At 49.1% G+C, this 113,887-nt stretch overlaps 4 protein-coding genes across 4 annotated transcripts; 1 reads left to right on the forward strand and 3 right to left on the reverse strand.

The window, feature by feature from the left end:
- The first annotated feature begins 17,744 nt into the window (after positions 1-17,744).
- Positions 17,745-24,587, forward strand: Tex261 (testis expressed 261). The gene is made up of 6 exons (XM_005071095.4): positions 17,745-17,916; positions 18,466-18,545; positions 19,707-19,860; positions 21,323-21,390; positions 21,945-22,047; positions 22,186-24,587. The coding sequence occupies exons 1-6, from the start codon at positions 17,847-17,849 to the stop codon at positions 22,299-22,301; spliced, it is 591 nt and encodes a 196-aa protein (XP_005071152.1). The 5' UTR covers positions 17,745-17,846; the 3' UTR covers positions 22,302-24,587.
- Positions 24,588-25,327: 740 nt separating this feature from the next.
- Ankrd53 (ankyrin repeat domain 53) lies at positions 25,328-32,734 on the reverse strand. The gene is made up of 7 exons (XM_040737091.1): positions 32,702-32,734; positions 30,806-31,155; positions 30,590-30,719; positions 30,111-30,310; positions 28,110-28,274; positions 27,604-27,724; positions 25,328-26,041 (listed from the first exon to the last, which is right to left on the reverse strand). The coding sequence occupies exons 1-7, from the start codon at positions 32,732-32,734 to the stop codon at positions 25,346-25,348; spliced, it is 1,695 nt and encodes a 564-aa protein (XP_040593025.1). The 3' UTR covers positions 25,328-25,345.
- A 4,765-nt stretch (positions 32,735-37,499) lies between these two features.
- Atp6v1b1 (ATPase H+ transporting V1 subunit B1) lies at positions 37,500-57,309 on the reverse strand. The gene is made up of 14 exons (XM_005071096.4): positions 57,119-57,309; positions 49,390-49,445; positions 44,803-44,901; positions 44,544-44,637; positions 43,933-44,010; positions 43,027-43,166; positions 42,124-42,225; positions 41,481-41,578; positions 40,678-40,801; positions 40,309-40,459; positions 40,083-40,165; positions 38,674-38,778; positions 38,405-38,534; positions 37,500-38,321 (listed from the first exon to the last, which is right to left on the reverse strand). The coding sequence occupies exons 1-14, from the start codon at positions 57,234-57,236 to the stop codon at positions 38,158-38,160; spliced, it is 1,542 nt and encodes a 513-aa protein (XP_005071153.1). The 5' UTR covers positions 57,237-57,309; the 3' UTR covers positions 37,500-38,157.
- Positions 57,310-60,895: 3,586 nt separating this feature from the next.
- On the reverse strand, positions 60,896-85,186 carry Vax2 (ventral anterior homeobox 2). Its single transcript, XM_005071097.4, has 3 exons — positions 84,940-85,186; positions 64,688-64,875; positions 60,896-61,513 (listed from the first exon to the last, which is right to left on the reverse strand). Exons 1-3 carry the CDS (start codon positions 85,184-85,186, stop codon positions 61,082-61,084), a joined length of 867 nt encoding a protein of 288 aa, XP_005071154.1. The 3' UTR covers positions 60,896-61,081.
- Between the last annotated feature and the right edge of the window lie 28,701 nt (positions 85,187-113,887).

Raw genomic sequence — 113,887 nt, forward strand, 5'->3', positions numbered from 1 at the left:
GAACACAATGCTGGCTCACCACCTGCTCCCCTATTCTGAAATGTACAATGGAAGGGAAGGAGGAAGATGCCGTCAGGTCTGACAGAAGAGTGGTCCCTGTATGCCACCACAGGCTGCTCCAGGTGGTTCTAGACCGGCAAGGAACAGCTTCCAAAGCCGGGAGGGCTGACTGTTGCCCTTAACATTTCTTGGAGACATCAAATGGAACCTCCATAAGGCTAGCCTGCCTCCTCTCCACCCTCTGCTCTTTGTGCCTGGCTCCTGTGGAAAAATCTTGAACTAGGATCCTCTTTCCCTGACGTCTAATTGGCTCGGCTTGTATTTTGATGTGAATAGTTGGGAAGATGGGTACACAGGGTCTCATGTATCCCCAACCGACCTCAAATTCTAGCTGAGGATGACTTTAAATTCCTGATTCTCCTGGCCCCACTTCCCAAGTGCTAGGATGTAAAGGTTTTGGTTTAGGCATGCTTTTTAAGATTAATGGGTGGACTCCGCACTTTATTTCTTACCTATTTGAGTCAGTAAAGCGCCAAATGACTCAAGAATAAAAACAATTTTACTACCTGACAGAGAAACTAGAGGGAGGGCCTTAATGCCCACTTGAGACATTTCCATTCACAGTACATCGAAGCTGGAAAATATTTCATACAACAACGATTTTAGAATTACAGCTAATTCCATTGGATTCAAACTGAACAAGAAGTTTTAGCAGAAATGTGAAGTTGTGGAGGAATTTTGAAGGGAAATTTCCTTTTTGTGATAGTGTAATGGGTGTTGGGATAACACTAAAATGTGCTTTTGTATTATTATTTAGATTTTTTAATGAGGTCTCAAATCACCAAGGCTGGCTCTACACACCTGAGGCATCTAAGGCTGCCTTTGAACCCCAATTCTCTTGCCTCCACTTCCCAAATACTAGGACTGAAGGACTACACAGCCTCCCAACGTCCTTATTTAGAAAAGAATACAAGAGAGAAAGTTTAGTTTGAAGACAAAATTGAATTCTGAATTTGATTTTGGCTGGGAATTATATACAATTGCTGCCAGTTCTCACCTTCAGAATAAAGATGATAAACCTTGGTGCCAAAAAGATAGCTCAGAGGTTAATGGCTCCTTCTGCTCTTACAGAGGACTAGAAGTGAGTTACCAGCACCTACTTCAGGTGGCTCACAAAGCCGTAACAGGCTCTAGAGAATGAATTCAATTCTACCTTCTGCCCCCTTGGACATTTCACTAATGCACACACGTATGATTCAAAATTAAATATAAAAAAATGACAGCTGGGCAGTGGTGGTGCATGCCTCTAATCCCAGCATTTGGGAGACAGAGTGCACACCTTTAATCTTAGCATTTAGGAGGCAGAGGCAGACTGATATCTGTGAGTTCGAGGCCAGCCTTGTCTACATATCGAGTTCCAGGACAAGCTCCAAAGCAACACAGAGAAACTCTGTCTCAAAAAAACAAAATCGATAAATCAATGAAATAAAAAAAATTTTTAAAGCATTACAAATCTCCAGAGACCCAATGAAATAGATCTCATGTAGCCGAGATTCGCTTCAAAGTCCCTACATAGACAAGGATGACCTTAAACGTCACTTGCTCCAGCCTCCACTTCCCAAGTGCTGGGATTCTAGGTGTGCACCACCATGCCTGATCTGTGTAGTACTGGAAATTGATGTCCCAGGACTTTGTGTACTGTAGGTAGTCTATCTACCAACTCAATTGCATCCCCAGCCCAGTAACTAATTTTATTTATATCCAAATGTACTGTTAAGCACTTGAAAACACACAACAGGTTTAATTATAAAAACATAACATTAACTTTTATTTGAATTCCATATTGAAAGGATAACATTTGGGATATAGTGAATTTTGCGTCATTCAAATTGACTTAGTGCCAGGCAGTGGAGGCACACACCGATAATCCCAGCACTCCAGAAGCAGAGACAAGTGGATCTCTGTTAGCTCAAGGCCAGCCTGGCCTACAGAGCAAGCTCCAGGACATGCTCTAAAGCTACAGAGAAACCCTGTCTCGAAAAAACAAAAACAAAAACAGAAACCAAAAGCCAAACCAGCAAACTGAGTTAGCCAGGTTTTTTTTTTTTTTAGTGTTTAAATTAGAAAAATGTAAATCACACATGTGGCTAATGTTTGTGATTTATTTTATGTTCCAATAGCTGTTCTAGGTCTTCTGACCATTCTGACCAGATTATTTCAAAATCACTGAGTTGCCTATTTTTATGAAACATACGCCAGTCGTATTAACTTAAAACAGTACATTCAATAAAAGATTTATTAGAATGCTGGTCGTTGCACGTAACTCTTTTGTGGTTTTGCTTCGTTTTTATTGGTGGTACTGGGGTTTGAACCTAGGGTTTTACCTATGCTAGACAAGTGCTGTACCACTGAGCTACATCCCTAGCCCATGTTCATAACTTTTTAATGCTTTGTTTATCGTGCTAAAAAAAAGTATGAGAGATCACAAGAGATTCTAACCACATATTACAAGGGGGTGGGGAATCGAGGCTGTGGAATCAAAGCAATTAGCCTCAGCTTACACAAATTATAGGCGATTGTTTTAGATCTGAGTGGTTACAAGGCTAAGGCAGTAAAGAGGCTGCAGCACAAGGTGTTCATTTGCCTTGAAGTGGGTTTGTAAAGGTCTAATGCCCTCTGCCCTCAGCTTGCAACATCCCAACAGCTATTCCCATGATTCTCACAAGAGTGGTAGTTTTCTAGAAAGAATCCGCAAGCTACAGCTGCTGTCTTCCCTCCTCTGTCCCTGTGACTCCAGGGAGCCCTTCCCTGCAGAAGAAGCAGGATGAGGGTGGGGAAAGGGACAATGGAAAATACCTCACATGCCAAATTCACTGTCAAGGTCCTTCCTTAGATGGATCTAGTCCATGGGACACTGCCACATCAGTTGTTAGGCAGAGCTATCTCCAGTGTTGACCTCAGTACTGCACACTGCAATAGCTTTGAAAGTGCCAAGAGAAGGTAAGGGCATGACAAGGAGCTATGGCGAATGGTGAAAGAGGGAGCAAGCAAGCACAGAATGATGAGGGGAGGGGCAAACCTGTGAACTGAGGCAGCAGAGCTGGACACGGGACCTAGGAGTTCTCATTAGGATCTCACTATGGAGATTTCTGAGATAATCCCAACTCTGCACTTTAGAAAAGTCTGCCAGGTTCCATGGAGTAGGATAAGTGGGAGGGAGGATCTTGGAGCAGGGAGACACTTAGATAAGAATCGCTATTATAAACCAAAAAACAAGGGCAGTGAAGTTTTCAACCACCCAGACACTGCACATGGAGGCCCTGGCTCTGGGCCTTTTCATTTGTTTCTTTCTGTTTGGTTTGACTGAACCAACAGCTGCCAGGGAGCCATTCTGGACAAGCCAGGGATTGTTCCTGAACACCCAAGGCCTGAAGGAAATGGACAAAGGTGGGCTACACAGGGGATATGAGGAAGACACCCTTCTGCTCTTCCTCTAGATTCTGTCTAGGCAGTGTTCGTTTCTCAACCTTCCTGACGCTGTGACCCCTTAATACAGTTCCTCATGTCGTGTTGACCTCCCAACTATAAAATTATCTTGCTGTTACTTCATAACTGTAATTTTGCTACCATTATGAATCATAATGTAAATATTTATATTTTCCTATATATCTTAGGCTGCTTGTTCTGGTCCCCACAGTGGCTTTCAGGTCTCCAGACCCAGGGTCAGAGGTATTACTGGCTGCTCTTTTATCTTTATTTCTGAGACATGGTCTTAAATATCCCAGACTGGCCTCCAACTTGCTGTGCAGCTGAGGACGGTCTTTCATGCCTTGTCCTCCTGTTTCCCTAAGTGCTGTGATTACAAGGACTGCCACTGCACCTTGTTCCTGTGCTGCTAGACACCCAGGACTTCGTGCATTCAAGACAAGCACTCTGCCAATGGAGCCACACCCACAGCGTTGGACTGCCTCTTGTGAACTTTCCCAGAAAATATAAAGGGAAGTCACTGGGCTTGTTGCTGAGCCAGTGTGGGGTTTGTTTTGTTGTTGTTGTGTTGTGTTTGTTCTTAAAACCCACCCACTTGTATTCCTAGCCAGGACACTAGGGAAAGAAAAGCAGGAGAGACAGGCTACAGTCCACATCTGCCTTGACTCTAGGTTCCCCTGAGAGCAGAAGTGGCAGGAACAGCATGGGCTTCAAGACAGGACAGCGCAGCACAGAAGACTTCCTGGAGGAGGCAGGATTTGAGACTATCCTGGAGACTGTGTGATATTTATTCTAATCCCAAACTAGAAGGAGGTTCAGACCCTTAAAAGATTTAAACTCTGGTGGCCATGGTTGTATATGTCTGTAATCCTAGCATCTCGGGGACCAAGGCAGAAGTATGGAAAAGTTAAGGCTAAGCTGGCCTACATAATAAGACTTGATTTCAAAAACCCGTAAAGAAACCAGGCATGGCGGCACATGCCTTTGGTCCCAACACTAAAGAGGCAGAGTCATACAGATCTCCATGAGTTCCAGGTCAGCCAGGACTGCATAATGAGATCCTGCCTCAATACAAACAAATAGCAATATAAAGACACCCCACAAAACAAAACCATATAGAAGGGGGAAAATGATTGGGCTCTGGAAAACTTTGCAAGGGCTCACACTGGGCTCTTGAGGTTTGAAAAGTGGGAGTGGACAGACAGCTGCACCATGTCCCCAGCCCTTGATATCTCCTGTGGCCCGGGCAATGTGCTCCTGAAAACCCTTCTAAAAGCAGTTAGTCCGTGTCCACTGAGGATCCCGACAATGACTGAGGAAAAGCCACTTCCCTTTCCCAGGAGCCCTACAATCTCAGAGATGGGAAAGGATGGGACACAGCCCTTTCTACTCTGAAGTCAGTCCACTGAAAGTCCCTGGACACAGTGACCAACAGACATCATCACATCAGGTTTCAAGACCCGGCTACTGAATCTAAGCAGGGATGGGCTTGAGTTTCCTTTTCTGTTATCCCAGGCCCCTGCTCTCTCTTGCCTCTCTCGGAGCAGGGATGTTCTCTTTAGAGAAACACTGAAAGGAAGCCAGAGTCACTAAAACCATCCTTCTAATGAGGGTTTCTCAGGCCCTGGTCAGTCTATGCACAGGTGCCTGGACTTGGCTCTACGTAGGGTGATATCATACCCCTGAGACAATGACCATCCAGAGCCAGGAGTGTTTGCTGAGTTTTCTCTTCTGCCTCTCACAAGAGAGAGAGAGAGAGAGAGAGAGAGAGAGAGAGAGAGAGAGTGTGTGTGTATGTGTGTGTGTATGTGTGTGTGTGTGTGTGTGTGTGTGTGTGTGTGTGTGTGTAGGTGGGGGTGAGAGTATGCCATCAAAGGAGCTGGACTGCCCAGTCTGTCCCACGTGGCCAGGCATGTGCGGTTCAATGGCCAGCTGAGGCCTAAGCAGAAGGGACAGCAGTGCCTTTCCTGAGACAAGTGGGAAGAAAGTATCAGCCATGGCTGACCGAGCTGTGACCCAGGGCCCAACACAGAGCCAATTAGCAGTCACCACCATGGTGGTGGGCTTGCGACAGTTTCCACAGGAGGCCCCCATGTGCAGCTAGAGTGTCAGGCCGAGTTAGCACCAGGAGGCTGAGTAGAGCCCAGCTGCCTGGATGAAGGGCCATGGGTGACAACACTCCCACTGGGCTCTGGGGGCCAAGTCGGGGAGACCTGCGAACAGGCATGCCTCCACTCACAAATGCATGTGCAGGCATGTAGCTGGGTGTGTGTTTGTGCACATGCTTGTCTCGGAGGATTTGTGTGGCCTGGACTACTGCCTGGGCATGTCTTTGTGTGTCCAGCTAGCACAATCACTATGTGCCTGCTGGGCACACCTGGAAGCCTAGGATTAAGCAGTCCACAGTCCCTGCCCTTGTGGAGTTGGAAGTCCAGCAGGACAGGTGGGAAATGAATGGGCATCTATTGTGTTGTATAGCAATAGATCCTATGCTAAAAGGTAAATCTGGAGGTAGGGGGCGGTTTGCTATTTAGCTGGTGTCCTCCGGGTGGGCCTTTCTGGGGAAGAGATGGATGGGAGTGAGGTGGCAGCCAGCTGATTTGGAAGAGGAAAACAGCAGGTGGAGGGCCAGAGAGTGAGAGGAGCTGGATGGGAGGGGAACAGCCCTCAGTGAGAATCTACTTTCCCAGCTCTGATCTGAGAGCCCGTTTTGGCCCTTTCCCTCAGCTCAGCTGCGCAGCTGGGTACACAGGGCCCTCTCTGCTTACACAGACGGCACCTGGGACTGTCTGTGGCAGGTACACTCAGCTATACAGACTTGGCTGGGTGCCCAGTGGAAAGAATCAGCGCTCCCAAAATCTGGTGTGACCTGGAACCCCACTCAGCCTGGGGCTGGCCTTGAAGCTGCCTCCTTGTGGCCAGATGCAAGGATGCCTATGAGGACAGAGATGCATTGTGCCCACTGGCAAAAGGTGGGAGACAGGGCAGGCTCTATCAGCCCAGGCTTTCACTACCTACCACGCCCTGTGCTCAAGGGCTCTGAGCTCCAGCAGAGTCATGGATAGCTAGCTTTTAACCTTGAACTCCATCTCCCAAAACCCACAATTCCAGACAAAGAGCAAGAGAGCAGAGAGAGAGAGACTGGCCCATCCCAGATGACCTCAGGGAAAATAAGGTGACTACAAAGAGAGAAAGTGGTATTGTGGAAAAGTTGTCACCATGCCAAACCAGTTGAGCTCTCTTCCCTTCAACTGAAGAGGTGTGTGACACTATTTCTGGGGAGATGTGGCTAGACATCCACTACCCCAGATAGGAACCAACAACTGACCAAAGTTATGATACCATCAAAGTCCAACTTTGAACCAGCGGGCTTAGTGGGGTTTCGAGTGTATGGGTGAAAGGTTAATGCAGGGATATGGTTCACTCAAGGTAGGTGAGTGACTGAAAGCTACCTCATAAGGGTAACAACTCACAAAACTGGAACGTAAGAACTCTGCATGCCTTGCAGGCAGTCCTGCAGGTCAAGGAGTCACCTCTGGAGCCTTACTGCCTTACACAACCTTGCAGAGGAGGAGAGTGTGCATCTAGTCAATTTCAGGGACTGTCTGAGTTTTAAGAGCCTCCTGCTAGAGGCTCCTGAGTCTCGGAGCTTCCCTCCAGCGTAAAATGTTTCAGCTCAGAGGAGGATATTGCTGCAACAAGGATGATCTGAATGTCCCGAGGATGCTAGGTGGAAGGCCCACAGCTGTGTGACTGCCTGGGCCCTGTGTCTGTGGGTGAGTCCATATGGTGTGTTTGACTCAGGTCAAACTGGAACCATCCTGCTAGCCTCAGTGAGCATTCCACATGTACCTCTGCGCTGTATGCCTTCCCAGGCATCACCACGGGGATCTCTCTGTGTCAGAGCTTTTCCGGGAGACTGAACCAGTGTCTGGGTATCTGCAGGTTATTCATTCGTCTGACAGCCTCTGAAATCTGTAATACCCTCTTCCCCAGCTGACCTAGAGGCCCCCAAGGAATAAGCTGCAGGCTCCACCCTCATCTGGGTGGCAGATGGCCACAGTAAGTAGACACAAGGCACGGGGGGGGGGGGGGGGTCTCTCCCAAGAGGCCACTCTGGGCTGTGGGTCGGGTTTGCACTTATCTCTCTTCCTCCTTCCCTCCCCCTCCCTCTCTCTTTCCCCCTCCCTCCCCTGCCTTTGTCTGTCTGTCTCTCCCTTCCATACACACACAGCTATGTAGGCAGCCAGTGTGCGGTTCTGGCCTCTTATTGACCTCTGGCTTTGCCTACAGATTCTCTCTTTGGTCTCCCACCCTGAGGGTGTCGGGAGAGTGGTGATGAGGGAGGTGAGGAGAGGAGAATAACCCTTCCAGTGCAGTGTAAACTGAATCTCTTAGGGGGGCGAAAACAAAAACAAAGCAAAGAAACATTTGTGTCCAAGATTCCATAAGGCTGGTTGAGTGAGTAGAATGTCCATGATTGTGGAGAGTTAGAATGTTGCAGATCTGGAGCCACATTATCTTGGGCTATCTTTAGCCTCTTTAGTAGCCATATCAGCTACTTCAGTGTGCGACCTAACAGCCTGTGGCTATCAGGTGACTTCCTTTCTAGAACACAAAACAGACTCTCAGCTTCCACAAACACAAAGTCTAAGAATGCCATCAGCCAGCATCTGTCTGTAACTGATTTTGCTGTTTCTCTGTGGCCCGCCATCCTGATGTTTCCACCAATGTGTTTTTATAGATTCTCTTTGTTCTGTTACTGCAAAAACTCCATGAAACTGTCTCCACATTGGAATAGGGCATTTGGGGGGAAACCAAACCTGCGTTCATATTTAACTCAAAATAAAATCTGTTATTCCCGCCAGGCATTGGTGGCGAACGCCTTTAATCCCAGCACTCAGGAGGCAGAGGCAGGCGGATCTCTGTGAGTTCGAGGCCAGCCTGGTCTACAGATTAAGTTCCAGGACAGCCTCCAAAACAATACAGAGAAACCCTGTCTCGAAAAACAAACAAAAAAATAAATAAATCTGTTATTCCCTTTGAGGTGAGAATTGTGTTTTTGCATCAACAGTCCATACTTCTGAGTGCCTTCCTCAAGTGTTGTCTGGGGTCTGGCCAAGCTGTGGGTGAGCAACGTGGGGCCTCACACGTGGGGTAGAAACTCCTGGAAAGTTGCTACAAAGCAAGGAGCCGAGAGAGTCCAGTGAGGACAGTGGACTGTGGTGCAAACTGGGCTGGACACGTAGACAGGATAGGCAGGTTCTGGGTTTATGTAGGTGGGGCTGAGGAAGCTCCAGGAGGCTGGTATAGCTATATTTCTCCTCTTGTTTATGTATTGTGTTTATGCAGCTCATTTAAATGTAATGTATAATTAAATACAGATTATATATAGTCACCTATAATTGTCAAAACAGGTTTGTTAGGTTTTCTAGATATACAGAGATATATCTGAGATGGATATTTTCAAACCTTTCAAAGACCTACAGAATATGGCATTTAAAATGGTTTAGGGTTTTCATGACAATGAGACACCATTGCTCCTGGCAATACCAATTATGTCAGAGAGGAAGATGGGCATCGAAGAAACTCGTTATGGAGTTTGCCTTCAACATGGCAGAAAGAGTCATTTGGGCAAGAAACTGCTCTTTCCTGGACTGTTTGACTGTTGCTGTATAAAGTGGACATGCAGGACCCACAGGAAAGTGACTGCTAAACTTGAAAAACAAAGTGGGACAGTCTCAGGGTTCCTGCTTCAATGAAGAGTCTGCCAGACATTCCACAGGACACAGAAAAAATGACTGACAAACTGCCAATGCAGGTGGACAGTTTAAAATTTCTTGCTTCACTGAGAAGTCTGCCAGACACATTAGACCTGTAGGCTGAAGATGGATGCCCCAACATTACGGAAGAACTTTGGGAGACTGTCCAGGCAGTGAGATGTCTCTGTCAATTCTAGAGTTTATATATTATCCTTCTGAGGTCTTTTTTTTTTTTTTTTTTTGGTTTTTCGAGACAGGGTTTCTCTGTGGCTTTGGAGGCTGTCCTGGAACTCGCTTGGTAGTCCAGGCTGGTCTCGAACTCACAGAGTTCTGCGCCTCTGCCTCCCGAGTGCTGGGATTAAAGGCGTGCGCCACCAACGCCCGGCTCCTTCTGAGATCTTTGATGGAATTGAAGACAGTTGTGATTTTCCTTGGTTATGATAAAGGACAGGTTACATATAAGACTTTAGACTCACAGGGACAGGATAGATGATAGAATATTTTCTTTGGATTTTGCCAAATGTTAATGGACTAAATATTGTTAACTGTAGTTCTTACTTGATAATTGTTTTGTTATATATAGTTTTACTGTGTTGAAGCTAAAACTTTTCTTTTTATTTGGACAGAAAAGAGGAGATGATGGGAGATATCCTTCTGTATATATGTTTCTCTTATTGGTTGATGAATAATGGTCAATAGAGGTAGGGAGATAGAGGGGACTAGGAGATGAGGAGAAGTCTGGGAAAGGGAGGCAGAGAAAGCCCTCCAGAAAGAGACAACATATAGCCGCCAAAGGAGTAAGAGGTCCAGACCCTTCTCCAGTCAGATAAGACCACATGGTACTTAGATTAATAGAAATGGGTTAATAATTAACACAGAACTAACCAATAAGAAGCCCTAGTCTTTGGGCAACAGTTTAACAATTAATGTGTCTGTGTGTGTTCATTTGGGGCTCAAGGGGGTGGGACCTGGTGGGACAAGAAAAAACTGCAGCTACAGGGCTGCCTTTGCTGAGAGAGGGTGGAGTGATAAGAGCAGGGCCGGCAGAGCAGGGCTGGCTGTGTGCTGGTCCCTCTAACCCTAACCCTCTTGCAGCTGGGGGAGGGGGCCTCAGGACTCCAGTCACCAGAGCAGTCCTTTTTCCTAAGGCAATGACTCCCTCCTGTTGCCTCATTGGAACTGTGAAGTGAAGACCTGAAAATCTGCCTGTAATAGATACATCTGGGAGGCCTAGGAGTCAGCAAGAGTCTGCAGCACGAGGGCCCAAGTTCCCCACCAGCAGCCTCAGGGCCCCGGAGCATCTGGTCCTAAAGTGGTTGTAGGATACACAAAAATCTAGCCCTTCCAGGAAGAGTCAAGTGTGGGAGGCAGCTGGAACAGGAAGGCCTGGGAACTGTAACCTGGGGGCCCAGACCACACCCAAGAAGGCCTTTCCCAAGCCAACCTTTCCATTAATGTTTTCTCAGCACAATTTACACTGGAGAAGGTGGCTACCACAGACCTGGCATGATAGCTCTGTGTGTACAAGCTAGTCTGGCTTCTCTGAGACCCCTTATCCTACTGTAGGAAAGACAATATGTTCACCTGGTAAGCTTGACTCAAGGTTCCACCCCTCCTAAAGCATGGCATGATCTGATGGAAATACGGCTTCCAGAGATCCCCATAGACAGAGTGGCTCACGCCCCACCCTGCTTAGAAACTGTTATCCCAGGAGTTGTATGGGTGTTCAGATCACAGCCATGAGCTTATTTCCATAACCTTCTCAGGAGATATTTGAGCGAGGTGTTGAAGTGCAAATACAAATTTTCTGTATGTAGAGGTAGACAAGAGGTACTGGGAAAGGCTGAGGAGCCTGCAGCTGAGGAAATGCCCTGTAGAAAGAGAGTACAAGAGAATACCTCCCGGTTCTCTCCTCCCTGGCTCGATGGAAAGGACGTGCCAAGACAAGACAAAGCAGGATGGGTGTGCTGGCTAGTCTTATGTCAACTTGATACAAGCTAAATTATCTGAAAGCAGAGGACTTCGATTGAGAAAATGCCTCCATGAGATGCAGCTGTAAGGCATTTTCTTAATTAGTGATTGATGGGGGAAGGCCCAGCCCATTGTGAGTGGTGCCCTGTCTGCGTTGGTGGTCTTGTGTTCTATAAGAAAGCAGACTGAGCAAGCCATGGGGAGGGAGCAAGCCAGTAAGCAGCACCCTCCCATGGCCTCTGCAACAGCTCTTGCCTCCAGGTTCCTGCCTTGTTCAAAGTCCTGTCCTGACTCCCTTCAATGATGTATTACAACATAAGCCAAATAAACCTTTTGCTCTCGCCCCAAAGAAAATGCCATATGTGTGTGTGTGTGTGTGTGTGTGTGTGTGTGTGTGTAGAATGGGTTTAAGAATACCAACACTGGGGGCTGGAGAGATGGCTCAGAGGTTAAGAGTGTTGGGGAAGTCCTGTTATTTGCCTGTGCATTTGTCAATAAAGTACTGTCTGGCCAATAGAAAACCTAGATAGGAGGGACTAGGAGTCCAGGAGGATTCTGGGAAGGGGAAACACAAGAGAGTCAACATGTAACGCCATTGGGGGTAGGAAGCCTGGAACTATTCTCCGGTAAGAGACATACTTAGATTAACAATTATGGGGTAATTACTTAAGTCAGAGCTAGCCAGTTAGAAACAAGCAAGGCCAACAGCTTCATAATTAATATAGCCTCCTGTGTGTTTATTTGGGACTCATGCGGATCTAGAACCAGGCTGGTGCGGCAGAGCCCAGGCGACTGGCGGGGGATAAACCAAAGCAGCTAGCAAAGAAAAAGCTTCTCTTAACAAAGAGCACTGACTGCTCTTCCAGAGGTCCTGAGTTCAATTCCCAGCAACCATATGGTGGCTCACAACCATCTGTAATGAGATCTGGTGCCCTCTTCTGGCGTGCAGGCAGAACATTGTATACATATTAATAAATAAATAAATAAAATCTTAAAAAAAAAAGAATACCAATACTGTAAGAGGATGGTGTGTATCAGTCAAGAGAGTCTGAAAACACTAAGCAGTCCTGGCACACGCTGGATAAACAGCATGGGACTTTCTGTACAGTTCCAATGGGTCCAAACTGGGTCCCTTTACTTAGGTCAGGAAAGGATTTCCTCACAGACCTCATGGTCATCTGCAGTGTATCCTGTGTAGACTGACACCAGGCATCACTTGAAAGGCAGAAGGCAGACTAGCAGGGTCCCACTCTTCCATTCTGGTCAACAGTTTCCCCTTCTTTTTCTTCATGAGGAAGACTCAACCCTTTTCTTCCCATCCTGAGTTCTTTCTGTCAGAGGATATTCCTGGGGATGCTTGACTGGTGAGGCTTCCTTGAGAGGAGCACCAAGCCTGCACCAGCTGGGCCTCCACTGGTAGCTGCTCCCATCAATTGTGCCATGCCTCAGATCAGAATAGCCTGGTTTGGGAGCTCTCTCTCCCTCCCGGCGTGTGTGTGTGTGTGTGTGTGTGTGTGTGTGTGTGTGTGTGTGTGTGTGTGTGTGAGAGAGAGAGAGAGAGAGAGAGAGAGAGAGAGAGTTTATTTTGCTAATAGAAAAGTGTGCAGTGTCCTAAAGTTAGCTACAGGCCAGGGTGTGAAACAAGCGCAACAGGCAAAACTCCCAAGAGGATGGCACTAGGACATCATTTTCTCATGTGCCACCTTTTCCTATCCCCTGTCCTATCCTATCCTCCAGTCCCTAAATTTGCTCAATTTCTGCTTGTCCTTCTCGTCTTATCTACAAATCCATGGTAAGTAATTTACCCTTTCTTTGCCCAAATTTTCTTTCCCTTAAACATATTTTATTATGTGTGTGTGTGTGTGTGTATACATGTGTGCACATGCCAAAGTGCACTTATAGAAGCTAAAGAACAACTTGTGTAAATTTGCCCTTTCCACTATGTGAGTCTCAGACAAGTGCCTTTACTCACAGAATCATGCAACCAGCCTCCAGACTTTCATGATCAAATATCTGGGGTAGTCATCCTAGCAAGACAGAACCTAGAAAGACATACTTCTGCCCCTCCCTTTGGCCATCAGAATACTGAGACAACAGACTCCAAGAAATTGGATTTCCCACAGGAATCTCAGAACTGGGAGAAAGACAAGGGCTGAAACCAATGCCAGCCAGAGCAGGAGCTTGTCACCCAGAAAGGGATTTCACACAGTTCTGACAGCCTGTCAGGAGGACTGGAGCTGAGACATCGAGAGTCAATGCTGGGCGAACCACACCTTCACCAGGACTGCTTAACTATTGCCCTCTCCTGAAACATAAACCATGGCTGTTCCCTGAAAGACAGACTTGGGGGTTGTTGGACCTCATTGCTTGTTCCTCTTCCACAGTGAATAAGTCTCCTTTCTCTGCTTTTCACTCCCACTTGTCTCTGGAGTTGGTATCTTGAGGACAGTAGCCAATTCTGACTTGTTAGGGAAGCCAGAGGCCAGGCTGTGACTCTAACCACACTGAGAAGACAGACATGTTTCCAGCTGTCACCTAGTTCTACAGCTGGTGGCTGAGGGAACATGCTTCAAGACCGTTTCTGGCGTGTGGCTGTAATGGTCTCATAAACCCTTTCTTTTTTTTTTTTTAAGATTTATTTATTTATTACGAACACAACACCCTGCCCCCATGTACGTCTACACACCAGCAGAGGGCACCAGATCTCATTACAGATGGTTGTGAGCCACCATGTGGTTGCTGGGAATTGAACTCATGACCTCTGGAAGAGCAGTCAGTACTCTTAACCTCTGAGCCATCTCTCCAGCCCCCCTCATAAACCCTTTCACTTGAGAGATATCTCAGTCTTTAGACCTTTGCTCTAACAGTGTACTAAGGTCTGATCCTCTCCCACTAACTTCTTGCCACGCCCCCCCAAACCCTGTGCACCTGTCTTAGTCACTTTTCTTCTGCTCTAATAAGACACCACTAGGCAACTGAAAGAAGGAAGAGTCTATTAGGGGCCGACAGTTTCAGAGGGTGAGTCCATGACCATCATAGCAGGGAGAACGGCAACAGGCAATCACAGCACGGCTCTGGAGCAGTAGCTGACAGCTTACATCGTGAGGCGGAGAGAGAAAGCTAAGTGGGAATGGCATGGGCTTTTGAAAACTCAGAGCCCACTCCCAGTAACACACTTCCTCCAACAAGGCCACACCTCCTAACCCTTTCCGATGAATTCCACCAGCTGGAGACCACACATTCAACCATATAAGCCTGTGGGACCATTCTTTTCCAAACCATCACAGCACCCTTGCATGTGGTTAGAAGACAGTGCTTGAACCATTAGCAGAACCTTTGAGGTCATTGCACTAGAAAGCCCTTCAGTTCACAGCCCCAGCATGTGACGAGGATGAGGATGGGGACTGATACGCCAGGTAACTTGGACGAATGGATCGAAGATCATTTGTGTGCACCATGTAGCGGACAGAGCTTCCATAGTTTGCACTTCACCCCTTCCGGGATTGTTCTCTGGTTCACTTGACGCAGGATACCGAACAATAAGCTTGTGCACTCCATGGACTATCACGGGAAACTGGCCCCCTAGGAGGTGTGCACTACACAAGAAGATGGCTATTAGCAGAATGCTGTGTGTTTGTCATGGAGTAGAGTGGATGGAGACACATCTGCTGTGGCTCCCACCACGCTCTGCTGTTTCTGGGAGGCCCTGAGAGCTGACAGGGAAAGGAGACCAGGCCTGTGAGGGAAGAAGAGCCTGGTACTCCAGGTCTGCTGACCTCTAAGTGTCTCCCTCCCGATACCACTCCTGCAGCCTGGGAAGACAGAGCCGCAGAGAATCACTGCTGAAGCGGACCCTGTCCACAGGTACATGCACTGTGAGTGTGGAGGGTGCTATCAGGCTTCCCTGACTGGCCCTCCCTGCAGCCTGGCAGGAAAATCTCAAAACTCCTTTCAAGAGACCATAAAATCACTCCTGGCTGTGGGTCTCTGCTACTCCTCGGATCGCTACTAGAGGGCAGACGTTAACAACTCCAACTAAGGGATTTTGCAGTCACAAAGAGTCACACAACCCTAGCTTTCTTAACAAGAGTGAACCTGGTTCCAAGTAGGGGTCGCAGCTCACTGTCAGTGTCCATCGTCTTAGACTGAGTGGATGTGTGAGTCTGTGAGAATGTTACAAGGCGAGTTAGTAAAAGCGCACTGTAGGGGGACAGAGGTGGCCAAAAACAAAAAACAAAAAAAAAAAGAAAGAAAGAAAGAAAGAAAGAAATGTGAGATGTGTTCACACGTCTTTGCAAGCAGAACGCTAAAGAGGAAAGAGGAAGCCTGGAGCCAAGGCAGGACCCAGCTCCTGGACTGAAAGGAAGGTTATAAATGGACAGGCAGAACCAGATGACCAGAGAAAGCCACCTGGTTTCTGGAGCCAGCCTGCCCAGACTCAAACCCTGGCTTCTCCTGGTACTCTGTAGATTTGGATGGGAATTGACTCTCTCTGTGTCTGAGTTCCTTGTCTGTGAAACAGAGACAGTAACGGTAGCATCTCCTGCCTTCAATGTGATGCTAACCGGGTCAGTTTATCTGGATCACTTAGGACCATGTTTGGCACACTTAGCATCTTCTGACCTTGATCTTAACAAAAGGGCCAAGAAATGATTCTGTCATTGATTTCCAAAGAAGAGATCTATATGGGGTTGAGCTAGCTCCTTTCCTGTCTCCAGGCATCCAGACACACATGTGTGAACGTGAAAAGGCTGTGTAAACTCCAAATGAGAACATGTGTCAAGTAGGTTCTGCTCATGATTGAGTCAGCCATCTGCTCATGCCTTGAATATCTTAGTCTTTACTTTTGAAGTGAGTCCTTGGAATTTAATGGCCCCTTCCTTACCCCTCAGATTGAGAGTTGGGTTTGGTCGCCCTCACCCTGACCCCTGCTCTGCTTGCTTCCCAGAGTTCTAGAATCCTGTGGGGTGGAGTTGGACTGGATGGGCAGAAAGAAGAAACTGCTTTTCGTTTCTTTCTGCTTGCCTCTCAGCTCCCAGGAAACAGTGTTTTTTTCCTCCTTTCTTGCTGACAAAGGAAATTTAGATCTCCAGTCCTGGATGCCCAGGCCAGTCGGATGTAAGATGGGGGAAGTCAGCTGGTATGCCAGTTCTAGCTGGCACAGTGAAGCCTGGGTGCTCTCAGTTTTCAGGGGACTCTAGTTCCTTTATCTCTAATTCTGGAGAGAGATCAGGGAACGAATTTACATTTCATCTCCATGAAGTATTTTTGTTCATTTAAAATTTTATTTTATATTTATTGTTTGTTTTTAGACAGGGTCTAACTATGTAGCCCTGGCTAGCCTGGAACTTTCTATGTAAACCAGACTGGCCTCAAACTCACAGAGATCCACCGGCTTCTTTCTTCCAAGTGCTGGCACTAACAGCATACATGACCATGTGTGGCCTACTTATTTTGAATTATGTATTTGTGTGTCTGTCTGTGTAGGAGTATGTGCACTTGGATACCAGTGCCCAATGAAGCCAGAAGTACCAGGTCCACCTGGTCCTGGATTTACAGGTGGTTGTGAACTTTGAACTTGGGTGTTCTGCAAGAACAACATGGGCTCTTAACCACTGAACCATCTCTCCAGCCAAATTCCTTCTTTGTTTTGTTTAGGAATGTGTCCTTATTTTATGAATCAAGAAATATGATTCTGTGTGTGATCTGGTGGCACACACCGACAATTCCAGCACTCAGTAGGTGGAAGCAACAGAATCAGGAGCACAAAGTCATCTTAGGCTACGTAGTGTGTTCAAGGCCAGCCTAGGCACATAAGACTGTTTCAAAAAAGAAAAGAACTGAGTGTGGTGGTCTACGCCTCTAATCCCAGAATTTGGGAGGCAGAGGCAGGAGGATCTCTGTGAGTTGGAGGTTAACCCGATTTACAGATTCCAGGACTACATAGAGACCTTGTCTTAAAAACAAAACAAAACAAAACAAAAGCTGTATTTTGCCCTATCATGGTGGCACACATCTGAAATCCTACCAACTACGAGGCGGAAATGGGAGGATTGACAGTTCAAGGCCAGTCTGGGTGATGAGACCTTGCCTGAAAATAATGAAGTCAGAGTTAAGCCGCATACCGGCACTCGGAGCTGGCCTGTGTCAGCCACTAGGTGGTGTTCTCTCCGACAACTGTTTGAGGTGTCGCAAGTGCCGTCAGTGCTTAGCGGTAGCCTTGCTTAGACCAGATGCAAAGGAGCAGACCTGCACTGCGTGCGAAAGAACTAAGCCTAGAGGGAGAGTTAGGATTGAAGGTGACCATTTAAATGTACCCGGGATTCCGGACTATGCAGCTTCCTAGTGTGTGGCCTGAGACACGGTAACTTCCCTCTTCCAGAAAAGTCGGATCCATGGCTGTGCGGAGCAGAATTGGGCCAGGTTTGATTCCAGTGGTGCAGGGTGCAGCGCGAGCTCGATCCTCCGCGCCGGTTGGCGGCGCTCGCGGACTCGGCGGGGGCGCACGGGCGGCGGTGCTCGGTCCCGCTCCTCTCGGCGTCCGTGGGGCGGGGACAGCACGGCGGCGGCCGCTCAGTGTCGCGGGAGCCGGACGGCGCAGGCCCGTCCCGGCGCCCGGGGGGCGCCATGTGGTTCATGTACGTGCTGAGTTGGCTGTCGCTGTTCATCCAGGTGGCATTCATCACTCTGGCCGTCGGTGAGAGCGCTGACCCGGGCCGCGCGCGCGCTGGTGCCCCTAGCCGCCAACCGCTGCTGTGCTTTGCAGCTGGGTGCGGGCGACCCCGAGCTGGTCCTGCTGGACCTCGGCCGAACCTTCCGGAGGGGATGCATGGTCTTCGGGACGCATCCTTGCTCTCGGGGCCATGGGCTGCCCCCTTTACCTGTCCCCTTCAGCCGGGGCAGGGAAAGGGCCCTGTCTCACCCGGTTGAGTGCTAACGTTCAGCGCCCGGCCTGTAAGCTAAGTGTTCTGCAGGTATTGATTGAGTGAGTGAAGTTTCAGGTTCCTGGGACAGAGGTTAACCTTATGTTGTGCCGTCAAATCCAGTCTTTCTGCAGTTGTCCTGGCAAAGTTCTACTTGTGCCGATGAGAAGGGCTTCACAGGGGTGCTTTGACTTCTTCCTGACTTCCTTAAGTCTGGGGAGGGTTGGTGGGGACTACGGGATAGAGCAGGCTGGTGGGAATGGCCCTGGCTGAACTCTTCCTGTTTGTCCTGTCCTGTGGCCACCCCACCCCCTCCAACCCAGCGGCTGGACTGTACTACCTGGCAGAGCTGATAGAGGAGTATACAGTGGCCACCAGCAGAATCATCAAATACATGATCTGGGTAAGTGGCAACTTTTCCCTGGAGTCACCCAGGGCTTGCTTGCCCCGGCTCGGAAGCAGGAAGTGTGTGTGTGTGGTGTGTGTGTGTGTGTGTGTGTGTGTGCGCGTGTGTTTGGTTTGGAACTGCTGTGGTGCTGAGAACCCGGGTTCTGAGGGTGTCCCCTCACCTCCCTGCTCTGCACTCTGCCTTTTGGGTCTGCACTCCTGGGTCCAGATCACCCCTGGCTCTCCATCCTCATGTGGCATTGTTTCACAGCCTACTGCCACTCTTTAAGGTGACAGTGGAGCCATTGCAATTTTGTGATTTTCCTTCATGTGGCTATCTCCCACTGTGTCCACCGTCTCCAGCCCCAGATCCCCAACCCAGTTCACACTGAGAACTTACAGGGACATTCAGGACAGTTTTTAATGCTTATTTATTGCCTTCTTTCTAGTCAGAGTGATTTGTCCTAAGGGAGCATGCCTGGCCTTTCTTTTGCCTCATGGAAGGCTTCTTTTCCTAAGGACTTGGTCCCTGCCACTGCTTTCCAGCTGTTAGGAAGGCTTTTCTCCAGCAGCTGTGAGGAAGGCTGAGGTTGCTGTGGGAATGTGTGTGGACAGCAAAGTTCTTCTGCAACTACTTTCACTCTGCACATAGCCTGGGGCTGTAGTTTGTGTAAAGACAGGGCCACAGCCAGCTCATTGGCTCAGTCTGTGGGTGTGGTTGGTACAGCAATTAGACCTTTCATCACTGAGACTGCTAGCTGGGTTCATTACTGAGTTAATGTAGTTGATTCAGTAGCTCATGCTCAGCATTCAAGAAAATCTGAATGGGGTGGAGGGTGATGGGCATGCATGCAACCTTTGGTTAAATCCCCAGCTCCAAAGAGGCTCTGTCTTTACGTGAGCCTTTAACTGTAAAGGCTAGGATGACAAACTGAGTTTGAACTTTGTCACACATATGGATGTGTAGTGGAGTGCTGTGTAAAATGTTTTGTCTTACTTTGGATCATGTCAAAAGTCTTTTAGAAGTGACCTTAAAGAGGCTACCTTGGAGTGTGGCTGTGGAGGTAACTATGAACCAAGAAAACCAAAGTCTTTTGTAGTGCTGCGCAGGGCAGGCTGGGGCTGGGAATACATGTGGCCTGCAGGCCCCCTGCAGCAAGTCCTCTGTCTGTTTCAGTTCTCCACAGCAGTCCTGATTGGCCTCTATGTCTTTGAACACTTCCCCACCAGCATGATTGGCGTGGGCCTTTTCACCAACCTCGTCTACTTTGGCCTTCTCCAGACCTTCCCCTTCATCATGCTGACATCACCTAACTTCATCCTGTCATGCGGTGAGAGGGGACAAGCAGGGAAGGCTTGATGTGATTGGATGTGGGCACTCCATCCCAGACACTAAAGGGGATGCTGAGGGGAGCAGCTAAGCAGCCGCTGAGGTCCCCCAGGAGGCAAGGCTGCTTGGGGAAAATGGCTTCTTATTCCCGAGCACCCTAAAGCCTGTCTGCTCAGGGCCTAGTCCTTATCAGGGGAGGGGCTCCAGCCAGGAGGACCTTGTCAAAAAGGCAAATTAGAAGGAGGGTTTGGGAAAGTAGAGAAGGCACATTCCAGGTGGAGTCTCACCTTTAAGAAACCACTTGGTCCCTTTGAAAAGCATGGAGCTGGCTTTGCAGGTAGATAGCTCCCGAAGTCACAGAAACGACATCTTGGAGCTAGCTGCCTTTCCTCACACATTGTCAGAAGTTTCCGGTGTCTCAGGCTTGGGTCCTGACTTGGCCCCATCACTACTTCCTGTCCCTGGAAAGTCACGTCCCATCCCTGAGCCTTAGCTCTTTTGTTAGACCCAGTTTGTTCATGCGGTGGTCACAGATGTACACAAATGTTCATGCGGTGGTCACAGATGTACACAAATGTTCATGAGAAGTGGTCACAGGCACTGCCGTTCTCCTTGCTCTAACCCAGGTCAAGATGGCAGGTGGCGTGTGTCTAGGGGAAATTCTGAATGTTATCCACAGAAGGACGAGTTGTTAGAATTGGGCATCTCTCAGTGTGGTTTTATCTCAGGATTTGTTCAGCACAAGGTCCCTTGTGTGTCTCCCAGAGAGGAGCTCTGGTCACCAGAAGGCTCCTTATGTCTCTCCTGAGATTTTCTGAGGGACTTTGTGGGCACCAGGTGCCATCTAGTCCATTCAGCCTTGTGCATGGCATAGCACTATCTTCATGACAAAGGGGAAAATTGATACAGAAGCTGTGAGGTGGGGGGTGACGTGGTCTTTCTGGTGCCTGCCCTTCGCCCTGCCATGGGAACAGGTGGGGCTTTGTGCCTCGAGCAGCTGTCTCCTTCCTTGCTCTTTCTCATGAAGTTGTGCACACTAGAGAAGAGCGTACGGGACCAGAGCACACCATTGTAGACGGGTGTGCCTCGTCCCATGCTAGCTTCCAAAGGAGCCCTGACTGTACTGTGTCTCTGGGGAGGCCTCCTCCCTGCTGTACAGTGTGGAGTCTGCCGTGGTGTAGGCTCTGCCTACCCATGTCCTCCCTTCACCTACTGTTCTTGGGCAAGCAATGGTACGATCATGGATTATGTAACACAAAAAAAAAACTTTTATAACATGCCAGGATGTTCCAGTTTGTCTCCCGATTCTATTCCTGCTGCCCTCCACAGTGAGAAAGCTGGGGACCGAGTTCCAAACAGCCATGCTGTAAGGTGGCACAGACTTGAGGCTGAGACCCAGGGCTCCGGTTGGGGGTCTCCTGGATTTGGTGAACACACAGTGACCAAACTCTTCATCCCCACAGGGCTAGTGGTGGTGAACCATTACCTGGCATTTCAGTTTTTTGCGGAAGAATATTATCCTTTCTCTGAGGTAAGAGGTACCCAGTGTCTGACATGGTATGCATAGTGGCAGGGATGGGAGAGTGGAGGACTCACGGTCTGCTTTGTGATTGTTAACTGTGGTCCACAGCTGGCTCCGTTCAGGAACCATGCTCCTTAAAAACAAAAGACATGATTTTGGAAGGCAGGATGTCCGAGGAACAGAAGGGATCCCTTTGGTGGAGGTGGAATGACATTGCTCCCCCTCCCCCATGAGTCCTTTGGGTGCCCCAGTAAGGTTATCCTCAAGTCCAGGAGGGGCACCAGTCCAGCCTGTGTGACCCAGACCTCACAAGGCAGGACTGGATGGCGGCCCCATCCCCTAGTCCCAGCTCCATCAGCCTGCCCAGGGTTCCTCCTACTTGAAACCCCAGAAAGAGCAGTGTCACTTTTGGGAGGATCTGTACTCTGTCACGCTGTACTTCCCCTGTCCCAACAGTCTCAGTGTCAGAGAGCCCTGCTCCCTGAGTGCTAGCCCCTGCAAGGATGGGGTGGGCCTTCGGGGAACCCCTAGGGCTCTCCCTTCTCAGTCTCTCCTGTCACCAGGTCCTGGCCTACTTCACATTCTGCCTGTGGATAATCCCGTTTGCGTTCTTCGTGTCACTTTCGGCTGGGGAGAATGTTCTCCCCTCCACCATGCAGCCAGGAGGTGAGGAAGGGCTTGTAGGGCAGGTGGGGGGACCCACACCAGCCCTGCAAGAGAGCATTGGGCTTTGGGTGATGAGAACGGCATTCATGTTCTCATGCATGCAAGTACACACTCATCTCACTGCCTGTGTTTCCACAGATGACGTGGTCTCCAATTACTTCACCAAAGGCAAGCGAGGCAAGCGCTTAGGCATCCTGGTGGTCTTCTCCTTCATCAAAGAAGCCATCCTGCCCAGTCGGCAGAAGATATACTGAGCCTTGGGGGGGATGTGAGGGGCAAGACCAACAGAGCCAGGCCCCTGGGCTTCTGGGCTAAGTGCCTGGGAGCCTGGAGGGTGTCTTCTGCCAGCCCCCTCTGTTGTGAAGCCCCATCCCCACCCTCCTCAGGGGGCTTGAATGCTGCCAGGGGTACCAGAGAGGGTAGCAGAGCCTGCTTCACCCGGAGGCTATGTCCCCAGCCTTCCCCTTCCCAGAGTCGGGTCTGGCTCAGATGGGGCAGGCAGGGAAGGGTCTGTGAAGCTAGGGAACAGACAGCAGGTTCTCAGGCAGGTGACCATAGGGAGGAGCTGAGGGTTGGCACTTCCGGAAAAGTGCATTTTGATGTTGAACTATGGGTCTTGTCCAATGCTGGTCCCTTTGAATAAAGATTCTAGGTGGCACTGTTTGCCTTAACACCCCAGGAGTCCATCTTTCTCTCTACCTGCTAACCTTCTGCCTAGACTGGGCTAGCCTACTCTTCCAGGGACTCCTCTTCTGACTCTTGCCCTTCTGAAGAAATTCTTGTGGCCCTAAGTGGGAAGGGAACAGAGATGAGGGTGAGTGGATAAAGACAGTTTTTCTGAGGCTCCTCCCTCTTTTTCCATGTCTTCCTTCCCCAGACTGTGATAGTCTAGATGGGAGGGAGCAGAAACAGTGTGTGACTGGGTTAGGGATGCAGAAGACCATCTACGATATCCTGTTTATGTCTTCCTTTGAGGAAAAGGAGAGGGCTCTTGGTGAATTCTATCTCAGGCTCAATGAAAATAATAATAAATTGGCTTCTAGGCAGCCTAGGCTGTGGCCTGTTTCTTGAGAAATGGGACTGGGAGAGGCTACCGTTCAGAGCACACAGGCCTCACACTCGTGTGCTTCTGACTCCTGGAAGGATGTGAGCTCTGCCTTCTAAGAAGGTGGGCCCCGTCCTGGGCACAGACCAGCATCTGCTGACCTTGCACTCCAACTACAGTGCCTTGCAAGGGCTCAGCAGTACGTGGAATGAAGGCCCCGCGAGAGCTGCCACTGGCCGAATCCCGTACCTCACAGTGAGTCTGGCAGGTGCCCAGATGAACAGGCATGGGGAAGACCCCTGCTCGTGAACATCTTGTTTCATGCATCCTTCATCTCCTCTGCTCTTGTGTTTCTGTTGAGTCTCAGCCTGCCGTTCCCTGAATTTTGTTTTGCAGCTGCCGGTAAGATTGCCAGACCTATTTCTGCCGCTCGGGTGGGGAAGGTGGAGGACGTGAGGCTGCTGCTCGCCTGCAGCCTGAGACTGGCCCGCTTGGCCTTGCTGTCCACTTCTTTATCTTGCTCATCCTACCTTTCCCAGGCTAACCCTGGTGGAGCCATCACATGGAACTTACTGGATGTTGGGTAGCTGACACAGCTGATGGTCTGCTTCTTGACTCACACTCCCCTGGCACTGCTATAGCTGATGTCCCTTTACCTCTCTGTCCTTTCCGTCTCTGTATAGGCTTCTCTCTTGCCCTGTGCACACAGTTGCTCTTTGGCTGTGATATGAATTGCCTGAGGAAGTCCAGCCATGCTCGTGGCTTTAGGGACACAGGAGGAAGCCAGGACCAACTTTCAGCCCCAATTCCTCTGTAACTTCTTAGCCACAGTTCTGCTGCTTTCTGGGCACAGGAACAATTTGACCTCAAAATCTGCTGTGTTCTCCTGCTTTTTCTATACCTGCCCTGGTCCCTTGATGGCTCAGGAGCCAGGCAGAATCTTGCTTTCTCTCTCTGCCCTACATCCAGTCTATTCTTAGTATCTCTTTATTTGAGCCGCTCCTGCCATCTTTCACCTAGTTTTTAAGCAGTCTCCTGTGTTTATCCTATGGCCAGCTAGAGTTGGCCAAGTCTTTCTCGGCCTCAAGCTTCCCCAGCTCTCCACTGCCCTTAGGATAAAGTCCAGACTCCTTAGCATGGTGTGTGAGGCTCCTGGTGTCCTGGTCCCTACTGGCCTCATCATTTGCCTCCTGTATGCAGAGACCATGGCTCTCTTGCAGCTTTGATACCCTTCCCTCTACTCACTTTGGTCGTTTGCTACTTTTCCACTGAGATTTTATTTCTTCCAAGGCGCCTTCAATATCCCCTCTCCTCCCCTAGCCCCAGCTGCCACACAGACCCTTCTAGGCTCACTGGCCTGTGGTATGTATGGTCTGTCTCCCTACTAGACTGGAAGTCCCTTGAGGGCAGGGAAAGTCCTTGGATTTTTGTATTATCAACTACCTGATTTTGGCGCCTGGCCCATGGAAAGCACTCAATAAATGTTTTGTTTAAAGAGTGAGTTGTAGTGTGTGACAAGGAAACATTGGTGTCCAGGGTGGCATCCTGGACAGGTCTCACATCAGAGCCACAGGTCTTCCTCTCTTGGCAGAAGTGCTGCCCAGCCTCCTGGAACTGCTGCTTCACATATCTTAGTGGGGCCAGGAGCAAGGAGCCACTGCCCCATGGGCAGAGAAGCCTGTACTGAGTATCACATTAGCCATTCCCCATCCCCAGTCAGTATCTGCAGCAGACAGGAAGGAAAGGTGGCAGAATTCCTAGGGGCGCCCTGTCCTGGAAGCCTTGTCCTTCATGTGCTAGGGGTAGGTTATGGTAGAGCAATGAGGACCAAGAGGGTTGCTTTTACATTGCTGTGTCACAGGACATTACCAACACTACTCTGGACCTTATTGCTCTGTCAGATGTCCATGTCTCAGGGATCCGGGCAATTTATCTGTAGAGAAAAGGGAAGCCTAGGATGTGCTTCTGGGAGGAGGGAGGTAGGGATGGCTCCTACCCTTGAGCTTAGAAATGAAAACTCCGTAGGTAGTCCTTCCTGCCACAATTTGAATCTTTTACTTTTTGCTTTGTTTTTCATTTGTGTACACCTAGCTGTCCTGGAACTAGCTTTTGTAGACCACGCTGGCCTTGAACTCACACGTATCCACCTGTTTCTGCCTCCTGAGTTCTGGGATCAAAGTTGTGTGCCACCACCGCCCGGTCACACTATGAATCTTAACATTTTGCCTTCACCAGGAGGTTTCCAAAACAACTTTATGTGAGAACTCCCCTGGAGGGTTGGGCCATTTGAGTCTGGCAAACTTCCAGGGTAGCCAGGAAGGGTTCATCAAATGTCTCACGTAGGTTCATAGCCAGTGTGTTGGTAGAGGTATCTCCCAGATGCCGTTTCTGGGACACTTTGAGGATGTCAAGTGGATACAAGCCCTGGGGCACTTTCATCCTGTAGGGTTGAGACCCTGGGTACAGCACCCGGACCATCACCTCAAAAGGCAGCTGGGGCACAGGTGTCACTGAGTGATTGTCTGCTGTGCGCAGCCATGCACCTCCGAGGGAATTCCGCATCACTTGCAGGAATCTACAGAAGTCATGCTCCTTATAGGGGTCTGGATGCACACCCAGGCGTATGCCCTGAGGGAAGCCAATCTTTGTGGTCGGGGAGCTGTCAGGGTTATTGCTAAGATTCCACAGCTTGGGCCGACTGATGGTGGACGGCTTGTAGACGGGCTTGGGTGGTACCACGGGTGAGGGCAAGCTTTGTAGTTGAGCCTCCACGGAAGGATAAGATGAGAAGCCTCTGGCAATCTGGGGTCTGAGAGTCTTGGAGAGAGCCAGTGACCAAGGTTGGACACTAGCCTGTTGCTTGGGGTCAGCAGAGCTCTGGGGCCGGCCCAGCAGCTTCCCTTGGAGCCATTTTCTGAAATGAGCCTCTCTCAGAATTCGTTGTTCTTTCTGCAACAACGAAGGACACAGGACTGTGGCACTTATGGACCGGCAACCCTGTCGTGTAGCTAGTGCTCTGGGAAACTTCAGGCCTAGTGGGCAAGTTGCTGCTTTATGTGAGCCTTGTTCTGATGGAGGAGGCATCCCTTGTTCTGATTCCCAGGCTGTGGAGGAGACAAAGACTTTCATAGGAGACCTCCAGCTTGAGGACAAAAACATAGTCCTTCCCTGGGGACAACCTCAAGTTTGCAGGTCTCACTTTCCCCCAGAGGTAGCGCCAGCCTTAGATGGCTTTGGTTTGACCCCAGAAGAGGGAAGGGCTGGAAGGGCTGGCATTGGATGGAATCAATGAAGTTGGACAGGCTTCTGGGGAGTGACATCGAGGAGGACAGAGTGGCTACTGGGTGGTGGGGACTCAGCCAGAATTCTGTCTTTACTACTCCTGGCACTGAAATTTTCACGTGTGGAAATGTCCCCACCCTGTTATGTCAGTGTTTCACTCCCACTCAAAGTAATCAGGTGATTTGGGGATTGACCCAGCTCCAGAGGCCAGCTCTGATTGGTCTAAGTCAGGAGTCCTAATTCCGTCATGGCCCAGTCCTAAATCAGGCAGTGTCTGGCTTGCTTTTTGTTCTCATTGAAAGAATAGTGGTCATGTGATCCATTGAGGCCACTAAGAGGATCCTGATCGGAAGTCTGCAGGGAGCTGCTGAGTAGGGGTAGGGTCAACAGAACCCTGAGAGCTAAGGTGACACAGACAAGGGGACATCATGAAGAGAGCCCAGCTGGCACAACTGGAAGAGTACACAGTGGCAGGCCCTGCAGGCATTGTAGCATTCACTTAAGCATCCATGCTCTTGAGTTCAAGGCCTGCTCTAGGAGCAAGAGAAGAAAAAAAGGGAGGGAGGGAGGGAGGGAGGGAGGGAGGGAGGGAGGGAGGAACCCAAGCTCCTTCTAAGTTTCCTGTTAGAGTGTTTTATGCTTTATCATTATATGGTTGAACCCTCCACCTGCCACTTTAACTAGCCAAAGTACTTCACTGGTCTGGACCCTTTGCAAACCTCTAGTCTGTCAGTCTTCACCAACTCGTACCTGATCCCCAAGTTTGCTGGTTTCTACCTCCATGGTGTTCCCATGTGCCCCATGCATTCTGCACAGTGATTCCTTGTGTGGAGCAGCCCTTCCCTACTCCATATGGATGCTGGTCCATCTTCAAAGATACCTCCTTGGCAATCCCTCAGGCACTCTCCTCAACCCTCCCCCAGGAGCATAACCTACCTCTCCCTAGTACCTAAGCCTCTAGCATAGGGACCACACCTTGCTGGACTTGCAGGGCCTAGCAGGAGCCTAATGCACAGTGAGGTTAAGGGTATCTGAATGCCCCATAATTCAGGTTGCCTTTGTTTCTGGCACAGGACACGACCTTTGGCCTAAAGGAGTGGTTCATAAGGGAGGGTTGGGGTGGGGAGTAGGGCCTCCTTCTTCGAGGGAGTATTCTAGCTACTCTCACCTGGTAGCAGGGCCCAGTCCTGGCGGGGGATGGGGAGTGGGGGGATGGTGCTCTCCCTTACTTGAAATTCAATCAGGTATCGGTACTCCAAAATGGTCAGCTTCCCCTTCAGGGTCTTCAGTTTTCCCATCTCTCGGGCAAAGTCCTTCTTGTCCCGTTTCCACATGGCATCTTTCAAGAACCTGGCACCAAGGTGAGGGCGGGGCTTATTACAGTAACTGGGCTTCCCTCAGGGGGAGGGGCACTGAGGGCCAGGTGGGATGGGAGGAATTGCCAGAGTGGAGACTGGCAAGACACCCCAGTCCCAGGCCCAGGGGCTCTTTGAGAGAGGAGAGGAAAGTGACTGATGGGCTTGGAGACTTGCGGGAGAGGGAAGGAAGGAAAGCCTTGTTCAGTCTAAAGGGGTGAGGTCAGGCCAAACTCGTGTGGACAATGTCCTGTGTGGGGCCTCCTTTCCAGACGTATCCAACCCACCTGTCCTCCTTGCCCTTCCCCCTAGAGACTCAGCCTCCCTGGGGGTGGACCTTGCCAGAAGCAGCAGCAGCCAGTATGGTTGTCAAAGCTCACCGGGCACAGGTGCGGTGGTTCCATAGTTTGCAGTAGTCGATGGGTTTGTAGCCCATGGCATCTTGGGCGTGCACATTGGCTCCACTCTGCACCAGGATCTTCATACATCCCAGCAGGCCATCGCAGGCAGCCAGGTGCAGGGGCGTGAAGCCATGGCATGTCTGACTGTAAGGTATGCCATCGGGTAAGGGGCGAAGGGAAAGGTTGGGGAGAAAGACAAGCAGGTAAGTCAGCCTATCTCTGCCACCACCACCAGGGATCCTGCCCATAACCTGGCTCCTTTGCAGGCCTCAAACTTCTCTAGGAGGAGGGATGGGCTAATATGAGCCGTGTGAATCTAAGTATAGGATGTGTTTGAATATGACAGCTAGGAACTGCCTGGAGGCTCCCTGGGTTGCTCCAGGGCCACCAATCTCATCCACTTTTATCTGAATTTTGAGACAAGGTCTCTTGTAGTACATTGTTATGTAGCCAAAGATGATCTTGAACTTCTCACCCTCCTGTCTCAATCCCCTGAGTGCTGAGTGTACATATAGACGTGTACTAAGTCTGGCTCCTCCCTGGCTTTTGGCCAGGTTGGTCCTCAGACTGAAGTTAAATTTAATGTGTATGGTATGCATATGTGTATATGCATGCTCACGTGTGTGTCAGTGCATATCTATCTATGTCTATAACTGTATCTATCTCTCTGTGTGTGGGGGGGTCAGAGGTTGACACTGGGTGTCTTCCTTTTCCTCTACCATCCACCCCTTTATATGTAGATGCAACGTCTCTCTCACTTAAACTCAGAGCACACTGAATCAGCTAGTCTAGCTAGCCATCTTGCTTGAGATTTTCTGTCTCTGTCTCCCAGGGGCTGGAATCACTCCTATAATTCACCATGTTCAACTGGCATTTACAAGGGTGCTGAGGATTTGAACTAAGGTCCTCACGCTTGTACGATGAGTGTTTTACCCATTGAGCTATCTCACCGCGTCTCTATAGGTTGCAATTAAATGCTACCTCCTGGGGCTGGGGATGCACTTCCTTTGATAGAATGGTGGCCTAGCATACATAAAACCCGGGGTTCAATTCCAGCATTGTATCAAACCAGGTGTGGTGATGCATACCTGTGATCCTAGCACTTGGGAAGTGGAGGCATGAGATTCAGAAGATCAAGATCCTCCTTGGCTATCATAACCAGTTTGAGGGTAGCCTGGACTACATGTGACACTAAAAAATAATGAAGAAAGGAATCACCCCCTTCTTAGAGGTTATCGCTTCCTTAGATAGAGCCTTCCCCAGTGCCTCCGCCCCATCACCCCACTGTTCTCCTCATAACCAAGTTCTTGGAATTCTGGCCACTAATTCCTTTGCGATTAGCAAACTGTCCAGCCACTGGAAAGTCAGCTCTGTGAGGGCAAGAATGGGTTCCCTGTTTGTTACTATGTTCCAAGCTTGGGTGTGGTACTTGTTAACACACCAGGAATGCTTGGTTAGGATTCTAGGTGAACAAGGCAGTCTCTGGTATGTCATGCCTTTTCCTTGTCACAAAAGTGGGGCTGGAGAGATGTTTCAGTGTTAAGAGGATACACTGATCTTGCAGAGGCCCTGATTCTGGTTCCCAGGACAGAAGCACCTAGAATTCCAACTCCTTTATCACAAAAGCTTTATGGCACAGGCATATTCATTCTCCCAGTCTCATCCAAAGACAGCCAGTTCCCAAACTAAGTTACAAACCAGAAATACCTGGGGATCATCAAGGCTTCCAAAGCTCACAGTGGTATCTGTGAGGTCCTACTATGTACACCTGAGTGTGGGGACTAGGACACTAAGGCTCAGAGGCTGAGTGACTTGCCTGCAGACCCACAGTTTGCCTAAGCCAATTCTGGGAAGTGGATCTGTCCTCTCTGTATGCCCTGGACACTAAGTGGGTTCCCTGTCTGCTTTCTCCAGGCAGGAATCCCAGAACCTGTCATCTGGTCCTGCAAGACTATACCTCCTATAGCAGACTGGACTTACGAGTTGATGGCTGCCCCTTTCTTAAGCAGGTAGTCAACGCAGGGGAGGATGTCGGACGTGTTGTTCTTATGGATGGCGAGGTGCAGGGGCGTCTGGCCTTTGTTGGTAGGGAGATCCACAGGAAACTTGTACTCCTCTACCAGGACCCGAAGACAGGAAAGCTTTCTTTGTTGGGCTGCGAAGTGGATAGCTGTGAAGCCCTGAGGAGTGGTGAGCACAGGAGAAGGCTCAGCAGGATTGGGGCGGGGCCCACAACCCTGCCTCTGTCTCGTGGTTGCCCACTTTGTTCCCTGTGTCCCTGGGGGGTGCTCACAATCCTTCATCCCCTACCTCTCTGCTTCCAATTGGGCCTTCTACGAATGGGTAATTAGGACCTAGGCATAGAAAACGTGACCTCGGAGCTCCCCAGCGGCAGTTCATCTGGTGGCCTCTCGGGTGTTGAGGAATTTCAGCCCCCCACCCCATGCTGTAAGCTTTACCTTGTCATCAACTATGATCTCCCTGTGCTCCCGATTTAGACAGAACCGAAGCCAGTCTATATTTCCCACAGAGGCTGCGAACAACTCGGAGTAGCTGGGAATCACTTTGTGGTCCGACGACTCTGAAAGGCTAGAATCGGCCGTGCAGGGGTGAGAGGGAGGTCTGGGAACCTCCCTGGGCTTCCTCGCCGCCCACTTGCCCTCACACCTGCCCACCTGAACCGTGAGTACTCGGGATCGCTGCTCGCAGTCTTCGGCAAGGCGTGTTCTACCTGCTGCGTGCTGCCCGGTGCCGTCGGGCAGGGCTGCTCTTCTCTAGAACCCAAGGCCCTTGTCCTGCGCCGCCGAGTGCGTGCACTCACAGAGGTTGCGCGGGCATTGGAACTACGGAGCCGTTGCGCACAAGGCTGCAAAGGGCGGTGCACACGACCCGCCCCGGTGCCCCTGGCCGCACCTCCATCGCCTTTGGACCCAGCCAGGACTTGAGGGAGGGACTTGCGAGAGGGATGGAACGGGGAGCCCGCAACCCTGGAAACTCTGCACCCCGGGCTCACTACACGCTTAGCCTATATTGGAATCACATAGGGATGAAACGGAAAGTGAGGTTGGGAAATGGATTGTGGCCATCTCTGCCCATAGCGAGCAGGGCCCGGTTCCACACGCGCGCGCGCACACAGTGCGTTTGTATTTGAAGTTGCATTATGAACTAGCTGCCCTTGCCATTCCATATACTAAATTATTACGTCCTCACAGCAGCAGCACAATGGAAGACCGCTACGTCACACGAACTGTCCAAGGCAGAACCCCTCCGCTCTGGTTCTTTTCTTGAGAAACAGGAGGATAGTTCCAGGGTAGCACGGGCTTCACAGTCAGATCTTATCTCGAAAGTGTCGGGTATGGTGGTATAAGCCTGCAGCTCTGCACTCCAGAGTTAGCGTTATCAAAACACAGTAAGTAGATACTAGGAGGCAAGGTCCAGCTGGGGGAAGTGGATCCCTGTGGTGTGCCTTTGGAGTATATGTGCACCCCAGGAAAACTGAAGGAGGAAGGGTACCCTAAGGTGTGCAGTGGTATAAAGCAGAGATTCTCGGGGTTAGAATACGACTCAGGAGTTAAGAGCACTTGCTGATCTTTCAGAGGGCCTGGGTTCAGTTGTCAGTACTTACCAGGGTGACTCACAACCACCTGGAACTCCAATGCCAGGATTTCCTGATCTCTTCTGATCTCTAAGGGCACCAGGTATGTAAATGGTGCACATATATACATGCAGGCAAAGCACATATACATAGGGTATTAAATTTTAAAAAATACAGATTCTCCACTCGGAAGCAATTTTCTCTTAACCTCCTGCAATGTTCATTATAGTGCTAAGCCATGTGATGCTTAAACTTGTTGAAAGTGGACTCTGGGAGGGAGAAGAGTCCTCTTGTCCCAGACACTGGTATGCTTATTTTGAGTGTTTGGGACTGGAGAGATGTCTCAGCAGTTGAGAGCAGTTGCTGACTTTCTAGAGGACCTAGGTTTTTGGCTCCCAGCACCCACATGGCAGCTCACAACTGTCTATAACTCCAGTTCCAGAAGATCTGATGCTCACTTCTGGCCTCCCCAAATACCAGGCACACATGGGCACAGACACACATGCAGGCAAAACATCCATCCATATAAAAATTAAAAATAACCTGAATAATACTTATATTATTATTACTATTATTATTAAATGTTCTCTAAAACAGCTTTTTCCAGAATACTGTGAGACCTTAACTCTGAGTTGGGGCTAGGGAAGGCAGCAAAGTGGCCCAGGAGTAAAATGTTGTGTTGTCTTAGGTAGAAGGTGAACTGTTTTCAACAGATGTTACAATTATTTATTCCATGGTATAAAAACGCCAGCAATGGGAAGGGAAGCCAGAAGTTGAGTCGTGGGGACGCTCACCCATGGAGAGGAGTTCCTGCTGGATTTGAAAGCTCCAGCTTGGTGTGTTGTCCTTGTTTGCTCTCAGTCGTGCTAGCCCAGTTGTCCTGGACAGATGTTTTGAGTGCCTGACTGGATGGATGCCCTCTGTCTGCTGCTATTGGCTACCTGCTTGTTTGCTGTTGTATACCAAACAAACTCACATTGGAAATGAAGGCATGGCTAGTGAACCTCATTTTCTTGAGAACCCTAGGGATCAGGAATTGGCACTCCCGCCAGGCACCTTCAAAACTAGCAAATCACAGCTTTTCCTGTTGCAAGTGGAGTTTACCAACTGACTTTAGGATAAAGTAAGATCAAATACTGAGGGTTATCTGGTCCCTGGAATGGGTGTGGGGGCAACTGCTGCTCCTGAGGGTGTTTGGATGTGTGATGACCGTGGGGGCTTGCAGATGTTATCTGCATCTGGAGTACTTTGCAGTCTTAACTTTGTTTTTTAAAATTTGTTTCATTTATTTAGGCTTTTTTTTTAATGTATAGCCCATGCTGGTCTTGAACTTGCTGTAATCAGCTGGTTTTAAACTCCTAAACCACCTGCTTCTACCTCATATTTTATAGTCTTCATGCCATATCATAATCACCCAGGAGTGAGGAGACCAACACAGATCACGTATACCAATAGGCTTGGATTAATTGGTGTGGTGTGGGGCCCAGGTGTGGATATTTGACAAAATCTCTTAGTGGTTTCCCCATGCAGCCACGGTTAGGAACTACTTTAAGGTAGTCCTGCCTTTATGTTCTTTCTGAGGAGGAAAGAGGACTCCTGAGGCAGGAGAGTCACCAGAAAGGGTCAAGAAGATGGGGAAGTTTGGCAGAGCCTCAGAAAGGAAGGATGCTCTTATTGAGGACCCTTTAGCCAGATCCATGCAGCTGGGCAGAGGGCCTGGTAAAACAGCAGACAATCCACCAAGAGAAATGTCAGAATTCCCCTTGGCGAGTAGGGGTACTGGCATGGCTCCAGAGTGATTAATTGGCAAGGGAGATGGATGACTGGGTGAGGGGGCAGTGATCAGAGAGGGCACAGGACACAGAAGGGTACTGTCCCTAGCGTGCAAGGCTTGCTGTCCCACACCATCCCAAAATCTCTTCATCGTCCTTCTGGATTGGGATTCTGTCACGTTCAGAAAGCCTAAATAGTAGCCGGGCGGTGGTGGCACACACCTTTAATCCCAGCACTCGGGAGGCAGAGGCAGGCGGATCTCTGTGAGTTCCAGGCCAGGCTGGACCGATAGCCTCCAAAATAATACAGAGAAACCCTGTCTCGTAAAAACCAAAAAAAAAAAAAAAAAAAAAAAAAAAAAAAAAAGAAAGCCTAAATAGCAAGAAGGTCTTTGGTTAAATCCTCCATGGGGTCCAATGGTTAGGACTGGTATGATGGCCCCTGGAATGAGCTGTGTGGGCTAGGGCACTATGACACCCAAGGGACACTGAGAGTCATCTCTGCATTGTTGGACAACAGCAAATAAATGAGAGTGAGGAATTGTGCTTGGGCTGCCAGGCCTGGCTTGTCTGCATAGGGGCACGCTTGCATGGGGCGAGGGCTGGGCGTTCAATCTCACTTTCACTTCTGCTGCTGCTATCAGAGCAGAGGCAGGGACCCAGTTGGATCCCAGCAGTCATTGTGCTCTCTTGGGGTCTAGGGCCTGACTGTGCTAGTAATGGACAGGAAATAGGGCTTCCAGGTCAGCATCCTGGGTGCCAGGAGAGCTAATGTTGTCTTTGTGGGGTGGGCATCTGTACTTGGGAGAGAAATGGAATTTGAATGACAAGTCCTAGCAGGTAGAGCAGGGAATGTTTGCCTGTAGGATCAGATTGGAGAAAGGCTGTGTCTGGGATGTTGGCAGCACTGAGGAGAGGTCTAGTCAGGGCTGAACACTAGAGAGAGGATATATTCCAGAAAGCTCTGTGGCCTCTCCCCATCTGTTTTCCTTAGCACTCCATTGCCACACCCATTCTGAGCAGATCCTTCTCATGAGCCATCAAAGAGGCCAGTGGGCAGATAGCTAATCCCTTACAGTGGTGTTTTCAGATGGGCAGTTTCCTTGTAGACCCCAGGAGTTTACTTCATCATCTACCCTGTAAGTACCAGGATGGTCTAAAACGAGCCCAAGAGACATCCAGAATGTGGGGTTAGGGGAGATGGATTAATTGGTAAAGTGCTTGCCACACAAGTGTGAGGACCTGATTTCAGAGTCCCAGAATCCATGTGGTCAAATAACATGCTTGCAACCCCAGCACTGAGAAGGTGGAGACAGGAAGATTCCTGGGTTGTGTGTGTGTGTGTGTTCACACACACACAGAGGGGGGGAAAGGGGGAGAGAGAGAGAGAGAGAGAGAGAGAGAGAGAGAGAGAAAGGGAGGGAGAGAGAGAGAGAGGGAGAGACTGATTCTGACATATTCTAGGTGTCTGATATGTGGGCTAAGCATTTAACTGATATGTGGGATAAGCATGTTCCAAATCTCTGTACTTGGCCTCCATTTCTGAAGGAAGCACAGGCACTCTGCAGATACAATCCTCAGAAACAACCAGGAGAGATGGAAATTATGTTAAGAAATAATGGGTGAGTCAGGCGTGGCCATGCACACCTGCAGCCCCAGCATTCCAGAGGCAGAGGCAGGAAGGTTACAAATTCCAGGCCAGCCAGGTCTATACAGTGAGTTCCCAGCTAGCCAGGGCTACATAGTGAAACTCTCTCAAAGCTAAAAATTAAACGAAAACAAAGAAGATCCTAGCCCTAAGGCAAAAAAGAAATGAGGAAGTAGTTACAGAAGTTGAAATCTTAGTAACAGGAGGGTTCGTGGTGTTTGAGCTGTGGCCCATTCCTGGCCTCCACCCCTACTTCAGAGCAATTGCAGAAGCTCCAAAGTGTGTGTGTGTGGCTGAGAGAATGGGGCTTCCTCTCTCCAGCTCTGGAGATATATGACATTTCACTGGGAAGAACAAGATGCCATTTTGCCTCTCCTTCTGTCACTAGCTCCAAGCCACAGCCCGGGGAGCTATGTGGAAAGACTAAGGATTCCTCCATCAAGTGCTCAGGAGCAGGGCAGCTATTCTTTCCAAAGGGCAGGTGGGACTCTTGAGTTCTGACTGCTCAAAGTCTTAAAAAAATAAATAAAAACCAGGACATTACTGAGAAAAGTGGTTCATTCACCCACAGAGGGACTTGAGTTTATACCCAGTCAATCTGTGGGTATTGAAAGTTCTAAAAATTCCTAGCAAAGGAAAGTTGTTGTTTTCTAAATGTGGAGAAGCTCAAATCCTGGAGATTTGGATGGCAAGCAATAAAAAAGCTAATAGGTCAATTGGTTTACCAGAGCACACTCAGGAGAGACAGCTTAGAGGAGGCCTTCTAGGTCAGAACACATGCCAATCAGGTCTTTGATAAAAATGATCTCCACAGTTTAATCCTCAGAGGCATCATGGGAAATAGAACAAGAGGCTGGAAATTAGTGAGGGCTAAAAGCTGGGTGTTAGATCAGCAGAGGCAGAAAGTTAAACAGAGATCAGTCAACAAGGATATCCTACTTAGACCATCACACCCCCGGAGTGGCTGTGTATACAGGGTTGTTTCCAGAAGTAGTTACATCCAAGGTTTCAAGAGAGGGGAAAGACATCACTAAAATCATCCATCCTGGACACCAACACACGAGCAACCAGTCCCAGAGAGAGGGATGGGCAGATCAGAGTTGCTAATATACATTACTGGAAATAGCAGTTCTCAGAAGAAAAAGTGTGAGATGGACAAAGAAATGGAAAACCATAACCCAAAAGCAGAAATAAAAATAAAATTGGGCAACACACAAACTGTTGGGAAGGGGCCCAGATGCCAGACTTAACAAAAGTTCTAAGTAGTACTTATAATCGTGTTCGCAGGGCTAAAGGGAACCGTGGCATAAATAATGGGACAACATCTTACTAAGCACAGCACACTGATGCAGAGTTGTTGGTTAAAGAGAACAAAGTGGACATTCTGGAACTGCAAACTACACTGAAAAATAGAGCAAGGGCCCAATGGCAGATGTGAAAGGGCACAGGAAGGAAGTAGCAGACTAGGGAGCTGGAGAGGTGGCTCAGCAGTTAAAGGCACTGGCCGCTCCTGCTGAGGAGCCAGGTTTGGATTCCAGAGCCCACAGGGTGGCTCACAATCTGTAACTGCAGTTCTGGGAGATGTGGAGGGGATGGCGTTGAAGAAGAGCAGGCAGCCGGGACATCTGGGTTTAGAATACTCATCATCCACTTTCCTTCCTTCCTTCCTTCCTTTCTTCCTTCCTTCCTTCCTTCCTCCCTCCCTCCCTCCCTAGCTCCCTCCTTCCCTCCCTCCCTCCCTCCTGAACTTTATTTGAGACAGGTCTCACTATACAGCCTAGGTTGTCCTGGAATTCACTATGTAGACCAGGCTGGCCTAGAATTCAGAGATTCACCTGCTGCTGCTTCCTAGTAGTAGGATTAAAAGTGTGAGCCACCCCACACAGCTCACTTCCCTCCTCCCTTAACGTGTGTGTGTGTGTGTGTGTGTGTGTGTGTGTGTGTGTGTACATGAAAGTCAGAAGATAGCTTAGGAGTTGGTGTTCTCCTCCCACCATGCCAGTCCTGGGGACCACACTCAGGTAGTCAGGCAGTCGGGCTTGGTGGCAAGTGCTTTACCAGCTGAGCCATCTTATTTCGTGGGGCTAGGAACCCACCCATAGACTTCATGTGTAGGGACCCACCCATAGACTTCATATGTAGGGACCCACCCATAGACTTCATGTGTAGGGACCCACCCATAGACTTCATGTGTAGGGACCCACCCATAGACTTCATGTGTAGGGACCCACCCATAGACTTCATATGTAGGGACCCACCCATAGACTTCATGTGTAGGGACCCACCCATAGACTTCATGTGTAGGGACCCACCCATAGACTTCATGTATAGTAGGCAGGCACTTTACTAATAGGTTATAGCCACAGCCCTTTCATATTTTATTTTATTTTTTGAAATGGGGTCTCATGTAGCTCGGGCTGGCCTCCAGCTTGCTGTGTAGCAGAGGATATCCTTTGATTTCTGATCCTCCTGGTTTATGTGGTGCCGGGACTGGGACTTTGGGTTTCCGAAGGCAAACTCTTTACCATTCAGTCACATCAGCTCAGCTCTTATTTGAACTGTAAATACTTCCCCAAGAGGAATTCTGTTATCAGATGCTTAGGCACCGAGTTTTCCTTACTTTTTATTTTTTTATTTTTTGAGACAGGGTATTATACCTGACAGAAATCTGCCTGACTCTGCCACCTCCTGAGTGCTGGGGTTAAAAGAGTGCTCCACTATGTCCAACTAGATTTTTCTTTTTAAATACTTTTACAAACCACATGGTATCATCTTCACCTTCAACAATTAACCAAAATTTCCCAATCTTGTTTTCATCGGAGACAAATTCATCTATCTCAGTTACCGTTTTTGTTTTCCATTTCAGCTGTATCTTTGGAGGAGGGGCTTCTAAAATAAAAGTACAGGACTGAGGTGGAGTTCAGCATGCCCCTAAAAAGAGCCCCCACCCTTAAAACATAGGGCAGAGACAGGGCTGGACCATAAGCGAGAAGGCTGTAGCCGGGGGCTACCCTAGAGCGCGGTGTCGGATGCGGGGTCCTGCTGCGCCCCCTGGCGGGAGTAGAACTCGTCTGTCATGCTCTGCGGGATGCGCTTCAGCATCTCTTTGGGGAAGATGCGCAGCAGTTTCCAGCCCAGGTCCAGCGACTCGAACACGGTGCGGTTCTCATAGGGACCTGGGGACCACGCAGAATCGTGAAGGTCCAGAAGGGGAGGGCCAGGCGGTCCAGGTCCCGGCCCGCCCCACGCCGCACCCCACCTTGGGTGATGAAGTTCTTCTCGAACTTCTGCAGAAACTCCAGGTAGAGCAGGTCCTCCGAGGTGAGTGCCTCCTCCCCCACCACCGCTTTCATGGCCTGCACGTCCTTTCCGATGGCGTAGCAGGCATACTACGGAAGGGCAGCATGGGCTCACCACCCCTGCTCGCTGGGCTCCCCTTGCTGGGTACCAGTTTTGCCCAGACAGGAACTTCTTGTCCAGGCGGGGTTCAGAACTCCAGCTACCGCATCCACCGCCCCCCCTCCTTACCAGCTGGTTGGAGACATCTCCGTGGTCCTTTCTGGTCATGCCCTCACCTATGGCCGACTTCATCAGCCGTGACAGGGAAGGGAGCACGTTGATGGGGGGATAGACCTGGGGAGCAGAAGAGAGTAGCAGGAGGCAGGACTCAGGCTCTCCTGTCATTCCTATACTCCTCCACACCCTTCTCAGAAGACCATTCTTCATCCTACAGAAAAGTGAGCAGCTACCCTCCACCTGCCTTATTCCCCACAGGTTCTAGGCCTTGGTTACCAGGTGGAAGAGAGTGAGGGTTGTCTACATAAGTGAGTCCACGCAGGAAGGAAGCTGGAGCTAGGGGCAATGAGGTGAAATTAATTAATGAAACACTATTTCAAAACATCGGATTATTTGTACAAGCAAGTTGAAGCTTAATTTGTGTGGTGTGTGTGTGTGTGTATCTTTTGAGACAGGGTGTCTTGTAGCCCAGGCTATCCCTACTCAAAGGTGCTTTGTTTTTTGTTTGTTTGGTTTTTTTTTGTTTTTTTTTTTGGTTTTTCGAGACAGGGTTTCTCTGTATTGTCTTGGAGGCTCCTGGAACTCGCTTTGTAGACCAGGCTGGCCTCGAACTTACAGAGATCCACCTGCCTCTGCCTCCCGAGTGCTGGGATTAAAGGTGTGTGCCACCAACGCCCGGCTCAAAGGTACTTTGTAATTAAGGATGACCTTGAACTTCTGATCTTCCTGCCTCCACCTCCCTAACTAGGATTGCAGGTTGTGTTGTTGCCTGGATTATGTAGTGTTGAGGATAGAACCCAGGACTTCCTACATGCTTGGCAGACTCTTTTTTATTATTCATTCATTCATTTATTTATTATGAGTGCTCTGCATTTATTATGAGTGCTCTGCATGTATGCCTGCAGGCCAGAAGAGGGCATCAGATCCTATTATAGATGTTTGTGAGCTTCCATGTGGTTGCTGGGAACTGAACTCGGGTCCTCAGGTCCTCTGGAAGAGCATCCAGTGCTCTTAACCACTGAGCCATCTCTCCAGCCCTGCTGGGCAGGCTCTTAACCAAATGAGCCCCAGCCCTGTCATCCCTATTGAGTGTCACTAAAGCTACCGTAAGTGGGAGAGAAACGCTCTTTATTTAGTGCTCTCCACATGCTTCATATATGTTAATGTACCCCCAGAACATTGGTGTGCTACATAGACATGGTCGCAGACATTAGGATCATTTTCTCAAGGTCCCATAGCCAAGTGGGCCAGCCTGTGGCTAGCTATGAAGCAAGGCTCCCCCAGTGCCTTGCTCCTGATGGTGTGACTTTGGGCAGGCCTCTCTCTCCGCTTTCCTACATAGGAGTGATGCGTAACTCTTTTTAGGGGGGTAAGGGAACAGATGTGGGGAGAAATGAGGCCGCTATCAGAGGGAACAGTACCTGCCGGTTGTGTAGCTGTCTGTCCACATAAATCTGTCCCTCTGTGATGAAGCCAGTCAAGTCCGGGATAGGGTGGGTGATATCTGCAAGCAAATACCCTGTTCAGTGTGTGGGGCGGGGTTCTCATCTACCTGGGGACACAGGAGTTCTGCTTTCAGCATGGGAGGGATGGGGTGGCTGGTGGAAATGGGGTGGGCTCTGGATGGCAGGGTGTGTCGGAGGCTACCGTCATTGGGCATGGTGAGAATGGGGATCTGGGTGATGGAGCCACCCCGACCCTCCACACGACCGGCTCGCTCATAGATGGTGGCCAAGTCTGTGTACATATATCCCGGGAAGCCTCGGCGCCCTGGCACTTCCTCTCTGGCAGCTGAGACCTGCAATAGCCACATGGCAGGTATGTCGGGAGGTGAGAGGCCAGACTCAGGAAGGGGAGGGAGATTAGGAGGTTGGACTGAGGGGACAGAAGAGGAGTGCCAGCCTGTGATTGAACCCTGAGACCCTCTGAGAGGAGCAGACCCAGATGAGGGACTCGAGGCCAAGGGAGAAACAGAGAGGGGGGTGGTTTGAATCTGACACCTGTCAGCCAGCATACCTCACGCAGAGCCTCTGCATAGGAGCTCATGTCAGTCAGTATGACCAGCACATGCTTCTCACACTGGTAGGCAAGGAACTCAGCTGTGGTCAGTGCCAGACGAGGGGTGATGATCCTCTCAATCCTGGAAGCCAAGCATGACAGGGCTCAGGGGCCTGGAGGCGCAGGCCTGGGCCCCATGAAGGCCCAGAATGGCGTGTAAGGTTGGCTGGGAGGATGGCATGTACATGGTGGCAGGGAAACACATAAGATGAACCCAGCCTGGGGTTCCTGGTCAATTCTGATGCCAAAACCATCTCTGTCCTGCTTGGCGCTCCTGAGCGTGCTTCCTTTCGCTGGCTGCTTTCAGTTCTGGGCTCTGGGCCTGTGGATCTTCTCTTAGCAATGCCAGCTCAGCCTCCAGAACTCTGCTATTTAGTCTGGGGGAACCCTCAATACCCAGGATAAATTATTAGACTTTTAATTTTATCCCACCTTCCAAACTTTCAAAATAGAGCATTTTCTAAATAAATGCCACAGACAAAGGTCTCTCCAGTGATGGCCTTGTGGAGGAGATGCATGGGTGAGGCTTCTTGACTGGGACAGTTGCTGTGGCACAGGTATGAGGAAAGCAGAGGGGCAGGTGGGGTCCTGGTCTGGCTTCCCAGCATGCCCCAGGCCTCAGTTTCCCTTTCTGTACAAACAAGAGTTATTCTCACAGCTCTAGCCCATGGCTATAGTTCTTGGATGCTCTGAACCCCAGGATCCCAGGTCTAGGAACAGGGAAGGCTCCAAAGGCAGTCTGAGCATTAGGAAGGACTCACGTAGGGTCATTGGCCAAGTTCAGGAAGAGGCAGACATTTCCCATGGTTCCATTCTGCTCGAAATCTGACTTGAAGAACCTGGCTGTCTCCATATTCACCTAGACACATAGCCAGGGAGCAATAGGCAGGCCATGTGGCTGAGGATGGGGCTTAGGCATGACCAGCTTTTCAGTGTAACAGTCACTAGGCAGATAGGTGAACAATCATTGAGGTGGCTGTAGGGCCCAGGAGAGACTTAGCAAGTTCCCCCCAAACTCTGCCTTTTTAACCTCCAGCTTCTTCTTGTCCTCCCTTGGCCAGCTACTTCCCTACCCAGCTCCTCAGTCACCAATTGAGCCCTCTGAGGACCCTTGGTATCAGAAGATATCTTGTCTCTGTAGGTTTCTTGGGATTCTACTCCATGCCAAGTACGGCCCATCTTATAGCTCCTGTGACCTTGGGATGCTCTAGGGTCCCTCTGCCCTGGGCACTGAGTCCATCCCTGCCCCCTTTAGTCATGCTGTGGTCTCTGCCTCCAGACGGTCCTGAATTTTAGGGGCTTCTCAGGGTGCAGGATTCAGTGTTCCCCATCAGAACGTGCTAGAGCAAAGGCAGGCAAGGCTGTTTCTCACGGTTTCTGGAACTTGCCTCCAGCTCCCCTTACCCCCATGGCTGCGAAGACAATGGCGAAGTTGTCCTCATGGTAATCCAGCACAGCCTTGGATTTCTTCACCAGCCCGGCTTGGCGACAGATCTGGGCAGCAATCTGAGACAGGATGGGCCAGGAGGGACGCAATCAGGACCAGAGGCCTGTGACATCTGGCCTGCTGAGCCTCGCTGAGGATGGATGGTTAGAAACTTGGGGAGGGGAGAGTCCAAGCCCAGGAGAGTGGGGGACTGCCCTGGGTCCCACAGTCTTTCTCAGGGTTGGTCTGTTCTCTTGGCTACTAAGGAGTTGAAGGCACCTGTCACAAGGAGCAGGGTAGTATCCACAAAGAGCAATAGTTGGTGTGAATTTGGGAACTTTAGCTTACAATAGCCGAGGCTTTCAGAGTCTGTACCTCCCACAGCCTACTGGACTAAATGTGTGTGGCTGTGAGAGCCCTCTGTCCCAAACCAAGATGTGGTGGGGAGGGAGACTCTTGAAAGAGTTGGCAGGAGTGGTGAGGAAAGGATATCTAGAAACCTTGTCACACCGGTGGCTTTGAGAGGACCACATGGTTTTTGTTTAGTGGTGGCAGTCAGACAAACGCTGGCACAAGGACCGCCTAACACATGCTGTGGCTCAGCTGAGCAGGGCTTCTACACTGGAATCTACTTGGGCTCTCTGAAGCCAGTGAGCACTCCATTCACTAGGGGACAGCATGCAGCCCTTTCCAGAGCAATGCATGACTGTGCATGTTGAAGAGCCTCTTATGCAGCCCTGGCCCTGAGCTGCCAGGAAACACCAGCCAGGGTGGATGCTGGTCATTCCTACAGATACTCTTTGCTTGGCACAGAAGTGCTCAGTGCTAGCCGGAAGCCCAGGCCTCTGCTTGTCCCTGACCCTGGGTTATGCATCCCTTACCTCGTTGTGGGGCAGCCCAGCTGCAGAGAAGATGGGGATCTTCTGGCCACGGGCGATGCTGTTCATGACATCAATGGGAGAGATTCCTGTCTGGATCATCTCCTCAGGGTAGATTCGGTCGTGGGGATTGATGGGCTGGCCTGGGAGGGGTGATCATGAGGCCAGGCTCAGGCTCCAGCTCTTCCAAGCACCGCCCACCATTGCTGTCTCCCTCTGCCAACCAGCCTGTTCAGTACCCCTTCTGCAACAGTGGAACTGTGTGCAGTGTCACCCGGGAACTCATGGCTCTTGTGATATGAGATGCAATTTAAAAATGAAATTTCCTTTCGTTTGAATTGGTTCACGTTTAAAAAGCCGTGGCTCCATGCTGTCTTAGCTAGCATTGCCTTAGCGCCTTAACTAGGCAGGGCCCTCAGCATCTAGGCACCTGAGGGTGACTCAGAGACTGTGAACAGACGTGTGCTTTGCCACTACTTTGCCGTGTGGCCTTGGTCAAACGAGGGGACTCCACAGGCCTTCATTGCTGCCTCAGAAAACTGATGAAACGGGGAATCGGGAAGGGCTCCTGAAGAGTAGCTGGGGTCCTGGCAAGGGGTCCATCTCTGCTGTGAGCCTCCCCCACTGGGACTCCCAGAACACAGCACAGGGAACTAAAGGCCACAGAGGTGCTGTGCAATGACAGAATGGAGTGCTAGGAGCAGTCTGGGGTTCTATGGTGGATCTGGGGACAGGGTCTTTGCCGATCTGCCGGTTTATCTGGCCAATCATGGGGCTGCAGCCATGGCCTTGCACTGCTTGGCCTAGGTCCCTGCATGACTTCCAAGGGAAGATCATAGCGATGATGGCTTGGATGGGAAGGTGCTGGGGCTGTGTCCTCAAAGCCTGGAAGAGCTTCCACTCTCTCACCATTAATGTCCAGAAATTCCTCTGCCATGACAACAGGCCCTTTGTCGATGGGTTTGCCAGAGCCATTGAAAATCCGACCTGGGAGGGACAAGGGGAACAGGAAGGTGTCAGGGCTCTCAGCCTCTGCACGGCCACCAGCTCCACATACTCCTTCTCTAGAATCCCATCATGCTGTGCTCCCTTCCTCCTCAGCCCCCCACCACCATCACACATGGCCGACTTCCATGACTGTCCCGGCAAAGGACAGGGTGTCTTCCTTCCTCTTCTGAGAATTTTCACAGGCAAGGCATTTTGGAGTCACCCTGACCACTGGCCTGGGCCCGGGCTGATGACTAATCAGAGGATCAGGCAGGTGAGGAAGGGCCCTGAGCTCCACCTGCGATGACTTAACCTCACTCCTTCCCTATTGAGCACATTCTGTATTGGGCCCTGCACTGGAGATGGGAGCTAGAAGAGAAAATAAAACCTCTGGCTTCAGGGGCACACAGGAAACACAGGTGCACATGCAGAGGGGCACACAGGAAACACACGTACACACGCAGTGCAGGGCTTGGTTAGAAATGCCAGGAGGGAAAGACAGAGGCGTGCCCACCCTGCCACTGGACTCTCACCCAGCATGTCCTCTGACACAGGAGTCCGAAGGATGTCCCCTGTGAATTCACAGGTGGTCTTCTGGGAGTCGATCCCTGAGGTCCCTTCAAACACCTGTGAGTTAGGGGTCGTTGTTCTGGGGGGCTAGCTGGAAAGAAATGGGGCCTCCCGCTGTGGGCGCTCGGGGCACAGCTCTGTGAGGGCCTTCTCTGGGAAACCGGCCATCCTTCCTGCCCAGGCTTGGAATTGGGAGCTCACACCTCCCTTTGGCACACTGACCTGAACAATGGCTTTGGTCCCAGACACTTCAAGCACTTGACCACTCCTCTGAGTCCCATCTGGGAGGGTAAAGTTCACAATCTCAGCATACTGGGCAAACTGTTGGAGAGGAGTCACCAGGGTAAAGCCTGTGTCACGTCCCACTTGGCCTTCTGGTCTCAAGCTACTGTCTTTTTGTGCCCTGAGGTGGGGGAGGGGTCTTGTTTGGGAGGGGGCACCCTGAAGAGAACTGGGATTTCAGTCAGTTCTGCCCAAATCTCCTTCCTAGTGCAAGTTTGTGGCAGCCCTCTAATTATTTACACCGGTTTACCCTTAAGTCGCTAACACACGAGCCTCAGTTTTCTCTTTAAAACAAGGGTGCTAAGAATAAGCCCCCCACCACAAGGCTGCTGTGACCAGGATGGGAGCCATACAGGCAAGCTGTGGAGTGAGGTGGTGTGGGGGTGGGAATCAGTAGCACAAAGTGGCCATTGTGGCCACCCAGGTCTCCTGAGTACCAAGGAGGAGCACACTTGTCACCAGAATAGACTACTTGTTTTCCAGGTGTCACCGTGAACCAGTGAGAAACCCATTCCTAGCTACGGAGCTTGGGTTGACATCTGTGTAATGATTAGGAATTTAAACAAAAACCAGGTTAATATACAAAATATATGAGACTCCTATGATAAAAAGAATTTGATTAAAGCATTCAAATAGGCATTTCTCTAAAGATGCAGATATGGCCAGTAGGCAGGTAGCAACATGTTCATGGTCATTCTCCTTGGTCAACAAGAAAATGAAAATCAAAACCATGATGAGGTAACCCTGAACACCTGCTAGGGTGGCCAGGGAAGAAATCGGATACTGACACAAACTACTGAGGATAGAAAGAAATTAGAACTGTCTTTACTTTTCCAAGTATAAACCAATACACTTGGTTTATACTAACATGCAGTCTCTCAAAAGTTTAGAGTTACTATTTGACATAAGCAGTTTTACTCTTAGATATCTACCTGTGAAATAAACTAAACACATACATATCCACATAAAATCTTGTATGTGAATGCTCATGGAAGCATTAGTCAGAGTAGGAAAGAAAGAAAGAAAGAACAGAAAAAAGGAGGGAGAGAGAGGGAGGAAGGAAGAAAGGAAAGAAGGAAGGGAAAGAAAACAGGGCCAGAGGACCTAGTAGCAGAGTATCCAACGATATCTTCTGGTCTCTGTGGGCACATACACACATGCACATAAATAAAAATAAAATAAATCTTTAAAAGAAAAAGGAATAACCTATGAAGACTTAGGAGAATACAACTCCAACCAAAAACAATTAAAAATTATAGAAAGAATGATCTTATTTTTCTTTTGAGACAAGATCCCTGGCTGTCCTGGAACTCTCTCTGTAGAGCAGGCTGGAGTTGAACTCACAGATCTGCCTGCCTCTGTCTCCTGAGTGCTGGGATTAAAGACTTGTACCACCTTGACTGATTCAGTAATTTATTTTTAACCATTTCACAGTTATTTTTCTATGTGCTTTTACTCAATTCAATTAGTTCACAAGTTTATTTCATTTTTTATAGGTAAAGATGAACTTATATAAATAAATGAGTGGTGTTCACATTATTGGATATTAAATTATGCTAATTACCATATAAAATCATTTCATACATACGATTTTTATTCCTTTTAAACTTGTGGAGTAAGATTTTGTGATTTTAAAGATATTAAGTTGTTTAAAGCATCAGCCACATAGTTTTGTGCCAGGAAATTCTAATAAGCAAAAACAAACAATTTGAAATTTGCTGAAGCGTTTCAAAAGTCTGGGGGGGAGGGTTACTGGGTTTAATTCATTTTATGAGGCAAGTGATATTGACACCAAAATAAAGCCCTTTTTGGCAAATTGTAGGCTGTCTGCTCATGGACAGAGAGCCCAAAATCCTCATTGACCATTCACAAACTCAGTCCAGAGATGCAGAAACAGACCAAGTCACAAAACCAAACCTAAGGGAAAACAAAGCAAAACAAATCAGAAAACAAATTTAAATGAAGATTAAATTCCCGGCACTGATTTCAGGAATACAAGATTACTTTAACAGGGAGCCTTCCAGTGAAGTTCATTTTATTAGTGAATTAAAAGATTAATAAATCAGTATCCCAAAAACTGGAGGAGAAAGTTAAAAAAAATTGTCTATGGAGGCCTGGAGATGACTCAACATTAAAAGTTCACAGCATCCTCTAACTCCGGTTGACAGACATGTACACAGACATATACACACAAATGAAAGTAAAAGCTGGGCATTGGAGGAGCAGCCTTTATTTCCAGTATTAGAGAGGCAGAGGTAGATGGATCTCTGTGAGCTCCAGGTCAGCCTGATCTACAAAGCAAGTTCTAGAACACAAACCCTGTCTCAGGAAAAAAAAAAAAAAAGAGAAAGCTTTGAAACAATTACTAACTTTCTATGGTTATAGACAAAAACCACTGTTTCAAAATAAGGAATATGGAGCCAGAGAGAACCAGCACTTAAATTGAAGCAAGTGCTCTGGAGTTCAAGGTTGTCCTTCAGACATAATGATGCGGCCAGTCTGGGCTAGAAGAGATCCTGTCCCAAAAAACAAACACAAAATGCAGGAAAGAAAGAAAGAGGAGCGAGAGGAGAAGGGGGCTGGAAGAAGGCTCAGTCGGTGAGGCTCTTGCTTACAGCAACGTCACAGATGAGAACACACTCAGTGTGTACTGGGATATGATGGTGGGTGCTCCCACAGACCTTCGGGGAGTCCAATCACTTCACCTGTCAGAGAAGGCGCTCTTGTCCTGACCAGTATCTATCTGTGCATTTATTTGTGGTGCTGATGATAGACCCCAGTGAGCCTCGCGAGCACTCACTCTGCTCCTGAGCACAGACCTTCTGCCAATATCTATCTATAAATGCAGTTTCCTTTTGAACACACAATTCTTCCTCTGTAGCTCTTATGTAGCAATGAGAGAATCAGGATAAAATGGTGTGTATTCATGAACTATCTGTAACAGCAGAACCTGTAAACAGAATGATATTGCTAAATAAATCCATATTCATTTTTTTCTCTTTGTTGTGGCAAAACAACTTTAAAAAGGCATTGTTTTGGCTCTTGGTTTGAGAGGATGCAGCCCACCATGGAGGGAAGACTTGGGACAGAGCTTGAGGTCACAAGGACAGATGACTTCTGGAGCTCAGCATCCGATCTCCCTTTTCCCTTTTATTCAGCCTGGGACCCCTTATGGGATGGTGCCATTCATATTCTGGGCAAGTCTTTCATTCTCAATTAAACCTCCCTGGAAATGCCCTCACACACACACCCAGTGGTGTGTCTCCTAGGTGGTTATAAAATCCAATGCAGTTGACATTGGAGATTAAGCGCCACAAATATCAGTATACCCAGAAACACAACCTGCTAGGCCACCATCCTGCAGGGATACACGTGTGTCTCTGCACATGCGCTGTTCACCTCAATATGAGCATAGACTGCAGGTCTCACACAGCTGTCCCACGGGGGTGGAGACAAAGGGACAGATGGTTAGCTGTCTTTGTTTCTCTGGGCACAAGGAGCAAGCATTTTTTTTTCTCAAAACAGGGTTTCTCTGTAGCTTTGGAGCCTCTCCTGGAACTCGCTCTGTAGACCAGGCTGACTACTAATTCACAGAGATCCACCTGTCTCTGCTTTCCCAGTGCTGGGATTAAAGGTTTGCAACCACCACCGCCCGGTGTACTATTTTTGTTATTAAAATGTAATAACATTTGGTGACATGTTATGGTGCGTCTAGTTATCAACATCGTGGCTGTTAATCTGTCCCCTGATGGCCACACACTACTGACCTTATGAGTTTGGGGAAAGTGCCCTTTGAACTAGTGACTAAAGTGGGCCGTTTCCCCAGGGCTTCCCTGCTCAGATTTGCAGCGATGACGGCCACTAATGGCGGTTTTGGTTGTACTGGTGAAAGGAGAAACACGTAGGTGTTCCCTTCTCTGAGCCCTCTTGAGGCCCAGGCGGGTGGGGTTGCTCTAGGAGAGGCCCTCCCCTATCCGAATCCGGGGTGACTGGAAGTCCAGCCGGTTGGAGTCTCAACCACAAGAGGGCGCCCAAGAGCAGAGAGACAGGGACAACAAGAAACCTAAAACAAAAGTCCTGCTCTTTCCTCTTCTGCTCCCTGTGAGCCTGAGTCTCTGAAACCATTGCTGTCCTCGGTGTTTGTCCTCTCACTGGAGAGGAAGGGATGTTAGTCTGAAGAGGGAAATTCCAGGTCAGAGAATGCTAACTTGGGCCTAAAAGAAAAAAGGCAATAAACCTGCTCAACAAAATCAGGCAGGGAAAGGGTCCTGGGTTTGATCTCTAGCAGAAAGGAGAGGGAGAGGCAGTCTGGGTAGACCAGGATTTCCAGGGCCAGCACTCACCCCAGCCCGAGTCCCTAGCCCCAGAGTACTGGTGATTTTTACAGCCACACAAAGTGTGAAGAAGAAATTGCAGGAGACTTGAGGGGTGACAGTTAAAAAGAAGAAAACAAGGCCTCTGGATGGGCAGCTTAAAAGAAACCCTGGATACGGCCTAGGGGCTGGAAAGCAGACTGAACGGTCTTACCTTGACCTGGTCCAGCACCACCAGAGGCCCATTGACGCTGCACACGGTCCTGTAGGCTGGGGAGGGGAGGAGTGGGTGAGGGTCTACCTCTAAGTTCTACTGTGTTCTACCTCCAAGGAAAATGTCTGCATGTGCATGCACACACATTCACTCACACACACACACAATAAGACACATACACAATCACTGAGATACACATATACTCAGTGGCAGACACACACATTCATGAGAGAGACACACACATTCACTGAGACACACACAGACAGCTGACACACACAGAGGAGAGAGAGAGAAAGAGAGGGAAATGGAGAGAGAGACAGAGAGAGAGACAGAGAGAGAGACAGAGAGAGAGAGAGAGAGAGAGAGAGAGAGAGAGAGAGAGAGAGAGAGAGAGAGAGAGAGAGGAGCATCCTGTCTCCTGCCCTCAACACACCCCCACCTCCTCCTCAGCCTGTGCCATCAGGGTCATTAGCTGTGACAGCACCAGCCACCATTGCTGTAAGGGTCAAGCCCCTGCCACAGACCCCCCACTGTCCCGACACCTGCAGGATTCTGGAGGAGGGCATGAGGGCAGAGGCCTCCTCAGAGTCCTGCCCAGGCCCGCTGAGCTCTCCACCCCATGTGCTTCCCCTCTGGCCTCAACCCCCACCTCACCTACTCCCTCTTCCCAGCTCCATTTGAATTTTCCGAAAGCATCTGGGGCACAGCTGTGGCCTCCAGGCCCATCCCCAGGCCCCATTGCCCATTGCCCTCCCTTCACCCTGCACTGATGAGCCCTGATGAGCCTCTGCTTCCTCTACCAAGCCCTGGTCAGGTCCCACAAGCTCACTGGGCATCCTGTTGGGGAGAAGAGGGTGATACCAGAAAGAAACACACACACCACACACACCACACATGCACACCCCCCCTACACATCACACACAAACATATACACACACACCACACACATACATTACACATACCACACAAAGATATACACACACACCACACACATACACACACATATACACACACCACACATGCGTGCACACACACCCCACACATCACACACAAACATATACACACACACACCACACACATACACACACATATACACACATACACACATATACACACACCACACACACTCATACTACACATACACCACACACATCACACACACCATACACTTACACCACACACACACACACACCATACACATACCACACAAACATATACACACACCACACATATACACCACACACATACACACACATATACACACATATCACACACACATACTACACATACACCACACATACATACTACACACACCACACAAACATATACACACACACCACACACATTCACACACATCACACACACCACACACATACCACACAAACATACACACACACACCACACAAACATACACACACACCACACACATACACTACACATATACACACACCACACACATACTACACACACACCACACATACCACACACATACACACACCATACATATACCACACAAACATATACACACATACAACACACATATACACACATACAACACACACATACACCACACATATACACCACACATACACACACCACACACCACACAAACATATACACACACATGCACACACACATACACACACAACACACACCATACATACCACACAAACATATACACACACATGCACACACACATACACACAAAACACATACACACACCATACATACCACACTCACACCCCACACATCACACACACCACATAAACATATACACACACACCACACATATACACACATATCACACACACATACACACACACCACACATACCACATTTACACCACACATATCATACACACACCACACATACACACACACACACACACACACACACAAGAGAGCTCAGCTTCCAGGGTAAAATCAAAGGACTGATAGGTAGGAAGTCTACTTTTGGTCCTGCTGGGGCTAGCTCAGGGGCTCTGAGGAGGCTGTGGTCCCTTGACTGTGGCAATGGAGTACCATAGCTAGTCTCTCTCAGAGAGTCTATGGGCCACCAGTAATACAATGGAGACAAGTAATTTGGCCAGACCAGATTAGTGGGGCGCTGGGCTGGGAAGGAACTTGATCCTGGGTGGGTCACTCACAGGCCCAGGAGCTCAGGGGAGGTGGGCTTAATGGGCCTGGGACGGAAAAAAAGCCTGGCTCAAAGTCACTGGCATGCTTGTGGCACACCTTGGAAAGGGCCTGCCCTGAGCCCCCATCGGCCCCAAATGGCCCACAGCATGCTGGCCCCAGAGGAAGCCAGTGTCCCTGTGTATGCCTTCCCAGTCACTTAATGTTTCACAGCACATGCACAAGGAGCAAACACATAAAGCCATTCTTCTGCTGGCCTTTGCCAGGACGGTCCTAGTGTATGGACTATCTGTAAAGCTCAAGGTTGAGCCCTGAACTGCCAGGGTAGGACACCCCATTCCCTTCCAGAACTATCTACTGCCCCTGTATCATCTACCTGCCTTCTTCCCTCTGCTGCTGAAGGAGGTCCTCCTTTATCTGAGGCAGGCTCCAGGAGAAGCCCCTCCTGGGGTGAAAGGCCAGCTCCCCACCCTGCATTTGTCCCTCAGGCCAGACCTACCACCTGTGTTCAATGGCTCCTCCTCAATGTCCTTCTGCCCCTGCACCCACCCTCACGAGAGGGCCACATCATCAGGCACATCCCCCTGGCCACCCTCTCCCTCTCCGTCCATGTCTAGCATCCTTGGGAGAAACCCACAATGTCCCCCACAGAAGGGCTCTTACAGAGCAGCCCAGGCTCTAGTCCTTCCCTCTCATTCCCTGTTCCCTGGGCATCTTCCCGCCCCCCCATTCTTCTTCCCTTCCTTTCTTTAAATTCTGTCTGTTGAGTGGCACCAAAGAGAGCATGACATTGCTGAAACTATGGAAACTACAGGGATGTAATGTGGGAAAGATCAGGATGGGCTGGTGAGATGACGGGCGGGTGGGATGGAAGGGCCACGTGGAGGGCAAGATGGGCAGGTGAGGTAGGTGCAAAGCCAGGAGTGGAGGAGATGAAGGGTGGGCTGGGCTGGTGACCAGAGCGGATGCTCAAGAAGAAGCAATCTCAAGCTGTGTGTGTGGGGGGGGGGGGGGCTGAGCTAAGGGGAGCCTTCCATCCAGCCCCAGGGAGTTGAGGAAAAGTGCCCATGACAGAGTTGAAAGAACCCCTGATGGCCAGCTGCTCAGGGCCTTAGAGGACAGAGAGGAGGGAGGTGACTCAGGACTCCTCTAGGCTGGCTTCCAGTGTCAGGAGAGCTGTCAGAGATGGTCTCTGCCATGCTCAGCACAAGACTGACATTCCCCACGCACACAGGGCTGGCTGAGTTCTGGAAGGCACTAAGTGGTTCTATCAGTTCATTATTCCCATACGTCCCACAACAGGACCAACAGGTATCCCCACCTTGGCCCCAAGCCAAATGGGAGTCTTGATGCCCAGCACAAGGGCCACACCCCCAGCTCCTGACTGCCGAGGAGCACAGTGGAAAAGAAGAGAAAGAATATGTATTGTACTGAAGGTGGGGGTCGGCGAGGGTGGCGGGTGTCAGGTGGGGGGCATGACAGACTCTCGGATGGAATTTACACTGTGAGGATGCTATCGAGTGGAGCTGGTGAAACCAGCAGAGGCCGGGCCAGGACCAGCACCCGACCAGGGTGGGGAAACTTTTGGACTGGCAGGTGAATGTTTCCAAGCCTGGGGAGAGCTGGCATTTTGCTGGATCCATAGAGTTGCAGGAAGACAGCAGTAAGTTTGGGATCAAGAGACTACAGGGAGTGGGGGCCAGAGTGGGTGTCTTGTCTCAGGAGAGAAGAGAGCCACAGAGCCCAAAAGGATCACTTCCGGTTTCACAGCCTTGGGGCCTTTCTGCTTTCTGCTTTGACAGCCTGCTCCCAGACTTCATGACTTCACAGCTCATCCTGAGAAATCTCTGTTAGCCCTGTAGCCCAGCAATTCTCCCTGGAGAGAGGGTACCTGGAGATGGAGGTTAGGGATTGGAGACTGAGCACCTTGCCTGAGTGAAGGAAGAAAGGATGGGGTGCAATGCTGGGCACCCTGCCTGGTATGAAGGAGGAAGGGACTGGGGGGCAATGCTGGGCTCCCTGCCTGAGTGAAGGAAGAAAGGATGGGGTGCAATGCTGGACACCCTGCCTGAGTGATGGAGGAAGGGACTGGGGGGCAATGCTGGGCACCCTGCCTGAGTGATGAAGGAAGGGATTGGGGTCAATATCAGAGTGGCTGGAGAAGGGCACAGCTCTCTGCATTGTGGCCTCACTGCAGAAAACTACTGAGTACCAGTTTCTATTCAACAAGCTCTCAGGCCTTGCCCTTGCCTATCTCTGCCGTGTTTCTCCCTTAGAAATCCCCAGCACCACAGACTGGCACCCTGAGGGATTGTAGACCCCAACACAAGACTAGACCGTTTCTCAGAGCCATCTGGTTTTATTGGATTGGTTTCGGATTTTATTGTTGTTGTTGTTGGTAGTGTGTGTGTGTGTGTGTGTGTGTGTGTGTGTGTGTGTGTGTGTAAGAGAGAGAGACAGAGAGACAGAGACAGAGAGACACAGAGAGAGACAGAGAGAGACAGAGACAGAGAGACAGAGACAGAAAGAGGGGGGATGGGGGAGGGAAGGATTCACTGTACAGTCCTGGCTTCCTTCCAGCTCACTCTTACATCCAGTCCGATCTCCTGCTTTCATAGGTGTGGACACCCACCCTTAAGTTGTCCAGTTAGGACTCAGGCAAAGGGACACTGAACAACAAAGATGTCCTTGGCTGGTGGGAACCCTGACTGTGTTCCTAGCATGGAGAGATAAACTAAAGTGGAGAGGTTCAGCCAGTTCTGGGGCACTGAGGGATTAAGGCACTGCCCACCCAGGGAAGTCCCACTTGACCCTGAAGAAAGACACAGGGTGATGAGCTGCCCGGAGATCGATGGCTCACTGACCTCAGGGCATTCTCTCCCTCAATGTGCTTTCCCCAGACTCAGCAGACACTCTCCCCCACTGCCTACCCCTTCCCATTGTCTCTGATACTGGGGGCTGCAGTGTGGAAGAGAGCTCCCTACCCCCACCTCCCCCCAGCCTTCCTGGTCAAAGGCTCAGCAGGGCTCCTCCAAGGTCCTAATTAGCGCCTGACCAGCCACACCTGCAGTGTCCTGCCGCTCCCCCTCCCCCGAGCAGGCTGGAGGCCATGGTGGGGGCAAGCCTAGGGCAGCAGGCCCTGTTCCTCCACCCACATCCTGCTGGGGGGCCGCGAGGGGGTCAGCACTGGGGGGAAGTGGGGGTGTTAGAATGTTAGGACTCTACGGAACTCCCTGCCCTTTGGCTCTCAAACCCCGGGTGAACTGCTCCCACGGCTGCATCCCTCCAACCACTGGTCCTTGTCCTTTTGCACATTTGCACGAGCTGTGCACCCCACATGCAGTGCTCCACATCGACCCCGGGATCCCACAAAGCCACCTTTGGGGGGTGGGGGTCCTCCACTGAAGGGGGGCCCCGCTTGCCAAGGAGGATGCTGCCAGCACTCATGTCCAGCCCCAGCTCTGTCCTCCCCCTCCTTTCTGTCCCTCAGCCCAGCATTAAGTTACCCTTCCAGCCCCAGCTGTGCCCTGGGATGGCCAGACTACCTCTATGCCTAGGACCGCTGACGTCTGGGCTGGCCCTAGGCTCCCTCTCTACTTCTTCAGCCCAAACTAGTGCCTGGAGTCTGAGAGTGGAGGGCCTGGCTGGAGGAGGAATGGGGGGGGGGCGGCACAGCATACCTGTCTTGTCAGGGAGGCAACAGCTTTGGGGGAGGGATTCCTACCTTTGGCCACATCTCCCCGGAAGAACTCTCCACCCAGGTACCCTAGATGGCTGGAGGGGTATGGGGAACTAGGCTGAGCTAGGTTAGGAAGGTGTCCTGGAGGGCTAGTCCAGGCCCTCGGGTATCCTGTGATAAGGTAGGGTACCATGGCAGAGCCTGGAGGGCACACTTCTGTAGCCTTTGCTCTGTCACTGATGGTGTGATCTTGTGTGTGTGTGTGTGTGAGAGAGAGAGAGAGAGAGAGAGAGAGAGAGAGAGAGAGAGAGAGAGAGAGAGAGAGAGGGAGGGAGGGAGAGAGAGAACCTGCAGGGTGTTGACAATAAACACTAGCTAGCAGGAGGAAGGAGCTGGTGAAGGCTGCCCTAGCTCGAGCTTCCAGCTAGCTGGAAGCAAAGGTGGGGTGAGGAGACTGCACAAAGGTTGTACCAGGAGATCCTTGTAGATCCCTGCAAGGCCACATTCCAGAAGGAAAGCTGAGCCTGGAGGTCCAGACTCCTGCCCCACCCAACCTGGCAGCTCTCCTTTGCCCACAGGTGGTTGGGCCTGCAGGGGCAGGGTATCACATGGCGCAAACCCTGGGCATAATGAGGCCCCTCTCTCCACTGATTTCTGGGCCCTGGAGACCCAAGCCTTTGCCTAGAGGTTTTCTCTACTCTGTGTGTCCATGAGGCAGGGCCTTCAGGCCACCTTGAGAAACCCGGCCTGCCCCCTTTCACCTTTCTCCCTAGCTGGTTCATACTCTATGGGTCTCAGGCTTAGCTGGCCCAGCACCCAGGGCTCTGCTGCACCCTGCTCACTCTGAGCTCAGCTACCGGATGCCCTGTGGGGCTGGGTAGCTTTGGAGTCAGGGTGAAGAAGGATGGCTGTGTCTAGCTCCTTCCCATCCCCCAGCACCCCTGTAGGAGCCTCAGGCCCTGCTCAGCTGGGGCCACTCAGCTGGTTTATTCCAGTAAGCTGGGCTGCCTGAGACTTTACTGGGCCAGGGAGAGTGACCTTGGACAAGAACATGGGGGATGGCTTTGGCCCTGTAGACCTTGCCAGGTTTTCTGTCCCTGGCATTGGCTTGGCTTACACTTACACATCAGGCACAGAGTTGCCTACTGACAAATTGAGAAAGGCATACCGTGTGTGAACAAGTGCATGTTCCTACCCCAGCAGTACACACTACCACAGTTACATGTGTTCTCATATATCATGTAAGCATAAATCCACATGCGTTCTCTCTCCTTGAACATACATGCACATTATATCCAGGAGCACACACATAACACACATACACACCTCACCTCCACCCTGTGTGTACAAGCACACACACACATACACATACACATACCCAGACCCACATACATATACCCAGACACACACACACACATATACACACTCACACACACATACACACACTCACACACACATTTTACCCTCCCTGTGGAGAATGCCCTTCTAATACGTGCTTCTATATCCAGATCCTCTCCTCTAGGAGGCCATTACAGGCACAGCACACTGGTTACTGAATCCCTCAGTGCCACTGATGATACTGCTACACGTCACTGCAGATCCATTTACCCACAGGCCCACATGTGTTCTCATTCCCTTCCTCTCTCTCCACCGTCTCTCTCTCTCAAGCTCTCTCTGGACCTTGAATGTTAGCTAGGATCCTGAGGATAACAGTTGCTCCCCAGCCCTCTCCTCAGCCTGAATGGGGACCGCCATCCCTCCACCTGCAGAGGTAACCCCTGCTCAGCCTGTGCCACTGCACGGCTCCACTGGCCCCAGAGGCCCCTGATCTCCCTAGATCTTGGCCATCCTTTTCAAAGGCAAAAGCAGATTCCCAGCAGCCCACTCCCCTCACCAGCTGGACATGAATACTCACTGACACGGGGGTGGGTGATGTAGTTTCGGGTCACAGCCTGCACGTGCTCTCGAGCTGTGACTGAGTCACAGCTATTGCTGGTGAACCTCCCAGATTTGCTGTCTACTTTCGTGGCCATGGTGTGTGGAGAGCTGGGAGTCAGCGCCCGAGAAGACTGGTGGCAACTCCAAGACTGAATTCAGTTCCAGCTGGCGCCGGAGCAGGCGGCTCGGCTTGTGCCAGCAGCCGCCCCTCCCCTTCCTTCTGTCCCGGCTCCCCCCACCCCTGCCAGGTTGACTGCAAACAGGGAAGCTGGCAGGCACCAGCTCCGAGGTTTCTCACGTACAGTCTGGCCCCCTGAGTGCTGAAAGCTTGCAATGAAGGACAGAGAAAGGTGTGCGACATTTTTTCTAACTTTTGTGCCCAAATGTCCCTCTGCACAGTTCCCACAGTGAGTGTGGCTTCAGCTTTACCTCCTTCAAACAAGCCCTTGTCCCTCACTATAACACTCCTTGGTCTCCTCATGCCCTGTTTCTGGCAGATTGTCTTCTCACGGTCCTCATAACCTGCACCCTGTGTCCTGAGCCATACTGGGAACCCTTCCTCTCCATTCTATCTCCTCATTGTCTTTAAAGGTTCATCTCATGGCCAGCTACAGATCACCTCCTGCAGGAAGCTACCATGCTGCTTGGATCAGTCTGAGCTGTCTTCCCTGATCACTCCTGCCAGCACTGGTCCATTTCAGGTCTCCGCTCCTGTCTCACGCATCCCATTCTGTCAAAGAACTCTTCTGTTGGGGGCTGGGTGTAGCTACGAAGGAGCAGAGTCCTGCTTGCATGCTTCCATGAGTCTACACAGCAGGTGAGATGATGTGAACTTTCTCCCATGGTCCCAGCGTTACTTTTTCTGTGTGATATATGCTAGATATTAAAAATGCTACCATTGTGGGTAGTTAGGTGTGATGGTTAACTTTGACTGCCAGTTTGACAGGACTTAGAAACATCTAGGAAATATACACATCTCCCCCAACTCCTGCCACCAAAAGCCTTTCCTACCATAGTACAGCCTCAAACCATGAACCAAAATAGACTCATCCTTCAACAGGTACCTTGTCATAGCAATGAAAAAGTAACTAACACAGAACACTGGCATCAGGAGTGGACTTGTTACTGCAAACCCGGCCATGTGGTTTTGTAGGCCTCTGCAAATGGTTTGTGAGAGGAATGTGGATGAGATTTTCAGCTGCAGTCTAATGAAGCACTAGAATGGTCTAAGAAGAGTGAAACTGGCCATCTGGTGGAAGACTAGAATGCTGAGAAATATATGGATAGTTGAAGCTAGCACATGAAGTTTCAGAGGGGAACGAGGCCTTTATGATTAAATGGGCTAGAAGTGATTCATATTTTATTCTGAAAAAGAATCTGAATTTATTCTGCCTGTATCCTGAGAATCTGAGTGAGACTGAACTTAGAAGTGATAGACTCATCTGTTTGGCAGAGGAAATCTCATGGCAGGTTTGCATGAGACTGGCTCCTGTAGCCTTACATGTTTGAATACTAGGGGAAGGATTAGGAGGTGTGGCTTAGTTAGAGGAGGTATGTCACTGGGGCTGGGCTTTGAGGTCTCAAAAGGCTTGCACCATTCCCAGTGCTCTCTCTCTGCTTCTCCCTGTTTGCCCATCTGTGTATGAGCTTTCAACTGCTGCTTTTTTTTTCTTCCCGAGACAGGGTTTCTCTGTGGCTTTGGAGTCTGTCCTGCAACTTGCTCTTTTAGACCACGCTGGTCTTGAACTCACAGAGATCCTCCTGTCTCTGCCTCCTGAGTGCTGGGATTAAAGGCATACACCAATTAGTATCATGCCTGCATGATGCCATGTACCCTACCATGATGGTCATGACTCTTAACTCTACAACAATGAACCCCAAATAAACTCATCTATAAATTTCTTTTGTTGTGGTATCTTATTACAGCAATAGAAAAGTAATTAAAACATTAGGACAGCATTCAGGCTGTTGCATGGTTACTGCTCAAGTCTTAAGCACTGGGACAATAGGAAATGGGCCCTGAGGGCAAGCCCACCCATCAAACTCTCCGACTTGTGAAAATGCAAATTCATTTGAAAGAAGAGAGACTGAGCTGAGGAGCCCCTAAGAGTTCTCTGAGATTTGACTGCTGAAGAGCACAGAGGCCACTAACGCTGCAGTAGAAAGGGCCAGACCACATCATAGGCTCATGGCAGAACTTGGCAGCAGCACCCACATGTTGCTGGTGCTACGGACATGCAAACTGCAAGAGTTACGGTCATGGGGGTTTGCACCAAGGTTCTAGAAAGTTGTTTGGGCCAGGCCATGTGTGGCGGGTTTAAATCAGGAGGCCCTGAGAGAAGCTGTTGCATGGATCTCTGAGGGTAAAGCTTAAGTTGTAATGGAGACGCTAGGGCCATGAACATTTGTTGAGGAACTCTGTGAGCACAGCGTGGAGTTAGCTCAAGACAGCTGCTTATATGTCTGTAAGTGGCAGAACTAAGAGACGGCTACTCAAGGTCATTCATCGGCACCTCCATATCCCTGCCTGGATACTTGGGCCCAGACGCCAGAGCTACAGGATTTCTATTTACCCTGCTGGGTTCTGGTCTTGCTGTGGCCCATTCTTTCCTTGTTGTGTCCCATTCATCCCCTTTGGAATGGAAACATTTATTCTGTGCCATTGTATATTGAAAGTGTGTAATTCTTCAAAAATAGGCTCTTTCCGTTAAGAGTTTGTCTGAATCTCCACACTTTTAAACTACTGTGGGATTGTGAAGATTTAGGGACTTGTGGAGATAGACTAAACACATTTCACACTGTGAGATGAACATGAGCATCTAGAGTGATTAAAAGTGACATTTATGTACCACGTTAGCAGAGGCGGGTGATGATGGAGAACTGCGATTGTCACCTCAGCGGGGTTTAGGGTCACCTCTACTCTACATACCTCTAGGCATATGTCAGGGCATTTCCCGAGTTTCAACTAAGGAGGAAGACACACCCTGAACGTGGGTGACATCAGTCCTTGGGCTGGACTCCCAGACTGAAGAAAAATGAGAAAGGGAGCTAAGCACCAGCATTTGTCCCAGCTTCCTGGGTGCAATGTGACCATCCGCCTTGCTTCTGTGGCTATGCCTTCCTGTAAAGCTGGACTGCACCTTCAAGCAATAAGCTAAGCCTTTCCTCCGTCACCCAGCTTCTGCTACATGCTTTGTCATAGGAACTAGAAAAGTCAGAGTATAGTGAGCCAACCACTTCCTGAGAATCTCTAGCTATTACAAATAAAAGTTAAATGAGAGCAAAGTGAGCAAAACGAGACTTCTCTGAGTGCTCCGTATTGCACAGGTCCTCTCTCCAGGCCAGCCTTGCTCTGGCCTTCCTTTGATGCCCTCCCAGGTCTCCTTTCACCTTGCCTCATTCACCGCCTGGAAGGACTTCCTGCCCACCCCAACAAGTGTTTTGAAGTTTGAAAGAAACGCTTACACAGGAGAATGTTTAACCAGAGAAGGCTCAGGTGTGGTAGGGGCTGTGGAGGCCGAAAGAAAGCTGCATTAATGGTAGACCCATGCCTGTGGACACCAGCCCCAGTGCCTACCCCTCCCTTTTGAGGATCCCTTTTTTCTGGACATTGAGGACAAAGACAGAAGGGGGTGAGTTGGTGCTGCTGGGACCAGTTCCCTTTATTTCAGTGAGACACATACACACACACAAGCACACATGCATGCACACACACATGCACACGCATACGCGTGCGCGCACACACACACACACACACACACACACCCCAGAGAGTACATTGGGACCAAAGTCGTTTGGTTCAGTCTCTGAGCTGCGGGCCTGTGGAGAGGTGCATGCTGTGCCCACCCCTACTCTTTCAGGCCTGCTCAGTACAGTCCACAGAGGCCAGGAGGCTGGGGGAGTGCTGGGCTGGGGACTCAGTGTCACATGGGGATGGGACCTAAGTGTCCGCTTTCCTGCCACTTTGGCCAGGGCTGCCTACTTTCTGTTGTTCTAGCCTTATGTACGGCTCAAACGCCGAGGACCCCAGTTTGTAGCTGGCAGGCAAGTCCAGGAGCGGGGCTGTGGAGAAGCAGATGGCCGGTAGAGGGGACGATGCTGAGGCCGAGGGCACTGGATTGAGGCTTGGGGAGGAGTTCCTGGGGTCACCCAAGGAGGTAGCCCTGTGGCTGGCAGGAAGGCCTGGAAGGCCAGGGCTCAGTGCCAGGAGGTTGGGGGACCTAGGCACGTTGAGCAGCCGGCCCTGTTCCAGAAGCCGCAGAACGCTGGAGGTGGCAAAGGCCTCGGAGGCAGAGGAGGATGCCCGCTTCTCCAGGTCTCTGCTCTGGTCCTTCTTCTGCTTAGTTCGGCGATTCTGGAACCAGACCTTCACCTTGGGGCAGAGAGCACACAGGAATTTCAGAAGGCGGAAGGGGAGGGGCAGGAGGCGGAGCCAAGAGAAAAGGAGCAGAGTTCAGAGGTGGGTGGGGGTAAAAGGGCAGAAGGGGGGGGACCAGGGGGAGAAAGAAGAGCAGGTTGTTAGTGTCACCTCACAACAGTCTTCACTGATGCTCTGGCCTATGGGAGCATATTGGCAGACAGGAGGTGGAGTCTGGGGGTCCATTGAAGGATCAAATTACCCCTTCATGGCCAACACACTGGTCTTAGCCAGGTGTCTGGTCTTCGACATTGCTTATGTGTACATAATTCCCAGCACTGCTGTAGGCCCAGACCTCTGAACTGAGATCCAAGCCAAGCAACCAACTGCCACTCATTGGTTTATATTTTAGCTGGGGTCTCTGGATTCCAGACTGGCCTTGAATTTGCTATGTAGTCTAGGGTGACCTTAAACTTGTGAACCTCCTGCTGGGATCACAGTGCTGAATTCTAGGCCTATAGGACCACATCCAGTTGGACACCTTGCCAGGGATGCTACCCAGGGCTCTGTGTATGCTAGGTCAACACTGTCAACTGAGTTTGTGTCACGGGTGCTTCTCATCCATGAGCAGGGACAGTACGTGACAGAGGAAGAGAAGGAACAGTGGCCCAGAGGTCCCAAAGGGCAAGGCTGGGGAGATTTTCTCATCCTCTCCAGCTTTCGAGGGACCTCAGAAGTCCAGCCACTTGAGTGGCTCTGAGAGATGGAGTCGAGAGAGGCTCCAAAGTCATGTGACCTGTGCTGGGAAAGGTACAGACCATTCTGGGCAGAATCGGGTGACAACGACAAGGGGTATGGCCAACGCAGAATGACAAAATCTGGGGACTGTGCTCCCCACTACATCCTGCCTTGGCAGAGTTCTATGAGCAGGCAGAGAGAAAGGCATGGGAAGGGAGACCCCCAGCAGGTGGGTCCTGGATGTGGAGGGAAGGCGAGGCTGGGGCTAGGACCTGGCATTTCTTTTGTTATCATATGTAGATTCTTAAGGCTGGCTGCACACAAGTTTCCAGTGTACATTGTAACTCCTGGTTCCCAGGGCTCATTCCAAATTCTTTCAGGGTCAGGATGGAGGCATTAGGATTTCTTTTTTCTTTCTTTTTTATTTTATGTGCATTGGTGTGAAGGTGTCACAGACAGTTGTGAACACCATGTGGGTGCCAGGAACAGAACCCTGGTCCTGTGGAAGAACAGCCAGTGCTCTTAACCACTGAGCCATCTCTCCAGCCCAGGCATGAGGGTTGCTAGAAAACCCTGGGGGAGATTCCCACCCGTGCCTCTGTCTTCCTCACCATCAATCTCAGGGCTTCTAGAGGCTAGTTCAGGAGCTCAATAAGCTTGAGACAGGCTCAGACCCCCTGAGCCACCCCTGCTCCTCCAAGAGGCTTTGGTTCCTCCTGCCTCTTGCACTGACTCTTCCAGGCTCCGTTCTTCTGGAAAGCCATGGCTGGCTGACTCCTGGAGGGCCAGGGCATTAGCCTGTAGAGTGTATCCTGGCACTAGCTGCCCTGCTGGGCTCCTCTGCAGGTTGCCATCTTGGATCCCTGGATCTCGTGGGCTGCTTGTTGGCCTCATGTCCTGATATTTTGCTGGGCCACAAAGGCCCACAGAAGAAGAGGAGCTTCCAGGGCTACGAGACATTTTTTTTTCTGGGAGAATATCTCCTTGTTTCTGAGGTTAGTGTTTGATTCTAAGACTTGTTCATTTGAAAATGAAAAAGCCATTAATAACTTAGAAATCAGACAGGGTCTCCCTGTGAAGCCCAGGCTGGCTTTAAACTCTGAGTTCTCCTTCCTCAGCCTGCTGGATGCAGGGATGAGAGGCATGCATTAGACATTCATCCTTCAAAGGCTGCTTCCTGGGACCTGGGTTCATACAGAAACTGGCTGTCTAAGCGTGGATGGTGGCTTGGTTTTGACTCTGTGCGGAGGTACCTCTAGCCGGCTGTCTTGGACTTCTAGGGCAGAGGCAATGTACTAGGACTGACTAGAAAAAACTGCTGAATAGCCGGAGAAGCACTTATTTAATTAAGCTAGCTGGTGGCTCTGCCAGCACTGGGGTTTGGCCGCTTGTCCTTAGCCCGTCCCTTGGCCAGTTGAGGGAAAGGACTACTGAACCAGGCTCTCGCCTTTCCTTCCATCTAAGCCTCCCCTGTTCTCATGGTGTCTCTTCACAGCAATAGAACAGTGGCATACCGGATAGACATCTTCTAAGCTACTCACTCCCTGCCTGTGAATGTGCCCTGTCTCTATGGCCTTTTCCATTTTCCTTAAATATGAAGGATCCCTTCTGCGGAAACTTGACTTTCCCAACCCTCCTCTGCTCTCCTTCCTTTCCTGTGTGTATGTATGTGTTGTGAACATCCTTGTGTATGGATATGGGCATGTGTGTGCCCTGGCCTGCATGTGGAGGTCAGAGGACATCCTCCGGTGCTGGTCCTTGCCATACACGGTGTTTGAGACAGGGTCTCCTTGCCTTTTTGCTGTACTGCAAATGCCCGTGGCAAGAAGGTTGAGGAGACTCTCCTTCCCTGTCTTCCATTTCTACATAGGGGCATTGGGATTGCAGGTACTCACATTCAGGTTCTTAATGTGTCTTCTGGGGATTTGAACTCAGGTTCTTATGTTTGCTCAGCAAGTGCTTCTACCCACTGAACCTTCTCCCATTTTCCTCCTTGCTTCTTTTTCCTTCCTCACTTTCTTCTTTATCCTTTAAATTTTGTTTGCTTTGAGATAGGGTCTCATTCTACAGTCCAGGTTGGCTTCCAATTTTTTTCTTGGTTTTTTGAGACAGGGTTTCACTGTATTACTCTGGAGCTTGTCCTGGAGACCAGGCTGGTCTCGAACTCACAGAGATCCGCCTGCCTCTGCCTCCCGGTGCTGGGATTAAAGGCACGCACCACCACCGCTCGGCCAGGCTTCCACTTTTTTATGCTTCTGCCTCCACCTCCTGAGTGCTGGGATTACAGGCATGTGTCAGCACCACAGCACTCTTGTTGACACTATTGGCCCTGCCTTACTGTGACACTCAGTTTTCCCATGTTCCTCCCAAGTCATGCCCCTCCATGCCTCATACACCAAGACAGTCCCCAGACACCAGGACCAGACGGTGGAAGCCTGGCCTAACTCTCACCTGGGTCTCAGAGAGGTTGAGCTGGCGGGCCAGCTCTGTGCGCTCTCTGCCCACCACGTACTGGCAGCGCTGGAACTCCATCTCCAGGCGGTACAGCTGCTCTGCTGTGAAGGAGGTGCGGGTCCGCTTGGGTCGGTCAAGGTCCAGGCCCTTGGGCAGGACGATTTCCCGAATGGTCCCCTTGGCATCTGCAAACACCACGAAGGGAGCCAGGTTAATTCACTAGTTGTGTTAGATCATCTGTGGGTTTTTTTTCTTTCTCCTCCTCTTACTCTCTCCTTCATAGAGTTTCACCATGTAGTCCGGGCTAACCTTGAACTCATGGCCTGATAAGATCCTATCCGGAATCCTCAGGTTCCTTCCTGAATAGTTGATCCCAGAGAACTTGCCGAGAGCCTCTCTGAGCTGAGCTTCCTCAGCAGCCCCATGTATGCCGTGTTATGGAGATAAGATGGATGGATGGATGGATGGATGGATGGATGGATAAAGATGGAGGGAAGCCAAGAGGGATGGGGAGGGAGGGAGATAGAGGAAGAGAGGCAGGAGAGGGAGGATGAGAGGGGAGAGTGTGCCTCAGTAAGAACATCAGCTTGGCCGGGCGTTAGTGGCGCACGCCTTTAATCCCAGCACTCAGGAGGCAGAGGCAGGCGGATCTCTGTGAGTTCGAGGCCAGCCTGGTCTACAAAGTGAGTTCCAGGATAGCCTCCAAAGCCACAGAGAAACCCTATCTCGAAAAAAAAAAGAACATCAGCTTGGCTATGATGGGCAGGAAGGACCCACTTATGGCTCATCAAGGGCTCTGTTCTCTTTGCAGAGTGAGGACTAACTGGGACGAAACCAACCAAGTCCTCAAGTCCAGAGAAGACGGATTAGAACTGCATGTGGTCAATCACGGAGGCTTCCTGGAGATGCCGAGCCCTGGTCCCTCCTGGGGTCCATTAGGGTGTTAACTGATGTGATATAGAGGAGAATAGGAGCTGGGAACCCCAGGAGGAGCCCAAGGGCTGGCACCACCTTGCTAGGATGCTGGGTTATCTTCCAGCCTGGGAACTACCCCACTCGCTGTGTCCCTGTACAGCCAAGCCACCTCGGGCTTTAGACCAATGTCTTTCATACACAACCTCTTTAGTCCACTTAAGAAGGGCCCAGGACTTACAGCCCACCATCACCACAGAGCACCACAAAGCTCAGAAAGAGACAATGCTTTAATCGAAGCTCCCCACCACTGATGTGAAACTGTTATCACAGGTAATAATCAGGCGATGGACTAAGGCAGCACTGTACCCTGTGGGAAGTCACGCAACGGGACTAGCTGCAGTTCCCCACAATGGGAGGAGCAGCAACCTGGAAAGCTTACCACACCAGCTCAGCAGGGCATGGTGCTGAACTCCTGCAAGCCCAGCACTTGGGAAGTGGAACAGGAGGACCAGGAGTTCAAGGCCAGCCTGGGATACAAAAGATCCTGTCTCAAAAACAAAGCCACCACCAGCACCACCACCAATTTAGCAACTGAAGGCAGCTCTTGCTCAGGAAGCCCCTGCAACATGCCACCTCCTGCAGCTGCAAGGACCCTCATTTCCACCAGGGGGCGCAGAAACAGCTTTTTCTATGGGCTGGGAAGCCAGTAGCTAAACTGGCTTACATAGTGGTCCTACCAAGGAATGGTGAGATGGGGCTGGAGATATTGCTCAGTCATGAAGAGCGACAACTGCTTTTGCAAAGAACCTGGGTTCTGTTCCCAGAAAACACATCGGGAGACTCACAACATCTATAACTCCAGCTTTGGGGGATTCTGCACCCTCTCTTGGCCTCATGGGTACTTATACACATGTGCATAAATGTCCCCATAGACACATACATGTAATTAAAGTGTTTTTTTTACAGATATGAAAGCAGGAGACTTGTCTGGAAGAGGGAGACCAGAGGAGTGAGGGTGGGGGTAACAGGGTTGCGGATTTAGTCTAACACACTATACACATGTAAGCAAGCAACAGTAAGAACAAAGGGGGGCTGGAGAGATGGCTCAGCGGTTAAGAGCACTGGTTGCTCTTCCAGAGGACCTGAGTTCAATTCCCAGCACCCACATGGTGGCTCACAACCTGTTCCTGTAATGAGATCTGGTGCCTGCTTCTGACCTGCAGGGTTACATGGAGGCAGAACACTGTATACATAATAATAAATAAATATTTGATAACAACAAAAGAACAAAGGTCAGGGTGCTTCTTCAGCCCCTGCCCTGGGCTGTTGGTCTTGAGTTTGAACCTTCCCAGTGTCTCCATGGAGATGAAGCTGTCACTTTCCCACTTTATAGATGAGGAGCAAGTTTTAAGTAACTCCCTGAAGGTCCCACTGTCAGTATTCAATAAACCCTAGAAACACTGCTTGTGCCAAGAGTGGTAGCACACTCCTGCAATCCCAGCAACAGCAACGAGCAGGGTCTGGAGATGTAGCTCAGAGGAGCACTTGCCTAGTAGGCACAGGGCCCTGCGTTCAGTCCCCAACAGGCAAACAACAGCTACCAGCTGCCCTTGTTTCATTTCATGAACACGCTGTGGGGAGGCCTTAATTAGCTGACAAGTTTCAGCAAAGACTTTAGCAATGAGTACAAAGGAATCTTCTGGAAAAGCCCATTGTTTGGAGAACACAAGGCAGGATACCTATTTGGGGGTACTGCCTGCCTTCCAGCCCCGAAGGACTGTAGTCCTCCTTTTAGAATCTCTACTTCAGATAGGTAGCCTTGGCCCCTCCTTCCCATACCCATGCCATGACCTGACCCTTATGGCTCCTGCTCGCCCCAGTGGATATCCAGAAGCAGGTGAGTCAGGGAGGGGATAGGATGGTGTGGGGGAAGAAGGACATCTCCACTCAGAGGGGACTGAACCCTGCCGGCCCAGGTCCCACTCAGGCTCAGAGTCGAGTATGTCTGATGGATGAAGGTCTTGCTATTGGCGTGTTGTAGGAACCATGGGCCTCTTGGGACTGCTTAGCACCCTAGACCCCATACTTTCCATATTCCAGAAGAATATGGAAACCTTATGAAGGGGATGGTTCTGTCTGCTCAGCTTCCACTGTTCCCAGTGGTGAGATGAGGCCAAAGGCTTCCTCCCCACTCCCAGAGAGCCCATCTGCGAAGGTGGAGATCTGACCAGGCTATCTGCAGAGCAGGCAGGAGGGAGGGTGCTTACACCTGGTGATGTAGGCTGCACACCTTTCCTGGGCAGCTCCCTGAAGTTTCCGAGCCTACCTGGGCAATACTCTTCTCTTCCTGCAAGATCTAGGGGGAGCATTGCCACTCCATGGGCTCAGATGTTTGAATACTTAATCCTCAGTTGGTGGCACTGTTTGGCTAAGTTTATGAGGTGTGTCCTTGCTGGAGGAAGTATGTCACTGGGGTCGGGCTTTGAGGTTTCAAAAGCCACTGAGAATTCTAGTACACACATTCTGCCTAGTGGTTGCAGTTCAAGATGTGAGCTCTCAGTTTGCTAGTCCAGTTGTCATGCCTGCCTGCTGCTATGCTTCCCTGCCGGGATGGTGATGAACTCAATTCCTCTGGAACCGTAAGCCCAAATAAACCCTTCCTTCTATAAGTTGCCTTGGTCATGGTATTTTATCACAGTAACAGAAAAGTAACTAATAGACAATGATTTTAGGTGGGTGAGGCTAAAGTGAGTATTTAGTTTTAGAGTTGTAGAGATGGCTCACCATGTAAAGTTGCTTGCTGCCAAGCCTGATGACCAGAGTTCAATTCCTAGAAGGCACACACGCACATATGGTGGAAGAGAGCCAACTCCTGAAAAGTATCCTCTGACCTTCACATATGCCTCCTCCAATTAATTAATAAAACATACACCATGCCGGGCAGTGGTGGCGCACGCCTTTAATCCCAGCACTCGGGAGGCTGAGGCAGGCGGATCTCTGTGAGTTCAAGGCCAGGCTGGACTGACAGCCTCCAAAACAATACAGAGAAACCCTGTCTCATAAAAACCAAAAGAAAAAAAAACATACACTATACTAAAATACTAAGTAAATAGGTGGCGTGTGACGATGACGGAAATGGAATGGTGCTCCAGATGGAGGGCACACTCGCTATCAGACATGTATGGAGCTATGGGCAGGGATATTCTAAAACTATCCACCACCACACTGCCCTACATGTGTGTGCAGGGCCCACAGAGGCTAGAAGAGGTTGTTGGATCCCCTGGAGCTGAGTTAGATGTAGTTGGCTGTGAGCCACTCAGAACAGATCTTAGATCCTCTACAAGAGTAGCAAGTGTTCTTAATTACTGAGCCATTCCTCCAGCCTGTAAGGGACATTCCAAATGAGGGCAGGTTATGCTTACAAGCAAGCTTAAATGTACTGGTGATCACAAATCATCTGTTTGGAATAAAATTAAGTGAAAACTTTATCTCACACCATAAATAAGTAAACCACAGAACAAATCATCAATTATAAAATGATGGATTAAAATTATAAAAAATTATTTGGTAAAGACACTGCAAAACTATGGTATGATACTTTTTCTTTCAGATTTATTTTATTTTATTTTGTGTGTATGAATGTTTGGCTGCATGTATGTTTGTGTACCACGTATGGACCTGGTGACTGAGGAGGACAGAAGAAGGTATTAGATCTTCTGGAACTGGAGTTGCAGAAAGTTATTAGCTGCTGAGTGGGAATTGAACTCAGGTTTGTGTTTTTAACTGCTGAGCAGTCTCTCCATCTGCAGGACACTTTCTTATGACCTTGCTTGTTTTAGGAGCTTGCTTTTTTTTCAACACGGGGTGTCTTAGCCCTGTCTTTTTTTTTTTTTCCTTTTCTTTAAATATAGACGGTGTTCTGCCTGCACTGCACGCCAGAAGAGGGCACCAGATCTCATTATAGATGGTTGTGAGCCACCATGTGGTTGCTGAGAATTGAATTCAGGATCTCTGGACGAGCAGTCAGTGCTCTTAACTTAGGAGCCATCTCTCCAGCTTTATGTTCTGGTTGTTTTGGAACTCACTCTAAAGACCAAGCTGGCCTCGAACTCACATAGATCCACTTGCCTCTGCATCCAGAGTGCTGGTACTAAAGGTGTGAGACACCTCGCCCAATTCTATATTAGGAGCATTCTCTGCAGACAGAACCCAGGAGACTGGAAGAAACACAAAGGATGCATCTGACTCCATTAAAGTGGAAATCTTGTCTGAGCAAAACACCAAACACCAAAACATACAATAAACAGTTGGATGAAAATACTGTTTTGTAGAAATAGCTCAGTGGACAAGAGGACTGCTGTACAAGTATGAAGAATTGAGTTCAAATTCCAAGCACCCAGGTAAAGTTGAGCAAGGTGGGTGTTTGCAATCCCAGCAAGAGTCAGAGCTGAGACACCTGGATCTCTGGAGCTCATTGGTCAGCCAGCTAGATGAACTGATGTGCTCCAGGTTTAGTGAGAGACCCTGTCTCAAAAAACAAAGTGGAACACTGGAGAGACAGCTTATCAGTTAAGAGCACTTACTGCTCTTGTGGAACACTGGAGAGATAGCTTATCAGTTAAGAGCACTTACTGCTCTTGTGGAACACTGGAGAGACAGCTTATCAGTTAAGAGCACTTAAAAGTGGAACACTGGAGAGACAGCTTATCAGTTAAGAGCACTTACTGCTCTTGTGGAACACTGGAGAGACAGCTTATCAGTTAAGAGCACTTACTGCTCTTGTGGAAGACCCAGGTTTGGTCCCAGCACCACAAGGTGGCTCACAACTCTCTGTAACTTTAGTTCTAGGAGATCCAAAGCCCTCTCAGGCTCTGTGGGTTCTCTACCTGTGTGGTACATATACATGTATGTATGTATGCAGGAAAATACTCACACAAAACAAAAATAAATAATAATAACAACAACACATGAAGAAAGATTGTGGAAGACACCTAGTGGTGACTCTAGTCTCTACCTATGTTGACCCTGGTCTCTACGTATGCACTTATGACACCCCATACCCACACATATGCACACTAAAACCTCAAAGCATAGGCTTGGCATGGTGGAGCACACCTTTACTCTCTGCACTCAAAAGGCAGACACAGGTGGATCTCTATGAGTTCCAGGCCAGTCTGGGTAACACAGTAAGACCCAGACTCAAAGCAACATTAACAATAAAACATTTTTTCTCAAAAATCCTCAATGTTACCCACAGGGAAATAAGTGAACATACTATAAAATATCTAGTCGGAATCTTCTACTAGAGTGCAGTAATGATCATGTGAACTGACACTAAGTGCAAGAAAGTAACTTATAAAATGACACATTTAGGGGGCTGAAGAGATGACTCAGCAGTTAAGAGCACCCGGGTTTAGTACCCAGCATCCTCACTGTGACTCACAATTATCTGTAACTCCAGTTCCTGGGAATCTGACCTCCACAGGTACTCCATGTATGTGGTACACATACATATATGCATGGTACAGACACATACATACATACATACATGCAAAGCTATTATACACATAAAATATCATTGAAACTATGTTAAAATAAATAACATGTACAGTATTATCCAATCTGTGTAAATAAGAAGAATCATATCTATCTAACCATTCAATAGATATTTATAAATGTGCCAAGCACTGATCTAGACTCTGAGGACATGGGGACCAGCGAGGCAGACAAGGTTCTGTTTCTAGGGCTCCTGTGTGGGGAAGGGAGAGAAATAATACATTTAAATTACTTTTAAATGCAACTAATTTATTTAAAAAAAAACAATGGGAGCAGAGAAGATATAAAACAAACCTGGAAGTTACAAACCCAATCTCCAGGCCAAACAGGACCCCTTTGGCCCTCTCCCACAGAACCCTGATGGTAGTCCTCCCTGGCTTCACTTCCCAAGGAAGGCCCTTTCTGCAAGAAGCTGTCGTGTGTGGCTTTGTTGTTATTCATTTTCATTCATATGATACAAGGTTATGCTATGTAGCCCAGACTGGCCTTGAACTCAGAGATCTTCCTGCTTCAGCCTCTGGAGTGCTGGGATTACAGGCACACGCCACTACATCTCACTTTACTGTGTTAGATTCTCCTGCCTTGATCCAGAAATATAATGTTGGCACTATAAAAATTCCTTGTGGAAAATTCACTCTCGAGTTTACTGTGGAAATTTAAATAGTTAAGGACAAGTCTTTCAAAATGAAGCACTGGGTGGCGGCAGCGGCAACAGTGCACGACTTTCATCCCAGCACTCTGGAGACAGAGATGGGGGATCTCAGAGTCAGAGGTCAGCCTGGTCTACAGAGTGAGTTCTAGGACAGCCAAGGTTACTCAGAGAAACCCTGTCTTGGGAAAAAAAAAAAGAAGAGGCAAAATTTAACAAGTTGGAGACCCCTATCTAATTTTATTGTAGTACTATTCAGCCCAGCTGGCCATCAACAGATGAATGGACAGAGAAAAAGTAATGCATATCCACAATGGAATTTTGTGCACCCAGAAAGAAGAATCAACTTATGAATTTTGCAAGAAAATGGGTGCAAATAGAAATCATAGTATTACTTAAAATAAGCCAAATTTAGAATACAAATACTACATGTTTCTCTCATCTCTAGACATATATATATACAGACATATGAAATCATATATGTATATATAAGTGTATATAGGATTAAAAGCAGAAGCAAGGCTGGGGAAACAACTGTAAATAATCAAAAGGGGAGAAATGGAAAGGAAGGAGAAATTGTTCAAAGGGCATGACACATGTATATGAAAATGTCATTGTATGTCTATGTATGTGTGGATATTCAAGTGTGTGATGGACAGAGGTCCATGTCAGGTATGTTCTGCTATTGTTTTCCACCTTATTTTTTCAGATAGAATCTCACAGTGAAACTGGGAACTCACGGATTGGTTAGACTGCTGACCAGCAGACTCCAGGGATCCTCCACCTCTTAGCACCTGGATAACAGCCCACACAGTCCTCGCTCCCCCATGGGCACTTTACTCAGAATCATTTCCCCAGACTCAAAAAAAAAAAAAGGCTCTGTGAACCCATCACCATGTACAGTGACTGTGTGACAATAAAAATCATCAAACTAGAGTTGGGTGTGGTGGCACATTTGAGAGGCAGACTCAGGAAGATCTCTGTGAGTTCGAGGCCAGCCTGGCCTACTTAACGATTTCCAGGACAGCCTCCAAAGCCACACAGAGACCCTGTCTCAAACAAATACACAAATATATGTGTTTACTTACAAAGTTCTACACACACACATCAAAAACAGAAAAAGGAGACAATGCGTCCATCGCCACACAGCAAAATCTATTACAGATCAAGAATCACTGAAGTGGTGTGACTCTGTGAGGAGAGCCTCGAAGCAGAGCCACATGCCCTCAGGGATCCGGAATGTTCTACAAGGATGGCATTTCAAATTAGTTGGAGGAAAGACAGGACTGTAAAAGACATGGGCCTTGGACAGTTAGTTCATTGTTTGGAATAAGGCAATCCATCTGACATTGCATGCAGTACCAAATTAACACTTAAATGTGAAAAATAAAGCTTCAAAAATCAAGGAAACATACACACACATACACACACACACACACACACACACACACCATTCAGAGCAAAAGCAATGGACAATTAGAGTAGGGCAGGGAGTGAGTGAGTTAAACACAGACCTAGAGAAGGGATTCATAACGTGTAGGGCAGTCTCAGGGTCAGAACACAGCAAGTCACTCAAGGCCAGGGTCAAAGCTGGCCAGAATGGTGGAAAACTGTACAAATTATCCAGAGAAGAGGCAACACCAGTGTTTAATTATAATGGAAAGTTTCAGTGAAGAGAGCTCAGTGACTGAGCACAGGCCTCTCAGGGGTTTGCTCATAGCTGTCTAGGACACTGGTTCCAGGTTATCTGAGCCCTCTTCTGATCTCCATGGGCGCTGCACATACATGTGGTTCACAGACACACATGCAGAAAACCCACTCATACACATGAGGTAAAACTAAGCAAATCTTTAAAAATAAAGGAAAATGAGAGCATGCTGAGACTCACAATAAGTCAGAGAAGGGACCAGGAGCAGCTTGAGGGTCCTTGGGATATTTGAAAACGTGTTTCTCAGACTATGAAAACTGCTGGCCAGAGTCAGAATAATTTGGTTCTCGAAAGCTCCTAATAGAAACAAATGGATACAATCTGGAACGCGCTGGGATCGTGGCAGCCCCATTCACAATAGCCAAGACATGGAATCTGCAGAGGTGTCCGTCAGCAGATGAGCAGATAACAGAATGTGGTAACACAATGGAGTTTTATTCAGCCATAAAGAAGAAGTAAATTGGAGGCTGGTGAGAGCTCAGTGGGTTAAGGCGTTTGCCACTGAGTCTGGTGACCTGGTTTCCATTTCCTGGATTCACACAGTGGAAGGAGAGAGCAGATTCATAGAAAGTTGTCCTTTGACCTCCATACAAGTGCTGTGGCTCACTGCTCACGCACACAGAGATTTAAAAATGGATTTTTTTTTAAAGTAAAGAAGTCGTTTGCTGGAGAATAAATGCAACTGGAGGTTGTTGTATTAACTGAAGTTAAATGAAACAAGGCAGAATCAGAAAGATAAAAAGCAAGTGTTCTCTCACACACTGGGGCCCTAGAATTGTTGAGACACTGAAAATCATGTATGTATGTGCACACATGCGTGCACACACACACACACACACACTCACAACATAAAAGCAGAGGAGAAACAAGAGGAAATAGGGTGGGGGTGGAAAGGGAGAGGGAACGAATTGTGTACTGGAGAGCCATTGTCTGTGTGAAACAAATAACACATAAACTCAATACAACCAATAAACAAACAAACAACAATAAATATGAGGGCCTGCCTAGAATGCTTGAATGGCCTTTTTTCCCAAAGAAATACTGGAATTTGTTGAGGTCAAATCCACCACAATGTAATTTCATTAAAACAAACAAACAAACAAAAAACATGTTGAAAGCTTGATAATAGGAAAATTGCTGATAAAACCAGTGAGCCTTTGACAGCTCTGCAGCCGTTAGTAAGAATATGGAATGTCTTGTTTATTAATCTGGGTGGACATTCACCAGATACTGTCAATAGCAATGAGGTTGTGTATGTGTGTGTGTACGAATGGATGTGTGTATGTGTCTATGTGTATGTATGTATGAAAAGTGTGTGTGTGTGTGTGTGTGTGTGTGTGTGTGTATGTATGTACGTGTTTATAGAGGAAACTCCAACTCACACAGTAGCAAGTCTGGCAGGGAAACCCATCTCCCCTTCTGTTTCCTTTGGGGACTAGAAGTTGATCAGAGAAGGAAAATTTCTCCAACCGTCCTTTGTATAATTTTTTTTAAGTATTTAGTTTGCTTTGAAGACAAAATAATTTCCCTCCAGTACTAAGGATGGTATGTACCAAGCACCTCCTGAGCCATCTCTCCAGCCCCCAAGCACCTTGAGTAAACCGGACAAGCAGTCTCCCACTGTCCTCCTAACTTCCCCTCCCCCACATATCAGACAACTCTTAAGATGTGTGTTTGTGTGCATATTCAAGGATTCAAGCAAATGCAGATCAATGTTTAGTTAAGAATTTCTTAAACAATGCAGTTTAACGACGATTAGCATAGCATTTGCATGGCATTGGGTGTTGGGGTGAGGAAAAAAAAAACGCCAGGAGGGTGTGTATGGGCAATGAATGTGCCCAGCATCCTTTTCTTTTCTCTCCTTCCTTCCTTCATTTCTTCCTTCCTTCCATGCATCCATCCCTCTTTAATATGGAAAGCGTCACACACGTGTGTGTCATCCTCACATAGGGGCCATGCTAACCTTGGTATCGTTCCTGTTTGTGTGCCGCTGAAGCAACACCCAGCACCATTTTCTATAAGTGCCTTGAGTGTTCTCATGGGTCTGTGTGGAATGGATTTATCCATTCATAAATTCAGCATGTCCACATTCCGAGTCCCTCCCTTCCCCTCTCCATTTCTAATCAGGAATTAAAATTTAGTATCCCCAAAGGAGACAGCCATTAAATGTGATGACAGTTTCAATTTCTGTTCTCAAACAAAATAAACCTCAGAATGATTGTAAAAAAGAAGACCTGAGGGATGTCTGCAACACGACCACAAAGGAGAGCTTGTTGTTTCCTTGGTGTAAAAATAGTCCTTTCAGGGCAGGAGAGATGGCTCAGACGTAGGGAGCGCTTCCAGTCGAGCAAAGGCCCCATGTTCCACAACCAGCACCCACATGGTGGTTCACAAGCATCCACTGGCACACATGCATAACATACAAGCAGGCAAAACACTCACACACAAAATAAGCAAACACAATTTTAAAAAGATCTCTTTCAAACTCAAGGCAACCGAAGCCACCTCAACACACGAATAATTAAGTGCATAGCAGAGAAAATAAAGTGCAGAATAGATTGGAACAGTTTAACTCCACTAGCAGTTCAAAACTAGGAGGTTTGGGTTTTTACTTGGAAAGATTTTACTTTAAAAGCATGGCCTCTGTTGGAAGAAACAGTGAAATGACACATGTATTTTTGCTTGCTGGGAATGTGAGCTAGCATGTTTTGGAATGAAATATATAAATACCTTTAATGGCTTTGTTATACTTTCATTGTTTTTTATTTTTCAAGTTTCTCTGTGTAGCCCTGGCTATCCTGGAACTCACTTTGTAGATCAGGCAGGCCTCAAACTCACAGAGATCCGCCTGTCTCTGCCTCCTGAGTGCTGGTATTAAAAATGTGCACCATCACTGCCTGGAATGTTTTAAAAATTTTGCTTTAAAATTTTTAACTTGTAACTGTAACCATACCATGCATATGTGAAACAATTCCAATTATAGATATTTTCTTATGATAAATTTTAAACATACACAAAATTAAAGACAATAGTATAATAGATGTTCACTGTCTCCCAGTGTTCACTATTATCATCTTGGAAACAGTTCTATTTCTTTGGTATGGCCATACTTTTTAGCAAAACATCATGTTACTTCACCCACAAAAGACCCCTCTAAGAAACTTAACTAGAGTACTATTACTGCAATAAAAATTAACAATGATTCCAGGCCAGGTATGATAAGGCCGCCTGCAACTCCAGCACTCATGAGGCTGAGGCAGGAGAATTACTGCAAGTTCATGACCAGACACCATTTTAAAACAAAGCGAAACAAAATGACAACAAAAACAAAAGCAACAATTCCTTAATAGTGAGTATCTCATTATATCTTCCATAGTTATTTTTAAACTGCTGGTTTATTTTTAATATTGCTTAATTAAGATTAAGTAAATCTCCTTGGGGCTAGGGAGATGGCTCACTGGGTAAGAGAGCTTGCTCTGCAAGCACAGGGACCTAAGTTTGAATCCCCAGCACTCACAAAGGAAGCCAGGGTGTGTGCCTGAAACCATAGTACTTGAGGACAGAGACAAGTGGATCTGAACCATCAGCTTGGCAGAAATGGCAAAATGAGGAGCTTCCAGTTCAGTGAGAGACCCTGTCTCAAGGCAATTAGACAGTAAGGGATATAGGACAACATGCCTTGTCCTGCTCTGACCTCTGCATGCATTTATACTGGGCATTTAGGGCATTTGCACCCACATTCTCATAAATAGCACACAAGCACGCGTGCGTGCACGCGCGCGCGCGCACACACACACACACACACACACACAGAGACAGAGAGTTTAGAATTGTGAAAAAGAACCAACCTGAATATCCAGCAGTAGAAAGCTAATTAAATAAATGGCATGCTAGCTACACAGTTGCCCACTGTGTGGTTTATTCTAAAAAAAAAAAAAGAAGGAATTCTATATATATTTCCACACAGCATTTGCTAAATGAGAAAGGAGTTTGTGAAAACATTGCCTGATTTTGCCATACATAACTTACATGCTTAAGTTTTTTCAGTTACTAGGGACATCATTGGAGTAAACATAGATCATACAGAGAGGTAAGGGAGCCTCTCTAAATATATGACAAGACAAACCAGCTTGATGAACTATATGATTGAAAAAGACATCTTACACCAAAGAAAACAAAGGCCATCACAAAACTGAAAAGCAAACTATAAACTATAGTTTTATAGCAAACTATAAAAATCACAATAATATTGAGAACAATGGAGTGGATATAATACAGAATTTCCATGGACCAATGAGGAAAGGAGTATTTGAAAATATGATCAAAAGGAAGAGTCATAACAAACCTGCAAAATATTTAACAACAACAGCAACAAACTCTAAATCAACCAACCAAGCCAACAAACAAAAAAACCGGTCTAGGGATAGGGAGCTTGCCCAGCACCTGGGGTGCAGTAGGGGTATGGAAAAAATAACTGTCAGGCATTCTTGCTAGCAATGTAAATTGCCACCACCAAGAGCAATTAAAGACACCCTTTGACCCAGTAACCCACTTTGAGGAACCCTCACAGATATACCCACCAAATGAAAATAATCAACCAACGAACCAACAAACACACACAGAAAAAAAAAAAACAACCGAGTTTTTACTGCAGCATGTATGCTATAGCAACAGAAAACAACCCAACGTCCATCCGTTAGGGAAACCAGCTATATGACAAAGGTCCATACAATGAAACACCATATACCAGTTCAATAGAGCAAGGATTCTTGGTATCGAAAACACAGTGGAAGAAAATAAATACATAGCTGTACAGATGTGCAAAAACATTCAAATGGCCTAAAAGTGGATTACAAGACAAGGCTGAGCCATGCTGCACTGCTGAGAAGGGGTTTTTGCCTTAGACTTCAAAAGGGGGAGTGAGGGATATTTGGGGCAGCTGAAAAGGTTCAGCAAGTCCTAGGCAAAGGTCTGAGAAGAGACAACCTGAGTTCTTTCCCCAGGACCCAGATGGTAGGCAAGAACCACTCCTGTAAATTGTCCTCTGACCTCCATACTTGAGTGAACACACACACACACACACACACACACACACACACACACACAATTAAACGGGGGTATTTTGAAGGAAATGTTGGTATATTCCCTATTTGACAATTAAGTATAATATTTTTAAAATTGAGTAAGCCTTTCAAATCATCAGTTTTGCTACTAGGAATTTATTTCACTGAAACATTAAAATCTGCACAAAGCAAGGGGCCTTGGGAGTTCATTTCACTGTATTAATACTAAATTAGACAAAGTACAGGTCCTTTTCTGGCAACACAATTAGCTTACTGCACCGGCGAAGGATGCAGGACTGGTGGAATTGCAAATACCCACTGCAGTTTAAGATTTTTTTTAAAGTGTGAGTTTCAAAATAGCATAAGGAATTCGTCTGGAAGGGCATGCGGGGAAGGTAAGTGGCTTCTGGCAGCCATAGCTGCCATTGGTTTTGTTTTCCGGTTAAGCTTGTATTCTGGAATTAAAGTCCTCCATGGACTAGTCAGATAGATGAGGTGGAGTGCGGCCGACCTAAGCTGGACCTTGGAATGTGGGATCCTCCCCGACTAACGAGGGTATAGAGCAAACATCAGGGTCAAACCACCAGCTAGAACAGTTCCATTGTTCTAAGCCGCTGAGTCCTGTGTGTTGGCAGAGTGCAGATTTATATAGTGTTCGTTGTTGGAGTTGTTGTTTTGGTTTGTTTTCGCTTTCCTTTTGGTTTCGGATAGACTGACTGACTTGAACCTGAGGTATTCTTCCGGTCTCTGCCTCCTAGCGTGTCTGCCTTACCAACTCTTGGCCACCACTCTGGCCAATCAACCTAGGTTAGTTTCCGCTGGTGGAACCACTGTAGCACTTCCCATGACCTTGCAAGATGCCTTTCCAGCCCTATGATCAGAACACACACACACACACACACACACACACACACACACACGCCCAAGAAAAGAAATTAAGGTTGTTCGGTCTTAGTTTTTAGCAATTCCCAAAGTTAGAAATTTTAAAAATAAAGTTTCATCGACATCGTACTTTTAACAGTTCCTGTCCATACGAATATGTAACGCCAAAATAGCAATTTAGGTAGATCCACTGGGGAGTGGTCACTGGCCGCCTTATGCTTAGGAGGTAATAGTAACAAATGTTCTTTCATTTATTTGGCAAATATTCGAGTGCCTGCTGTGTGCTTGAGAAAGGAAAAATTGTGTGGCCTCGGGAGACATGGTGTACATCTCCCAATGGTGCAGACTGGACTGGGGAATCCAGCTCCCTGCTCTTCTGACACCTCCCCTTCCCGCCACTGCGTGTTCTAGGAGCCCAGTGTGGGGGGGGGGCGGAGGGTTGGCAGCAAACCTCTAGGTTGAGAAGTACCCCAGGCTTCAACCATTCAGGTACACAGGAGTGCACATTGGTGTCTGGACGAAGTCAAGAAGAAAGGAAGGCATAGCAAACGGTTAGAGAGGGCACTACCTCTGCAGGCTGATGCGCAGTTTCAGGTCACCACAACGAAATCTGGATAATTGTGCCCACCCTTGGCCTTCGAGGCCAGATTCCCGCGGTCGCTGCAACTTCTCTGCAGAGTCTATGCCGATGGAAAACTCTGCATCTGCAGGTGGTGAAAGAGCCCTAACCGCCCTTCGGCCGGTCCCTCCGGGTGCAAGGCAGGACAAACCCGGCTCCTAGGATACCCGGCGTCTCCGGGGGAGGGCTTGCTCCCTTCTGCGCCTTTCTCAGATCGGCTCCACCTGCGATGCAGGACAGGGGCTTGCTTCCGGATCCCCGAGAACAAGAGCAATTTCTCTCATATTAAACAAACAGGAAACAGAGGGAGAGACAGAAAACAACAACAACAAAAAAACTCATAGGCTCCCTCTGTCGCCCCTGATTAAAACGGAACGGAAGAAATTTATCCGAGATACAGGAGGCAGAGGTAATTGAGCAATGGCGTCCAGGCCTGAGAGATGCACAGATGCCCTTTCTGGCGATGGTGCTGGAACCTTGAGTGAGTTTGGAGCAGAGGCCGCCCTGAGATTTTCCCCAGCCCCAGCGATCCACATTCCCTGCTCCAGCTTTCCAAGGATTTGTTCTCAGCGGTCCCTAACTGGGTCCTGTAGATATGGTGATCCACCGCGATTATGCAGGGGAAGAAAGCTCGAGAGATCAAAGCCCTGTAACTCGTCCCCATCGTTTTCTGAAAAGGAGGGTTGGTCGAAGAGCAGCAACAAGGCCACGCTCTGAGACCTGCTTCAGTTTCCTGTGTGGAGGGCAGAACGTACATGCATAGGAGGGAAAAATAGAGATCCAAATGACCACCGCACAGACCAGCGGCGAGAAATGCACTTCTTCTGCTGGCAACAAATAAAGCAATGGGGGAAAATATAGAACCAAACAACCACTGGAAAAAAAATTGAAGTACTCTCCGTAAACATGCAAGCAAACACACACACACACACACACACACACACACACACACACACACACCCTCCAAAAGGAAATATAGAACGAAACAACCACTAGAAAAAAATTTAAGTACTCTACACACACACACACACACACACACACCCTCCAAAAGTTCCCAAAGTGCGGTTTCTGAGTCTACTAGAGCTCTCAGCATTTGCTTCCGCATGCGCGCAGGTCCGGGTTTCCGAATGTATCCGCAGACTAAGATATGGCTGGCGATACCCCTTTCCTAGAGGCCTAGGATTGGGGCCTGGCCCAGCTCTCCGCAGCCCAACACTTCAACGCGGCCCTGGCTTTGCAGCACAGCGCCTGGTGTCCCCAGGTTCAGAGCTGATAGAAATCGAGCCCAGCCTTCGAAGCTGGAGGAGACCACAGTTAGCCTTTGAAGCCACTGTCCCTTAAGAGGCTTTGAGGGTGCAACTGTAGATGGCAGGCTAGCCCCACACAGCCATTATGCTGGGTGCTCAGACCTGACAGGCTGCAGGATTTGAAGGGTCAAATTGTGCTCAAGTCAAACATTTCAAGCCAAAGACCCAGTGTTCTCAGGGCCCCTGGACCCCCAGCACCGGTGCATCTGTTTAGCGTCCTCTCCAGGGCCTTTTAGCTGGGTGGAAGGCTCTCCAGGAAGATGACCAGATGACCGGTGTATCACTCCTCTGAAGGATTTGCTGTGTTCAGAAATGGTTCTGGCAAAGGCTGGGGAATGGCAGGTGAGTCTTGACTAATGTTTGGAGACCTGCAGAAGAGGCAAGCAGGCTTCAAGAGGCACCTCTGAGAGAGCAGATTATTGGGGCCTCCTGGCATTGACCATTAAACTGTGGGACATTCTCAGATTTATCAAGATCAGTTGGATTCTCAACTGGATTGAAAGGGAAAACACCACTGGCCTGAGCCAAAGGTGGTGGGAGGCTTGGATTACCAACTACAGGGATTTATGAATTACACTGCCTCTCTTCTGCCTATGCCGATCCCTCTCCACTCAAAGAGTCAGCACAGGGTTGGCCAACTGCAGGGTGAGGTTAGAGCTTGGAGGCCCCATTCTTTCCTCTGGTCTCCTGCCCCCACCGGCGAGCCCTTCTGAGATAAAACAAAAGGTTTCTTCCATACTGCCCTCCTTAGCCAAAGGCCCAGCACAAGGGATGTCTAGGGGCCTTAGAGACTGTGGAGTCCTGGGGGAAGCCTCCCTGTGTGGAAGTCTGTGGTGTGTCCGTGTCTGGTCTGTCATCTTGGTGGCTGCTGGGAGAGAATGCCTCCATTTTGAAGGCAGGGTGAGCAGAACAGGGGCTCTCCTGGACTCCCAGCTTTGTATTCTCAGAGGAAATCTGAGACACTGGCCAAGCAGGGTTACCCAGAGGACAGAGGAAAACCTCACTGCTTTCCTCAGTGTGGCCCGATTCTCCTTTATCAGTTGTTCTTTGCCTCTAATGCCTCTAAATTGCAAGCTTTCTATAGCAACTCAGTGCCTGGGTGTGTGTGTGTGTGTGTGTGTGTGTGTGTGTGTGTGTGTGTGTGTGTGTGGTAGCTAACAGGGGCTTCCGACTACCAAACTGTGTCACCCCATCCATTAGATAGGATTTGTAGGTCACCCCAGGGCTACCCACTCCTTCCTTCAACAAATATTTACAGAGACCCTGCAGAGTGCTTCCTGTGCTCCTGGCAGCACCCTGGATCCCTAGCAAGCTTCCTGGAGATGAAATCACCAAGGCTGGAGGGCAGCAAAGCCAGAGGCAAGCCACCAGTGCTGCTCACCTCTGGCCCCAGCTGTCCTTGGATTTTTTTCCAGTGCTAAAGATCTCTCTCAAGCAATCCCACGACCAGGGTGGGAAGGAGGGTGAACGATGTGAGGATTTCTCCGGAGGGCCCTGTCCTCATAGCACCCAGGGCAGATAATCTCCCCTGCACCTTTTAATGACTTCCTTGGAAGATATGAAGGGGGTGTCTTCAGAGGAGCAGAGGATAAGGTCAAAATGTGCTTAGGGCTTATGGGAGGGCTGTTTATTTGGACAATGAAGGCTTCCCTTCCCCAGTGTTGGGCAAGCTTCACTTATGGAAGCCTCTACCCTTAGCTGTGGTGGGGCTTCAAGTAACTGAGCAGTGACTGACACTAGTGACCCTGACTAGGAGGGATTAGCAGTAAATGACATCCTGGGCATTTCAGGCCTGTAATATCATCCTTGTCATTAAATGGGGGAGGGGCAGAGGGATTTGTGAAGGCTGCATTTGTTTTCCATTTTGGTCAGGTGGATAACTGTACTTCACATTTAATATTTACAATATACTTTATAAATGTTAAGACAAAAGATGAGTACAGTATAAAAGTGAACCCCTGAAGATGAACCAGGGCAACTCCACATATGTGTCTGCCTGACTAAAGTGGCTCTACCTCAGAGGAGAGAGTCACTTTTTACTCCCAGCTCTAAGAGACAATCCCATTGATGTTCATGAACAAGATGTATTTGTTCTACATAAAAGCTGGTGGAATGGAGGTGGACCCTGTTTGGGCTCAGAGCTCGGTCGTCCTGAGAAGAGGAAACCTGTTTTTCGGTTGCTGCGATGTATGCATCAACTGGAAACCTTACCCTAGGAGATGGGAACATTAGACTGTCTTCATCTCTTGCAGATTAACTCAGCTAAACTCAACTGCTGGCTCGCTTCTTGCACTCTGAGCCCTTCAGATGACAGAATGGAACACTAGTTTAACTCCAAGTGACCAACAAGTCCTCAAACGCTGGTGCTGCAACTGCCTTAACACCGTGCGGGTCCCTAGGGTGGCAGCGGTCATCCAACCTTCTAGTGACCACACCTATCCCCAGGAGAGTTTCTTCAGAAAGCTTCCCTTCCTGCATCTGGATTCAAGACAGCTTTCTATGCCTTCAGTCAGGCTGTCCGCATGTCCTGCCTTAGCTGGGTCCCACATTCGGGGACAGGGATTCAGGGAAGTTGTACTCCACCCTCTCACTCCAAGGTATTGGAGACTAGGGTGGGAGAAACCTAGTTTCTCCTAGGCAGAAGAGAGGAAATTGGTTATGGTGGGCGGGCTCCTGAGGCCTGCAGGCTCCAGAATGGGTACGTGGGATAAAGAGACTCGGAAAGACTAGGGAAAGCCAAGTGAGCCAATCCCAGAAACCCCAGGATGGCGGAGGACAACAGGCCCAGGCCCCGCTGAGGGTAAGACCCAAGACTTCTAACTTGGAGAGGCCCAGACCCAGGAGACTGACGTTGGGGGCCTGGGTCTGGATGGGCGGCAAGGGAGCGCTGTGAAGGCGAATTCGCTGCTGGGAAAGGACTGGAAAACAGGGCGAGGGCAAGTGGAAGGCTAGGCAGAGGGGGGGCCGGGGAGTGGGAACTGGGGCGGCGGGAGCCAACTTACCTCCTCCCACCAAACCCTCCCTGGACTCCTACCCATGCAAGACCCGGTGCTGGGAAACATGGTGGGGTGAGGCGGGGTGGCGGGTAGGGTTGGTGGGGTGGGGGGGAGCATTCCGCCCGCCTGCAGAACTGGCTTTCTTCAGCAGCTGCCCACTCGGGTCCCTCCCTATCTTGTCCCTGCGGAGCGCGCGTGACACTTTCTCCTCCCTTTCTCTGAGAACCGCTGGGCGAGGGCCCTGGCTTTCGGAGTCCTGCTTCCTGAACTGATTCGCATCCTTACTACAGCAACCAGCCAGGATGGGCCTAGAGAGAGAGTAACCAGCCCAGAAGGACGGACTGCAGAGCGAGAAACAAGTACTCCCTCCAGCCCCTGCTTTGTCCCCTGCATTCAGCTCAATGTCCCGCACACAATGTCCCGCACACAATAGGCACATATTTGTTGGATGCATTGCCGAATGAAAGAACCAGTATATGAACTGAGAGAGGTTAGAGGCCCCAGGAAGGGCAGGATGGTGGCCCAAGGAACCAGAGCCGCGGTCGTCCCCTTACCTCGTACCAGGATGCGGCGGCAGTGGTCCGTCTCACCGAGGGCCGGCTGTCCGTCGCTGTCTCCGCCGCTCTCTCTGGAGCCCGCGGGACTGGAGGCGGAGGTCGCAGCGACCTCCCTTGGGCTCCCGCTACCCGGGTCAACACGCAAGTGTTCCGTTCCGCCGTGGTCTCCGTGGCGCCCGCTCCGGCCCCCAGGCTCCTCCCGGTGCTTGGAGCTACGGTCCCGCTCCACGCCCCCATCGCCCATGCCCGCCACCACTGCTGCCTGGGCCGCCGCGGCCGCTAGCCTAAGCTCTGGGTAGCAGGTCCCTCCCCGCCCCTCTCCGCCCCTTCCTCCTTCGGCCCCGCCCCTCCCACAGGCCCCGCCCTCGCCGGCGATTGGGTGCAAACTGGGATTGGGGGACTCGGGGTGGATCCCGGGGGGGGACGACGCAGCGGGATATTGGGGAGGGGGAGAGGAAGAGGGTTGGGAGGAAAAGGGAAAGGAGGAGAGAAAGGGAGGGGGCGGTGTCTTCGCGCCTCCTCGGGTAGGGTGTTGTTTAGAGACTGGCAGTGGGAGACTGGACCGCCAAGACGGTCAGAAAACCGTCCCACACCATCTTCTAAACTTTATTAGTCCCCAACCGGTCCTCCTCGACGCCTCTCCTATCTGTCCCTCGTATCCTCAGGGAAATGCACCCAGCGCTCAGCCTGACTCCGCTTGAGGGAGAACCCAGCGCGCGAGGAAGGGGACCCCGCCGCGGCTCTGCAGAAAATAGGAGGGTTTTTTTTTTTTTTTTTTTTTTTTTTTGCTGGGCTCCAGCACTCGGTACCTTGGGGAGGGGGGAGCGTGGAGACTGAGATGCAGGCCTGGAGCTCAGAGCGCTGGTGCACCTCCCAAGCCTACACGCACTCAGGCGAACTGAATGCCACCTCTTGCGGAACACCCACAAGTTTGGTCAAGCAAGCTCAAGAGGTCGACGCACTGTCTCTGACCAAGGTGAGGTGCCGAGCTGGACAGGCAATCAGCCAGCTAAGTCCTATGGCCAGGAGCTAACGCGGGGCTCTCCCTCAACTTCGAGGTTGTTCCTCCTGGGACTGACACCTGGAGAATGAGACGACAGAGCTCGGGCTTTTTCCTCGAACTTAGTGTCTTGGAGCAGTCCCTTCCTCGTGCTGCCTCGGGCTGTGAGAACGAGATTGCTCGCGAACAGAGCCCTGGGGCAAGCCCGCTTTCAGGTGTCTGCTTGGCTACACTTTCTGCGGAGTCCAGCTTCGCTACAGGCAGCGTCAGGACGTGGGGGGACTGGTTTCATTTTCTTTGGATAAGGTTTAAAGAGTCTTGGGGGAGAGGTTGAGAGAGAAGGTGTATGTGTGACTGAGGGTCCTTCTCTAAAGGCCAGGAACTCCCCCTCCCCCAGTCCCTCCCTTTCTTCCATCTGCCCAGGTACAAGGGGTGAGCCAAATGCTTGGTGTGAGTTCAAGCCAAGGTATTTCAGGAGGCCCTAAGATCTGGTTGAGGATGTCTGTGACCACCAGGAGTGAGCTTGTTGGCGCTCTGTCTTTCTGACAGTGTCGAGTATTCCTTATGCCCCCTCTGAGTGAACAGGTTGTTTAAGTGTGGGAAGTCAGTCAGTGCCTTGGCCCATGTTCTATATGTGTGAAAATGGTTGTATTGTCATCCCAGGTGTCCTTAGCCAAAGGGGGGTTTGGCAGAGATGTATCAGTGACTGAGTGACTCTCACTGATTCTTGTAAAGTGTTAGGAGAAGAAAGGAGAGGAGGGGAAGGGAGGGAAGGGAAGGGGGGAAGGGAGGGGAGAGGAGAGGAGAAAGAGAGGATGCCTGCTAGCCCATACAGGGACAGAAGGGAAGGGGAGAATCCTGGGAGGGTGGGAGAAGGAAGAAGACACTGCTGGAATCTTTGAGCCAGTGACTGCAGAGAAGGAGGGCTCCCACGACATGTGACAGAGCCTGGGGGGGGGGCTGTGCCGATTAACTTTAGGTGCCTGGAGTTCATAGAGTGATTGTAGAAAGGGAAGGGGGGGACACCAGCTCTTTCTTTCTTCCTTCCTTTCTTCCTTCCTTCCTTCCTTCCTTTCTTTCTTTGTTTTTTGTTTGTTTGTTTGTTTGGTTGGTTGGTTTCGTTTTGGTTTTTTGAGACAGGGTTTCTCTATTGCTTTGGAGGTTGTCCTGGAACTTGCTCTGTAAACTAAGCTGACCTCGAACTCACAAAGGTCCACTTGCCTCTGCCCTCCCGAGTGCTGGGATTAAAGGCAAGGTGTGAGCCACCATCACCAGATGCACAAGCTCTTTTCATAGTTAAGGCGGGGCTCTGTGTCCCAGCTGATAACCATGGCAAAGACTCCAGGAGGTCAGCAGGCCCACGGAAGTGTGCAGCCCCCACACACATTGGCCACCTTATCTATGCCATCTGTATTTATCGTATCTCTGGCTCTCTCAATTTTTAAAATTATGCCTTACAGCTAGTGTAGAAAAACACAAACAAAAGAACAAGCTAGTGGCAGCCTGACCTCACACTCTCAGCCCAGGCAGCTCCCCCTGCCACCTATGAAGCTGTTTTGTACCAACAGAAGTGGAGTGGCACCTTCTGGACCCTTCGAAAGAGCTGTTTCTTTTCACGCTTTTAAGTCTTCATTTCTCTAATGGCAGGAAGTCAGTCTTATTCCATGAGCCTCTTCTGGGGTCAGTCCCCCAGTGAGCTGGACCATTTTTTCCTGGAGAGGCAAGAGCTTTACAGAGTGCTTTGGAACAGGGGTCTGTTGGTTGGGCTGTTCTGGGCCCTCTGGTGACCTGCGAGCACTCAGGTGATTGGTCCTTCGGTACTACTGGCCTCTGGCCAGTGCATCCTTCCTCTCAGGGAGACTACATTCTTAGTGATGTCCAGGCAGAGGAAGTCGGGGTGCTCTAGTGCCGGTGCACAGTCACTTGGCCAGTGAGTGCCACAGTCCACAGTGTTTGATGGGATGGCCGTTGGCCTCTTCTGAGTCTGGGAAGGGAGGACCTGTAGAGAGGCATGGCTCTGAGGATCTCTTCTGCTCTCAGGGTTAGCAGCATGGTGAATCTATGAGTTCTGCCTGATGAGCATTCAAGAGGTTGAAAGTTTTTTCACACAAGTTAGGGAGTCAGGAGGTCTGGGTTTGTTCTTACCGTACTCTCCTGGCCTTCAGTACTGCCTGCTGCCTTACTCACATCCCAACCTGGCCACAACCCTGAGAATCTCTTCCTCCTCCTTCTCCTCCTCCTCTCCTCCTTTTCTTCCTCTTCCTCATTCCTCTCTTTCCCTCTCTTCCTCTTCAGGGTCTCAGGTAGTACAACCTAGCCTCAAACTCACAGCTATGCAGCTATGATCAACTTTTTTTTTTTTTTTTTTTTTTTTGTTTGTTTTTCGAGACAGGGTTTCTCTGTATTGTTTTGGAGCCTGTCCTGGAACTCACTCGGTAGACCAGGCTGGTCTCGAACTCACAGTGATCCGCCTGTCTCTGCCTCCCGAGTGCTGGGATTAAAGGCGTGCGCCACCAACGCCCGGCTTATGATCAACTTTTGATCCCTCTGCCTCCACTGGAATGCTGGCATTATAGGAGTGAGTCATTGCACTGGGCTTATGCAGGGCTGGGGATCAAATTCAGAACTTCTTGCATATAGGCAAGCATTATACTGCGTCACATCAGCCTGCCCTCTGAAAGGTATTGAAGAACCCGAGTGAGTGGGCTGAAATTACAGCACAAAGATGGTGGAGGGGGACAGGAGGACACACTGACAGCCCCACTCAGCAAAGGTTTTGCTAGCTGCTGCCCTCTTGCTGGGGGTGGGGATGGGTCTCCTCCATCCTCCAGCACTATGTGCTGAGCTTGTCTGCTCGCTCACTCCCAACCTCTTTCCTGCTTTGGGAGTCCTCTCAAAGATCGCTGGGGAGGTCCTGAGTAGCATTTTTGTGTTGCCCCCCCCCCCCCGAAGAATTCAGTGCTTAGATTTGTCACCGTCAGAGCTTGACATTTGAGGTGAGCAGGGAAAACTGCTTGTGCTGGCTCAGAGAGCAAGCAGAGTTCACAGAAAGGGTCTACCCCCCCCCCCCACACACACTTCCTTTTCCAGCCTCCCATCTGGGAACCAGACCTCTGTACTGACATTCTGTAGGAGGGCCCACTGTCCTTCATCCCATTCCTATAGGTAGAGGATGGCATCTGGGCAGAATCACCATGCTGAAAGAGCTCTCTGGCAGGTCCCTGTACTGGGGACATGGTACCTCACATTCTGGTGCCTAGCCTCCTCCTGAATTGAACCTGACAGGCTTAAGACACATTAACAAAAAAGTTAAACATGCCAATGTTTGTCATGTGCAGTGACACACACCTTTAAAAAAGAGTTCTGTTTTTTAGTATGAATGCTTTGTGTGGATGTATGTCTGCACCATGTGTGTGACTGGTGCTTGCAGAGATCAGAAGAAGGAGTTGGATTACAGATAGTTAGCTCTAAAGTTATAGAGTTCTAACAACCATGTGGTGATGGAAATTGAACCCAGGTCCTCTACACCAGCAGAAAGTGCTCTTATTTACTGAACTATCTCTTCCAACTCCTACTGGTACATTTTAAGCAACACAAGATGATGAAATTGTGTCTGTGATCTGGGTTCTGCAAGGAGCTAGACCCTTATGCTGTAGGACAAGGGTAATGGGCACAGAACACGGGTCGTTGCTGAGGCTGGGGCAGAAACTGAAGGTGAATAGGGCTACTGATCCCAGCTGGGGATAGCAACTGTTACAGACACCTTGTCAGCTCTGGAGGACTCATACCACCAGTCAGCTTCTTAGAGCTCTGCTTTTCCTGGCCTTTGCTGGGGAGGGGGAGTGGTTGGCTGAAGTGCTCTAGGCCACAAGGCAGGTAATTATCACTGTTGCCAGATTCTTCTCCCAGTATTCTGGGTTCCAAGAAGTGTCTGTGAGCTATCTAAGCTGTCTCTTGAGGGTATCCAGGCTGTTTCTCCGCACTTCACTCTGTGCATTCAGCTCTTACAGGAAACCTAGCTAGACTGCCAGAGTTCTAAAGTGAGCCCATACCCATTGCCCATGTGCCTGGCTCTAGCAAGGAGCTAGCAAATTTCCAGAGCTGCTGAGTCCTGAGCCTTGCTAGGAGAGCACCTTGGGAAGACGATGGGTCTGCAAGAAAGACGTGCTGGAGGGGCACATGATGACAAGCCAGGTCTGGTAACTGCTTCTAGTGCCAAGCAGGCAGGTGAGGAGCAGGCATCTCTGACTTTGACATCAGGGTAAGAGAATTTTAAGGAAGGGGGAGGGGAGAAAGGTCTCTTTAGTAGGAACCCACCCAGAGCACTTAGAATAAAACCTGTGGGGTTCAGCTACAGCTGCATGGCTACCCAGAAGTTCCTCACAGACATACAGAGACAACCACCTGGTGATTCCCCCCTGAGGGCCACAGAACTGGGACAAGAGTGGCAGTGGTGTGTGAGATGGTGGCACTTTTATTGAGATACAACTCCCATGGCTCATCCTTCTATAGTGTAGGTTCGGTGGATTATCACAGGCCCATGCAGGCATCACCACCACAAATACTAAAGCATTTTCATGGGCTAGAGATGCAGGCCAGATACAGTGCTTGTGTAACAAACAGAAAGCCCCTGGTTCAATTCCCAGACCCCCAAAACCAGGTGCGGTGGACATGCCTGTCATCTCAGTGCTTGGGAGATGGAAATGAGACAACTAGGAACTCAAAGTCATCCTTGACTTCATAGCAAGTTTAAGGTCAGTCTGGGCTACAAGAGATCTTGAGGGGAAACTCACTCTTCAGGCTCCCATTCCCTCTCAGCCCTGAAATGTGACTGTGGATTTGCCTGTGTGGGGTGTTTCACCTGAGCCCTCGTGCCTGGCGTCTTTCTCTCAAGGTTCATGCGTGTGTAGCATGTACAACACTCCATTCTTTCCTATGCCAGCTAACACCCACTGTGCGACAGTGGCGCTTTGTGCTTTACATTGATTTCAAATTTCTCCCATGTCCTAGGTAAGCCTCTCGGATTCTGGGAATTCCTGGGGAGTAGACAGAGGAGAGGCTCTGGTCACCTGGCTGTGTATATGTCTCCAGTTACCTTCTGCAAACTGTTGTGGATTGAACACAGGATCTTTTTTGCATGGGCTACATGCTCTCAGTTCTAGTCTTGACTCTGGGAAATGACTTCCAAGATGTGGAGCTGAAGAACAGTGTGACAATCCTCCCAGGCAGGTTGCAGCTTAAGGACTTGCCCAGTTTTCCAGGGAATAGCTGCCTTCATCTGTCAGGCACCTTTGGGAGCCAAACAGACCCAAATCCCTCTACAGACAGACAAGTATCTCTGGAGATAGTCGATTTGCCCTGGACAGTTAAATGTGTTGTGAGATGCAGAGCCAAGGCTGGGGATCTCAGAGGTCCTGGCTGGGGTGCCTCACCAGGTGGTTTACAGATGTGCACCAGGCAGGCCTAGGGTCTAAGCTCGGTTTTTTTTTTTTCAGCCTAACAGCATCGGAAGATACATTTACACAACTGCTCTCGGAGGACCAGGAAGGAAGCTCCTCACCTTAGCACCGTTCAGATATGAAACAAAACTAACAACTTCCAGCAAACCTGCAGACCCACAGCTTGGGCAGGTGTGCCGGTGTGGACTAGTCTCACCAACGTTTAACTTGGAAACATACATTTACGAAAAGACTCTACATAGGAAGAAGTATAAGAGGGCAAATTAAGAGTCCCTGCAGATTCAGGCCCCATCTTTAGGACTCACGTTCTGGTGCCATCTCAGACAAAACTCCCTCAAAACCTGAAGTGAGGTGCTGGGTCTGCATTGGGTCTGCGGTCTTCCAGTCTTTCTGGCTTTGGCCGGCCACCAGCTTCCGGCTTACCCTTCCCAGGCCCTAGTCGCTGGCCAGCCACAGTGACCAAGGCTCCACCGCACCTCCAGTTTGACAGATTCGTTCCTGAAGACTGTGATGTTTGTATGGCTATTTTTTATAAAAACGAATTAAATTAAGGGGAGCCAAGAGAAGAGTTGTTTGTAGTCGAGGCCGTTTCTTTTGGTGGGGAGCTCGGGCTTGACTCGGGGACACGGTGTGGAGCCCTGGTGGTGCCCTTCAGAGCTTCCTGGGCCGGCTGAGAGGTAGTGGGGGTTGCGGGACCAGCGGGAATTAGCGCGTGGCGAACGTAGTCGGGGAAAGAGTTGGGGTGGGATTAGCGGGTTCAAAAGCAGGTCAGGGGGGAGCTAAACGTGGCGACCAAGTCCCTGCTAGGTCAAGGTCCTTGGCAGAGGCTTGCTCGGGGATCTGCAGGGAGTTGCATAGGCCTGTCCGTTGCCTATCCGGGGACCAGAGGGTGGTGAAGAAATCCCATGCTGTTCTGAGACAATTACAGGACCCCATTAGAGCTCTCTAGTTGAGCGTGTGCCCATCTGAAGGACAGGATTTCTCTATTCGTTTACATTTTAACTTTTTCTCTCCCCCCCCCCCCCCCATTCTTTCTGTGTGAGACACTCAGTAGCCCAGGTTGGCCTCTAGCTCGTGGCCATCCATCCCCCTGCCCCAGCCTGTCGAATGCTGAGATCAAAGGCATGACTTCCCACTTCCCGCTTCTCCTTTTTAATAGTATCTCGTTTCTTTTTTGCCAGATAAACATATCGACCCACGCAGGTAAATTTTTCTTCTCAAGAATCTCTTCCTCCTTCTGGCATCAGTGGCCTTGTGGATCAAATGGGGGAGGGGAGGGCTTCTGAGACACAGCATAAAATAATCGCATCCCTCTCTCGAGTGCTTCCTGCTGCGCCTAGGGAAAGCAGGGAAAGCAGGGAGACGTTGGGACTCAGGCGTCTTCTCTTTCCGAAAGGGAGGGAAGTGCTTGGTTTGTAAGGTCGTGTGCACTCCCTCCTCCAAGGTTCCTAAGTTCTCATGGGGTTCAAACGTGGCGATGCCTTGCTGGCGACCTAAGAAAAATTCACAAAGCAGCCAGGTTGGTGGGAGGACGAATCGTTCGTGTCTCCAGGCGGACACGGCCCCGCCCGGGTCGCCACCTCCAGCTTCTTCACGCTGGCACAGCCAGCGCACTTGGGTACTGGCCTCCGACTTCTTTTCTGCACCCCCCACCCCACCCCCGTCCCCGTGAAGGGCGGACTGGGGAATGCGCTGTGGACTTTGTCTTGTTGAAATCCGGCGAGTCTGGAGCGGGTTCGGGCTACCTTTTTGGAGAAAGACCGAGTGGACTCCCGCAGGGGAGAAGTTTCACGTTTCCTGCGTTCTGGGGAATGAGACTGAGGTGGCAGGGAGCAGTGGAGAGCCCAGGTGGCTTCGGAGAGGCCTGGGCTGTGCTCCGAGGGATCTGGAGTCCTGAACGTGGAGCGCCCGGCTCCACTCCCGCAGTCCTTGTGCCGGGCGGCTCCGGTGAATCTGTACCGAAATACTTCCCCACTGCAGGCCTTCGGTGCCTGAGCCGACCTGCAGGCTGCGGGCTCGATTCGGTGCTATAGCGGCGGATCCGGATGGAGCCTCAGCTGGAGGTGGACTCGAGTCCGAGTGGAGTCAGTGTATGTGGCTTGGCTCGGAGACACAACGCATATGTCCTTTAAGGTTCCCAATTCCACCGAGCCTGGCATTTCTTCACTGGAAAAGCGCCTGGGGCTGAAGACACAGTCTCTCCGTTCTTTAGGACAGGGATTCTCCTAGATGCTGCATGCTACCAGCCCACAGCATTTCCGTGGCAGCCCCAGAAATAATGGGGCTGAAGGCAGGAGAGCCTCCCCCGGCTCCCCCGACCCCCTGCACCGCTCTTCTGTGCCCCCTGCCCCATCCCCGCATATCCTTGTTTTTGAGTAAATTTACCTTGAAAGTGTTGTATGTAGCCCTTTCTTTTTAAAAACAAACTAGTATTTTTAAAGGACTCACTTCGTTAGGAGTGTGTATGTGTGTGTGTGTGTGTGTGTGTTCGTGAGCGTCGCAGATGCTGGTGAATGGCAGAAGAGGGCATCGGATCCTTTATAGCTGGAGGCAAAGCTAGTGCTCTTAACCTCTGAGGTATGCCTCTAACCCCCGTAACTAGCATTTTAAAATTCAACCTGTTTATTATGTGTGTACATATACGCGCACCGGCAAGTCTGTAGTCAGAGGACAGTTTTCAGGAATGGGTTCTGTCCTACCACGTGGTGTCGGGTGATGGATCCAGCCATCAGCTTGGCTGGCGACCAGAGCCTTTTCCCACTGAGCCATTTCTCTGTCCCTTCTTTATGTTTTTGAGGCAAGGTTTGGTGGCCTAGGTTGGCTGCCAGTTCATTATGACCTTGACCTTACTGCGGTTACACACTGCTGTCCCACGTCAGGTGTCTTAATTTGAGTTTTCCTGGGTTAGCCCTCAAGTCTCCCTTTCAATGCCAGTTAATATCCTATTCTACTTTGCATAACTGTTCAGCTGTAGACACCAGGGATAATCGGTCAGCCAGCGCTGAAATAGCTCACAGCCAAAGCCCTCCTGTCTGCAACCTTCTCCACCCACAGCCTTTGGATCATTTATTTTACAGGCTCAACAGCACAGAGAAATCTGACTCGGGTTTGCAGAGGGACACTCTTATCTCAGAGCACAGGTGGGAAAGCCAGGAAAGGCCACCCCTGGCCATCCTTGTCAAGGGACTAGGAAATAGACCTCCTCATCCTGGGGCATTTGTAGGATTGGAGAGGGTTAGAGTATCGTTAGATTACATAACCATTGTGGTATAGGTTTTGTTGAATTCCTTCTTGGAAATTGTCCTCTAAGGAACAGTTCCTTCCCTGAGCCACCCTGGCACATATCTTGGTTTAGTTCTTTCTTGAGACACAGTCTGAAGTCCAGGCTGGTCTGGAACTCTTGATCCTCTTGCCTCTACCATCCAGTGCTGGGTGACACGTGTTCACCCCTCTCCTGGCCAAAGTGCAAACAATTTAAGCAGTGAATATAGGATTTGAATTTTGTGATTGTGAGAATAAGTATGGGTTGTAAGATTAACTTTAAAATTGGGACTCATCAGTGATGCTTACCCTAACTTGTCAGAAGTGTGTAGAGTAGTCTGTCTTTGCTTCAGGATCTACCTGGCTTGGGACAATGTATGTGCCTAAACTATTCTATTTTTTGCAACAAGGTTTAGTTACTCTCTTTCGGCTTGGTGGCACTCATCTGTCATCCAGCACCGTGGAGGGCAGAAGTTCAATGCCACCATTGGTCACAGGTTAAATTTGAAGCCACTGGGGGAGATCTATCTATCTATCTATCTATCTATCTATCTATCTATCTATAGATTGATCTATCTATCTATCTGTATATATGAGAAACTTGAAGGCTGTTCTGCTTGCTGGCCTCTCTAGTCTTAATAATAATAATAATATAAGTAATAATAGATGATAGTATCTTTTGCTGGAGTATTCCTCCTCTGTCTCCCCTCCCAAACCACTATGTTTAGTATATCTATCTCTATTCCCACAAGATATTTGTTGTTTTGTGTGTCTATTTCTAAATTTGTGATTTGGGCAATGAGTTTTCTCATTTAATTTTAGCTTTGATTTTAAGAAAACAAAATCTCAAAGCTATGGAAGTTACCAGAATAGTAGCCAGGCTGCAGCACACCGGACTTCCCCGTAGCTGTTGTGTGGTCTTCCTTCCTCCACTCCTCTGCAGTTCCTGTTGTGCGATTTGAGAGTAAACTGCAGACCCCCAAAGGTGTCCTTGCTCTTCAGGGTTATGAGGATGAATTCACTCACCTCTGTGCTGGGAACAAAGTCAGGACAATTTAACACTGACACAGCCTCTATATACATTCTATTCACATTTTGTCAAAAATCTCAGTAATATCCTTTCTATTATTTTTTTGGCTCAGATTTTAATCCAATATTATTCATTACATCCTGCCTTAAAAATTCTTTTAGTCGATCCTAGCTACAAACAGTTCATTTACTTATTTTGCTTGTCTTTGCAACATAACTTTGACGGACACACCCAATTTTTGCATGCATTTTAGATTTCTAATTAATTAACTAAATATTTTTTTTGAGACAGGGTCTTACTACATACTTCAGACTAGCCTGAAAATTCATGATTTTCCTGCCTCAGAAACCTCCTGTTTTAGTTTAAGTAACCCAACACAAAAAAGGGCTGTACAAAGAACCCTTGTCTTGACCTATTTGTGCATAAATTGCTGTCACAATGCTTTATTTTACATTCTAACAAAGGCATCCACTTGGGGTCACAATGCAGTCACTAAAATCAGGAAACCTGCAGTGTCCCTGAGACTTCAGCCCCTTGAAGCCTCACCAATGTCCTGGAAGGGTCCTCATTTATGGATTCAGGTTCTGAGGTTTTGTATGTGGTTGTTTCACTCTGATCCTTTTCCCTTTGAGGACACTTAAAGACAGTCTTTGCCTGACCTTCATGGCCAATTGTTCCATAGAATGTCCCTCAGTGTGAATTTTCCTCATGTGTCCTTGTGACCCATTTCGGATTGTGCACCTGTGATGAGAACATCTGTGAAGTTACTTTGAGGGCTCATAGAATCCTCTCAGGTAGGACATGATTCATCCCTATTGAAGAAACTACCTAATCTTTGGAGAAAGATTGCAGGAGACTCAATGAGAGATCTAGATCAGGTTGGCATCAGCTTGCTGGTGGGGGTTGTCTTGATTATGACAACTGATGTGGGAAGACCCAGTGTTATGTGGGTGGCACCATTCCCTGGGTTCAGGTCTAAAATTGTACAACACTGGAGAAAGTGACCTGAGCGGTCACAAGCTGCATGTATTTCTCTCTGCCCTTGACAGTGGCTATGATGTGGCTGGCACCTCCCAGTTCCTGCCACAACTTCTCCACAATGATGAACTATGACGTGGAACCTTGAGCTGAACAAACATTTTCCCCCAAGCTGTCTTCTTTTTCAGGGTGCTTTATCACAGCAACGGAATGAAGTGGGATACAGACTTTCTCCTTAAAAGTTACTGTTGCAGTTTGTATTTAATTAGCATCTTACAGGGAAGAGTTTTGAGACTGCATGATCAGATGGATTCCTGCTGTGCTAAATTGATTACTATTTCCTATTGCTATTTATTTAATTCTCTCCAGTGTTTGAGTTCCGTAAGGTCTTTTCTTTGTCCTGTTTTTGGTGACAGCTTTACTGAGGTCTGAGCTACTTGTGGTGTCATTGGCCTAAGTACAGTGCACCATTCAGTGGACTTCAGCAATCACTCAGAATCATGGAGCCACCCTCTGATCAGTTTTAGAACATTATCATCACCAAGAAAAGGACCCCTAGGGTCAGGCTGTGGCTCACTGGCAAACACTTGCCTGGCTTGTGTGAGACTCCAGGATCCTCCCCAGCACCAAAAGAAAAATAAACCCTGTTTCCTTTGGTCCAATCCTTAGCCTTCTCTGAGTAGCTCTTACTTTCTAGAACAAGATCCAAGCTCCTCATGTGGTTTTCTGTGCTACAGCTTTGACTCAGTCAATTCTTTCTGTCTAGGAATCTTGGATCTCTAATATTGCATGATTTAGAAGTCAGGGTCTGGGTTCTGGTTTTGGACACACTGCTGGGGAGTGCAGGTACAAGCCTCCCCGAGGACAGAGTCTATTCACACATTCACAGTTTCATTTATCGAGATCCATAATTTTTACCTAGGACTAACCAAAGGACCTGCGCTTCCTTCTCCTCCTCTCCTCTTCTTCCCTCTCCCACCCCCTTTCCCTCCCCGCCTCTCTTCCTCCTCTTTCCTTCTTTAGACCAGGTCTCATTCCGTCGCCCTAACTGCCCTGGAATTTACCCTGTAGATCCACCTCCCCTTGTCTGAGTGCTGAGATTAAAGGCATTCGACACCCCCTTTTCTTTATTCTTTGAAACAAGCTTTCAAGTAGCCCAGGCTGGCCCCATATCATATAGTCAAGATGACCATGAAATTCTGAGCCTCCTGCTTCCACATCCCAAGTGCTGGGATTCCAGGCGTGCGTCCCCAAGGCCAGTTTACACAGTGCTAGGGATTGAAGCCAGGGCTTTCCGCCTACTAGGCAAGCACTCTACCCTCTGAGCCCAGCCCTCTCAATTTTCCCCTTTCCCGGTTTGTATCACCCTTTTGTCTGGCACTGAGAAACCTGCTGCTCCTGCCTTTGCAGTTGACTTCATCGGTTGGTTCCCTGCTGTGTAATTACATTCCAGTTACCGCCCCACACTAAGTGTACAGACCCTGGGGTGGGGCTTAGAGACCCCCAGGGTGAGGCTTAGATGCCCACTGTGCAGGCAGTCACTGTGGCACACACCCTTCCTGGCAGGGAACCTGACCTGTTTGACTCCACCTACTGGCTTGTGAGGGAACTTTCAGGGGGGAAGAACGGGAAGCGTTGTGTGTTAAGATCACACCTTCTCCCCGAGACTTCAGCAGCATAAGTCTCTGGTGTGTGACTGCTCCCTCTTATTGTTCTCCTCCAGGAGAAAAAACTCAGGTGGTTCCACTCATCCACCCTTGTCAACTCAAAACCTACCACTACAAGCCTCCTTGTGCAGGTTCCCCTAATCACCCGCTGAAAAGAGTCTCAGATGTTCACACGGGAGCAGAGCACCGGGGTCCACGACATCAAAGTGTGTGTGTGATTCAGTACTCCATGAGGGCTGCTCTGCCACACTCACCTGCTTCCTATCCTCTTTCAAGGGTGTGTGTGTGTGTGTGTGTGTGTGTGTGTGTGTGTGTGTGTGTGTGTAGCCCTGGGTGTTGTGGAACTCCCTATACAGACCAGGCTGGCCTTGGACTCAACAGATACAGCTTCTTCTGGAGTGGTGGGATTAAAGGGGTGTCAGGGTCAAGGATGCTCCAGGAGGAGAGGGGGCAGAACTCAGGGGCCTAGTTCTGCTTGAGGCTTGAACCAGAGACTGAGGGTCAGTGAGAGCCTGGCAGCTGTGTCCTTGTCTTGGTTTCTTTTCTGTTGCTGTGACAATACACCATGACCCAGACAACTTACAAATGAGCGTTTATTTTTGCCTGCAGTTCCAGAGGGACAAGCATCCATCATGGGGCAGGGGCAGCAGATGACGCAGTAGGCACTGGCAGCTGACAATGCGTAGCCTTTGTCACACACAGGGAGCAGAGAGGTCCACTGGAGGTGGACGAGGCCTCCGTACTCTTCAAACCCATCCCAGTGACATACTTCCTCCAGCAAGGCTGCACTACCTGAGTCTCCCCAAATGGTGCCACCAACCGGGGACCAAGTACTCAGACGCCAGCGCCAGCGACTACAGAGGACATTTCTCATTCAAATCACCACAACCTTGCTTAGCTCTTTAGCTATATGCCAGCTCCCTGAGCAGCCAGCTCCATCTGTGACAGAACTGGGTCATGGCAGGGCCAAGATGACTAACAAGCGTTAGCTACCCAAGGAGCATCTCCTCTTGGATAGAGAGAGTCCCAGAAGTTTTCCCAAACACCCAAGACAACTGTGAAGGGGAGGCCCTAGCTCCCCCTAGTGGAGACATTCTCTCCTGCAGGGAGGGAGGTAGGGGCAGGGGATTCAGGAGGCTCAAGACTGATTCTCAGGGTTGTATAAAGAGTACTGACTGCTGGGGAGAGGAGATTCTTCTGTGCAGCTGGCTGTAAGCTGGGCAGAGAGCACCAGGCTTGTAGCTTTCCTGAGTTGTCACCCATGCTTGGGTGGCCTTTCAGTATTGACAACTGTCTTTAAGGCACCCATGCTCCCATAAGTAACCCTGATAAACTCCTTGGTTCACCAGGGTAGATTTGGGTGGATTGGTCACTTTGACTGTGGTTGGTTCTCACTCAGGACAAATGACCCTTCATGTTTCCCCAGAAAAAGTCATAAAACAGACAAGTGTGGAGTGTTCAGAGAAGTGCTAAGGGGCTGGAGAGATGACTCAGAGCTTAAGAGCACTGACTGTTCTTACAGAAGACTTGGTTCAAGTCCCAGCACCCACAAGGTTAGCTCATAACCACTTGCAACTCCAGTCCCAGGGGATCCAGTGTCCTCTTTTAGCCTCCAAAGGCACAAGGCAAGCATATAATTCACAGACATAAATGCAGCCAAACACCCATACTCAATAAAGAAAAAAGAAAAGTGAAAAGGATTCCCCCTGGTCAAGCTTCTTGCCTTAGGTTCCTGGGTTCCCTATCCACCCAGTCAACTCCACTGGCCCATTAACAGATGGGAAAGTCAAGGCTCAGATAGTTCAGGTAACTTGTCCAGAGCCACACAGTCAAGTCAAAGCCATCTTCCTCCATCACTGGGCCAGATGCTTAGATGTGCTTGCTGTAGTGGTGGAGAATGGAGTTGGCAACTTATCTCTCCTGAGAACCAGGCAGGTATTCAGACCCAGGTCATTGGGCATAATTTCCTCTGACACTAGCCGCAGAGGTGGGTCCTGGAGGCCAGAAGACAGTTTGGTTCAACATGGACTAAGTAGCGAAGAGTCTGACCATGAGTATTTTATTTTAGGCATATTTAACCACAGAACAATTTGGTGAAAAATTTCCTGGTGATAATAAACTTAATTCTGTGTGCACAGAAGCTCAGTACACGACTACCTGAAAACTCTTTAAAGTACATGTGATATCTTCCATAAAGATGGGCTCTATAGATTGGATAGACGCAACACCTTCCATAAAGATCGCCTGACAAGCTCATGAGAAGGGTCTGGGGAAGATGAAGGTCCAGTGTGGTCTCAGCCACACAGATAGTGCAAGGTTCCCAGGCTGTTAACCACAGAAAGCAGGGTATACATCCCTCCTTTGGAAGGAACAACCTTGCATATTTAACATTCCTGGTTCCCCTAGTGCTTATCTGTGAGCACAAGGACATTCATACCTCCCCTGACCAGCTCCAGTTTCCCCTCCTTGACACCCTGACTGATTTCTGTGTGTGGTGGCCACCTCCTGGAAAGTGGGTACTGCTGCTCCCTGGGGCACATCACAGGCCCTCTGGGTGGTACTGGAAAATTGGTGACTGCACCCGCTTTTTTGATCCAGGTACACCCTTGATAACTCCAGATTATCTCAAGGGGTTGGCAGAGGGCGTACCAGGTTCTCCTAAGAACATCTTGCCCATTCCAGAAATGTTTTCCAAGTAGTGAGGTGGTCCTAAGGTTGACTAAGGACATCAAGTGTCTGTAGAGGAGACAGATATGGAACATAAAATGACACTTGAATAGTTAGGCACAGTACACCAGCTACACTCAGGAAGGTCAGATGGGTCATAGAGGCAGCCCCTGAGCCAGGCTGGGTGGAAGGGGCAGCAGCTGGAGCAACTTTTGGGGTTTCATGACTCTGGCATTCAGGCTCCAGGCTAGCTCCTTCCCAGGCTTCAATCCTACATCTTTTAGACTGCAGAAGAACAGGTCCTTCTAGCCCACCAGCAACGTGTTAGTTTGCTTTCTATGTTATTAACCTATTTTATTTACTCATTTGTATGTATGTGTGGTGTGTGTATGTGGTATGTTAGAGGATAACCTGTAAGGGTTAGTTTTCTCTTCACATTTGGATTCTGGGCTACATTTCACATCAGCTTTGATTTTGCTAAGATATCTTCCGTCCTGGTTTAGAGAGTGAAGGATGTCACACAACCACAGGTATTGCTCATTCTCTTTGCCTCTCTTCCTTGTTCCTTTCCTCCCCCTGAGAGGTTCTCTTGAAGCCCACACCTGTTCTTAGCTTCATTGTGTGTCTGACTATAAACTTGAACTCCTGATCCTTCTGCCTCTGACTCCAAAGTGCTGGGATTATAGGACTGTATCATCTCGATGTGGCTGGGGATTGAACGTAGGACTTCATATATGTTAGGTGAGCACTCTACCAACTCAACTGCAACCCCAACCCAGCTCTGGCCCAGCCCTACCCTAGCCCAGCCCAACTCTAGCCCCAGTCCTGCTGAGCCCCTGCCCCAGTCCAGCCCAGTCTAGCCCAGCCCCTAACTCCAGCCCAGTCCAACCCAACCCAGCCCCAGCCTAGCCCCAGTCCCAGCCCATCCTAGCCCCCCTAGCCCACTAACTGCATTTCTTAACTCCAGGATCCAGTTACAACTGTACTCTGGAGGACTTGGTTCCTGACCCTGGTGAAAACAGCTAGAGCCTCTGTGTTCTGTGTCTGATGGTGCCATCTGTTGGTCATGGAAGGGAGTACGTAGCGTGAGTTTAATAATGGTAAGGCCTCCAGACTCATCATGTTGGTTTCAGACTCACGTTGGTTTGCACGAAGTGAATTCCACAGAGATATGATCTCTCTTTAAAGACGGGATGTTTCAGAGAAATGGGTTGAGCAGCATGTGAGTCTCACTTGTTTATAGTTATGCAGCCCAGAACACAGCTGTCTTGGGTAGGTGACTTGCAGACACTCTAGGCAAACAACAGCCTGGAATAAATGCTCTCATAGGCTTCCCTCCCTCCCTCCTTCATGGGTGTGTGTGTGCAAGGCTGTCATTGTCGTCTCCTGGCAACCTACCCCTCCAGACTGATGCTGGTCACTACCCATGCATTTAATGTGTGTTTAACCCTACCCTGACATCTGCTTCCCAAAGGACCTGTCCTGACACGCTTCCCTGGTTCAAGAACAGACTCCTCTTTCTTAATTCATTTGTTTATTGGTTGGTTTTAAGGTAGGGTTTCACTTTGCAGTCCTTGCTAGAATCAAACTTGTGATTCTCCTGCCTCAGCTCCTGAGTGCTGGGATTACTCACCTATACTACGGTGTCAGACAGATCTGCAGGGATCACTGCCCAGAGCAGATGGACATGCAGGGGTGGGGACCTCTCAAGGCTGGATTAGAAGGGGTGGTGGCTGGCCCTCATTTGTTGGACCATGAGTAACCCATAGGCTTTTAATAAAGTTCCTCCAAAGGTTTTGCCTCGTGCTGAGGATGCTTCCCCCAGACTGTGTAGTCCCAATCCAGAGTCCCAGATCATGACAGCTAGACCCAAAAGGATCTGGGAAGGATGCACGAAGCTGTCAGAATTAAAATGGGGTCACCAGTGTTAACCCTAACAACAACAAAGTGACAAAGGCCAGGACAGTGGGAAGAAAAGGTTCTCACACAACCTTACACAAGATTGCCTGGTCGTCACAGAGACGCTTCCAAAACTGCAGCTCCCACAGGTGCCTTCCATAGACTACCCCTCCTCAAGTTCTGCGCAGCCAGCCTCCATTCAGCCTCCACTGGTTGCTCCTGCTCACTTGCTAAGTATCACCACTGCCTTCACAGACCCAAGGAATACTGTCTTGTGCTACCTGTGGAAAGGGACTTGGTTTTATGTAGACATATATGTCAGTTTCCTACCGTGTCGCTGGTGGACAAGCATGGGGGCTTTGTGGTGTGAATGGGGCTTGCTCAAGGAAGTACCCAGTTCCAAGGGGGTTTCCCTGGCAAGTCACCTGCTTCGAGAATGTGATCATGAGCCGTATTCAGGGTGGGGAACTACGCTCACGTCAGGGCATTGTGGTGGTGCTAGTGGTGGGGCAGCTAGGCCTCTGTGACCAGCAAAGAGGAACACTTCGTTCTGGAAACTACAGACAGAACCTCCAACCAGCAGAGGTCTGTTACTGGTGGACCTGAGCAAATGGATCAGGGCATTCTGAGGCTGGAGAACTCCCAGGAGATCAGGGCTCAGGCCTCATCCAGGGGTCTTTGCATCTCTCCCTTACTTTGTGTCTTCTTAATGGTATTGAAGAGTGTCACAACCATCTTTCGATCTCAGATCTGTAGCCTCTTCCCTACTTCCTGGAGACTCCCACTGGAGAAAAGCCTCTTTACTGGCTAGTCTCAGGCCTGAGGAGAAAAGCAGGTCTGGTCCTGTGCTGTGGGTAGGAGTGGTGGTCATTGCAGCTGGGGGGCTTTTCTTTGGGTTTTGACTTTCAACATCAATTCCATTTTTAAGCATTATCTGCCACAAAAAGCTGAATCACGCATGGCAGAGTTACACTAGGAAAACGATCAGCCTTGTGTCCTGTTTCAGGACCCACGTGCCCTTTCCCTGCCTTCTGTCCTTCCTCTTCTCCCAATGCTGTCCTTCTTGTTCCTGTCTACATGTCGTGCTGCACCCACGAGCACATTTGTTTCTAGGATCGCATATGAGGGCAAACACGTTTGTTGTTTTTTTTCCTTGTGAGATTGGGTGACCTTGCTTAGTATTCTAAGCTTTCTTTCAAATTTTGTGATTTGTTTTTTCTTTGGAGTTGACTAGCATTCCATTTTACATATGTACCAGGTTTTCACTAACCATTCATCTGTTGATGGACATCCAGGTTGGTTCCGTCTCCTTACTATAGTGACTAAAGCATCAGTAGGAGTGGCTACACAGGCATCTCTGTGGTAGGGTGTGGGGTTCTCTGGCTGTGTGCCAAGGAGTAAAATAGCTGGATCGTATTTAAAAGTAACTATGTGTTTTATTTTACACATGTTGAATGTTTGTCTGAATGCATGTATGTCCACCACATGTAGTCCTGGTGTCGGTGGAGGCCAAAAGGAAGTGGGTGTCAGATACCCTGGGTCATTGTGAGATGTCATATGGGTGCTGGAAACTGAACCTGGGTCCGGGTCCTCTGCAAGAGCAGTCCATGCTCTTAACCACTGAGCCATCTCTCCAGGCTCTATTCCTGTTTTTGTTTTGTTTTGTTTTGTTTTTTTGTTTTACTAGACAGGGTTTCTCTGTTTTGGAGGCTGTCCGTCCAGCCTGGCCTCGAACTCACAGAGATCCGCCTGCCTCTGCCTCCCGAGTGCTGGGATTAAAGGCATGAGCCACCAACGCCCGGTTTCTGTTCCTGTTTTTTAAGCATACACTTTAACTTCCAAAGTCCGTAATTCCACAGACGTACTGCTCAATAATGTGAACGCTCGTAGCAATATTTACATTGACATATGTATTGTTCCCCTTGTGGTTGTTTTCCTCACGGGTGCCAAGGTCCTTCCGAGGAAGCTAAGGCCACCTTTGGGTGAGACCCTCACCTTATGCCACTACTAGCACCCCGCTGGCCGTCCTCAACATGGCCTCCATCTCTGAGCTCACCTGCATTTATTCCACCCTCATCCATGATGAGGTTAATGGTCACAGAGCACAAGATCAATGCCCTCATTAAAGCATCTGCTGTCAAGGTTGAACCTTTCTGGCCCAGCTTGTTTGCAAAAGCCCTGGCCAATATCAACAGTGGGAGCCTCATTTGCAACACAGGGGCTGGTGCACCACTCAAGTGGCAGGAGCCGTGACAGCAGGTGGTCCTGCCCCTCTGCTGCAGCCACTGCCCCGGCTCAGGGGAGGGAAGAAGCTGGGAGTCTGATGATGACATGGGCTTTGCTCTTTTTGACTAAACCCCTTTTGTTAACATGTCCAATAGAAAGATGAACCTGAAAAAAAAAAAGAAAGAAAAAAGAAAAAACCAATGTAAGTTGTCCCAGAAGAGTAGCTTTGGGTTTCCTCTGTGTAGCTGGTTTCTTAGGTAAATGATCAGAGGGCCATGGGTATGGATGGGACCATTGCAAACCACAGGACCATGGAGGCTCAGAGACAACTGGCAATTCTCTGTCTGTGGTGACCTTCACATCTATTCTTTTTTTGTTTTTGAAATAAATTTTATTTAAATTAGAAACAATCTTATTTTACATGTCAATCCCAGTTTCCTCTCCCTCCTATCCTCCCATGCCCCCCACTGACCCCCCCCCATCCCATCCCCCATCCACTCCCTAGGGAGGGTGAGGTCTTCCTTGGCAGATCATCAAAAATCTGTCAAGTCATTTGGAGCAGGGCCTAGGCCTTCCCCTGCGTATCTAGGCTAAGAGAGTATCCCTCCATGGGAAATGGGCTCCCGAAGTCCCTTCAAGCACTAGGGATACATCCTGGTTCCACTGCCAGAGGCCCCATAGACTGCCCAGCACCCCTAGCTGACACCTATGTTGAAGGGGCCTAGTTTGGTCCTATGTTGGTTCCCCAGCTGTCAGACTGGGGTCCATGAGGTCCCACTTGCTCAGATCAGGTGTTTCTGTGGGTTTTCCCAGCATGGTCTTGACCCCTTTGTTCATAACTCCTCTGTTCTTTTTTGTTTGTTTGTTTTGTTTTGTTTTGTGTTTGTTTTTTGAGACTGGGTTTCTCTGTGTAGCTCTGACTGTCCTGGAATTCAATCTGTAAACCAGGCTGGCCTCAAACTCACAGAGATCCTCCTGCCTCTGCTTCCCGAGTGCTGGGATTAAAGACATGCGCCGCCACCACCTGGCTCCACCTCTATTCTTAGGTCTTCGCTTTTCTTGCTATTCCCTCTCTGAAACCTCTGGTCTTTCCCCATGCTCTATCAAAACTACCAGGAAAGGGTGGAGGGGAGCATCTGCAGACAATCCTACAGCTTTCTGAGAGTGTTGTGGGCCTGGGTAGTTCAGCAGTGGCCGCCTACAAGACAGAGAGGCTGAGACCCTGCAGCTGCTCAGTTCACCAGCCTCGGCAGCCCCCAGGCAATGCTCAAGGCCTGGAGCCCCAGAGAGCTGCTGCTGTTGAGTTCAGGCTGGAAGGCTGAAGGGGTCCAGTGTCCACAGAGGATGGTGGCAGCAGCAATAGACTCACCTGCTAGAGGCAGAGAGGTGACACAGGTTTTTCCTCCCTCTTTATATCCAAGCCACCTGCTGGGAGGTGATTTCCACTTTGAGGGTGAACCTTACCTCTTCAGTCTATTCTCAACCTGTGGGTCGTGACCCCTTAGAGGTCATACATCAGATATCCTGAATATCAGATATTTATATTATGATTTGTAACATTAGCAAAGCTAAAGTTATGAAGTAGCAACAAAATAATTTTATGGTTGGAGGTCACCACAACGTGAGAAACTGTATTAAAGAGTTTCAGCATTAGGAAGATTGAGAACCCTGGTCTACAGGTTTAATGTGCTTACAGACACTCCCAGAGGTGTGTTTCCTTTACATTAAATATGTTATTATTATATTATCAGTCTTATTATTGTTGTGTGTGAGATAGAGATATAGACAGACAGACAGACAGACAGACAGAGTTAAGGAGGCAGGTGCTTGTTTTTGCTGCACTGTGTATTCCAGGCTAGCTGGGATTTTTCTCCTGTCTCTGCCTCCCATCTTGCTATAGGAATGCTGGGATTACAGATATGTGCCACCACATCTGACTATTTTTGTGGGTTCTGAGGATGGACTCAGGTCATTAGGCACTTTTACCCACCGAGTCACCTCATTGGCTCTCATAGGAGTCCAAGTCCTATCAAGCTGACAATCCCCTACAGATGTATGACTGTGGGATTTCATGGTCTCGATGGCCCTACCCTTTCTCTGGGTTTGGGCTTAGGTTTAACTGGTAGCACAGAGGTGGACATTTTTGCCTACTCTGGGCTCCAGGAAACTCAGTCTGATCACCAGACCTTTGTGGTCAAGGGCCAGACAAATTCACCAAACTGCGTGTGAGGCCTGAGGAAGCATGGCATTTGTGATTCATATGCACAGTGTAACTATACACTGACCACCAGCTCTCATTCCATCATCTCCCAAGCAGGGGACTCTGGCCCAGAGAGAGTGACTTCTGAATGAATGGATGGTGGGACCTTGTGACGGTTCCTGCTCTGGTCAGCTTTGGTTCCTCCTTATTGAAGAGCTCGTGCTGACTCTTGACCACTGTGGTCAGGTGGAGTTTCCGTCCTATGGCTTCCTTTGAGTGCTCTTTGACATCTCATGCTGGCTGAAGCTGGGCTCAGTTTCCCTGTCTGTTTTTTCTCTCTTCCTGGTAACAATTGACAGCTCATTCTGGGTGGTCCTGAAGACAAAGGCTGGGTGGCAGAGTGAAGAGAGCTGGACCTGGGGTCTCTGGTGCTCTGGAACTCCTAACTTCACTAATCTGCACTGAGATATGGGGGGGACTAGGCTGGTGAGAGAAGATTCTCTGTCTCCTGCCACTTTTTCTTCAAAGCTGCTTCCTTGCTCGTTTGTCCTCATCCATGGACAGAACCTCAGGCAGGTTGTACCCTCCCTGTTCATACAAATATACTACAGAAATCCAGTCAATCAGAGAAGCTCAGGCTCCCACCGGATTAGCACCGCTCTGGGTCCTGTGACAGGCTGAGTTTTGGGTCTGAGATGATGGCCCCATAGTCTCCCCACTGTGTTCCCTCCTCCAGCCCTGCCTCCAGAAGGCAGATGGAGTTTCCTTGTTTGGAAAAACAGAAATCTGATCTTTGCAACTTCTAGGTGGAGGAAATTCTAAATGACATTCTGGTTGGCTAGTGGGTGCCAAAGTGACATTTACACAGGAGCCAAGGTGGAGAAGAGCTGGCATGTGGCTGCTCGGTAAGCACTGTGCATGACAATTGGGCTTAAGAAACCAGGGGAGCCGGGTATGATGGTGAATGTCTTCATTCCCAGCAGGGGCAGGTGGGTCTCTGTGATTTTAAGGCTATCCTGGTCTACAGAGAGTGTTCCAGGACAGCCAGGGCTACACAGTGAGGTCCTGTCTCAGAAAAAGGGTGGGGGGGGGAGAACTTGGAGTCTTTTCACTGCATATGAAACATCGTGTGGTTTTCCATAAGCACATACATGCAAAGAATGTTGACTCTAGTTGGGTGTTGGTGGAGTATGCTTTTAATCCTAGCACTCTGGAGGCAGAGACAGGTGGATCTCTATGACTTTGAGGCCAGCTTGGTCTGTCTACAGAGTGAGTTCCAGTACAGCCTCCAAAACAATACAGAGAAACCCTGTCTCAAAAAACAAAACATCAACAACAAAAAGAAACACTGACTCAGGAGGCTGGAGAAATGGCTTGCCCACCAGGAAACAAGTTTGCTGCTCAAGCATGAGTACCAGATGTGGATACCCAGCACCCATATAAAAGCAGGCACAGCTGCAGTCCCAGCACAGGGGAGGCTGCGCTGATCAGTGAGCTCCAGGTTTAGGAGACCCTGGCTTAAATGGAGAGGCCCATGTGGAGAGCATCTTCTTCAGTCTGTCTTTCCTCCTTTCCAGATGGGAAAGGGGCTACAGCTACCTGTTTCCTGCTGTCTCTCCTGTACCCATTAGCCTGTTCTTCATTTCTCTGTCCTGTCACCAGTACTGGGACACACCCAGAGGGGTCTGGGATCCCTCAGCTATCTGGAGTCTACTGGGTGAGTCTCTACCCTGTCATATCTAGGGGTCTCTGCAGGCCTGGGACAGGTCTGACCCTTGATACGATTATCTCCTCTCATTGCATTGTCACCCTCTTCGCCTCTCTTTCCTCCCTCCTTTCCTCTCTTCTCACTCATTCTCAAATCACTGTCCAGTCTAGTGTCCTCCCTGTTTGCTTGATCACTACTTGGAGGTGACTCTTAGTACTGCTGGGCAAGCACTTTGGCAACTGAGCCAATCTCTCTCTCTCTCTCTCTCTCTCTCTCTCTCTCTGTCTCTCTCTCTCTCTCTCTCTCTCTCTCTGTCTCTCTCTCTGTCTCTCTGTCTCTCTGTCTCTGTCTCTCCTCTCTCCTCTCTCCTCTCCTCTCTTCCTTGATCCCTATAAGGTCTCATGTATCCCAGGCTGGCCTTGAACTTGTGATCTTCCTGCCTCCACCTCCCAAGTGCTGGAATTACCTGTCAGGTTCGTGCAGTGCTGGGCTCAAACCCAGGGCTTTGTTTGTGCTAGGCAAGCACTCTACCGACTGAGCCTTGCCCCATACCCTTGAGTCTTGTTTCTGTTCTTGTCCATCTTGCCCATGCACCATCTGAAGCACAAGGCTAGCTCATCTTGAGAAGGGAAGAAGTGGGCAGTCTGGCCCCTCCTCTGCCCTCCTCCAGAGGAAGTCTGAGAACCCCAGGGACATGGCAAGGGGAAACACAAAAATGGGCACAGTCGTGTTTTTTCTTGTCACAGAGTGATTCTTGGTCTCTTGAGGTTAAGGCAGAGTTCCTCTTTGGTTAGGAAGAGGTGGTTTGTTCCTGAGAGCGCTGGAGAACTGGCGCCTGGACTGAAAGGCACCTTGTTTTGTCTGTTTCCTCTCAGGGAGGAGGCCAGGGGCCGGCAGGTAGGGGTCAGCAGGCAGGGATGCTCTGTGGATTCCATAGGAAGAGGGCTTGCATTCACATCTTTCCAGTGGGCAAAGTAGGAAACAAAGCTTCCTCTGGCCCAGAAGTTTTTCCTCCTGAAATCCCTGCGGGCTCACAAGCCAGGATTCCCTGCTTCTCACTCTTTTCACACTGGTCAGCCTTTGGCTCAGAGATCAGGAGAACACCACCTGGAACCTGTTGCCGTTTGGACTGTTTCTACCCTGCCCTTCCTATAAAGGGGACCTAGCCTAATGGGGACCCTTATTTCTACAGGTGAGGGCTCCCCAATGCTTCCTGGGACTTCTGAGACCATCTCTAACACAGCAGTGAGATCTACTCTCATTTGGGAAAAGTGAACTATTTTTTTATTTTTAATTTTTATATTTTTGAGACAGGGTGTCACTGTATTTAATATGTAGACCAGGCTAAATTTGAACTCACAAAGATCCTCCTCTCTGCCTCCTGAGTTTGGGGATTAAAGGCCTGGACTACCATGACCAACAGAAAGTCATCTTAAATTAAGTTGCATGGCTGGAGAGATGGTTCAGTAGTTAAGGGTACTGACTGTAGTTTGAGAATCTGGGTTCAATTCCTAGCATCCATATGGCAGCTTACAACTGTCTGTGACTCCAAGGATCTGACACCCTCACACAGATACACATACAGGCAAAACACCAGTGCATATAAAATAAAAATAAAAAATTAAAAAGGAATTAAGTTATTTAAACTTGTGTGTGTGTGTGAGTGAGTGATATGTTGGGTATATTCTCCTTGAACCCCTTACCTTTCTTTTCTTGTTCTTTCCATTTCCACTGGTCCCATTTGTGGGGTCCAGACTGACTGGTCCAAGACTTTCTTAGAGACCTTGATGAAAGGACAAATGACAATTCTGTGTCCTTGTCCAGGAGTGGACATGGCAAAGTCCAGTGGTTGCAGTTTCCCTGGACTGTGGTTATCAGTCCCTGGACAGCTGTGTTTGAGGTATTCTGTGTTCTCTTTGCTAATGTTGTCTGACTCAGCTCTCTGCTGACTTTGGTCCTTTACTCCTGCAAATAGTACATAAGATGCTGTATTTTTAAATAAACTTGCTTAGCACAAGTCATCAGTTTACTTGAGACCTTGTGGTCCCAGTTATTGCTTTTGTCTTCTTTATTCTTCATTCCCTGTCCTCCCACTCGATGCCTCACCATTGGGGACCCTTATTTCTGCAGGTGAGGGTTACCCTTTGTTCTCTTAGGCAGATTTACTTCTACTTTCAAACCATATGTATATGTGTATACATGCATTTGTGTATAAAACCTAGGATCCACAAATGAAGGAAGACATATATTTGTTTGTCTGTAATCGGCTTTATTTAATACATTGTATTCATTTTCCTGAAAATGAAATAAATTTATTATTTTAAAATATTTATTTAATTTTGCCGGGCGTTGGTGGCACACGCCTTTAATCCCGGCACTCGGGAGACAGAGGCAGGTGGATCTCTGTGAGTTCGAGGCCAGCCTGGTCTACAAAGTGAGTTCCAGGACAGCCTCCAAAGCTACAGAGAAACCCTGTCTTGAAAAAACCAAAAAAAATATTTATTTATTTTTTATTCAGGTGTCCCTCTGTGTTTGCCTCTCTGTGTGTGCACAGGTGTGTGTGTCCATGTCCCCCCCCCCTCCTGCAAGTGAGAAGAAAGGTATTGGACCTCTTGGATCCTGAGTTACAGGTGGATGGGGCCACCTAATATGGGTGTTAGGAGCAGAACTCTGGTCTTCAGAAAGTGACACAAGTGCTCTCAACCACTGAGCCATCTCTCTAGTCTTAATTTTATACTTCTTCATGGCTGAAAAAAATTGTATTGTGTATAAACACATCTTCTTTATCCAGTGTTCTGTTGAAAAATCAATGTCCTGCTAGAGGAGGAAGGGACTAGATGTCCCACATGTTGGGTGGCAGCTTTTTTCTTCAAACGCCCTAGGGTATCTGGGCCCTTCTGTCAGGGTCTGGTACTGTCTTCCACCTCCTGGCCCCTGCCCAGGCTGTTGATGTGGGGCTGAGAGCAGAGGGCTGGAGTGGCTTGTCTTAGACAGGGCACTGGGTTGTTAGTTACTTTTCTCACTGCTGACAAGAAGCAACTCAGGGGAGGAAGGGCTTATCATGGCTCACAGCTCAGGGGGTGCAGCCACCCAGACATATCAGGAGGCCCTGGCTCCTGTCTGGCAGCAGGAGGCTGCTTGCGCACGTCATGGTGGATCTGGAAGCAGAGAAAAGGGAATGCCAGATCTTCCAGCTTTCTCCTTTACCCCTCTCACTCCAAGCCTGCTCCCCAGTCCATGCCATCCACACTCAGGGAGGGCCTTCCCTCCTCAGTGAATCCTTTCTGTAAACTCCCTCACAGACACACCCAGAGGAGTGTCTCTCTACCACCTTAAGTGTTCATTAATCCATCCAAGTTGACAACTAAAATTAACCATCACAGCTGCCAGGCAAGAAGGTTCAGAAAGGACATTCTCATCCTTATACACATGACTGGAACCAAGGTAAGCATCAGGACGAGGCAGGTCCATTCTTGAAAGGTCAGAGCAGCATCCCTTCAACCCAGCAATTGCTTAGGGAGAATGCCGGTGGCCATGTCAGAGGAGCAGCAGATGGAAACTGAAGTTCAAGGTGTCAGCCCACCAGTAGGAAACTCTGATGGGCCCATCGGGACAAGCAAGGTCTCAAGACCAGACCCTGGAATGTCTTTTGCTTCTGCTGTGCCTTTACATGTTTGCTGTTGTTATCTTTCTCTGGAATCTGGCATGGTGTGAATTATGGTGATATATTGTTTATGATTTAATAAAGATTGCCTGAAGTATCAGAAATCAAGGCCAGCCATACCAGAAATTAGGCAGGGGTGGAACACACCTTTAATCCCAGGACTCAGGAGACAGGCAGATGGATCTCTTTGAGTTCAAGGTCACCCTGGCCTACACAAGAATTAAGAGTAACAGAGATCATGCCTTTGAAACTAGCACTTGGGATCACAAGCCTTTAATTCCAGCACTAGGGAGGTGGAGACAGGTGGATATGCCTGCGTAAAGAAAGGAGTATAAGGAGGAGGAGACAGGAGTTCAGAACTTTTGTTTCTGAGGATTTGTAGAGACAGGATTGCCATTTCAGCTTGGTAGAGGTAAGATCTACTGGCTTGGCTGCATTGCTTCTCTGATCTTCAGTTTGAAGCTTGAGCCCCAAAATCTGTCTCTGGGTTTTTCTTAATTTGTGTTACAGTGAATGGATGCGGGAGATACCCACTGCCTCTAATGTAGTGTGCTTATCTCATGTAAACATCCCATTCTACAGGGCATGTACATCTGTGGGTTGTCATGAAGATGATTCATCCCTAAGTTATACTGTCTAATTGATAATAATAATGTTTGCCTATACAGAGTTTTGATGAATAAAAATATTTCAAGGAAATGCTGCATAGCCAGTGCCCACGAGTCTCACCCAAGGAGCTGCATAGCTCAAGTTAATGATTAAGAAAAACAATTGAGTCCTAGGAGTCAGGCTTTCTCAGATTCCTTTAATCTTAATGCTGAAAGATGCAGTCACAGGTTTCGGTGTGCAGCATTAGCTGAAACAAAGTTTTAAATTAATTTCAGGTTAGATCAGATGCTTGATAATAGCTTTAAGATAAAAAACAGAAAACAATCTAATGTTCACAAGGACACATAACCGAGTTATAGACCCATGAGGTTAGGGTCAAAAATACTAAGCAGTTGAATTGTTGTTAGCTCATGTACTTTCCTTGCTAGGTTCGGTTGGTGATCAAAGATGATGATTAATTCCTTGTGTTCATTTTTACCCTTAGTCTCCTCATATAAGAAACTATTGATGAGTGGGTGTACACCCCAAAGACTTAAAGTACGGTTGACTGATTGCTTTTAATGTATGAAAATTCCAG

This window comes from Mesocricetus auratus, unplaced genomic scaffold, assembly GCF_017639785.1.
Source record: "Mesocricetus auratus isolate SY011 unplaced genomic scaffold, BCM_Maur_2.0 Super-Scaffold_100676, whole genome shotgun sequence".
In the NCBI taxonomy this organism is placed as follows: Eukaryota; Metazoa; Chordata; class Mammalia; order Rodentia; family Cricetidae; genus Mesocricetus; species Mesocricetus auratus.

Bases quoted from the DNA above. Each gene is read 5' to 3' on its own strand.
- Tex261 (XM_005071095.4), top strand. From the start codon at position 17,847: ATGTGGTTCATGTACGTGCTGAGTTGGCTGTCGCTGTTCATCCAGGTG. The intron at 17,917-18,465 runs GTGAGAGCGCTG...CCTCCAACCCAG, and splicing joins ATTCATCACTCTGGCCGTCG to CGGCTGGACTGTACTACCTG. The intron at 22,048-22,185 runs GTGAGGAAGGGC...GTGTTTCCACAG, and splicing joins CTCCACCATGCAGCCAGGAG to ATGACGTGGTCTCCAATTAC.
- Ankrd53 (XM_040737091.1), bottom strand. From the start codon at position 32,734: ATGAGGTTCACTAGCCATGCCTTCATTTCCAAT. The intron at 30,720-30,805 runs GTGGGCAGGTGT...GGCCGATTCTAG, and splicing joins CCCGAGTACTCACGGTTCAG to CCTTTCAGAGTCGTCGGACC. The intron at 28,275-30,110 runs GTAAGTCCAGTC...CATACCTTACAG, and splicing joins AAAGGGGCAGCCATCAACTC to TCAGACATGCCATGGCTTCA.
- Atp6v1b1 (XM_005071096.4), bottom strand. From the start codon at position 57,236: ATGGCCACGAAAGTAGACAGCAAATCTGGGAGGTTCACCAGCAATAGC. The intron at 44,638-44,802 runs GTCAGTGTGCCA...CCTAACTCACAG, and splicing joins GGACCAAAGCCATTGTTCAG to GTGTTTGAAGGGACCTCAGG. The intron at 40,166-40,308 runs GTAGCCTCCGAC...ATTTGCTTGCAG, and splicing joins TCTCACCATGCCCAATGACG to ATATCACCCACCCTATCCCG.
- Vax2 (XM_005071097.4), bottom strand. From the start codon at position 85,186: ATGGGCGATGGGGGCGTGGAGCGGGACCGTAGCTCCAAGCACCGGGAG. The intron at 64,876-84,939 runs GTAAGGGGACGA...TGGTGTTTGCAG, and splicing joins CCGCCGCATCCTGGTACGAG to ATGCCAAGGGGACCATTCGG. The intron at 61,514-64,687 runs GTGAGAGTTAGG...CTCTGCCCCAAG, and splicing joins TCAACCTCTCTGAGACCCAG to GTGAAGGTCTGGTTCCAGAA.